Source organism: Schistocerca americana, chromosome 3 (genome assembly GCF_021461395.2).
Source record: "Schistocerca americana isolate TAMUIC-IGC-003095 chromosome 3, iqSchAmer2.1, whole genome shotgun sequence".
NCBI lineage: Eukaryota > Metazoa > Arthropoda > Insecta > Orthoptera > Acrididae > Schistocerca > Schistocerca americana.
In genome coordinates, this window is record NC_060121.1 from 175,032,131 (window position 1) to 175,176,309 (window position 144,179).

The 144,179-nt window shown below is 40.1% G+C and overlaps 1 protein-coding gene and 1 non-coding gene across 5 annotated transcripts; one reads left to right on the forward strand and one right to left on the reverse strand.

Moving 5' to 3' along the window:
• The first annotated feature begins 8,172 nt into the window (after positions 1 to 8,172).
• LOC124606780 (uncharacterized protein KIAA0930 homolog) lies at positions 8,173 to 113,342 on the forward strand. 4 transcript variants are annotated; one of them, XM_047138839.1, is made up of 11 exons: positions 8,174 to 8,475; positions 25,316 to 25,476; positions 51,170 to 51,349; positions 51,433 to 51,534; positions 63,299 to 63,439; positions 63,635 to 63,773; positions 65,407 to 65,513; positions 65,637 to 65,799; positions 75,810 to 76,430; positions 88,884 to 89,033; positions 112,963 to 113,342. In XM_047138839.1, exons 1-11 carry the CDS (start codon positions 8,364 to 8,366, stop codon positions 113,001 to 113,003), a joined length of 1,917 nt encoding a protein of 638 aa, XP_046994795.1. In that variant the 5' UTR covers positions 8,174 to 8,363; the 3' UTR covers positions 113,004 to 113,342. The 4 variants fall into 4 exon arrangements, with proteins under 4 accessions (XP_046994798.1, XP_046994795.1, XP_046994796.1 ...); XM_047138840.1 differs by having other exon boundaries at positions 76,167 to 76,430; XM_047138841.1 differs by having other exon boundaries at positions 76,218 to 76,430.
• A 28,103-nt stretch (positions 113,343 to 141,445) lies between these two features.
• Trnaa-cgc lies at positions 141,446 to 141,518 on the reverse strand. The gene has a single exon. It is a non-coding gene; the product is annotated as a tRNA-Ala (tRNA).
• Positions 141,519 to 144,179: the final 2,661 nt, after the last annotated feature.

Below are 144,179 nucleotides of genomic sequence, written 5' to 3' on the forward strand. Positions count from 1 at the left end.
AGAATAAAAATTGTTACATCACTAAAAGTTGGTTACTCCTCTGGCTACGATGGTATCTCAGCCAAAGTACTAAAATCTTGTGTTATATTGATGGTGTCACCCTTGAGTTACTTTGTGATCAATCAATAAGTCAAGGTATGTTTGGTGAAAGACTGTAGTAATAAGACAAATATACAAAAGAGGAGATAAGTACATGACCACTAATTTTAGATCAGTCTCCCTTCTTCCCAAATACTTTAGATCAGTCTCCCTTCTTCCCAAATCCTTAAAGGTTTTTGAGAAAGTAACTTACAACAGAGCACTGAACCATCTCTCTGAGAATAATCTTTTAGCAACAGCAGAGTTTGGCTTTCACAAAGACTTCTCTACTGTAAATGCAATATCTGATCTCACAAACTCAGTTCTAGTGAAACTAAACGATGAAAATTGCTCTGCTGGCATTTTCAGTGATCTTGTCAAGGTAGTTGACTGAGTAGATCACATAATTCTGCTAGGAAAACTAAAATGCCATGACGTTAAAGGTCTTCAAGTTTAATGGGTGGGATCATACAGGGTGTTTCAAAAATGGCCGGTATATTTGAAACGGCAATAAAAACTAAACGAGCAGCGATAGAAATACACCGTTTGTTGCAATATGCTTGGGACAACAGTACATTTTCAGGCAGACAAACTTTCGAAATTACAGTAGTTACAATTTTCAACACCAGATGGCGCTGCAGTCGGGGAAACTCTATAGTACGATATTTTCCACATATCCACCATGCGTAGCAATAATATGGCGTAGTCTCTGAATGAAATTACCCAAAACCTTTGACAACGTGTCTGGCGGAATGGCTTCACATGCAGATGAGATGTACTGCTTCAGCTGTTCAATTGTTTCTGGATTCTGGCGGTACACCTGGTCTTTCAAGTGTCCCCACAGAAAGAAGTCACAGGGGTTCATGTCTGGCGAATAGGGAGGCCAATCCACGCTGCCTCCTGTATGTTTCGGATAGCCCAAAGCAATCACACGATCATCGAAATATTCATTCAGGAAATTAAAGATGTCGGCCGTGCGATGTGGCCGGGCACCACCTTGCATAAACCACGAGGTGTTCACAGTGTCGTCTAAGGCAGTTTGTACCGCCACAAATTCACGAAGAATGTCCAGATAGCATGATGCAGTAATCGTTTCGGATCTGAAAAATGGGCCAACGATTCCTTTGGAAGAAATGACAGCCCAGACCAGTACTTTTTGAGGATGCAGGGACGATGGGACTGCAACATGGGGCTTTTCAGTTCCCCATATGCGCCAGTTCTGTTTATTGACGAAGCCGTCCAGGTAAAAATAAGCTTCGTCAGTAAACCAAATGCTGCCCACATGCATATCGCCGTCATCAATCCTGTGCACTATATCGTTAGCGAATGTCTCTCGTGCAGCAATGGTAGCGGCGCTGAGGGGTTGCTGCATTTGAATTTTGTATGGATAGAGGTGTAAACTCTGGCGCATGAGACGATACGTGGATGTTGGCGTCATTTGGACCGCAGCTGCAACACGGCGAACGGAAACCCGAGGCCGCTGTTGGATCACCTGCTGCACTAGCTGCGCGTTGCCCTCTGTGGTTGCCGTACGCGGTCGCCCTACCTTTCCAGCACTTTCATCCGTCACGTTCCCAGTCTGTTGAAATTTTTCAAACAGATCCTTTATTGTATCGCTTTTCGGTCCTTTGGTTACATTAAACCTCCGTTGAAAACTTCATCTTGTTGCAACAACACTGTGTTCTAGACGGTGGAATTCCAACACCAGAAAAATCCTCTGTTCTAAGGAATAAACCATGTTGTCTACAGCACACTTGCACGTTGTGAACAGCACACGCTTACAGCAGAAAGACGACGTACAGAATGGTGCACCCACAGACTGCGTTGTCTTCTATATCTTTCACATCACTTGCAGCGCCATCTGTTGTTGAAAATTGTAACTACTGTAATTTCGAAAGTTTGTCCGTCTGAAAATGTACTGTTGTCCCAAGCATATTGCAACAAACAGTGTATTTCTATCGCTGCTCGTTTAGTTTTTATTGCCGTTTCAAATATACCAGTCATTTTTGAAACACCCTGTATCTTAACAACAGCAAACAAAATGGTCACATTAGCAAATGATGCAACAGTATATGTGGTACACTACATAGTTTGGCACTTGCCCACTCCTGTTTGTGATCTACTTGAATGATTTACTGGGATACTGAAGGGCTCTCCAGAATCTGTAATGTTTGCTGATGACACAAGCTTATTGGTGAAGGGTCCAGACATGGCCACACCAGATACAACCACAAGAATAATGGAACAGGCTTACAACTGGTTCATAGCCAACAGATTAGCCCTTAATCTTGCAAAATATCATGTTACGAAATTCCAAAAAAATAAAAAATAAAAAAACTTATAGGTAATGCAAGTATAGATTAATTGACTTACATTGGACAATGTTCCAAGTGTGGAGTTCTTGTATATCCAGATGGGTAATAAACTGAGGTGGCACCAATATGTGGACGTGTTAACCAAAAAGCTCGGTCCTGCCTGCTTTGCACTCAGAAATCTCCTCTCTCACTGTGTTGATGTGCAGACAAGATTGCTAGTGTACTTTTACTCAATTCTGCCCTAAAGCATAACCTTTTGGGACATTTCAGCTAAGGTGACAAGGAAAAGTTTTTTCTACAGAGTAAGACTATTGAGTATAGATAATAACCAAATATCTTGCTGAAGGCTCTTCAGGGACTTAGGGATTCTTACACTTACATGCCAATACATTTATTCCCTAGCATTATTTGTGGTTAGTAATAAGAATGGATTTAGGGTGAATTCAGTAATTCACATTATTCACAATCACAACACTAAAAGTAGAAGTAATTTTCATATAGGCTGTGCATTCCTTTAGGGTTCAGAATGAAGCTTTATATTCTGGTAAAAAAAAGTCTATAACAGGTTACCAGTGAATATGAGGCAGGAAATCGAGCATCCCCAAATAGTTAAAGAAAAGTAAAAGAGCACCTGATTAACCACTCCTTCTACAATACATCTCAATACATTGATGCACGAATGTAAACTCTGCCCAACCCCAATATTTGTATCAGATACATTTCAATTGTGTCAGTATATAGACAGATAATATGAGTCTGAAAATGTAAAATGTTTTGTTTGAAGTATTAGATAATAATAGCAGCTGAGTGGTGTATAAGGAGCAGTAGCAACATTTTTTTCCATAGTACCATAGCTGTTTTTCTCCTGGCATACACATATAAAGTAATCTAGAAGTAATTACCACAGTTATTAGTTTGAGAAAATTAGTGTTAGTCACAATTTATTGTCAGTATACTTTACAGAAGCATCCAGCAGTGGTTGCTTCTGGCTGTTATGTATAACTTAATTGAATTCCACAACCTTGATGGCTCTCCTCCATAATGAGATTTGCTGAATGGATGGTTTTGCACCTTTCCCATTAACATTGCCTTGTTTATGCTTTATGCATCACCCTATTTTGTAATTATTCCCTAGACCTTTTCAGTTCGTAATTGGCTCTTGTCCTGTGTGACCATTTATTACAGTGCCAATTTTTTTGTGCCATGGAATGCATTATACCCAATTTCTTGTCACACAGAAATATTTCCTGTGGTTATGCACCACCACAAGTTGAGATTAATGTCCATGCAATAAACATTGTGTGTACCATTCTTAGAGTTCAACTGGATAACAAATTAGAATGGAGTCTACACACAGGTAAACAAATCAAGAAGCATAGTTCAGCTGTTTGTACTTAGAACTATCTCACATAGGGTTGATCTAAAGAAATGAGAGGTAACTTGTTTTGTAAATTTTAATTCCTTTGTCTCATGGAATTACCTATTGAGCCATGGTATCTAAAGTAAACAAAATACTTATTCAGTAGAGGTGAGAAGTAAGAATCTTGTGTAAACTAGATAACCACGCATCCTGCAGGAGTCTCTTTAATGCTCTTGGAATGTTTACACTCCCTTCTCAGAACATTTACTCATTTTTTGCTGATAACATAAATCAGTCTCAGCTTATCTGTTATTTACACAATCACAATACAAGGCACTGCAGCGACCACAAGTTAGATCTTGCAGGTCACCACCAGATGATCGCATAACCACCACAGACCACAGCAATCTGTTGTTTCAACATTACACCACTCTGACTGGCCTCAATACACAGGTACAACCACTTGTTCGACAACCAATGGTGTTTTAAAAATCTGGGTCATCACTTCAGAATTACTGTGTTGACACCAGGACATCTAAACAACAACATACGGGGTCTGAGCACATACAAATAGCACTGACTCATGTGGCAAAAGGCATCTAGTTGCTCAGTCACCATCTACCAATGCATCCATCAGTATCAGCCTGCATCATTAAATTGCTGCCATGAAGTTCTGCACTAAACACTAATTGGTCCACACTTATTGGCCACTGACACAGGACATCACCAGACACTGGTGTTTGTAGTTCGCTCCCCGGATGACATCGCCTTTTCCATAAGTTGATGAGGGGCAGGCTGTCTGTTGTGTCTAGGAATCCTGCCTACTCAGTTCACTAGACAAACAAACAACTCATTAATATGAGTTTTATTACAATAAAACAATACAATACTTAACTTTGATGGATGTGTCACAAGCAAGGGGCAACATACAAAATTATCAGTCTTCTGTAGAATAGACATATACAAGTCTGTGCTACATAGATATTCCTAACAAAGTGGCTAAGGTTGATGCTGCTATTGAGGTTGCTAACATTGATACTGCTATCCAACTGGGCTGCCAACAGTTGGGCATGGCACTTATGTTCTCTTCACGTAGGGGCCACTGCTGTTGCATTCTGGAAGGGAGGTTGGTCAGCGTACGATTGGCTGACTTCTTCTCACACCCTTCTCTTCCCTGTCATTCCCGACTGGCATGTCAGTGCTGACTTTATGTAGTAACACTGTCAGAATAACCCACTCACCACTTGGCTATGAAACATGGTTGTGTAACCAGCATTGATTCAGCACCGTCTGCCACTGAACTACTTGAACTACACTGTGCTGCTAAAGCCTTGGCTGGGATTATTACAGTGTACTGCTGCCAAGGACCAGAGGTTCAATACCCACTCTGCCTGCTGGACATGGACATGGAACATCACTATACACTGTGCAAGATCAATACATCACTCTGGTTGTAACAAGAACATTGTTAAATTTGCTCTCCCTCTCCACCAGTGAACCTGCACACTCACGGTGAGGAGATAAGAACAGGCACCCTGAAAAATCTATAGCTGCTCTGCCCCCTCCCTTCCCCCGCTCCCCCTCCAGTGGTGTGGACCCTGCATAGTGCTGCAGACACTGTTACAGTACAAAAATAATTTTCATGTAGACTTCACATCCTAGTCTACAGTTTAGAGTGGAGTTGTGTTCTCTGGAGTACATGTATTCAACAAACTTCCCATCTAGCAAGTAGCTGGATATCACAACCAGTTAAAAAGAAATGAAAAGTATTAATCATTAGGAACTCTTTGTACAAATTAGGTGAATACATAGATTTAAGGTTTGAAATGTTTTGTTAACTACATGCAACAAACAGTGTTTGTTGTAAAACTGCATAAAAGGTAGTAATCTACTGAAAACAGGACCCAGTGTTTACAGATCTAGGTAACTTTTCCTTCATAAAATCTCATTGTGAACAAGTAAATGTTAATTTAGTATACATTTTTTTCATTTCTGAGAATGATCATAGGATGTTTGGTCCTTAGTTTACTGGTTTCAGTTAGCAAATACCCATCTTCAGAAATGTTTTGTAACATGTCCTAATACTATAAAGCCATAGTGGCATCATTACAAAATATATACAAAGTCAGCTTAGCATCCTCACACATATTTACAATATGGTGCAAATGAGGCCAGAGTACCAGCAGGGTCTTACTGTCAATAGCACTACTGTTCATAATAAAATGTTATGAACTGTAGCACTATCAACAGTATGACTCTGCTGGCACTGTGGCCTAGTTTAAACCATATTTCTGAATTTGTGTACATTTTGTGACGATGCTACCACAGCTTTGTTATATTAGGACACGTTATAAAACAAATCTGAAGATGGTCATTGGTAACTGAAACTGGTAGTCTAAGGACCAAAAGTATTGTGATCATTGTTGGAAATAAAAGAAATTTATTCTACATTTCCAGGCACACTGTTTTAATCTACAACTATGTCACATCTTGTAAATGTTAATGTGGCAATAGAAGTTTAACAACAGCTATTTCAATATGAACAGCAGCTCCCCCCCCCCCCCCCCCCCCAAAGGTATCAGTTTTCCTTCTAATTAACTAAGTTTCATTTAGCTGGTCTCAGAACAAATCAACAAATAAATGGATGAAAAAATGAAATATTTTAAATTTGGTGAAAATGCTGCAGATCTGTCTCTTTCTCTCTGACTGACTGTACTGAATTGAGAATGAAAAAATATGTACATACATGGAGATTAGAACAAAGAGAATTAAAGTAGTATGTACATGGGATAAAACGGAGGATGTGCATTGTATTGTACTGTATTGTATTTATTGGTCCAGTAAATCTTACATGTACAGTACAGTACATCAGATATTGGACAGGTCAAAGTATATCTTACAATTAAAACACTTTAGAAACTAGAAAATTATGTTCACAGAATTTTACAGCACTTCATATACTGGGCAAGTCAATGTGAGTTATAATTAAACCACATTAGAAACTTGAAGTTTACAACTGAATACATGTACAAGCCAATATTAACGATTAAAGTATTTGCTTGACCCTCACTTAAGCTCTAAGGATTTTTGAGGAACTCTTCTACACTATGAAAGCCAAAAAAGAAGACTCGTAAATGTTCCAATGATAAAAATAAAATGATTACCCATGACATCTTGGAAAGAATGGAAAGATCTTGTCATGCAGCAAGAATTTTAAGAATAGTGATTGAAAGGACAGGGAATGTTGAAGACAGAAATTCTGATTGAAGGACTGGACCTGTCCCCTCCCCCTCACCCATCACAATATATTTAATGAACAGTGATTAGCTCTAAACTGCTGTCAGAAGCTCCTACAGAGAGTAAAAGGAATGTGCTGCAATGAAACCGACTTGGATTTGAAAATCTCAAGTATGTCATTCACATTATTCAGTTCTCTGGAAAGCCTACTCAAAAACTGAGCCTGTAGAACAATGTACCAGTACTTTTCATCTTTCTCTTCAATGATTAGGGCAGGATGAGCCAAATTGTTTTTATCTATAGCACTGATTTACTGAATCCTACAGCTCTTTTGAATGGGTTTATGAAGGAGCACATATTCTCAGATTGTGGTATGAGAAACCCTAATTGCCTCAATAGGCTTAATTGTCAACATGAAGACAAAGGCAACGCATTTTACAAAATCCAAAATGTAATATTCCTTAAGGAAGATGTCTGCATACTTTCAATTTTTTAAATTTACAGTGTTCAGCTATTCTGGAAATCACCACCAAAGTTGAACCTCAAAATGAATGTATGCGTTTTTTGCATTTCATGACAAAAGCTATGTAGGTTACAAATCGTTGTTGTTGCATTTGCTACTCAACCTTCACTAAGATTTGTTAAAGTGTATTCTGCATCTCCAGTAACGCAAATATAAAATTTGTCATAATTAATTTATTACTGGTCTGAACCGCTACTTCGGCTTCATGCGATAAGCAAATTCTATCATGAAGGCAATTTCTAGCAAAAAAATTGCAAGGGTGGGCGTGTACAACCAGTACAATATGTCATATTATCCCTCAACAGATATGTTTAACATGTATGTGTCGTTAACATGAAGTATAATCTTTCATTAAAAAATAAAACGCTTTCATTCGCGCTCTTTCAAATATGCGTCTGTGAGACTTCGGGTAAAAAATCCTAGTATTGACGTTTCTCACGCGCATAGTCAGACGAATTGCAGTGTAGACAACAGCTAAAATCGGTCTGCGCCACGATTTCATCTTTTTATGCGGTGATACTCCAGCAATATCGTTAAATTTATTCATTTTAATTCCATGAATAAAGATGGATAAGTCATCCATTATCGTACTGTTGGTATAACAAAGGTGCTTCCTATATCATTTTTGTGTACACGTTGGACGACTGTCGCTGTGACACTTGCAACGAATAAAAGAATGACGATGAGTAATCAGCAGTCCCGATAATATGACATCAACAGGACTGAGGAATTCCCTAAATGTAAAATGTATTGTGGAAGCTGTAGGATACCGACAGTTATGTGGGCCTTCGTAGTTTAAGATGAGAGTGTAATGAACTGGCTGCCTTCTTGACAGTATTTGTCGCAAATTATGGCGTTTGCGGGTGCAGCTTCCTTGTTGAAGGCGCCTACTATGTTGGAACAATTGCTGGAAGAAATAAACTTCCAGCGAACGAAAGAGATGCGACAATTACTAAAAGATGGTAAGAGTTCAATAAAACTTGTGCCAATGTGAGAATATACATTCATTTCGACATTGTTTAGGTGAGCACGTGTCAAACTTGAAGTGTTTGGCGGTAGCGTCATGTACACAAACAACATACAGAAGCTAAAACATATGATCTATTTTTAATAAACAAGTAAATGAAAGTACCTCTGTTTGATTACTGCTCACGAGTGCACGTGTGAGAATTGTAGCGCTTGATTCCATTCCACACTTTAACCACTTTTAAATAGCACTTGCACGTTTCCTTAAAACATTACGTTAGTCGTAAAATTGCCTAGTTAAGGTATCAATTAGTGGTTGCATATTGTACTGCCATTAGCTGTGTGCTGCCGCATTTATCATGTTTTTCTAATTCGTAGAGGACTGTCGCCCTATTATTTATGTACTATTAGTTATTTATGCTCTTGCCGTTGTTAAATACTCTATAGAGTTATATTACTCGACCGCATTAGTTTGGAATGCCTTCATTAATAACTTGTACGCTTTGAATACAGTGAAAGACACTGTAAACATTTTGTTGTGGGTGTGGAGTCGTCGTAAAAGCAGCAAAAATCATTCTAGTGTATTTTAAGTTAGTGACTATTTCTAATTGGCAATTCAGTCATTATTACACATTTTAAGGTGTTATTTCGTACATTTAGTAGCTACTGGTAGCAGGTTTACCAAGATACAGTTCTTCTTTAGTATTGTAGAGATGGGAGATCGTTTGTGCACACAATGTAACCAACTGTCTTGTATATGGAAATATTACATTCTGCGAACATACCATTTATAGCCTACAGCCCATTATTTTATAGATCAGATGGTTAGGTCCTTTTTTATCAGCCTTCTGTCAGGATCTACAATGCAAATTTGAAGATAATAAACTGAGGTGTCTGGTTGACATGTATGATAATGAGCGAGAAGAAGTTAAGTAGCAGAAAGGTTTCAGTATTCTATTAGTCATATTCCACGGATCTTGTGAAATGACTGTCAAAGACATACATTTTATTTAAGTGATTTAGAATGAAATGACTTCAAATTAAAAAAATCAAACAAGGGAAAATCCAGGATGGAATGGTGACAGTATTATGAAGAGGATAGACTGAATTCACTGTATAGTGGAGAAATTGAGTCGCAGATAGGCACAACAAAAATACTGTCAAACAAGTAAGCTTTTGGCCAGAAGGACTTCTTCTATATTAGATAAAACATGCGTGCGCACGCCCACAGCCACCCACCCACCCGCATGTACGCACGCACGCATGCAGTCACACTCACATTCACACACACTCACAGTCAGTCAGTCGGTCTCTCTCTCTCTCTCTCTCTCTCTCTCTCTCTCTCTTTCTCTCTTGTACCTGCGACTCAACATCTCCACTATTTGGTGAGTTGCAGTCTATCCTTTTCATAATATCAGCCTAACTATTGTATTACAGTGATAATTCTAAGTTAATGTAAAACATAATTAGGAGTTTCTGTGAAGATACTCTACAATGGAGTAAGAATTTAACAGGAAGTTCTTTAATTCAGACTAAAACTCAACCAGACTCAGTTTCAGACACTACCACATTATCTGTATGACATTTAATATATAAAAACTGTCATTTTCAGACCATGGCTGTGAACAAAATATAGGTTGATTCTTTCAAAGAAGACAGCCCCAGCCACTATTGGTAATGCTATTTACTTATGTAAATAGTGTAGTAATGAGTTTTAAACCAACAGGTTCATTTTCAGATGGTTGTTCACATAAAGAAGCATGTTTGCAGAAATTTACAGAAGATTTGGCCCTATATTCAGTCTTGGGGTGAAAGATTCTTGGGATGGTGGTGCCCTATGATAAAAAACATGTTAGAAACTGTATATTTAAATGTTACTATCCTCTGTAATTATTGAACACAGTGAAAACAAAGATGTAAGACTGAGTAGTTGCAGTTCTATTCTACGTACGTTGAAAATCCCATTCAATTTTGTTGGAAGGTTGTTGGCTTGTATTCACAAAACACTGTAGAGTATACGCACTACTCACATGATTTGTACATAACCACGTTTTATAAAGCACCACACACACCCAAAAGTTCAAGCAAGTGATCCTGTGTTTCATAAAAATGAGCCAACAACATTCCAACAAAATTACGTGGGATTTTCGATGTAAATAAAACATAACTACAGCTACCCAATCTTAAATATTTGTTTACATCGTGTTCAGTCATGATGAAGGGGTAGTTGCATTTAAGCAGATCAATTCTAAAATTGTTTTTTACTGTAGGGAACTTCCATGCTGAGAATCTTTCATCACAAGGTGGAATAAAGAGCCAAAAGCATATGTAATCTTCAGCAAATCAGCATATTGATGTGAACAGCAACCTTAAGATGAACCTGTTGGTTTGAAATCAGTTACAGAATTATTTATGTATCTGACTCCTATCATTAATTTTAAGTCTCCATAGCAGTTGTTTTTGATCCTAGTGATATTCATGCTTCTCACTATTTTTGAGAAAAAGAGAAATGTTGATGACAACAAAGGAAATCAGTGACTATATTTATTTGAAATAGTCATTAAAATACCTAGGCCTTTGAAAAGGCCTCTGCATGAAGTTCTAGAATTAAACAACAGATGTAGTTTTCCTAACACATTTCTATATTCTGTATACACTGCTCCTGTACTGTTTCCACTCCCAAAAAGGAGGAGGGGGGGGGGGGGGGGGGGGGGGGGGGGAGGAGAGAGAGAGAGAGAGAGAGAGAGAGAGAGAGAGAGAGAGAGAGATTCCATAATGTGTTACTGAGTGTAAATATGCAATATAAAGTAGTTTGTTTGTTACTGAATCATCCACAGCAATAATCATGCATACTTCAAATGTAATTGAGCAAAAGTGCTTCATTAATTCTAGGCAGTGTGTTTTCCAATTATGTTTGTTATCTATCTTGTGATCCCAAGGGGTTAACACTTTTCTGTTGTAAAGAAGACTATTTTTATACCTTGTGGAGTTATGAGAAGTGGTAAACTGTATGTAAGATGTCTTGTCAAATTCAATGATCCCTTTTTACTTGAACCATCTGTTTAGTCACCTGCAGAATGTATCACACTAAAACCATGTAAAACTACCTTCAGCCATTATTTATTATTTAGGAAATTGAAGATAATTTGGGAAATTGAAGACAAGTGTGTCAATAATACTTTAATAAACTAAATGTTTTATATGTCAGTGGTGATTAAAATGGCCTCCTTCACTGTCACAGACATGTAACAAACATGGTGACATCCCTATTACAGCTACACCCCAAACTGTGCTTAAGAGGGACCACAGGGACATTGTACTTCAAATGGACAAGGAGTTATGAGCAAAATTTGGAAATACATGGTGTTCATTTTATCAGTTTGATCCAACAAGGGCTGAAAGATAACAAAGTAGACACTTGAAATTTATCTTGGGATTTGAGATCGACTTAATTCTAAGTAAAATGAAGATTGTGGTTTACGGATTTGATACAAAAACCTTTGTACCACTCACCATGAGGTACTTAAAGCATTTGAAATTTTGTCCTGTGATCTAATTTTACAAATGACTCTACATGCAAAGACTGCAGATGACCACTACGTGCTGATGTACTCTGTGCAGAACCTCCTCATTGCACAGATTTCTGGTAGAGTCATTCCTCCTGATCATCAAATTACCACACAGCAAGAAGGGAATGTAAAATCCAGGAGTTCTAGATCTTTAATTGGTCAATGTACCAAGAATCCAGGAAGAAGTTTGATCATCTATACAATGTCCAAATGACAGCAAGCTGCTCCCAAAAAGTAACCCACAACAAGAATGAATATTCCCTCTTCCTCCTCATCACCGGGCTCTAGCAGTCACCTTAATATTCTGTTCCCATAAAGGAGCGGACTTTTCCCTACCTGCCTCCCCCCCACTACCTCTACATCTGCACTGTGAGTGCCTCTGCCTTCTCCACTCATACAATAAACGCTTCCACCTGACCGACACCCTCTGGCGGAAGGTTGCTGCATCCTGATCCTACTACTGTAACAACCAAAAGACAAATTTGGTAAGGGAATAATAATTCATGGAGAAGAAATAAAAACTTTGAGGTTTGCTTTTGATTTTGTAATTCTGTCTGTGACAACAAAGAACTTGGAAGAGCATGCAAGTGGAATGGACGGATGAAACCCATTTCTGTATGACATTTGCTCTCATTTTAAATAATTAGCAAGATTATTATAAGAATCAATTTGTCTCTGAAGGAGCCAATGGTGGGTTGTGTAATCTGTTCATAGAGATCACCACCAGTGACCAAATACTATTTAATGCTATGCTGGAATTGGTGATGGTGTGCTAAATATAGAATTCAACATCTACAGCCCCCCCCCCCCCCCCCCCCCCTTACTGCTCCACCTCCCACCCCACACTTTGTGGTCAGCATGCTGTCATATGTTTATTTGGCAAACATATAATAAATATTTAAATCTGTTGACTCATTCCAGATCATAGTGACGGATTGTAATCATTGTTTGTGGAACATGCAAAAGACTTAATTATGCTGCAGCGAAAGAATTACTTCATTGGACAGAGGGCCAAAATGAGAATGATCATATTTGTCAGTGATTGATATCACTGCACACGTCTCTGCTATACAATCACCTGACAAGTAGTTGCTAGAGTACTGCACAAGTAGAATAGGGTACTTGATACCTAATAAAGTTTTAGGTTTTTCTAAATCGCGCACACACACACATATCCATCCGCACATATACAGACACAGGCAGACATATCTCTCTCTCTCTCTCTCTCTCTCTCTCTCTCTCTCTCTCTGTGTGTGTGTGTGTGTGTGTGTGTGTGTGTGTGTGTGTGTGTGTGTGTGTGTGTGTGTGTGTGCGTGCGCGCGCCCCCTCGAGTGTATACCTGTCCTTTTTTCTCCCTAAGGTACGTCTTTCCACTCCCGGGATTGGAATGACTCCTTACCCTCTCCCTTAAAACCCACATACTTTTGTCTTTCCCTCTCCTTCCCTCTCCCCTGACGAAACAACCTTGGGTTGCGAAAGCTTGAAATTTGTGTGTGTGTTTGTGTGTTTTTTGTGTCTATCTACCAGTGCTTTCTCGTTTGGTAAGTCACAGCATCTTTGCTTTTTAATATTTTTTCCCACGTGGAATGTTTCTTTCTATTATATTCATATTTAATAATTAACTTAGAGAATAGCTACTTTCAGTCATTGTTGATCATAGTTGTTTCACATTTTTGCAGAAAAAAAGCTGCCTTTCAATTACTTTGTGTACATAATGTGGAACAGGTCGCTTTTTAAATAAATTTCAACAGCCAAATTCAATAATCCTTCTGCTTATTCATAAACTTCAGTTCTGTCATGCTAGCTAACAGCAACTGGCTTTCATCTCTTAGGCAACTCTTTCACCTTGAATGGGGGCTGGGGACGGGAAGGGAGGAAGAGGAGGTGTGCATTGAGAGGTGGTGGTGGTGGTGGTGGTGGTGGTGGTGGTGGTGGGAAGAGAGAGGGGAAGGAGTAGATAGGCAGAGAAAGAGTGAGGAGTAGGAGTTGGAGTTGGATAGTGAGTGGCATGGTGGAGGAGACGGACATTGAGATGGGAGGATGAAGGAGACAGTAGTGAGATTGGGGGAGTAGGTGATGGACAGAGACATGTAAAGATGTGGGTGTAGGGGGAGATGGACAGGTAGATATGGATGTAGGGGGAGAGGGACAGAGAGATATAGGCATAGTGAGAGATGGACAGAAGATATGGGTGTAGGAAAAGATGGACAGAGAAATGTGTGTAAGGGGAGATGGAAAGAGAAAGGGAGGAGGAGAAATTAGATAGAGAGAGAAGGGGAGGAGGAGGAGGAGGTGTGTGCAATATATGTGTCGTTTGCATAAAATTCCAATAAACTGTAAGAGAGGTGGCTAATGAGGTATTCTTTTCTTTGTTTTTGAATACTGGGGATTGTTGATTTTCTGACTGGTATCCACCAGCAGCCTGTTATAGACTTTTTTGCTATAGTATATTCTCCTTTTTGAACCTTAGAGAGGAAAGAATCGACTGTGCATTTTCACCTCTTCAAGGGATAGTTATGCAGTCCATTAAATTTTGAGCATTCAGCCTTTGAAATTCCATCCCTTCTACTAATATTTTGTCTTGAGTATATTCCAGCTATACTGGAGAGAATGTCTATTGGCTCACTCAGAGGCTGACTGAAAGATACATCAGCGAAAAATGGTAGTAGCAGAGATGGAATTTGTTTGACTACCTACCTCAAATTTCTGTGGAATAAAGCTAAGTCTATGGAAATTATTTTTATGGGCCCTCTATAAAGGAAAACTAGATTCATTATTTAAGAATATTTGTAGTAAAGAATTAAATTTCTGACCTACTGTGTGTCCTTGATAAAGTTTTTCATCCTGTAAATGCTCCGTGAATAGTGTAACTGTGCCAATACTTAAAATTCTGCATATTTTACATTTTCATTCTTAGCTAAATTTGGTTGATGAGGATGCTTTACTGATGCTATTTGACCATCTTGGTAAATAAACTGTGTATTAGAAGGTTCACACTTGTTTAAAAAGAAATTAGATTTATAAATAATTAGCAGGCACTGTTGTCTGCCATCGTAATGTTGTTGAAAATGTTCAAAGGGGATCAAACAAAAGCTAAACATCAAACGATGGATAATCCAGTATGGAATGTAGTGATATTATGAGAAGGAAAGTTGATACTCACCATATAGTGGAGATGCTGAGTTGCAGATAGGCACAACAAAAAGACTCTCACAATTATAGCTTTTGGCCATTAAGACCTTCGTCAAGAACGCGCGCGCGCACACACACACACACACACACACACGACTGCAGTCTCGGGCATCTGAAGCCACACTGCGAGCAGCAGCACCAGTGCATGGAGTGGTGACTGGGTGGTGGTAAGGAGGAGGCTGGTGTGGGAAGGTGTAGGGATAGCATGATGGGGGTGGCAGACAGTGGAGTGTCACAGGTTAGACGGAGGGCAAGGGAGAGGTGGAGGGGCGGGGGGGGGGGGGGGGGGGAGGGGGAGGTTAGTAGCGGGAAAGGAGGGAAATAAAAAGACAGAGTGTGGTGGTGGAATGATGGCTGTTTAGTGCTGGAATGGGAACAGGGAAGGGGCTGGATGGGTGAGGAATGTGACTAACAGAGGTTGATGCCAGGAGGATTACGGGAACGCAGGATGTATTGCAGGGAAAGTTCCCACCTACGCAATTCAGAAAAGCTAGTATTGGTGGGAAGGATCCATACAGCATAGGCTGTGAAGCAGTCATTGAAATTAAGGATACCATGTTTGGCAGCGTGTTCAGCAACAGGGTGGTCCACTTGTTTCTTGGCCACAGTTTGTCGGTGGCCGTTCATGTGGGCAGACAGCTTGTTAGTTGTCTGCCAACATAGAAGGCAGCACAGTGGTTGCAGCTTAACTTGTAAATCACATGATTGGTTTCACAGGTAGCCCTGCCTTCGATGGGATAGCTGATGTTTGTGACTGGACTGGAGTAGGTGGTGGTGGGAGGATGTATGGGACAGGTCTTGCATCTATGTCTATTACAGGGGTATGAGCCATGAGGTACGGGATTGGGAGCTGGGGTTGTGTAAGGATGGACGAGTGTATTGTGTAGGTTCGGTAGACAGTGGAAAACCACTGTGGGAGGGGCGGGAAGGATAGTGAACAGGACATTTCTCATTTCAGAGCATGATGAGAGGTAATCAAAACCCTGGCAGAGAATGTAATTCAGTTGCTCCAGTCCTGGGTGGTACTGAGTTATGAGGGGAATGCTCCTCTGTGGCCACACAGTGGGAATTTGGGAGGTGGTGGGAGACTGGAAAGATAAGGCACGGGAGATTTGATTTTGTACAAGGACGGGAGGATAATTACGGTCAGTGAAGGCTTCAGTGAGCCCCTCGGTATATTTCAAGAGGGAATGCTTGTCACTGCAGATGTGATGACCATGGGTGACCAGGTTGTATAGAAGGGACTTCTTGGTGTGGAGCGGGTGGCAGCTGTCGAAGTGGAGGTATTGCTGGTGGTTAGGATGTTTGATATGGATGAAGTTAGTGATGTAGCCATATTTGAGGTGGAGGTCAACATCTAGGAAGGTAGCTTGTTGGGTTGAGTAGGACCAGGTGAAGGAAATGGGGGAGAGGTTGTTGAGGTTCTGGAGGAATGTGGATGGGTGTCCTCGCCTTCAATCCAGATAGCAAACATGTCATCGGTGAATCTAAACCAGGTGGGGGATTTAGGATTCTGGGTTTTTAGGAAGCATTCCTCTAGATGGCCCATGAATAGGTTGGCATAGCATGGCGCCATGCGCGTGCCCATAGCCGTACCTTGGATTTGTTTGTAGGTAACGCCTTCAAAGGAGAAGTAATTGTGGGTGAGGATATAGTTGGTCATGATGACTGGGAGGGAGGTTGTTGATCTGGAATCCATAGGGCATTGGGAAAGGTAGTGTTCAATAGCAGTAAAGCCATGGGCATTAGGAATGTTAGTGTACAGGGGGGTGGCATCAATAGTGTCGAATAGGGCACCGTATGGTAAAGGGTCAGGAACTGTGGAGAGTCGGCTTTTGTTCGATCCTAACCCTGTGCTGTTTTCCTTCGTTAGTATTTTCTTTTGTATTGCTATACTCAATGTCCATCCTCCTTTCTCTTCTTTCCAATATTTCTCTCGTCACCTTACAAACTGCACTGCACCTCTACTTATGAGCCGCACTGTATCAACCATCATGGCCCTGCACAACATATGGCTACAAGACCACGCTGATTGTTGGTGCAGCATCCCAACCTCTGCCCTGCCCTCTGTCTAACCTGCAGTAATTCACTGTCTGCCACCCCAACCATACTATCCCTCCCCATCCCCGCACCAACCTCCTCCCTACCCCCACCGCGTCACCACTCCCGTCATGCACCAGTGCTGCTGCTTGCAGTGTGGTTTCAGTTACATGAAACTGTAGTCGTGTGTGTGAGTTGTGTTTGCATGAGTGTGTGTGTGTGTGTGTGTGTGTGTGTGTGTGTGTGTGTGTATTGTTGACAAAGGTCTTAATGGCCAAAAGCTATAATTGTGAGATCTTTTTTATTGTGTCTATCTGCGACTCAGCATCTCTGCTATATGGTGAGTAGAAACTTTCCCTCTCATAGAAAGCTAAACATAAGTATTCTAGGTGTCATCTCCCAGAGAAAAAAATCTATATTGAAATCGCCATATACAATCACTTTCCAGTTATTTCTGTTTAGTCTCGCCAGTGGCCCCTGTAATTTCATAACAAAGTTTAAAACATTGCTTATTGGGGGCCTGTTTTGTCTGCATCCAAGTATTTTACTGGAGTACTGCACTCAAATAACTGCATTTGAATACAGTATTCACTGAAGTCTGTGACCAGAGACTTTCTTTCCCTTTGTGTAAATAGTGGCTCCCCTGTTCTCGTATTGTGCCTACAGTAATGAGATTCTAACTAGGTGTGTGTGTGTGTGTGTGTGTGTGTGTGTGTGTGTGTGTGTTCAATTTCTGTGACTTCCAAATTATGATGTGATGTGTTATGTATAGCACTGCATTTATGTGTTAAAGACAACACCTCATCAAGGACTTGTCATATTTCTGAAGGCTTAGAATCATAAAATTCAAATAGACTGGTGTGCCTGTGCTTACAGGCAGACACAGTTACAAATGACATCTTACACATCTCTGTATGAATATATGTTTAAAATATTATAAACCTAATCTGAGAAGCTGGAGAATTTCCCAGCTTATTGAGGTACACTATAATAATTCAGTATGTTTTTCAACCCACTGTCCAAGGGAACAACTGACCACAACCTTGATAGCATTCATTTTTCACTCAAGAAAATGCTAAATTATTTCTTGCTGCTGACCAGAAACTTGTTTGGTCATTACATATCAGACAGACAGAACAGAGATGTGTGAGAACTAATACCATGCTGTATGCCACTTTTGGCACATCAAGAGGCATGAAAAAAGTCCAACTTGCAATTACTCTGCACTGATATCTGACTTGTCCATATATTCCCTAGACTTTTTTGTGGGTCAGCTTGGTTTCCAATACCATTCAAGGAAGACTAGGTATATCATCACTACAAAACTTTACAAATGAAGACTGTGGCCCTAAGATCCACCATAACAAATTCTCTTCTTATAGAATGCAGTGAGATGTCACTTAATCTGTGGCATAAATATATCACACCTACATATGTAATGAAAGGCTTCCAATATACAAATGGTAGTATTCTACAAAAGAATTGAGACATAGCAAGATATTTTGCTTAATGAAAGTGGTTCCTTAGGTAGAAATTCATCCACCCACCCACCCACCCATCCATCCATCCATCCATCCATCCATCCCTCATATCTTGAAAGAGAATCTTCAGATGTGTGGAACGAGTCTAGGTATACATTAACAAAAGACAAGGAAATAGAGAAACCTAATTTGTATACTGTGTTAACAACAAACTGTCAGTATAGTGCTTAATGATATTCACACTTATGCCATCTAAATTTAGTTGATTAAGTTAGAAAGGAAATAGCTACTTCAAAAAGTTTGTCGTCTTCTAAATTATTCTATAGAGTTGTTGTTTATCAGGTATTAGTAGCTTAATATTTACTTTATTACAGAGTTATTTTACAAAGAAAATAGTTAGCTATATCTATAAATACTGGGTCCTGTTCCAGTCCATTACTGCTTGTCATGCAACTTTACAACAAACGCTACTAGTTACAATATAACTGTAGCTGAAGTCACAATAGCAGCTGAATTTAGGCTCGTTCTACGCACCTGATGCCATTCATTCTCTGACAGCCAGTTAGAATTTGCTAGTTTTCTCAGCACTCTGCTGTGTAATCATAGCCATTGTGAGCATTAGATGTGATTGTACAAAGTTATTAGGTGAATTTTTATTCCAGTTGTTGCGTGTTGTCGTGGTTGATGATGATGGTAAGTATACAGAAGTTAACGAAAGACATAATTTGTAGGCTGCATGCTTTCTTCGAACATAAAGCTTCTTTATGCCTGTACCATAACTCTCACTTGGAACCAGCAATGCTGCAATACCCCTGTGTGTCTCAACCTGTGTAGAGTGCCGTCATTCAGGAATCAGACTATAACAGATTTTATCAATCCCTGAGTGCAGATGTTCGGATAGTTTGTAGGAAGAGTGGCAGATAAGCTATATTTTTAATTTTCTTTTGTTAGATATTCCGAGTTTCTTGCTTTATTTTGAAATGGGACGTATGAGCTCATTTCTGTCTTAGGAGGGATATGTGGAAAATGTCTTCAGAGAAACAATGTTGACTGTCTTAGACCCATACTCTGAATTATTACATATAAATAAATTGATTAATAATAATAATAATAATAATAATCTTTCTTATGGTATCATGGAGCTGATACACCAGCTTGAAAATCAAAATGGAAAAGTTATTGTACTATAGATCAGGTCCCAATGTGGTATCATCGACAGTGAAAACGTGGATCCCCTAGTTATTTTGTCTGGATTGGTGACAAAATCCCAACATTTCACTTCCTTTACAGTAGTAAATACAGTCCAGGGCAAAGTGAGTAAATACAGTCCAGGGCAAAGTGGAACCAACTATTAAAACTGTGATTACCTATGACAAAAGGAGGGGGGATGGACTGAGAAGGAATATAACTGAAGAAAGGGAAACAATGCTGACAAAGGCAGGAAAGAGAGAGAGGGGGGGGGGAGAGAGAGAGAGAGAGAGAGAGAGAGAGAGAGAGAGAGAGAGTGTGTGTGTGTGTGTGTGTGTGTGTGGGGGGGGGGGGGGGGGAGATCGTTTGTACATGTATGAGAACACTGTAAACATTTAAAGGAAAGACACATCTCTCAATGAGGAACAAAAAAACAATTGAATTTGTTCTTCTGTAATTGTAAGTACATCAGACTAAAGGCTGACATTATGCTTGTGTTTACCAGCTTTCCCCCATCACCTGTGGAATGATAAGTAGTATAGTTCAGTTTTCATAATGTCAAGTTTCCCAGCTATAACAAAGGGAACTTCTGCCAGCATATTTACCATCTTCATTGGAGCTCTAACTTCAACCAACTGGTACGATGGCATGATAAAGACCTTCATCCGACCCCCCCCCCCCCCCCCCCTTCAATAGGTAGTCGCAGCATCACTACAACTCCACTTAACAATGCTGGAAGTTGTGAAATTAAGTACTGCATTTGGAGGCTATGTTTGGGGGGGGGGGGGGGAGGAGAAGAGGAAAAATAGTATATGTGTGCATGGGGAAGGATGGTAGGAGGCAAGGACTAGTGGAGGTTGAGGTGGGGTGGGGGGGGGGGGGGTTACATGAATGAGGATATATTGTATGGAGAGTTCCCAACTACATGAGTCAGAAAAACTGATGTTGGTGAGAAGAATTCATATCATACAAATTGTGATGCATTCATTGAAAGTCCCTTCACACTGCATTGGACTGCGTGCTTGGCAGTTGGATGGTCCAGCTCTATGTTATCCACAGTTTGCCAGTGGCAATTCATGTGGACAGACAACTTATTGCTGCCAGAATGAATTTTCACTCTGCAGCGGAGTGTATGTTGATTTGAAAGTTCTTGGCAGATTAACTGTGTGCTGGACTGGCACTTGAACCTAGGACCTACACCATGCCCATTTGGAATGCCGCGCGGTGTTTTATCTGAGTTGACAGAGCACATGGTTGTTTTCTCGGGTAATCTTGCACTTGATGGGATAGGAAATGCTGGTGACTGGGCTGGGGTAGGTAGTGGTGGGAGCATGTATAGGACAGCTCTTGGCTGTAAATGTGTTACAGGGATATGAGATTTGGGACAAGGGGCTGGAAAAAGAGGGTGTTATGGACAGACAAGGATATTGCATAGGCTGGGTGGGCAGCAGAATACTGTGGGTGGGGAAGATATTTCTCATTTCAGGATACAATGAGAGGTAGTCAAAATCCTGGCAGGAAACGTGATACTTTGCTCCGGTCCTTAGTTGTACTGAGTTCTGAGGGGGGTGGGGTACTATTTTTTGCCTGGTCAGTGAGTGTGTAGAGGATTGTGCTGCAGGTGACTGGGGAGACAAAGTGCAAGAGATCTGTTTCTGGACTCGGTACTGAGGGTAATTTTGGTGTGTGAAGTTCTCAATGAGACCTTCGGCATATTCGGAGGAGAGCTGCTTGTCACTGTTGATGCGACAATCACAGATGGCTAGAATGTATGGAAGGGACTTCTCGGTGTGGAGTGGGTGGCAGCTTTTGAAATGGAGGTTTTGTTGGTGATTGATAGTTTTGAAAGGGACAGAGGTACTGATGGAGCCATCTGTCAGGTGAAAGTCGACATTGAGGAAGGTCTCTTGTTGGGGTGGAGGAAGACCAGGTGAAATGAATTGGGGGAGACTGTATGGAAGCTGTGGAGAAATGTAGGTAGAGCGTTCTCACAATCAGTGTAGATCACAAAGATGTCATCAATAAATCTAAACCATGGTGATGGGATTGAGCTTCTGGGGGACTAGGAAGGACCCCTTCCTTAGATGACCCATGTGTGGATTGATACAAAATGCTACCATGAGGGTGCCCGTGGCAGTACGATGGATTTGTTTGCAAATGATACTTTCAAAGGAGAAGAAATTGTGGGTGAGCATATTAGTAAGGTGGTGTTCAGTGGCGCGCGTGTGTGTGTGTGTGTGTGTGTGTGTGTGTGTGTGTGTGTGTGTGTGTGTGTGTGTGCATGCCACCACGCTACAGTACCAGAGGCAGAGTATTCCAAATTACATAGTTAGGGTGGGTGTAAATAGGGAGACAAGTACTCAATGAATGCTCCAATCTTATATTCAAGATCTACTTACAAATGGAGCTTAAAAATATGCTGTCGATGGTGCTTGGGAAATGAGACACATTCGGGTCATGAAATTTGTCATGTACTCAGATTCTGCAATGGAAGTAATTAGTATATTTTTTTAAACAGAGAATCAATTTAGTCATCTAGGACCCCTTCTCCACCTATAATATCAATGGAAGGTGGTAATATACTGCTACATACTAGAACACGTGGCAGTTTGGAGCAGCAAACTGGCAACTGTGTAGGCTGAGGCATCCTGTACAGTACTGTCAGTGGAAAATTGTAATGTCTCTTTACACGCAGTGATCTACATTACTTCATAGTTTTCCCTTTTGGCAAGAGGAAAAGCCTGTAATGCATGTCCCAACTCCTACAAAAGGGCTGCAAAGGAAGACTTAGTTCCTCAGTCTGGCTTATAACTGCCAAGATTACTTAGTTTCACAGCTCTTTATATAACAACATTCAATGTCACACGATATTTGCTTTTTTAAAAATTTTATTATGTGATTCATTTGCAAGATAACTTGAGTGAATGCTAATTACCACATTACCAATCGCTTTTTGCTCAAATAAAATCTCTATCAGATACAACGGGTATTCAGAAAGTATGTTACACTGAAAAGTAAACACATATTGTAAAGGAAAAGAACATTTACTGTGAGCTTAAGTGAAAGCAGTGGATGTTTCTCCATAATTTCCAGCCTTGCTGAGAGAATAGCATATCAAGGGGATACTGTCTTCTGTATCTACATATCGCAGAATTTTGCCACCTGTAATAATAACGAAGTGGTAACAGATTGATGATATGTCTTTGTGTTGCTATTGTTAGTCACCTACTTTAATTAAATATAGAAATTATGCCAAATTTTTAGCCATAAATTGCAGTGTTTAGACCACCCCCATAGCCAAATGGTTAGTGTCACTGTCTTTGGTGCAGAAGGACCCAAGTTCAATTCTCCGTACCTCCTCAGATTTTTTTTCTGAGTTAGAGAAGTCAGGAACTGGGTTCACTCACCCTTGCAAGGCTAAATGGGGAGCTACTTGAATAAAGAAACAGTGGCATCATCAGGGTTAATCTACTGGCAGTAATGGCTGGAGGGATTGGTGACATGCTGATCATATGTCCCACCATTACAGACTGCTCTTTGTACTGCTTTAGAGACAGCAGTTGGCCAGTCAGAATAGGCCTAAGGTCTAATCCATGAGTGGTGTTTTGTTTATTGTGGTGTCCTCAAATAATGAAATGAGATTATTGCAGCATCTCAAATTACTGCAACTGCAACATCTCAAATTACTGCAAAAGTTATTGCACCATCTTAAAAGTTTTAAAGCAGGAAACTATCATTATTTTTGCATACTCAGCTTGAAAAAAATGATGCTGATAGTGGTTGATGATTGTGATTATTCATCATTCTTTTTCACAGAGAAAGTCCTGGATTTTCTTTTTTCAGTTTTATGTATGGTATATGACATGGAAAAGGATTTATACATTTCAGATAAGTTTTTACATCCAAGTTTTGTAATTTCCTCATTTTTTAAAAATAATTTTCACTTAAAACACGACAACAGTCTGCTACCCATTTTTAACAATTGCCTTATCGCAACCACGTAACAACTGAAGTGATTTGGCCACACTTTCCCTTGTATGAAATTTTCACAATAGCTTGTGCTTTAATATTATTACAACTGCTATGTTTTATTTGAATTACCATGAAAAGAGGTTCATATAGTTAATTTCACATTTGAAATCAAGGCCATGAAAAATGTAAATATCCAGAATGAGATTTTCACTCTGCAGCGGAGTGTGTGCTGATATGAAACTCCCTGGCAGATTAAAACTGTGTGCTGGACCAAGACTCGAAATCAGGACCTTTGCCTTTCACAGGCAAGTACTCCGGTACACAGTTTTAATCTGCCAGGAAGTTTCATATCAGCGCACACTCCGCTGCAGAGTGAAAATCTTATTCTGGAAACAGCCCCTAGGCTGTGGCTAAGCCATGTCTCCGCAATATCCTTTTTTTCAGGAGTGCTAGTTGGGTCATGAATCATGCTTGGGTTGCTCAGATGGTTGAGCACTTGCCCGTGAAAAGCAAAGGTCCTGAGTTCGAGTCTCGGTGCAGCACACAGTTTTAATCTGCCAGGAAGTTTCAAATGTAAATTTGTTTTCAAATAATAGTTCTGTCAGTTTCCTGTGCTAGATTTGATCAAATAAATCTCTTTAACAGTTACTGTTGAAGTATTTAGCTTGTCATTAGAAGTAATTTGGTATTCCAATTTACTTCAATATTTCTGACATAAAACTAAATAAAGTTTTATCGTCTTATACAAAGAAAAGCATTTCAAGTAGTACTGAGTACTTGGAGTGTGGTAACTGTATGTTTTGAATGATTATTATAATATTTCATTTTGTAAGAGTTGAACAAAATTTCTATGAAAGATTTTCTATTGTAAATTATGTATTATTTCAAATATAATTATATAATGTAATTGTAAGGTGAAGGTCAAGCCATGACCATAAATATATAAATGCATAATAAAAAACCATTGTGTATCGTGTATAGTGGGCAAGGTGTATTGTATACTGCAATAAATGAACTTTGGCCTCTATCAGAAAGAGAAGTTCTATTTTGTACGTAATATTTCAACAAATGACTTATTCATATTCTTCACATTCTGTTAGCAGTGAACTTGTATGTGCTAACCTACACACTTCTCAGAGATCATACCAGTGGTTAACTTTATGAGATGTTCATTGTTATGCCACAGGTATGAAAACTCAGATGTGGACCAGGTGTCAGTAAGCCTTGGAACATCCACGATACGTTCTGTATGTAAGACTATTCACACAAGAATGTCTCCAACACATTGGGTTCCCAACTTTGTCTCTCATAGAACTGAAATTTTTATATGCTAAATTATGTTTTTATGTGTTCTACAAAACTTATTTCAGGTGATTGATTTCTTTTGTTTTCAGATTCTGGTTTTGTAATGCTACAGGGTACAACTTATTGGACAGATTTGTTTGTGAGACACTTCTTATTTCAAACAGAACATTGTATTGATTGTGATGATCTGCTGTTCTTTGTCAGAAAACGTCATGTAAAAGGTTCATCGCGATATCTTCCAAAATTTGAGGTGAGTGCATCTCGTAACAATTGACCATTCTACAGTAAATTGTGTATATGTTTCCATAAGCTGAATTATACTACTGTTTTATGTTTGAAGTGGTTTAAAGTTGGCTATATTTGTTTCTTGAAGCTAACTGTTAATAAATTAATGGTTTGATTCCCTCTTTTTGTCAAGAATCAGTGCTTACAGCAAGCTTTTTTAATAAAATGAATATATATCTTACCAAACAAAAGCGCTGGCAGGTCGATAGACACACAAACAAACACAAACATACACACAAAATTCAAGCTTTCGCAACAAACTGTTGCCTCATCAGGAAAGAGGGAAGGAGAGGGAAAGACGAAAGGATGTGGGTTTTAAGGGAGAGGGTAAGGAGTCATTCCAATCCCAGGAGCGGAAAGACTTACCTTAGGGGGGAAAAAGGATGGGTATACACTCGCGCGCGCACACACACACACACATATCCATCCACACATATACAGACACAAGCAGACATGTACAGGTATGAAAACTCAGATGTGGACCAGGTGCCAGTAAGCCTTGGAACATCCATGATACGTACTGTATGTAAGACTATACACACAAGAATGTCTCCGACACATTGGGTTCCCAACTTTGTCTCTCATAGAACTGTATATGTGTGCTCTTGGGTAAATCAGAAATTAAAGCTGATGAATGCACTCACAGAGCTCCGAATTGAATGGTAATAAAGAATGCTTATTTTTATTTGATTTGTTTATATTTTTTATTCCAATGCTGTTTTATTCTGCTTATTTTGTCATCTTCTGCTTTAAAATTCATTGGTAAAGACCAAGAAAATCAAAAAATAATGTTTATTTACATGTTGCACATGATGCAAATACTGATGAAAGTGCAGATTGAAATACAGTAGAGCGTCGATTATCTGAAGTAATTGGAGGACTTGGGTGTTCGGAAAACTGGTTTGTTCAGATAATCGAACTGTACACGTTTATTTGCCAAAAAGAAGTACTGTACAGTAAATTTATTCATAAAAACAGGGATCTCTTTTAGTATTACAAAGTAACATACAAAGGCAACTTCAGTAGGAATATATAGTATGTGGCACAGTTTATTAAACAAAAATATAGACATATTACATACGCATTTTGCATGAACAATACACACAGTATACAAAATTAATGTTTAAAAAAATTTGCGATGCTCGTCTTTTGTTTTTTTATATCCGTAATTGTCGACTTCCCCACCTTGTACTCATTGGATAAAGTGGTTGCAGATTCACCTTTTAAAAATCTCGTACTTGTCCCTCATAGAACGGACAACACGTTTACATTTAAGCATTTTGTATCGTCAAGTTCACTTCTTCACGCAGCAGCGCACAAGTGGTCGTAACAGAGAACAGAAGGTGACTGTTTGCACTGTGAGAAGCTCTTCTTGGGGGTGCGCAATCCTTCAAACTGCGCGGAGCGGCACACCTCAACTCTAAGCTGGCGAGCTGTTGCTGTGAACAGCTTTGATACTGCCAGTGCCAAGCTGACAGAAGTGTGCTGATTGTTGAAACACAGCGACTGGCGGCTTGGCCGGTCAGCAGTGCCTTGTGAAGCCCCCATTAGAAGCAATGTTCCGCCAGCACAGTGCTGTGACTACTGTGGGACACTTGGTTTGGGAGTGAGGGGGATGATGGACGGTAGGGTGGGAGAGTAACAGGTGCGAGCGAGTACACAGTTCGGTTAAGCATTCGTTTGGTTGACCGACGTTCGGATAATCGCCGCCCTACTGTACTATACTTTTAACACCAAGAAGTAGTAGGAATTAATAGTGGTGAAACCTTGGGTAATGTTCATACTTTTACATGTGTCTATCAACAGTATGAATGTTTTGCCTCCTGGAGATAAGCATTGGCCTGTAATTCACTCTCATAAATCTGTGTTGTAGTGGCAGTTAAGGCAGTGTTTGCTTCACACAGTGACTGTTACCATTGAGCTAGCTATCCACTCGTGTATTCATCACTCTCTGTGCCATAGTAATGGCTTAGATAGATAGTTTGCGATACAAAATAGAAATTAGTTGTAGCTGCTATGTGGGATAACCTTCTTGAAGTTAAAAATTAACCTGCAGTAAGGATATTTAGAATGTTTGACTAAACAATGGAAAATCTAGGATTGAATAATGATGGTATTATGAATACGATAGTTGCTACTCAACATGTAGCAGTGATCCCTAGTTGTAGATAGGCACAATAAAAAGACTGTCGAACAAAACTTTTGGCGAAACAGGCCTTCATCAGAATTGGACAACATGCATACATACACTCATGCAAGCGCAACCCGCACAGTTGCGTGCGTGCATGTGTGTGTGTGTGTGTGTGTGTGTGTGTGTGTGTGTGGTGTCTAATTCTGATGAAGGCCTGTTTGGCCAAAAGTTTTGTCTACCAGTCTTTTTGTTGTGTCTATCTGCAATTCAGCACCTCTACTGTATGGTGAGTAGTAGTTATCCATTTCAGAATATTTGACTGGAATGACAATAAAATATCAAGTGAATTAGGAGGGTAATTCAGTACCTCCCTGGGCAGTAAGTTTACCATCATAATATTACTGAATATTTTCTGTGATGTTGTCAAGTCATAATGGTACTAGCAGCAAGAATAGTATTATGATCCACAGACTGAGTTTCTTGAGGGGAGTGGTTATTACATTGGACTCAACATTCGAGAGGACGATTATTCAAACTTGCATTCGGCCATCCAGATTTAGATTTTCAATGATTCCCCCAAACTGCTCCAGGCAAATGCGGGATGGTCCCATTCAAAGGGCACAGGATGTTGACAATATGTTAAACCCTGATCTTCCTCCCTTCCTTTCTTTTTCTTGAGGGGGTCAAAACTGTTCCACACTTGAGCACAACCTGCATTGTTTTTGAGACTTTGAGCTGCCAGGATGACAGAGAACCAAAGTACCAACAGGAATAGACTGGACCGCGCCACTGCGCATGCGGCCACAGATACACAAGGTACCAGATACATTAATCGGTGCCAAAGACGTATGGCATATGAATGGAAATAGATCTATGGCTGCACAGTCGATCCACACAGTGATATTGATGTATCACTGCAAGCTGCACAGTCACAATGTCTTTGTGATTTTATTACAGAAATTGCCAGATTCCAAGATTTGTCCAAGCTGAAGTCGCTATCTCTATTAATTAAATTCATCGCCAAGCGAATTTCAACTGTTTCCTTCACTACTGAGTACCAGAAAGATGAAGTCGAGGCAAAAATTTCAACGTTATCATACACCATAGAGTGCCCAGTGTCAATACAGTGCTCGGACACCACAGATTTATTAGGTTCTAAGAGCTGGGTGTACATGTGGTGCTCTGTGCATCTCTCCTGGATAGTACGTGTCGTCTGTCCGATGTATGAACAGCCACACTCACAGGGGATCTTGTAAATCCCAGGCTTCCGAAGCATCAAATCATCCTTAACGAAACCCAGGAGTGCTGCTGTCTTTGGTGGAGGGCGAAAAATCACTTTCCCTTCATGCTTACTGAAGATCCGTCCTATTGTCGATGATAGGCTTCCCACGTATGGCTGAAAAGCCATCAATTTAAAACTTTCCTTGCCTTCTTCTGATTTTCTTATACCCACAGTTGATTTCATTTGTAGCGCTTCATGTATCTGCTGTTGTGAGTACCTGTTGGCTTCAAAAACTCTCCTCAGGTGTAAAAGCTCGTCCTCCAGACTGCTCTCATCAGCAATGACATGTGCTCTGTCTACTAGAGTTCTGAGTACACTAATCGTCTGTGAAGGATGATGGCAGCTATGTGCACGTAGATATAAATCTGTATGGGTCGGTTTTCAATCAACCGTGTGTCCCAAGGTGCCATCATCTTTACGCCATACCAGCACATCCTAAAATGGAAGGCAACAGACTGACAGTGTCACCATGAGTAGTCCTTTGTCACCTTTGGTGGCCAAATTTTTTATGGAGGACTTCGAGGACAAGGCAAGCTTGAAGCACCCAGTGTTTTGGAGGTATGTTGACGAGGTATGGTGAAGACGAGTTAAAAGGATTTTTAGATTATCTGAACTTCATCCACAGACACATTCAGTTCACGATGAAAATTGAAAATGATGGATACCATTAGAGATGCTAGCAATCATGGGAGATTTCTCACAATGTCTACATCTACTGAGCACAAACGCACTGAGGCTAAGGATGCCAGGACTCGTGTAGCTGCATCTTGGTTCCTTGTGGTATCGCATACTGGAGGAGGTCAGTCCTTTGCTGTGGTTAATCCATTTATTATTTATAAAAATGTTGATGCAGTTGCCAGCTTTGTGACATCCTGTTCTCGTTTACGCAGTGGCACTTTGCTTTTGGAGACTAATTGTGATTCTCAGGCATAACAGCTGCTTGCAGCACTCCTCCATGGCTATCCTGTTTGTATAGATGCCCATTGAATGTTGAATTCTTCGCATGGTGTTACTTACACAGGTGCTCGATGGTCCAAACTAAGCTGTCTGATGGGGGCGTCACTGCAATACATTGGGTGATGAAAAAGGTTGATGCATCCTTTGTGTTTACAGGCACTCTTTTTCTCACATTTGATTGTGTAATGCTTCCATCAAAGATCAAAGGAGGCTATGGAAGTCATCATGGTCCCACTGTACATTCCAGACCTGATTCACTGCTACCACTCTCAACATTACAAACGCACTCTAATGTCCAGTTGAAACACAGCCAAATGTGTTACTTATGGTAGGGATGCTAATAAGGGCAATTGCCCATGTCTTTCTCCCCAGTGTACCAATTGCAGTGGTGACCATGCAGCATCATCCCGAGAACGCCCCATGTATCTTGATGAGTGCACCATCCAGATCTGGGTGAAGGAAGAAGTGCCTTGCCTTGTCACTCATCAGTTGTTGGCTATTCAGAAGCCCTGCATTTTACCATATGGCACTTATAGTACTGTTCTCACTACACCTCACTCCATGAAGAACATGGCCATGCAGACTTGCTATGTCAAATTCAGCACTGCGGTTGTACAATTGCCCAGTGTCACAGTAGCATTCCCGTCTTCTCCTCCTCCAGCTGTGCAACAAGCCACCAAATTTTCACCTTGGATGGTGAAATCATCTGCTACACAAGCGACAGGCTGGAATGAACAGAAGGAATACTCCTGCAAAGACTAAAATTTCTGCAGCCAATAAATACCTGAGCCTTCGCTTCCCAACCTGAGAAGCTACAAGAAGGGAAACAAAGGCAAATGGTCTTCTCCACTGACTGGGAAATCCTCGTCAACGGTGTCGCTGCATGATATCCTCACTCGACTGATCTCCATTTCGACGGTGTGCACTACCTACCATTTTTCTGCCCTGGAATCCACAGGCCTAGCCAGAGGCAATGCCGATGTCTCTGTAGATCTCATGGACTAGGTTCCTCCAGCCTTTGCACTGTGTGGCAGTGAGTCTTCGAAGAATAGCACTAGGCAGCCGCCGAGGTGACAGCTCTTCATTTTTTCCCTCTGCCCTTTTCCCCGTTGTGACTCGCCTCCAATGCAACAAAAAGGAGAAATTATGGCTGCTCTTGGAATTGCAGTTTCCACTTGTTTTCTGCCTCCAGGGAACAAAATTGCACCCTGCACCCTTGAGACGGCTTTGACCTCCTGCATTACTAACCCCCCCCCCCCCCCCCCCCTCCTCGCCCCCACAAGGACAGCCTTCCATCTCATTGGGGGGGGGGTCATGTTGTTCATCTGGATCATAGTCAAACCATCTCGCAGAACACCTTACTACAAGCTGTTGCAGCCTGCATTTTCGTTCCTAATTCGCCTTTCCTCTTTATACCATCTACAGCCTATGTCATTCGGTGTCACCAAGGTGGACATCCTGCAACTTAATGGGCAACTCCCTCACCCCTTTTTTCTGCTTAGTGACTTTAATGCACGCTACCCTGTTTTGGGCTCTTCATGAAGCTGTCCCAGAGGTACCGTCTTGGCCGACCTTCTCAATCAACTCAACCTCATCTGCCATAACACTGGAGCACCCATGTTCCTTTCAGACCCCTATTCATATTTGGACCTCTCATTCTGCACTGTCCAGCTTGCCTGTCATCTCAAGTGGTCCGTTCTCTCTGACACGTACTCAAGCGAGCATGTTCTGTGTGTAAACTATTTGCTGACTCCTACCCCACCTACGTGTAAACCAAATTGGCAGCTTTTAAAGGCCGACTGGAGGCATTACTCCTCCCTGGTGACCTTTGGTGAACATTATTTCCCCAGTTGTGACCACCAGGTTGAATACCTTACAAACACTATCTTTATTGCCGCAAAATGTTCCATTCCTCGCACTTCATCTTCACAATCCGCACATGGAGATGTGCTCTCCATGTTTTTCATCATCCTATGATGGAGAACTGCATTCATTATGAACAGTTGCATGCACAGCATTGTTGCTTTCTTCGGGATAGCAAGAGAGCTAGTTGGATTTAATTTACTAGTCCTTTTAACAGTTCCACTCCCTCTTCCATCGTGTGGATCAATTTTCGATGACTCTCTGGGGCCAAGGTCCAGTCCCCAATTTCCAGCCTGACCATAGCAAATGATGTCACTGTGAACGCCATTGCTATCTCCAACGCCTTGGGCCATCTATTTTGCGGAGATTTAGAGCTCCTCCCACTATCACCCAGCCTTCCTCCATCGAAAACGAGTGGAGGATGCTCGGTAATACCCTTCTCCTCTTAGAATCGTGAATGCTAGAATGCTGCCTTTGCTATGCGGGAACTAGATCATGCTCTCACTTCAACCTGATCTTTTGCTCCAGGGTCAGATGATGTTCATATTCATATGTTGCAGCACCTTTCTCTTGCGGGCAAGCACTTTCTCCTTTGTACATACAATCACATCTGGGCAAATGGCACATTTCCAAGATTCTGGCATGAAAGCACTGGCACTTCCATACCTAAACCCAATAAGGACAAACACTTTTTTTCTAGCTACCGTCCCATTTCTTTCACCAGCTGTGTTTGCAAATGTGATAGAACATATGATTCATGCTTGGCTAGTATGGTGGCTCAAGTCTCACAATTCACTAACCACTCCACAGTGCACTGTTATGCAGTTGACCACCTTGTCACTTTGTCAACCCATGTCATTAACAGTTTTATGCGGAAATACCAGACTAAGGTCTTTTTTTTTTTTTTTTTACTTGAAAAAAGCCTACTAGAGGAGTGGTATCCTCTGTACTCTTTACATATGGTGTCTCTGAGACAGCCTTTCTGTTTCCTTCAGGAATTTTTAAAAGACAGGGTTTTCTAGATACGTTTGGGTTCTGTCTTGTTGGACAACTTTATGCAGGAAAACGGGGTGCCTCAGGGCTCTGTCCTGAGCATCGTTCTTTTTGCTATCGCCATTAACTCTATTATAGCCTGCTTCCCACGAGACATCTCCAGCTCCCAGTTTGTTGATGATTTTGCAATCTATTGCAGTTCTCAACAGACTTTTCTCCTTGTGCGGTGTCTTTGGTGATCTGTGGAACATCTTTAATCGTGGAGCATCGACAGTGGCTTTCACTTTTTCACTAACAAAACAGTTTATGTGAATTTCTGGCAGCGCAATGGGTTTCTTCCACCATCTTTGCCTTGCTCTTTTGTTTGATGAAACTATGAAATTCCTGGGGCTCATGTTTGATAGGAAACTTTCTTGGTCCTCCCACATGTCTTACCTGGCAACCTAATATACCTTGTCCCTCAGTGCCCTCTGCGTAATCAGCAGTACTTACTGGGGAGCGGATTGGACCACCCTCCTCAGTTTGTACCGATCCCCTGCCCTTTTGAAACTAGAGTATGGGTGTTTCGTTTATGCATCTGCATGTTCATCCATCTTATCCCATCTAAATAGAATCCACCATTGTGGCATCCTTTTGTCCACTGATGTCTTTTACACTATCCCAGTTGAGAGCCTGTAGGCAGTAGCTGCTGAACTACCGCTGGCGTACCAAAGTGATGTTCACATGAGTGGCTTCATACGGCAGCCCATGTCCACATTGGACTTCATTCACTTCCTAAGGACACTACTCCAGATTCTATCTATCACTGTAAGTTTCTAGACCTTCACATGGAACTTAGCAATAGTTCCTTTGTGTGCACTGATGGCTCTCGAAATGACCGTGGTGTCGGGTGTGCCTTCATCATTGGCGCCAACCAGTTTCAGTATCAGCTTCTGGAATGCTGCTCAATATTTACAGCAGAGCTTTTTGCCCTATATCAGCCCATGTAATACATCCGGCGACACATGCTTTCCATTGTGTCATCTGCTCTGATTCTGTCATTGCCCTTCAGAGCCTCTGTGTGTTGCATACAGTCCATCCCTTAGTGCAACGGGCCCAAGAAAGCTTCCATTTGCTCACTGCCACTGTGATGTTTATGTAGGTCCCAGGTCACATCTATCTGACGGGAAACAAGGCTGCTGACGCTGTTGCCAAAGCTGCAATCCTCCTACCTCGGCTTGCTAGTTCTTCAATTCCTTCCAATGATCTCTATGTTGCTGTCTGTCAATAGGTTGTGTCACTTTGGTTTCACCACTGTCTTCCCTTCATGGGAACAAGCTCTGGGGAATTGAATCTCTCCTACCTGCTTGGCCGACCTCCTCTTGGTTCTCTCGCCGTGAGGAGAGCATTTTAGCTGGGCTGTGTATTGGGTGCTATCGTTTTAGCCATAACCATTTGTTAAGTGGACACCCCCCTCCTCCCCCCACATTTTGTGCTCATTGATGGTTTGCCGTTTCCTGATGTTCTTTTTTTAATCACTTATGTTCTAATGTATATTTGCCATCTGAGTTAGTGAACGACGTGCTGACTGTTGACAGCATTTTACTTTTTATCCATTGTAGCAATATGGTGAAGGACATCTAATCTATACTTCAGGACTTCTGTTGTCTCTATGGCATATTTTGTGGATCTTCCTCCAAGAGGAAGTCCTTGCTTTTAGCTGTATTTCTTTCCGTCAGTTGGGCTTAATGTGTAGTCGCTTTTAACTTTTTTTTGTCTTTGTGTTCTAAGGTTATTACATGGGCACATATGACCTTAGTTATTTTAGCACCCTAAAACAAAATAAAACAAAACAATCAGAGAGGTTTTGTCAGATTTGTCCTAATGACCATTTTCTAGTGCATGCTCAGTGAAAGTGGGTGATAAAACCCACATCTCTTCTTTTCTGCATTGTTCTACAGTGTACGTTGTTTGTTGTTGTGCTCACAAGATATTTTGCGGGCATCAGTTGTTCTGACACTTGCTGCATCCTTAACTTGTCTCAGTATTGCCAGATTTGTAACAGAGGCCTGAAGAGTGATTTAAGCAGAAAGATATCTCGCCCAACACGGAACCACAGAACGGTAAAACAGCAAATTTTTTTTCCTGCTCCTCATCATTGGTATAATTGCAATTCTTACTTGGAATCACTTCATTTATTTGGTGATTGTTCTAGCTATTGTCAAAAAATAAAAATATACTACATATATTCTCAGTAGCGACTTATACAACACATGCATTTATGTAACCTCGTGCACCATTTAATGTTGTGGGCTCAAAATTGCCTTGCTAGATACAAAAAAACAAAGCACAAAATCAAGAAGCAGAAACACATAAAAATGCAATCACATTAATTTAACATATAAAAACACTGCAAGTCTGATGAAATGAATTTTACAGAAGCTGTGAAGTGGAAGTGGGTGAGAGTTATGAGGGGGAAGCAAATAGTTTTCTAGGTAATACAACTTTATTACAAAACAAAATTGAACTATAACTGGAGTTGAGTTATGCACAAAACAACAACAATAATAATAAAAAATAAAACTGCTCAAAGGGTAAAATTCAGGCAAGAAAACAAACAAAAGTTATGTATTCTGTAACTGCAACAGGAAATATGACCCAAAGGCACTACTAAATGCAGTAAGTGAACCAAAGTACATAATCATTACACATTCAGCACTGCTGGGTTGCAAATTCAGCCAGTGCAGTGTAAACTTTGATAGAGGAGAGGACTGTCAACTAAGTAAGAGTGTTCCACTTGGGAAATCTTAAGCAGAGGGCATGCAGCACAAGGCACAGACACTGCCCGTGCACATCAGCCACAAGAATTTTGCTGGCACCAGGAACGAAACTAACCAGAATACTCCCCTTGGAACTCCTCTTTGCAGTTGGCATTAGTATCTCTGTCTTGTTGCACATTTGTCCTCCCACCAAGTTGTTGGTTACCAAGTGTCTTCCTCGTGCCACTAGCTGGGTGTCCATCTCACTCCTTCCACTGCCTCCAGTAAGACTTCACCATATAACTCTGGTCACTTTCTCCTGTACACTGGTGGCACTAACTGTGGCCTCCTTTGATATTTCCAGCACTCTCCCATCTGTAGTGAGAAGACTCCCTATTGGTTGGGCACCAACTGCTGAATGGGATGGGACTTATGCTGTGCTACAATTATCACAACACAATCTCACTTGCTGAAACTAATTGCAACCCTCCCATCCCACCCCACCCCACCCCCACCCACGTGCCCGCCCCAGCACGTGCATTGCAGTTTGGATTGTGTGTGGAACCTTAGACCATTTTCTACATCATCCAAACTATAGGCAGGTTTGAACTAGGAAATATGAGCTCAACATTCCCTTGCTGTTTCCCTTGCAGTTTCCTTCAAAACAACTATCAGTGGCTTTATAAACCTAAGGATTCGATAAGGCTTGTGAAACTGTGGTAAGAGCTTCACCAACAACTTCATCCCAACTGTACTCAACCTGATAAAATTTCTCAGAGAAACTCGATCTCCTAACCTGAATCTATCAGGTTGTCTTCTCTTATTATGTGCTTAGATTCCTGCCCACAGTCTGCTTGAATGTTTTCCCTGGCCTGATGCGACTTTCCCTAATCTTTCCAGAAGATACGTAATTGAGTAGCATATCGGCGATAGACCATAAATTAGATAGGACTGAATTTGACTGAAAGTCAAACATAAGCACTGCTGCAGTGACCTGATGTGCCTCATGTTTCACTGTGTTGAAGGTACGCATCGACCACTACATTGCCCAATCCCTACAAGTATATTCTTGGCAGAGAAACACAATTATCACAGTATGAAGGTTTTGATTGACCTCTCTGTGAAGGAGTGATTCGGATAATACAGGATTGTGTTAAAGTGCCTCACTCCTGACCCAACACAGTCTAGAAGTGAACATGCTAGTGAAGTCAAATATCAAAATCTGGCATGGACCAAAGGTACTAAACAACAAATGGCTGCCAGCACTATAGCTGCATGGATGGGAAACAGCCAAGAAAACCTTTAAAAGGCATCCAAGCAAACAAATATATAATTATTTCCAAAACATGAGTGAGGAAACAGACCCACAAAATCAATATACCGGGTGATCCAAAAGTCAGTATAAATTTGAAAACTTAATAAACCACGGAATAATGTAGATAGAGAGGTAAAAATTGACACACATGCTTGGAATGACATGAGGTTTTATTAGAACCACCCCATATTGCTAGACACTTGAAAGATCTCTTGCGCACGTCATTTGGTGATCGTGTGCTCAGCCGCCACTTTCGTCATGCTTGGCTTCTCATGTCCCCAGACCTTAGTCCATGCGATTATTGGCTTTGGGGTTACCTGAAGTCGCAAGTGTATCATGATCTACCGACACCTCTAGGGATGCTGAAAGACAACATCCAATGCCAATGCCTCACCATAACTCCGGACATGCTTTACAGTGCTGTTCACAACATTATTCCTCGACTACAGCTATTGTTGAGGAATGATGGTGGACATATTGAGCATTTCCTGTAAAGAACATCATCTTTGCTTTGTCTTACTTTGTTATGCTAAATATTGCTATTCTGATCAGATGAAGTGCCATCTGTTGGAAATTTTTTGAACTTTGTATTTTTTTTTTTTTGGTTCTAATAAAACCCCATGTCATTCCAAGCATGTATGTCAATTTGTACCTCTCTATCTACATTATTCCGTGATTTATTAAATTTTCAAATTTATACAGACTTTTTGATCACCTGGTATATCTTTTTCAATTGCTGCTCTGCTGGTGTGTGCTAGCAGTAAAAGATCTAAAATTCTATGTCATCGCTCTTATGTCAGAACCCAGACATTTCCAGCTAAACTCCTCATGAATATTAGCATGGGTTTTATGTACCACCCCCCCCCCCCTCCCCCCGCCCCTCCCCAACTCCCCAAATCCCCAAGTATTCGTGCATAAAAGAGTGATGAAATGATGAAATTAGGCAGAAAGTGTTGGAATAATCTTGGCGGAAACTACAATCATAGGGTGGTGATCATTCCAGGCCTTACAATACAAAACCCCATCCTTCAACAAATACAGCTTAACTTTTTCACCTCTGGCCAACTTCTCTCTTATTTGTCTGCATATCAACATGCGTCCAATATCTATTGACAGCCTTAAGCAGAGCTTGATGCTCCCTTGAAATCAGATTTAATTATATAAGAAGTCAGGAGCAGGTCTGTCATTCTCTCAGTTCCGTCTCTTGCAGCATCATTGTGAAAAATTCTACTTGGGCCATCTGCTGTGACATTGTATGTGCCCCTTACAAGCTTGACTTGAGATTGGAGTGCAGAAATCCAAGTAGCCCATCTTGCTAGTACATCTAGGACAGACCAAAACCCAACTCAACATCTGATTATCGATTTCAAGCTGGAATGGCCTGTGCTCTTGGTAAAAATGGAACATACCAAAACCAAATAACATGGCTGGTACTTCCAACTTTATTTCAGGTTGTGACAGCACACAGGACACGTAGGATACAGGTCACGTACCATCTTGGATTTTTGCAGTAGGACAACTGCAGTGCCAGCCAAGAAGACATTGTCTGGACAGTTAATTGCTTAAAATCTGGGATCACCAGCCCTAGGGCAAATGCCAAAGTTTGCTCAAGCCCTTCGAAAGTAGCTCGCTGAGACTCCTGTTCCCCACTAAAACTTGCACCCCTTTTTTCCCAGTTTGTTCAGATGCCTGGCTTGCTGAGCAAAATTGAGACTAAATTTTCTAAAAAATTTAACCACGTCAATGAAACTTTCCACTTCCTTAGGATTTCTTGGCAGTAGAAATTTCATTATTGCCTGAGTTCCACTTGTGGTCAACCCCAATTCACGTGGCAATGCTACATGCTCCAGCAATGCCTTCTCCAGAAATTCAAGCTTAATTAACTATGTCATGTTTAACTACTAAACCTCCTCCCCTTAATTAAGTAAACAATTCCCTCAGATGATGTAAATGCTGCTCCCAATTGAGGCCTAAAATAACTAAACCATCTAGGTAGTGGTACACATACTTTAATTTGATATCCAAAAATAGAGTCACACATTTGGGATAAAATGGCAGCTCAAGTCATGAGGCCGAAGAGTACTTTTACTGTATGACTTGTATTTGTGCACAACTAGTTTCAACCTTCTAGGCCATTCTCAAGAGATTTTGTGGCGCTGCAGTGGAAAACTATGCTTTACGTTTTGAAATTTCAGTGTCTTTAAATTTGTGTTTCCTATTCATTTTGGTTTACAAATGCTGCCTTGTTGGATTGACAGCTTGACATTTACAAAGGTATTAATTAAACTAAAAAAAAAATTCCAGTCAGTAGTAAATGCAGTGGTTTGTTAGAACCCTCGTACAGTGGAATCTGACAGTAAGCTTGGTTGAGATGCAAGGCAGTAATAACCTGCACACCTACAAACTATACAAAACAGGTGTGCATATAAGGCAATGGAATCACCCTAATGACCACCTTTGTACTTAGTCCTGATAATCCCCACCACCAGCCTTGATTGTCAGAAGTGTTTGGCACTGAGAAAATGGAAACGGAATAGGGTAATTTGGAGGGGTGAATCACATCCTGTTCCAACACTTCTCCTATCAGACTCTTCAATTCTTTTATATATGGAGGGGATGAAGGGTAAGGTGGTTTTCTTGTTGAAATGGTACCCAAAAGCTCAATCTTACACAGGGTGGGGCAAATAAAAGTGGCCCAGATCAGATGAGTGGATGTGATTGGATGTGAATGTATACCTTCATGGCAGTATTAACGGAGGAGGAAAAACCTACAGTTACTTCTAACACTTCCAACAAGGTGAAGCAACTGACCATACAGCCAGCCGAACCTTGTAGCACATTTACACAATCTTCATGCCTAACAAAGTTGTTAGCAGAGGTCAGTCTGGTCACAGCCCTAGCTAGCCACTCAGGTCACCTGATCTGTCAGTGCATGCTTATTTGTGTGGGCAGGCCTCAAGTCTAAGTTGTAGCACAACCACCCTCATGGTCTCCAAGAACTGCAGCAGAACATTTTGAATGAGACCAACAGTCCAGCTTTGACCTGCCTTCAGCAGCTTGCTGATCAGCACACGAAAGTCCAAAGAGATGAATGGTGGTCACTTTCAACATCTGCTATAGTCGGATTAGTACTGTATTTCCTTTCCTCTGCTGAGTTTCTTTGTACCCTGGAACTCTCCACTTGCGGGTCCGGGGGTTAGAATAGACCCGCGGTATTCCTGCCTGTCATAAGAGGCAACTAAAAGGAGTCTCCAGTGTTTCAGCTTTTCTATGGTGGTCCCCTCTCGGGTTTGACCTCCACCTTTTCCAAAATTCTGTTGATATTGCGTACCAATTGGGGGAGGATGCCTTATGTGGTGTTTTTGGTTTGTAAATCATGCACCACGATCTTGCATGCTACTTATTGTCGTGTAGCGGGCTTTGCATCCAACGTCTTATGAGTTGCCTACTTCTCGTCTCCTGCGCCATCCCATCCTTCGTGCCCATGATAGTTCTGGACCATTTTGGCACCCAAAATCGAGTGCGGTAGCCAGTCCATCGTGGTGGGGTTGTCATAAACCCTCTTGGAGGCAACCCCCTGACAACACAGGGATCACAATGCTGATGCCAGAACTGAGACCTCGCCATGTATGTCAAGGAGTAGCTGCCCATCCTTTCTGGGGCACCAGGACTCCCGCCAGGTGGCCCTTGCTGAGGCTGGGTGGCACCTGTGGGGAGAGCCCATGGTCGGAGTGGGTGGCATCAGGGCAGATGACCTGCAGTGAAACAGCCTAAACTGAATCACGCTGGTGGTCACTCAGCCCCAGCAGTCTCAAAGTGAGTACGGAAGGATTTTGATGCTGCAACCTATGATTCCCAATCGTTCCCCTCCCTGGCCACAGCTTGGCAGGACCATAGGGTGACCAGGTCTCGTTAGCCGTATTCGCCTCAGTACCTATTTTGCAGCAGGACTGATGAAGCAACCTTTCAGGCAACGAAGCCCCAGTTTTTTGTCAGCCGTCTTGAAGATAGGTTTGGGGAAGTGGCAGCATTGTCCAAAGTGCACAGTGGGTTGATTTTGATCCAAACGGCCTCCCCAGCCCAGTCGCAGTTGTTGCTCTCTTGTGACAAGCTGTGTGACATACCTGTCTCGATTACACCCCATAAAAGCCTTAACATGGTCCAGGGTATTATTTTCCATCGAGATCCCCTTTTGCAGTTGGATGAGGAGCTACACTCCAACTTAGAGCGACGTGGTGTCCACTTCATCTGTCACGTGCATAGGAGACCCAAAGACAACGGGTTGCTACCAGTGCCTTCATCTTGGCTTTTGAGGGTGACACGTTACCTGAAAAAGTCAGGGTGATGGTTTGCCATTGTGACATGAAACCATACGTTGCTCCTTCTATGCAGTGCTACAAGTGCTGGTAGTTGGCCACTTGTCATCTCGCCGAGCCTCCAGTGCTACATGCAGGGATTGTGATTGTCCTCTGCACCCAGGTGCTCTGTGTGTGCCTCCTCCCATTTGTGTCAACTGTGGGAAACACCATTCCTCCTGCTCGCCTGACTTCCCTGTTCTCCATAAGGAGTGACGAATTATGGAGATAAAAACCCTGGACAGGCTCACCTATCAAGGTGCAAAGAGGAAGTATGAGCGACTTCATCCTATTCAAATGACTACGTCATATGCTGCGACTGCGACTTCGTTGCCCTCTCAAGGTACCTCCTTCGGGAGACCACCCCCCCTAATTGATGGGGATATCAGACCCCCCCTCCTCGCCAGAGGTCCGCCAGCCTCCTGTGGTTTCTCTCACGCGGAAAGGGTCCTTTGGAAGTCTACCTTCTAAGGCATCCTCCACTGCGACAGCTACCATCAGTCAGTGGCTCAAGGAGCCGCGAGCGGCAGATGGAAGAGCTTCCTGCTCTTCGCGTGTCCCTGGCCCTCCTTCTGAGACTCCCTCCCAGGTTGCTCCTAAGGAGCACCAGGAGGAGGAGGAGGAGGAGGAGGAGGAGGGGGAGAAAAGGCTGGGTAAGAAGGGAGAGGTTCAGGTTGACTCTGTGCCACCTGTTACTACCAGCTCTGCATCTGAGAATGATTTGCAGATTTTGGCGTTCCCGACGACCTCTATCTCGCCTCTGCCTTGGACACAATGGTTCTCAATTCAGGCTCCCCTTCAGTGGTGTTAGATGGCTCAGCAGTGTAATCTGCCTCCTCAGTCCCTTCACACCTTTTTCGGCTGTGGACAATGTCGTTCTCCAATGGAATTGCAGCAGTCTTTTCCACCACCTTGCTGAGCTCTGACAACTTACCAGCCTTCACCCTTTCTTCTGCATTGCTCTCCACGAAACTTGGTTTCCAGCAATGCGAATCCCCGCCCTCTGTGGCTATTGGGTTTATTATAAGAATGAGGCAGCTTATGCAAGGATATCTGGTGGAGTCTGCGTCTATGTCCTTAACTCTCTTTACAGCAAGTATGTACCTCTTCAAACACCTTTAGAGGCTGTCACTGTTAGGGTGAGGTCGTCACAGGCTGTTACTGTCTGCAGTGTCTATCTTACACCGGATGGTGATGTCCCACAGCATGTATTGGCTGCACTGATAGCCCAGCTGCCACCACCTTTTCTGTTACTGGGCCACTTTAACGCCCATAACCCTTTGTGGGGTGGATTGGTGACAACAGGCTGAGGCACTGTCTTTGAGCAAGTGTTGGCACAGGTCACCTTTCTCTCTTAAATAATGGTGCCTCCACACATTTCAGTGTGGCGCATGGCATGTGCTCAGCCATTGACCTTTTGGTCTGCAGCCCTGGGCTTCTTCCATCTGTCCAATGGAGTGTGCATGATGACTTGCGCGGTAATGGCCACTTTCTGATCTTTCTGACACTGCCACAGCATCATTCTTTTGGGCACCTCCCCAGATGGGCCTTGAATAAGGCTGACTGGGACTCGTTCGCCTCCATTGCCACTACTGAGCCTCTTTCTCATTATGCCATTGATGTGGTGGTTCAAACAATAACCACTAGCATCATTTCTGCAGCGGTATCTGCAATTCTCTGTTCTTCTGGCTCCCCTCGGCAAAGGACTGTGCATTGGTGGTCACCAGAGATCGCTGAGGCGATTAGAGATCACAAGCAGGCCCTCCAACATCATAAGTGGCACCCATCACTGGAACACCTCATTGCCTTTAAGCGGCTCCATGCCTGAGCCCGACACCTTATTCATGATGGAAGCTGGAGCGCAGGGAAAGGTATGTCTCCACCATTGGCATCCGTACCTATCCATCGCAGGTTTGGACCAAGATTAGGTGACTCTGTGGATGTCAGACTCCCGTCAGCATACCTGGGATTGCCCTGAATGGAGCAATCTGTACTGAATCAGACACGATTGCAGAACTCTTAGCAGAGCATTATGCTCAGAGTCCTGCTTCTACAAATTACCCAGTGGCCTTCCACTTCCTGAAAGAGTGGTTGTAACATTGGAGCCTTTCATTCCATATGCACCACCCCGAATCATACAATGTTCCATTCAGTGAGTGGGAATTCCAAAGTGCCCTAGCCGCTTGACCTGATACAGCTCTCGGGCTGGATCATATCCACTATCAGATTCACAGTGGTTAGACACTGGACTCGCATTCGGGAGGACGACGATTCAATCCCGCGTCCGGCCATCCTGATTTAGGTTTTCCGTGATTTCCCTAAATCACTCCAGGCAAATGCCGGGATGGTTCCTCTGAAAGGGCACGGCCGACTTCCTTTCCTAATCCGATGAGACCGATGACCACGCTGTCTGGTCTCCTTCCCCAGACAACCAACCAACCAACCAACCAACCAACCACTATCAGATGCTCAAACACCTCTCAATGGACTGCCAGTGACACCTCCTAGACCACCTCCTAGACCTTTTCAACTGTATCTGGGTTGAGGGTGAGTCCCCTTCACAATGGTGGGAAAGCATCATTATACCGATGTTGAAATCTGGCTACTTGAGTCTTGGGGCCTTCTGACTGTGTCTCAGGGTGGATTCTGTAAGGGCCGCTCTGCCACCGATAATCGGGACTGCCTGGAGTCTGCCATCCATACAGCATTTGCCCACCATCAGCATCCGGTTGCAGTCTTTTTTTGACATGCAGAAGGTGTACGATACAACATGGCGACATCACATCCTCACCATGCTTCATGGGTGGTGTCTTAGGGGCTTGCTCCCAATTTTTATTCAAAATTTTTGTCGCTTCGTTCCTTCCACGTGCAAGTTGGTTCCTCCCGAGTCCAGGAGATCGGGGTCTTGCAAAGCTCTGTCTTGAGTGTCTGCCTATTTTTAGTTGCTATCAATGGGCTAGCTACAGCTTTGGAGAAGTCTGTATCAGCTTCTTTGTATGCCTGTACTACAGCTCCACTGGAATTGCAGTTGCTGAGCAGCAGCTGCAGGGCACTATCTGCAAGGCGCAGTCTTGGGCCGTAACGCGCGGCTTCCAGTTTTCGGCAGCCAAGACTTGTTTTGTGCATTTCTGCTGGCATCGCACTGTTCACCCTGAGCCACAGCTTTATCTTGACGGTGAACCTCTTGCTGTGGTGGAGATGCATCGGTTTTTGAGATTGCTGTTTGATACCCGGTTGACTTGGCTCCCTTATATTCAGCAGCTTAAACATACATGCTGGCGACATCTTAATGCTCTTCGTTGCTTGAGTCACACCAGCTGGGGTGCCAATCAGTCTACCCTTCTACAACTGCATCAGGCATTGATTCAGTCCCGTCTCGATTATGGGAGCCTGGCTTATGGTTCGGCATCGCCTTCCGTGTTGTGGTTGCTTGACCCCATACTTCACTGCGGGATCTGACTTGCAACTGGAGCTTTCCGCACAAGCCGTGTAAGCAGCCTACTTGTGGAGGTTAGTGTCCCTCCTGTGTGGATCCAGCGCCAATGACTACGGGCCACTTATGCTGCACATGTTTGTAGCTTACCCGGGCATCCAAATTACCATCTCCTGTTCCCTAACTTGGCCGCCCATCTTCCAGAAAGACAGCCCCAGTCAGGGTGTACAATTGCGGTTCGCGTCCGGTCTCTTCTCTCTGGGCTTGCGTTTTTCCCTCTCCCACCTCTTTCCAGGCCCATGTACGTATACCCCCATGGTGTGTGCCCCACCCATGCCTTCAGCTGGATTTGGCACAAGGCCCAAAAGACTCAGTCCCTCCTGAGGCCCTCTGCTGACGCTTGCTTTCCATCCTTGCCGTGTTTCACGGCTCTGACGTAGTTTATATTGACAGTTCGATGGTTGCTGGTAGAGTTAGTTATGCTTTTGCTCTTGGGGGTCAATCTGAACAACGCTCCTTGCTGGATGGCTGCAGTGTTTTCACTGCAGAGCTGGTAGCCATCTCTCGTGTCTTAAAGCGTATCCGCTCCCAGTCAAGTGAGTCCTCCATCATCTTTAGTGACTCCCTGAGCGGTTTACGAGCTGTCGATTGGTGTTTTCTTCGCTCTCATCGGGTGATGGCTATCCAGGAAGACATCCATACTCTTGCCTGTTGTGGCTGCTCTGTGGTTTTTTGGTGGACCCCGGGTCATGTCAGCATCCCGGGTAATGAACGTGTTGACAGGCTGGCCAAACAGGCTATCAGTGAACCGGCCCTGGAGATTTGCGTTTTGGAATGTGATCTCCAGTCAATATTGTGGCAGAAAGTCCAATAATTTTGATGTGAACTTAATTTGATTCGACAGTTGAGCTTGCATTTCTTTACCCTCACATAGTGCTGTGATCGATCCCTTCATCCAAGTGGTCCTATTGTGTTACCGTTGCAGACAATCATGTTGAAAGTGTCCGGGCTTCCACAAGCAAAACAACTGACCAGTTTCATGCCATGCAGGTGATACCTTTCGGGTGCCCTATCCACAGTGGATGCTTCACTCTTGGCCCCCTGACAATGATTGACATATCTAATCCCTCCAGTCTTATGAACCAAGACTTTTAAGTCCACAAAGCTTTTGGGTTGTTGGGCAAACATGATACATGACCTGTCCAGTGGATTAACACCCTCTACAGTGTTTTACCGGTCTCCTGTTCGACATTTGAAAACCACAATGCTTTTGCTAATGTTTTCACTCTACTCAAATATTTGCCAATTATTTCCCAATTACCTTGTTGGTGACCATAATGAGTATCAATCAGTTGTCACATTGCTCTGTGAGGATTACCTGTAGGGCAGACTGCCCATGAAAACTTTTATCTGTTTCCTGTGATACTACCAAGGAAGCCACTCACTGAACCAGACTTCTCTTCACACACTGGAAACACATCTGCACGATCTAAATGTCCCAGAGCCCACACACTTTCATTTACTCAGTGACACCAAATTACACAGTAGGCACAACCATATCAACAGAAAACTCTTGTCCTTGTGCCATCATTTCCAAAAAAAGTGTGAACTGACTTTGAAAACTTTTTATCCCATTAACTACCATGTGCATGAAGACTGACTAATTCCAGATTCCAGCAGCCTTCACCAACTTGTTTCAGGTTTACTATAGACCTGTATCACTATACTGAAGCTACTGACAACTTATCGTTTAGTGAATCCTTTGCCTGTAGGCACACCACTATGTCACTGTTCCCCTCTTGTACATATTAACTTCAAATCATGCAAACATTCATATAATGCACTATGCGCTTCCCCTTCCAGAAATTTAGTAAACATATCAATCTTGGCCAATGCTAACTGAAGTGCTGCACTGGCAGTATTTCCATCATCTCCCCTTGAAATTAACTGTACAGGTTCCCCCAATACAAGGCAAAGCTGTTGGATCAGCTCAGGTTTGGGACCTCCAGGAGTCTGTCCACAGATGGTGGATTCATAGGCCAGTTCACCCTTTTGAAGCAACCTCATTCTGTGAGGATGGCTAACAGGCATATCCGCAACAGTACAGGATTGGAAAGATAAAAATTCTCACAACATTTATTCTTAATCTATGACTACACCACTTCTCATGTACACAGCCACTTTCTCCTACCATTGGAAAGGTAAATTTTGCAGTAGTATTGGACTGTGGATTAAAAGCTGCTGGGAATTGTTGGGGATGCAAATATTTTTACAGAATGATAAAGCATTATTACAAAATACTGTAAACAAAATTTGCTTATACACAACAAATGTGCCTAGTGTTAAGAAACAATAATAAAACTATTCTCAAAGCAGACAGTGAGATAATCTTAAAAAAGAACAAATAGAAACATGTGTTTTGTATGCAACTTCAACAGGAAATCTTACCCAAAGGCACCATAAAATGCAACAAGTGAACAAAAGCATAATGCTCCCTGGTTCCTCACTCACATCTCTTGGCGTGTGTATCATGCTATACTAGTCCATATTTACTGGGCCATGGTTTCATCCCAACTTGATTATAGTGCCAGACTTACAGCTCAGTGGCACATTTGTCTGTGAATTATTGGACCCAGTACATTATTGCGAAGTAAGTTTGGTCATGGTGCCCTCTGGCCTAGTCCCATAGACAATCTCCTTATTGAAGTGGGGACATTACCAGATTCTTTTTGCATCCAAGGTAAATTGATCCTCTGACACTTGCCATCAGTTGAGTTTACCAGTTGGATTGTACCTAGACCCTCTGCTAAACATTCCCCTTAGAATGTGCTCCCCATGCACTCCTCTTTCGTTAGCACCCAGACCATGAATTAGGACCAGTCTGTTTCAAGGACTTAAAGTTTATCAGCACGTGACCTTTTGGGATCGCCGGCCGGTGTGGCCTTGCGGCTCTAGGCACTTCAGTCTGGAACTGCGCGTGACCGCTACGGTCGCAGGTTCGAATCCTGCCTTGGGCATGGATGTGTGTGATGTCCTTAGGTTAGTTAGGTTTAATTAGTTCTAAGTTCTAGGCGACTGATGACCTCAGAAGTTAAGTCGCATAGTGCTCAGAGCCACTTGAGCCACTTGAACCTTTTGGGATCTGTCCCTCTCAGTTCTTTATGAGTATTAAGGTGATACTATCATTTACACTGCCTGAAAACCATGAATAGAATGAGAAATGCTTTTATATCTCCCACTAGTGAGTAACAACATTCATTGTCAGAATCTTAAATGTTTTTTGGCAGAGCTGATAGGCATTAAGAAAGCTCCATATATTATTACACAGACCTCCTTTGGCCATGTTTTAATTCAGTGTCTCGATGGTCAGTTTCCATGTTATTGATCAATTTTACTCTTGTCACACTGTGAGATCTGGTATGCACCATATTTTCTCTGAAGTTAGTTGTGCTACTTGATCAGTTGTCTTTGGCTACCACATTAAGTGGGTGTTTTGGGAAATGGACTAACTGACTTTTTATCTAGAGGAGCAACAACTCACCCAACATTCAGTGTGAGATGGAACAATATGTGGTGGTGCAATTGTAATATGAGCAAACTCTACACTGCCAAGGATACTATGGCTGCACAGTGCTTCTCCTTATGCTCCTCCCAGAAACAACCCACTATCCTATGTTGCCTCTGCATCATTCATTTCAGATTTACCCTTAGTTTTATCTTATTTAATGAATCACCCCCACATTGTGGGTAGGAGCCTTACAAACAGTAACCTACATCCCAGTGGACTGCTTCCTTCTAACTAACCATACCAAGCATGGTGTTCTGAATTCTCTGCCTCTAATTCCGGGGAACGACATACACACAGTTGCCTGGTTCCAAATTTTCTCTGAGAAAGTGTTTTTTAAACACAGGTACAACATTTTTAAACTGATTTTAGGATAGGGGTAGGATGGTTAGGTTTGTGGTGTGTGTCATCGCATACTGGACCCGATAGCCTCTTGAGTCTATCTCCTCTGCCACCTGCCATGATAATTCCTCTTTTAATCTGTTTTAATTACTTTTAGAGACAATTAATCCCTTTTCCTGCTACATCTTGTTTTACTTTTTTAGGAGTGTCTCTTCACGTAGCACTTTGACAAGGGAAAAACCTTAACCATTCCTTATCCTTGATTCTAGTTGATGACAGAACAACCGTTTTATGCTTCCTCCAAGAGACTAGGCTCTATTTGCATCTTTAAGACTTTGAATAGAATGGTTTTTGGGTTGGGGTGTGATGGTTGTGGGAGGGATGAAGTATGAACAGTATGATGCGCCCCAGGGGACTCTTCACTGCAGTTACCACCTACTGACCTGATTTCCACTCTTGTCTTATTTTACTGTTGTAGACCCTCCTGATGTTCATTACATTTTCAGCCTTTTCACTTTCACTATTACTGCTCTTCTAGCTAGAAGGAATTATTTTTTTCCGTTATTGTCTTACCGCTGCATTGGATTAGCAGGGAGGGTCAGATGTGTGGGTGGTGTCTCACTCTGCAGATGAGCCCTGCAGTTGTATGCTTTTTAACCTGCAGACCAGTTGGACCTAATCTTTTGCCTCTCTTTAAATTATTTTTCATCTTTGGTATCAATCCTACCTTCAGTACTTCAGTTTTGCCACGCCTATGAACTATTATGATTTGATCAAACTTGTGGCTATCATCACCAACTCCAGATATCCTACCCCCTTGGACAAGGGACTGATGACCTCACTGTTTAGTACTTTAAACCCCCCCCCCCCCCGCCCCCCCCCCAATCACCCCCCCCCCCCCCCCCAAACAATTCCACCAATTATATACATTGAAAGCCAGGCCTTATCTGATGACTGCTAACCTGATGTACTAGATTTGAAAGATGCATAGGTCAAATAACAAAAACTGGATCTATACAAAAATATACCAACAAAAAGATAAAGAAAAACTGAGTGACGTGGTGCAGTGGTTAACACGTGGGACTGACATTTAGGCATTTGGGCAGATGGTAGTTCAAATCCTCATCTGGTCATAAAATAGTTTTATGTCATGTCCCTAAATCGCTGAAGGTAACTGTTGTGATGGCTTTTCCAAAAGGATGTGACCAATTTCCTCCTTCAGCCTTATTATACTCTTTCAGATGCCATCATCATTTAATTGAATGTTGCATCATAAATTTTCTTTTCCAAGACAGGGAGAATCATAGATACTGTGTGCAAATTGATTCAGAATAGGTGTCTTCACTTTTGGGAGTTCAGAGATGAGAAACAGTTATTTGGTGCAATATGAACAGATGGTTGCCATCTAGAGACAGTGACTTAGTGGTAAGAAAATAGTTGGGGGCAAAAAAGGTCAAGATGCTAAATGAAGCTTATTTTGATCGTTAGTTGCCCATTTAGTGAAATGGTGGTGGTGGTTGTAGTTGTGGTGGTGGTGTGGTTGTAGTAATAGTGGTAGTACTAGTAGTGTTGTTGTTGTTGTGGTTGTTGTTGTTGTGGTTGTTGTTGTTGTTGTTGTTGATGATGATGATGATGATGATGATGATGATGATGATGATTCACTTCCTCATCAAGAGGTAACACCACAAATAAGATCAGTTACATTGTCATTTAACTCCTCTCAGTGACATTAAAAATTCTTTGATAAGCACTTTACACAACTGGAGATATGTAACTGGGTCTAAAATAGTTAAAATACTTGGGTGGATATAGGAAAGAATACCCTTGTTGAGCAAGTTGTCAGTTTAACTTAGGGAGCATATGTTGACATTTGACTACTTTGATTTCCCAGACACTCTACCAATCATTTTATTGTTCTGACATCAGTGATAAATAGATCAACCAACTTCAGACGACTCAAAAATATGAAGTTTAAGAAGGTATAGTTCATATCGGACATCACATTAGTGCCCACATAACTTGTGCTAAACCGTGAGAGAATAAAACAGAGAAATTTAAATATCTAGCCTTGTGTATAAAGTCTGACATCTCTAGGAAAGAGGATCAACTGGATGGAACTGACATACTGCCTTACCAAACATGTTCGTAACAAACAATTAGCATCTATCAATCCCACGTTCAGTCAGTTCTCCATGAGCAAGCTGTGTACAAACCATAATGCCTTGCAATTAATAAAAGATCTGGCTAAATAACTTGTGTCAAAGGAAGAAAGCTTCTGGAAAGATCGTGTTCTTGATCAAATTAAATGAAGAGTAGCTAGTGAATGCACTCATGAGCATTATTCAAATATTATTATGAAAATAACAAACCTTTTAAATAGGTGTGTGTGTGTGTGCGTGTGCGTGTGCGTGTGTGTGTGTGTGTGTGTGTGTGTGTGTTATACATTCTGGTGAAGGCCTCTTTGGCCAAAAGCTTTCTTTAACAATCTGTTTGTTGTGCCTATCTGTTAATCAGCATCTCTACTTACCAACAAATAGTTTAAAGTTGTTTTCACATTGCTTTAATATTAAACTTTTCCTATTTGACTTTCGCATTAAATTCCAGAGAAATATACTTTGAAGTTCATCCTCATACTGTGGTTGTTATGATGTAGCAATTGCTTGAAATTTGCAATTCACTTTCAGACAGAAGTAGACGTGTTCCGCAAAGACAGTCGGAAACTACCTATCGGTGATCCTGACATTGACTGGGAAGAAACAGTTTATTTAAATCTCATTATACATCAGTTTGACTACACTCTCACACTTGCTATATGCACAAGAACAAGTCCTAATGAACTACAGGTCCTGAAAAGACATTCACAGGTTAGTTTCCATCAGCAGTTTTAAATTTGTTCTCCGCTTAAACTTTGTGATAATGTTGTTTAATATGTACATTTGCCTTTCAGAAAGTTTATGCTTCTCCAAGCCGCAGACGAATGGATATGAAGGGAGAGGTGGAAGAAATGACGTATCCTCATATTTGTTTCATGGTTGACAATTTTGATGAGGTATGATCCATGTCTTTTCGTCAATGTGGCATTTTGAGACTGTTAAATAAAGTTTGTTGTGTATTCTGATGTTTTGTTGTTACCTTGCATAGAAATTTAACAAAGAAATGAAATTTGTTAACCATGGGATAGAAACTAATCTTGATACTCAGAATCTGAGCATTGGAGTTTACTTATAGATACTCAAAGTATTAATGAAATTATTCAGTTGAACTAATATTTGCTAACTAAAAGTAGGAGACACTTGAGCACTTGCCCTATAGTCCTGATCTCTCTGCATGCAATTATCACACCTCCAGTCCTTTAAAAAAGGCCTTGGAGGGTCGACAATTCCTGTCAGGTGAGGAAGTGAAGGAGGCAGTTACTGATGTCCTTATGCAGCAGGACATGATTGCTTCATAGCTCATAGAAGTTTTGCCTGATTGCATACCAGTTCTGGACTGTAAGATCTGTGAACAGAAACTTTTTAATCGCCTGTTATACGTGTATTGCAACGCAACTTCTCAGTAACTCTGAGTGCAGAGCAAGCAGGTTTCAATAATCGTGCATATATGGTTAACTGGTACAGCAAGGGCTGTTGGAATGCATTTAATATTTGTCAGTAATTATTAGCATGTATTGTATGCATTTGGATTTTTTTTTTTTTTTACAACCTTGATAACAATTAGTAAATTTGAATGATTACTGGGTTTGGCATTTTGAAGTCATCAGACCTATATGAAGAAAGACAAAAATATATAAGTGAGCTTATGCTGACAGTAGCCAACTTTGCTATATGTTTAACTACCCCATTCATTTGGTTTCTTAATTTATAATAACCACTGCACAGGAAACAATCATAAAAGTGCAGTAATTATCAAAATAACAAAAAGGAAGTCATTAGGAAAGCTGAAACTACAAATATTAACAGCCTGTTAAAAAATTGAGAAAGGGGCATGAAGTTATATTTATCATACTACTGTTGATTATTGAGAGTAATGTTGTGGTGAAGAAACAACAAGTAGTATTACATTTAAATTTGCAGAGAAAGAAAACACTCTTCAGTGCAAAATTGGTGAAACAATAGATTGTTCAATAATAAGAAATAATTTGCCATTTAAGTTGCCAATACAGAAATGAAAGTGTAATAATTTGAGTGTGATTGGCAAACTGTGAAGGGACAAAAATGAAGGTCAAGAATCCATTGTAAAACGCCGAAATGGAGAGTACTGTTATGACACCAAACAATTATTAAGAGTAATAGCAGAATTTCAGTAAACTGTAAAAGAAATGTCACGGGGGTTTTTATTCCCATAACTACCATTTTAAATTGCTCTTGAGGTAGGTTTGGGGTTGTGGTGTCTCTTGCCAGAGGCAAGACTTAGGGACCCTCAAACCTTACAACCATATTTTTAGCTCTTTCATAACATGGTACAATTTCAAATGTGTCATCCCTTGTCTCTTACTTTAATATACAGGATGATTTTAATTAAAAAGTTAAACTTTCAGACCATAGAAATAACACCACTGGTCATAATGACGTCAAATTGCAACGGAATATTATCGGAGAAGGGGGAAAATGTATGGCTGAAGAAAAATAAATAGTTACAAAATGTAGCAATAGATGGTGCTGTAAGCATCATACTCAACAAACTGTGCTACTCAATTTGCATGGGTGTACAGGTGTGATACTGTTAGTTATGTAAGCCCATCCGCTACAACAAGGTCATATCACATCATATGGGAAAAATCAGTTTTTAATTGTCCTGAGGCCAAAAACCGCGTAAAAAGCATCAATCAAAATCAAATCATATTATTAATTTCTGTGTGGCTGGCACAAAACATGTTCAGTGTGCTGTCCACAGTTTTCTGTGACAAGTTGAAATCGAGAAACAGCAAGATTCACAACTAATCGAAGTGTTTCCAGGGTCACGTTCAGAATGTGTTGCACATTGCATGCCTTGAATGCAGCTAAGTTTGCAATTGGAACACAGAACATGACACCTTTCAGATAGCCCCACAGTCAGAAGTCACATGGATTAAGATCAGGTGATGAGGGCGGCCAGGCTGTAGGGAAATGGCGGCTGATAATTCTAGCATGTCTGAAATGGTGCTTCAGCAGCTGCTTCTGGATTTGCAATGTGTGGAGGTGTGCCATCTTTCATAAAAATGATCCCATCCATGCTGTTGGAGAGCTGAAATGACATGGTTGTGAAAAAGACTATGATAAATGATACTGTAAACCCGCACCACACAGTGAACTTTTCAGGATGAAGTGGTACTGGTTGATTTCCGTGTGGATTTTCTGTCACCTATATTCGACATTCTGTGTATTGACATATCCTGTCAGATGGAAGTGGAATTTGTCTGTCCACAAAATCTTCCACGGCCAATCATTATGCTTCAATGTGAGCAAGAAATTCTAAAGCAAAAATCTCTTTTGCTGGCAGGTCAACAGGAAGCAGCTCTTGCACATGGGTAATTTTGAATGGATAGCAAAGAAGGATATTTTGTAGGATTTTATGCACCGTGCTCGTGGGTATGTCCAATTTTCGGGAAATTCTCTATGCACTACACATTTGCACACCACCACTCATCTCCTCCTGCATTGCTGTGGCCACTGCTTTCACTGACGTTGAATCAATTAGTTTCCTCCCTCTATAAGGTAGCACACCAAAAGAACCCGTCTTTTTCAATTTCCAAATCATTTTCTCCAGACCCACAACAGTCATCGGACCAACACCTTTTTTCAAATCTTTCATTGTCCAGAACTTCTACAGAACAAAGTGTGCACAGTCATCATTCTTGTAATACAGCTTTACAAGCAGAGGGTGATACTGCATTGAGACAGGCATGGTGAACGTCACTGACGCGGAAGGAGGACAAGCCGTGCACCTGCTGTGTTTATACTAACTTCAATGGGTAGTGTGCATGACAGGGGTTTTCATTTATCTATTCTGACACATACAGCACCATCTATTGATTAATTTTCACCCTATTTTTTTTTCTTCTGCCATACATTTTCTCCCTTCTCCAATAATATTCCGTTGCAATTTGACATCATTCTTACCAGTGGTGTTATTTCTGCAGTGTTTTGAAAGTTTAACTTTAATTATAATCACCCTGTATATCAGACAGTAATGTGCAAATATGAAAATGCAGCAAATAAAACAGGCAGAGGGAATACACATGTCTGAAAAATTTGATTGACAGAAAGAAGAAACCAGTCTATGTTTTGGTGCAATTTAGAAACACACAAGGCAATATTGGCCCTAAGACTTATGTCACAAGATAGACAAACCTTCATTGACAGCATTTGTAGATTTAGAGAAAGCTTTTGACATGTTTACTAGGAAAGAAGCTTTAAAATTCTGAAGGTGGCATGGATAAAATACAGAAAGCAAAAGGTCATGCCTAACCAAACTGAAGTTATAAAGGTTGTAGGACTTGAAAGGAAGCAGTAATTGAAACAGGGTTGTAGCCTATTCAGTAGGTACATTGAGCAAGCAGTCAAGTAAACCAAGAAATAGTTCGGAAAGGAAATTGGAGGAGGTCAGGGAGATGTAACTTTGTGTTTTGTGGATGATATTGTAATTGTCAGAAATGGCAAAATACTTAAAAGAGCTGTTGAACAGAATGGATAGTGCATTGAAAACAGGTTATAAGATGAACATCAACAAAGGTAAGACACAGTTAATGGAATGCAGTTAAATAAAAACAGACAATGCTGATGGGTTTAGATTCGGAAATGAGGCACTATAAGTCGTGAGTTTTGCTGTTTGTGGAGCAAAATAATTGATGGTGACTGAAGTTCAGAGGATACAAAATGCAGGCTGTCAATACCAAAAAAAGTGTTTCGGAAAAAGGGGAATTTTTTAACATCAAATATAAATTAAAATGTTACAAAATCTTTTCTGGAGATACTTGTATGGAGTGTAGCTTTGTATGAAAGTGAAATGTGGATGATAAACAGATTATTGAAGGAATAAGTATAAATTTTTAAATGTCATTCTGCAAAAAAATGCTGAATATTTGGTGGTTAGATCAAATAACTAATGAGGAGGCGCTGGATTGTAAGGGGCAGAAAAGAAAGTTATTGCATAGTGTGACTAAAAGAAGGGATTGGTTGATAGAACACACCATGAGACGTCCAGGAATCATCTTTTTGGTAATGCTGGAAAGTGGAAGGGGTAAAAATTGTAAATAGAGACCAATACTCAAATGCAGTAAGCAGGTTCAAATGGATTTAGATACAGTAGTTTTGCAGAGATGAAGATGCTTTCACAAAATAGCCTAGCATAGGGAGCTGCACCAAACCAGTCTTTGGACTGAAAACAACCACCACCACAATGAGAACAACAACAATAATGTGAATGGATGACAACACTTAATATTGATACTGAAGCAGCACTCTTAGCACACTGAGAAAATGGATCACTGAGTACATACCAGAGAATGAGCTTCATGACCAGTTCAGCTGAGGGGGACTTATCGTGTCCATTAACAGCACTCCTTCAATACCAGCACCTCCCCCTCCTTTCCATCGGGTTATGCATGTGTGTAACTTTTAACAGTGTACTTTTACACAATGTAATTAAAGTCCATGAGCATTATATTACACAGATTCCCTCCTAAACCAAGGAAGCAGTAAATTGGGAGCACTAGTCTTGTGTGTGGTTTCCTGTACAATTGCACTGCACTTTCCCAGAACCCTTCTGACAAATCTGAATCCTGCATTTACCTTCCTTATTGCTCATTTTAAATGTATGTCCTAATTCATATGAATTTGTAGCAGTATTTCTAGATATTTAAACAATGTAACAGACACCCCAAGTCCACTACTGAACTTGTACTCATGAGTTATTAGGTTCTTTCTTTTTAGAATGGGCTTTATGTAGCATTTATCCACATTTAAAGAACTGTGCCGTTCATTGCCCTGAGTGTAAATGCTATTAAAGTGTATTTTCATTTCCTCACAAACATTACCCTCATGCAGGCAATAGCATCACTAGCAAATAATCCAAAAGTCTTGCTATTTGATAAATTGTTTATGTACGTGGAGAATGTTGATAGTCTTGCAGTGCATTCTATGGTCTCACCTGATGTTGCTTTCATTTGTGTTGAACAATTGTGGTTGAATATAATATACAGGCTTCTATTCGTAACAGGTTCTTCAAGCCAGTCACATATTTCTGTAAATACTTCGGTTAATCAAACTCAGTTGCCTTGTTGTGGTAGTTTCAAATGTGTGTTAGAAATCAAGAAAGATGAATTACCTGTTCACCTGCATTTACGACAACTAGCAAGTGATTTTCTCTAATCCATTGCTGATTCTTTGAAAAGTCTTCATTTCCTCCAGGAAAATCATAATGTTAAGAGTTCATAACAAGCTGTAGGATGTGACAACAGGTGAAAATCAGCAATACTTGTCTGTAATTTTGTACATCTGTTCTTTTCACTTCTTGTATGATTATTCACTACATGAGAGAGTCTAGGTAACTGCAAACTAGTAAAGGGGCTGATCCTGCAGCATATTCGATGTAGTCTCAATTATTTGTTGGATGTGTTCCAATCTTAATCATCCCCTGCAGTGTCTTCCCTCTAGTGCTCCCTCTAGTACCATGGAAGGTATTCCCACACATCCTATGAGCCTGTCCCATCTACTTGTTAGTTGGTAACTGAAGAAAACTTCACAAGCCAAGATTGTTAAAATAGCATTCTTTTGAATTACTGTTTTCGACACAGCTTTGTTGTTGTCATAGGATCTGATGATAACAGCATTGCTGTGTTGAAACCAGCCAGCCAATAAAATGCTTTTTTAGCGATCTTGGCTTGTAGAGTTCACCTCAGTTACCATACATTGCAGATTGCTCTGTAATTCTTGCCAGTGTTTTCCATATGTTCCTTTCTTTACTGATTCTGCAGAGAATCTCATCATTCCTTATCATCATACCTAATTTCCTTCTCTAGCACCTCATCTCAGATGCTTTGATTCTCTTCTTTTCCAGTTTCCCCACAGTAGGCTGATTCACTATTACACAGTACTGTGCTCCAAATGTACATTCTCAGAAATTCCTTCTTCAAATTGAAAGACTTCTTTTAGGCAGGGATTCCCTCAGTGCTTGTGCTTATCAACTTTTTATTCCATCCTTGCTTCATCTACTGTGTTACTTTGCTTCCATGGTACCAGAATTTCTTAACTGCACCCATTTGATTGTCACCAATTTTGATGTTAAGTTTTGTACTCGAATTCGGGAGGATAACGGTTCAAACCCATCTCCAGCCATTCTGATTTAGGTTTTCTGTGATATCCGTAAATCATTTAAGGCAAATGCCGAGATGATTCCTTTGAAAGGGCACAGCCGATTTCCTTCTCAGTCCTTCCCTAATCTGAGCTTGTGCTCAGTCTCTAATGACCTCGTTGTCGACGGGACGTTAAACACTAATCTCCTCCTGATGTTAAGTTTATGGCTACTCTCATTTCCACTACTCCTAATTATTTTTGCCTTTCTTCATTTTACTCTCAGTCCATAGTGTCTGTTCATTAGACTGTTCAGTCTATGAACAAGTCCTGCAATTCTTCCTCACTTTCAGTGAAGGCACCAGTATCATCAGTGAATCTTATTCTTGATATACTTTCACAATAAATTTTAATCCCGCTCTTGAACTTTTCTTTTGGTTTTTATCATGGCTTCTTCAATGTATAGACTGAACAGTAGGGACAAAAGACTGCTTCGCTCTCTTGCACACTATTTCATTTGAGCACTTGGTTCTTGGTCTTCCATTTTTATTTTCCCCCTGGGTTTTTGTACAAATTGTATATTGCCCATCTTTCCTTAGAGCTTACTCCTATTTTTCCCAAAATTTTGAACATCTTACACCATTTTACATTGTTAATGCTTTTTCTAGGTTGAAATATCCAGTGAATATCTCTAGATTTTTCTTGAGCCTTGCTGCCATTACGAACGGCAACATCAGAACTACAGTGGAACTTCGATTTTTAAAGTTCTACAATTTTATGTTTTTTGCGATTCTGCACCATAAATTTGTAGTTTCTGTGAAAAACTCATAAGATCAATGCTAAAATTTCCCCGATTTTACATTTCTTCCTAGTCAGGTTTCCCTCGATTCAAAGTTCTTACTTGAAGTCTTCCTTTACTTTGTCCTGGTTTCTAGCTATTGACATTTGATGTGACTGAACGAGTTATAAGTGGCACAAAAGGCAGATGGTTCATACCACAGTTGGCGGTAGAGTTTAGGGAATATTTCAGCCTTTTGTGGAGACGGGAGACATGAGAGAGGAAATGCTGATGTAATCCACGATTGGTGTTGCCAACACAACTTGCAACATTCAGCTTCACCATGCAATTGTGATACAACTACTGCTAGGTTTCAGAGGTAATGGAAAAACAAAACAGTCAATGCAAAGTGTTCCAGACCGAGCCAATATGTGTTTCTAGTGCCACATATAACTCATCTTTTTGCATGTAATTTCGATGTACTGCATGCAACAGTAATATCAATCACCAACCTTTTAAATTCAAACGAAGAATGTGGTCAGTCATAATCAAAGAAGTGTTGCCCATTTCTGGCTAGTGAACTCTTGTTGGCTGGCAACTTTTTAAGTCACCTAATAGCCAGTACAGCCACCACACCACACTAACACATGTAAAAGAGCTTATCTACTGTGTGTGTGTGTGTGTGTGTGTGTGTGTGTGTGTGTGTGTGTGTGTGTGTGTGCAGGTAGGAGTGAAAGCATTTTGTGAAGTGCTGAAAATATACTTTTCATGCAGATGATGTGCTATGATAGAAATGCCACACAGAAATAGAATAAGGGTTTTGTGATAGTGCATTTTAAATACTTTCGTGTTCAAATATGACATGATACAGTTGCAACAACTACATACACTACTCACGTATATACTTTGTGCACTGTAGATCATAAAGATTGTCAGCAGTGACAGAGGGCATGAAGCTAAAATGTATCTTCTGAACTTCCTTTCAAATGTACATTTTACACAGTATACAGAAATTCACTGAGCCACTTTTAATAAGCTTGTAACATCAACTGAGGAAGTAAACTCATTTTATCACATCTCTGTTTCTCTCATCAAGCCCAAAATAACACTTTAACAGTGCTGAGCATATGAAATGCAGCTCATAAGGAAAGCATTAAACAGTAACAGCAATGGTTACAAAGTTTATCAGTAAGCAGATGTCCACATTTACGATTATGGCTTAAACACTTAGCTGCTGTGATGTTTTTGGTTTAATTCGATATGTTCATCAATGTGGTTTAATTCGATATGTTCATCAATGTTTGCTTTTTTTCTGTGTGACCACAAACGATGATCTCTTGAAAATGCAGGTTATGAGTGTATAATTTGTGGTCATAGCATGTCAGAAAATAGCTCCATTACCTTGTATCCATATGCCAATTTCAATTTTTTTATAAGTTTTTACTTGCTGTTGCACATCTGTGATTTTTTAAGAACTGATGAAATTCATTAGCATAAATTACTGTCTAAACATTGTATTGTACATTTAATTTCCTCCACTTAGACAGATTTTATACAAACTATTGGAAAGGATTGGAACTTTTAGTCATATATGCCAATTACATGGTTTTTGATTGTATTTTGGAGGTTTTTAACATTTTCCTTGATTCTGCATTTTTCTCAGTTTTGCGTTTTTTTAAGTCTGGACTACACAAAAATGTGAAATAGGAGTTTCACTGTACTGATAATCATATAACAGCTACTCAGTTTTCTTTCCAGTTCTTATATTCCATTCTTAAGGGATGCCCGAGGTGTTATGCCGAATCTTGCACTTATCTGCCCTTTTGTCTTCAGTATTGTGTGCAGTAATATTTTTCTGAAAGTCTGTTGATATGTCTCCAGTCTCACTGATTTTATACACCAACTTGGAATAGTGATATGGGTGCCTCTTTCCCCAAAGATTTCAGAAATTCCAAAGTAATTTTACTATACCTTTCATCTTTTTTTTTTTTAATCATCATCATAAGCCTTTCAAAGCTCTCTTAAACTCTTGACTGTAACACTGAATCTCATTTGTCTTCCATCTTGAATTCCATTTCTTCTTTTATCCTGCCATCTGTCAAGTCTTGCATTTATAGAGGCCTCCAGTGTAATCTTCCCATCTATCTGTTTTTTCCTCTGCATCTAACAGTGGAATTACTACTGGACTCTTAATGTTGACACCCTTGCTTTTAATTTCACTCAACATTGATTTGACTTTTTTGTATGCAGAACCAGTTCTCCTGACAACAGTTTCTGTTTTGATTTCTACACATTTTTCCTGCAGCCATTTCACATTTGCTTCCTTGCACTTTCTGTTTATTTCATTCCTAAGTAATTTGTATTGCTGTACTCCTATCATACCCCATATCTTTCTGCTCTTTGTTCTTTTGTTAGTCAGTTGAAGTACTTCTTCTGTTACCTAATGTTTCATCACATTATCCTCCTTGTTTGTCTGTCCACCTTCTGTAACTGCCCTTTTTGACACATTTTTACTAAATCCCTCTCTTGACTGTAATTGATTTGAAACTAACTCCCCAATGAGCTAGAGACTTGACATTTTAAGTATAGCACAGAAATTGATGACAGTGCAATATTAACACTCTTTCCTTTCAGTCTGTTCAGTAGGGGTAGAGGTGAAAATTATTGGTAACACCTAACATAAAGGCTGTTGTCCAGGACCAGAATGTGCTCCAGGTGGTATGTGACTGAATGAGCACAGCTGAGCAGAGAGAGGAGGGAAGAGAAGATGGCCAGAGAAAGGGGATGAATGAAATGTGTGAATATATGTGATATACATGGATACTGTAACTACCAAATTTGTGTGTGCACCACTTCATAGGTTGCGTGTGAAGTTTGTGCTTGATTTGGCCACTAGAGGCTGTGCCCCCCTGTTAGAATTATGGCTATATAGGCTGGAGTGCACACTCTGTCTGTTTGTTGTTTATAGAATGTACTTTGTGTCTTGTGTGTTTATCCTTTTTTATATAATAAAGTTATTGTTCTTGGGTTACATCAGCATACTCGGCCAAAGCTGGGTTAAAAAGTTAGTACATATATAAATAATTATTCACATAAAACATATATTGTCAGAATGATTAAAACCTATTGGGAAATTAACACTTACAACACTAAAAAGCAGAAAATAATTATTTAGATATAAATAAATTTTTAATATAACATATTTTCATATTGGATTAAAAGGTATAAAATAATTTGTCCTATCCCCAACATATTCCTAACCCTCTACAGACAGCCCTGAAAATAAAAGCTTATGAATTTTTAATAGCTATGACAATACTTTTAAGATTTGTAATGAGAAACAGGGGCACATGCAGTAGATAGTAGGAGATGAACTATTCATACAGTCCAATATCTGATTTTGGAATCTGTGCCCAAGCAAGTTGTAATCTAACTGGAATCATCACATGTTGCAGAGCCTTTCCCAAGTGTGCCTACTGCTATTGTGATTTTTGAACAGCGTATTCACTATTACAGAACTTGATTAGTTTTTCTCCCTCATTCCTGCTACCAAGCTCATATTTTTCCATAACTATGTCTTCTATTCCTTCCCCTACTACTGCATTCCAGTCATTTTTGAATATCAGATTATTATCTCCCTTTACTTTCTGACTTACTCAATCAGTATCCTCATGCACTTTCTCTATCACTTCTTCTTTTACCTGTGATGTTGGCAGTTCCACCTGGAAAGTTATTGTAGGCATTGGTTTACTGTTGGTTCTGATGAGAAGAACTTTCTGACTGAATTGCTCACAGTAATTTACTCTCTGTACAACCTTCCTATTCATAGCCAATCCAATTCCTGTTACGCCATTTTCTGTTGCTGTTGACATTACTGTATATTCATCTGACCAGAAATACTTGTCTTCTTTTCTTTACATTTCACCGACCCAAATTGCGTCTTTTCATTCCTTTTTCAGATTTCATTGCTTCCCTACCACAGTTGCAGTCAGTGTTATCCATCTGTTGGTTTTTCTTTTTCTCGTGGTTATCTCCTCCTCGGACTAATGGGGAACTAACCTGAAATCTTTTGGCAATAGGCAGATCCTCATGACAATTTTTCGATTACAGGTCAAATGTTCTGTGAACACACATTGCCTCTCTTTAATGCAGTGGAAACCACTACCTTCTGCATCATCATGTCATTGATTAGTGCCGATTCATGTTCCTTTCAGGGGCAGTATCCCACCCAAAAGGCAAGAGGTTCCCTGAAACTCCGTCTGCTCCTTTGCCCTCTTTGACAAGGATGTTGGCAGAACAAGGTTGTCTCCTAATGATGGAAGTCTTCAGCTGCCATTGCTAATGAAATTTATTCAAAATCTTGACAGTGGCTCGGTTAGAATTCAGGGCGTAGGATGCCAGTCAAAGATGCTACCCATAGACAATGGTTTGTTCATTTGTTAGTCTCTATTGTTTTTTAGTTACAGTTGTTTATTTTGGTATATCATTGTGTGTGTGTGTGTGTGTGTGTGTGTGTGTGTGTGTGTGTGTGTGTGTGTGTGCAGCAGTCAAATATTAATGTGGTAGTTTTTTCAAGAATGAATATATTCTCAAATATGGAATTTAAGATCCTGTCCGAATTCCTATTAATTGTACATTTTGTGTAATTTGATATAGTATTAAGTTTCAGTGGTATCAAGGTACACAAATAAATTTTACTCATTGTTTTGAGAATTTATTTGCTTCCTCGTTTCACACTTTATTAGTAATTCAGAATGTTGTTACAGGTATTTTGTGACATACTGGTTAGAGATGGCGAGATGGTGTGCGTAGAGCTTGTGGCATCTGACAGAGATGGTGCCATTCAGGGTGTCATTTTTTTGGGTTCTATTAGATATGATGCCCTCAAGAAAGTATATGACGCCAGGGTAAGATTTATCATAATGTTCTGGTCATTTAATTTTTTAACTATAATTGTCCTTGGCCCATAGTGTTTTGGAAATACAATTAAGTAATGAAATTATTCGTATACATGTTCATTTGTAACTGTTAATTAAAATAGTTCAATCTTAGTACTTACAAAAATTATTTTCATTGTGTGGGTTGTTGGCATCTGTCTGCAGTCAAGCTTAAGTAGCAAAATGGCACAGAGAATGACTTTTGGATTGTTCTCTGGTGCAACAACACAACGTGTAGAATTTGTACGGATGAAAGGTCCACAAGGAAAAGGCCATGCTGAAATGGCAGTAACTAAACCTAAAGGTGGGTATAATTGTGCTGTTAATTGTTACCTGTGTACTTATTAGTTGGTTTCATGTCATGGCCAGTAAATGTGATATGTGTGTGACACATCTAGAGTTTTAGTGGTCGTGTCTATGTCTTCCACTTCAACTGCTAACAAAATCAGGTTCATGCAGAGAAAGGAACTGCCCACACCAAGAGAACAGGAAAAGTTTGGTAATAGAGATTCAGCAATAGTGAGACTATGAGGACAAAGCTTATGTGAAGCAACTTCATAATGCTAAGATTAGTAGAATTCCCCATGCATCATTCTAGGTGCCAAAATGATCTGGAAGTTATAGGATAGGAGAAGTGTGGTGCAATATTCCCTCACCTTGGATCCTTAGCTTGAAACTATCTTTTATGGAACTGCTGATTATATTGAAATTTATGATTTTCTTTCTTTTACCTATTTTTCAGTTTGCAAAAACTTGAACTGTTGAATACTTGCAAAAAACGATCAAAGTTAACTGCCATTAACAGGTAAATTGATTCTCTTATGGACTGAGTACACAATCCAATTACAGGTTGAAAGTGTCAGGGTAAAGTTAAGTTTGTTATTTAATTAATTAATTACTATTCTGACACAGTTAATAATGTCACTGATTTTTGTTGTGAATCAGTACCATTTGAAGCTTGTAATTTCCTAAGATGATGATGGTGGTGATCATCATCAACCATGGGGGATTGTGAGGTAGCGCTAGTACTCTATAGTTCGCTTGTTCCATCACATGACCTGCTTCATTGCTGATAATTGTCAGTAATGAAAACTACAGCTATTTCCATTTAGTCATTTTATTAACAGCTATGGAAAATTACAGAAAAAGTAGAGAACTTCAGTATATTTTCATAATCTCACAGCATCCAAGACTGTTCTTTGTGTCTGACCTTTGGACAGCTGATGCCAGATGATGTTGCAACTTTCACATGACAAATCACTCGCTGTACTTTCCTAGCTTTCCCTAACCAAGTTGTTTCCTCTACCATTCATTAGTATCAAATGATACTTTCAGTATTACATCATATGGTTTGTCTATCTGTCCAGTCTCCAATCAGGAACCAGTGGCAGCACAATACATGTGCATTTCATTCTTGGAATAACAACCATTTACAGACTTTACATGTTGCCTTTACAATAAGTATTAATATAAATAACAAATCATATTAAAGAAACCATAAAACTGGTGTGATTTAATATTGTATGTGTTTCAAAACTACTCACAAATAAGCTGAGGGGAAAAAGCACTATTTTCTGCTATATGTTACACCAATATGGCCTCACCCTCACTCTGCATGAAGAAAAACTAGCAGTGCTTTTGCCCTCTTCCAGTAATGCTTATGTTATTGCGTACCCACTGTCTTTGTCACTTAATAGCCAGTTTAAAGTTTTGGAGAATCTCGATGTATACGCACATTCTGTGTTGATTCAGCACAAATCTCTGCATGGTTGTAGTGATACCTTTTGTGTCACTGTCTGGACTTCAAAACTCATAATTCTGGAAAACGTGATCATTTCAGTTGTTCTACGGTGCTTTTTGACTTTTAGTTTTTACAGATAGTTTCATACTTTGGATTTATATTAATATCTTCTTAAATTACATGTAAAAATGTATAGGCTCTGGAGCGGAAACCCCAACATCGGAACCTGGACTGTGTGCAACTGACATGTGGGACTCTGATTGGGATGAAGACCCGGAAGACTTTTTTGTTTACACACACCGGGTAATAATACATTTAGTGCATATTCTCAAATAAAATGATGATACTGTAAATTTTTTAAAAGATACATACAAATGTAAACTTTTGGTTTTATTTGTTAAAATAATTTGTTTGCACATTTGGTAGAGACGTTTGAGCGATCCCAGTGCAAATCTTAATAATTTTGTGCGTGGCGGATGGAAGACAAAGCCATATGAGAGTTCAGGACCTAAATCTCGATCCGAGAATGAGGGATTGGACTCAATGGCTAATGGTGTGACAGAAATAGAAGCTGGAGATGTACGAGATGGTGAGAGAAAATGATGTAGAATAATTTTTCTCTATTTTGATAGAAAATAATTAATCATGTCTGTCTTATTGTCTGACTCATTCAGTCACGGAACAGTCATTCCTTCTTTCTAATAGCTGTTTTCTTTTTATATTAAAGGAAAGAGAAGCTAAATCAATTTCTTAGCCAGTCATTTTAGATTTGTGCTCCCCATAGACATCATGTGGAATCTCTTATTTATTGCTGTTTTTGAGTTCTCAGAATTTGTTGCCTTACGTCTAATGCAAAGTCACAACACTTTCATTGGCAGACTGTCTTAAAACCTACCTGTACTTCCCCTTCCTAAAACTTAGAGACTATAATTTTCAATTTGCCATATTGATTTACTAAACTTAAGATTAGTACAGCAACATTATGCTGTTTTTGCACTTTATAGAGTTTTTATTTTTAGAATCAAGAAATTAACTTTTGTTGAACGTTTTGCTGATTTGTGCAATTGTTCCCAGCCACAGCCCATCAGAATTAGAAAATTCCATTTTATTATTGTTGTTGTTTGTTGTTATTATTTTGTATGTTTTGTTTGCATATTTGTTGGTATGTGTAAGTGTGTTAGTGCATTTAAGTTCTGTAGCATTGTAGCATGTTTCAGTGTTCATATCTGAGTAGACACTTTTATTGCACAGCATATATTATAAATACACACAGTTTTTTGCATTAGTTTACAAAGTTCAAATTTTTTATTATTGCTGCTTTTTATGTTTATCCAGATATGCCCTCTGCTTCTCCATATGTAAAGAATTGTTCCATTAATCTTATTAGAACACGTGTTTCTTAAGGTGGTTTGGTGCTGCTTGTGCATTGTTACTGGAGGGAATATAAGAGCACCCAAATAGTTTTGATACTTCATTGCATTTCACAGCCATATTTGATGGAGTTGTGTACCAAATTGCACCTCAGATGTTTTCACTGATATTTAACTGTGCATTTCCCAAATGTTCACATTGTGATATATTGAAAATTAGTTTAGCTACCATGTTTCCAGCAGCCTAATCTTTGCTTCTTATGAAAACTTAAGAGAAGGTGTTCAATTGGCAGTTAACATATGATCTTTCCCCCTTTGAAATGTAAAATGTCAAAATATTAAATCCTCTCAACAACAGCTGAAATTGTATCGTATTGACAATACATAATACAGATGTCAGATTTAATATTTCCTGAACAAAAATTACCTTTCTTTGCACTGACAAGGAATAGTCATGGAGGATAATAAGTGTGTGAAAAGTAGAGTGCTGCAGTAAATTTTAGAACTTTTTACACACAGATGGTATAGCAGTTGATTTGAGGGTAATGGGAAGTAATTACCAGGTTTTGTAGTATGTAGTAATTAATAATGAATAAAAAGCAGTTGCATATGTAAAGAATAGTAGATACAAATGAAGACAGGTCTGATACAAACTACACAGATAAAAGAACTTTGTCAGTAAAGATATGGTGGTGCTATTATTCTGCATATGTCGGGGAAGGATCAGGGTGAAAAGGAGGGAAGAATGAGGTCAGAGGGGGGGCTAAAGAAAGGCTTACGAAAATACCATTTAGTAATAATAACCAGTGTGTAATTAGAAAACCAATTTCCACCAGCAATTGAAGGGCTAGTGTTCGTAGAAAGGCTCGAGTTGATTAATCTTAAATCTGTCCACAGGTGTCTGCTTGTAATTCACAGATCATTGCATGTTGCATGTTTATGGTGGGCTTTCTCTGTGTTACAATTTAATGGTGGTCATGCCAGCTTCACACTGAACAGTATTTACATGTGGGCTGATGAGTGATATGATTCCTGCCCCAAGTATCTCTCTTGGGAATGTGTTTGTCTTTAACTGTAATCCTGCTATTGATGGTGTGGGCATATAAAACAGGTTCTCCACACAACTTGGTGGCCTATACACAGTAGTGAAGCATTGATTTATCATAACTATCTTATTTTTGATGTCTTCAGGGGGCTCACCACTCTCTGGTGAGTACATGCTTGGCTACCAGTGGGTGCCAGCCTTTGGAGCGCTACCTCCCTATCCATGCTGCATGTCTTATTCTCTTCCTATTCTTTTCCCCTACCTTGGGGACAGAGTTGTATGCCTTCTTCAGGTAACTGAAGTTCTTGATAAAACTGTGTATGGATTAATCCTGTCAACTTATTTTTCTTTTCCTACTTTCCTCTGCTTTGGTGTTTGAGGTCTTTCTTCTTCTTCTTCTTCCTCCTCCCTGTGTGTTTGCCGCCCCACGTCTGTTGCACATAAAAGGTGACTGGGTAACGTGTAATTCCCAGCCCCGCGTCGACAAGTAGGGCTCGTACATAAGCCCTGGTAAAAGCCAGGCACAGGGAATGGTGATTGCTTGACCTGGTACCTTCCTGTATGCCAATTGATCCCTATGTCTGGAGTCTGGGAGATGTGACCTGAACTGTGGACAATCAACAAAGAAGATGGGTGAGCCTCTCCCCACCTTCCCCCCTTCCCTCTCCTTCCTCCCCCCTCCTTTTGCCCTCCCCCCCACCCCCACCCCCCCCAGCAGGAAGTAGTGCGCCATTGGAGATGCTATCCATCGTGGGGGTTTCTCCACGATGAGCTCCTCATCTCGTGATTGTAAATGGCTGCACTCCAATGCCTTGTGGTGTCACACACAGAAGACGGTCACAATTTCATGACAATTAATCAATTTCTTATTCAGAAGGGTTTAGATGTCACTGTAGGTCCTGTGAAGTCTTGCTCTCAGTTGCATAATGGAACCTTGTTTTTGGAGACAGTGCTTTTCAGGTACAGAAACTGCTGAATGCAACACTTCTCCACAGCTATCCTGTAAAAATTAGAGGCCCACTACACTCTGAATTCCTCTCGTGATATACACTCGGCTGCTTGATGGCCTGACCTAGGTTAAAATAACAGCCTATCTCACTGACCAAGGAGTGACGGCAGTTCATCGCATGATGGAATGACTCGATTAAGAATTAGTGCCAACCCACACTCTGTTCCTCACATTTGACCATGTGGTACTTCCATCTAAAATTGAGGCTGACTACGAAGTTATTACTGTCAGACCACATATCCCAAGTTCCACGCTTTGCTATAAATGTCAGTGTTAGAATCACACCCACGAATCTTGTGAAAGTGCAGCCATAAGTGTAACCTGTGGCAGGGACACTCATGAGGCTGAGTACCCACCCTCCTTTGCCTCATTGTATGAACTGCAAGCTGCTTCCTCCCGTGACTGTCCCACATACCTCAGTGAAAGAGCCAATCAGGATATTTGGGTGATGGAAAAGGTTCCTACTTACATTTGCTCAGAAAATGTTGGCTAGCTGTAAACGTTTTACACCACCCTTTGACAATTATAGTACAGTTCTTGCTACACCCTGACGTACGAAGGACATGGCTTTTCAGGCTTGTGACTTCCAGTTCATTGCCATGGTTGTGAAATCGTTCAGCTCCAAGATCACACCCTCCTCTTCAGTAGCTACATGTGTAGCTACAAGAGCACACCTTACCAACAAACCTTCACCTGCGCCAGTGAAATTGCATGCCTTGCAAACAGAAGCACAGAAATGCAAAAAGGAGTACTTCCTAGATGACTTTCTCTGTACAGTTAGCCAGCCAACGTCTGGGTCTGCATCTGACAAACGCCAAGGTTCCAAGCAGCCAAATGAAGGCAAACGATCTTCACCTTCTCGACGTCGACATTCTTCAACGGTGTCACCACGCGACGCCCTCACCCAGCCGACCTCCATTTCACCGAGGCACACAGCCAACAACCAGTCTGCTGGCCAACTGTAGGCAATCAACCAGGATCCTCTATCTTCTGAATCTAGTCATTGTGCATGTTTGAATTCTGGCACACTTGGTAGCCACTGTGGTGGCTGCCCCTTATTTGACTCATCTCCTGTCTATCATCTGATATGGTTCTTCTCCAATGGAACATTCGTGGCATCAGATCCAATAGGGTTGAATTATGGCTCCTCTTGTGGTCGTACTGTCCAGTTGTTTTCTGCCTCCAGGAAGCAAATTTACACCCTCACAATCATCTTTACCTCCCACACTTCAGTTCAGTCCGATTTGACCTTCCCCCTGAGGCAGGGACTCTGGCTCATGGAGGAGTCATGTTGCTCATTCGAGATGATGTTTATAGTCACACCATTTTCTTGCACACCCAGTTTGAAGCTGTTGATGTCCATCTTTCTTTTCCTGATTTCATCTCCTCTCTTTGTAAGATCCAGTCACCATCAGCTTCTGCTGTCATCAGGGCAGACATTTTGCAACTTATTGCTCAACTTCCTCCTCACTTTTTGCTGCTCGGTGATTTCAGTGTCCACCATCGCCTTTGAGGCTCTCCATGCCCCTGTCCGAGAGGCTCTCTCCTAGTAGATATCTTCAGTTGGCTCAATTTAATGTGTTTGAACACAGGTATACCCACATTTCTTCCCAACTCAACCACTCCTTTTCCCACTTGGACCTTCTGATCTTTATTGCTCAACTTGCTCGCCATCTTGAGTGGTCCGTTCTCTCCAACACACACTCGAGTGAGCACTTCCTCTTTGTCACTCATTTGCAAACACCTGTCCCATCTGTGCATCCAACCAACTGGCAGCTTTCCAAATCAAAGTGTTCCATACATCACTCCTCTTCCTCACCCAATGTGCCCCTGTCCCCTGATGAACTGAGGTATGCCGCAATGCAATCCGTGTGTGGAGACGAGCTCTCCATATTTTTAAATGCCATCCCACAATAGCAAACTACACCCGTTATAAACAGCTACGTGTGCAGTATTGCTGCATTTTCAGGAATAGCAAAAAAGCTAGTTGGTTTTTTTTTTTTTTCAAAGTTGTTTTAACAGTTTTACTTCCTCTTCTGTTGTTGTGAGTAATCTCAGTCGCTTTCAGGAACCATGGTTCATTACTCGGCTCCTGATCTGACCATAGCAAACGATGTTATTGTAGACTCTCTTGATATCCCCAACATCTTGGGCTAATATTTTGCAGACATTTCAAGTTCCACCCATTACCACCCTGCCTTCCGACCTCTGAAACGAGCGGCAGAGGCACAGATGATGTCTTTCTCCTCCCACAATCGTGAATGTTACAATATTGCTTTTAATATGAGGGAGCTTAAATGTGCACACACTTCATCCCAGTCATGTGCTCCGGGACTGGATGGCGTTCACATAATATTGCAACACCTATCTCCTGAGGGCCTAAGCTTTCTCCTCCATACATATAACTGTATTTGGACAGATGGCACATTTCCCAGTCACTGGTGTGAGGTCGTGGTCATTCCCATATGTAAGTTTGGTAGAGACAAACACCTTCCTTCCAGCTACCATACAATTTCCATCGCCAGTAGCATCTGCAAGGTGATGCAACATATGATTAATGGTCGGCTGGTGTGGTGGCTCAAGTCTCTGAATCTTCTCGCTAATGCCCAGTGTGAATTATGTTGGCACTGCTCTGTGGTTGATCATCTTGTCACCTTGTCAAGTCATATTATGAACAACTTTTTTGCAGAAGTGCCTAACTATGGTCGTGTTTTTTTATTTGTAGAAGACGTATGACAGCTGCTGGAGGATGGGTAACCTCTGTATTGTGTACGAATGGGACTTCTGAGGCCATCTGCCCTTTTTATCCGGGAATTTTTAAACGATTGTGTTTTTAAGGTACATATTGGCTTGCCTTTGTTGGACACTTGTATTAAAGATAATGTGGTGCCTCAGGGTTCTGAGTGCAGCATTGTCTTATTTTCCACAACCATTAATTCTATTGTGGATTGTCTACCACCAGGTACTTCAGGCTTTCTTTTCGTTGACGACTTTGTGATCTATTGCAGCTCTCAGTGAACCTCCCTACTTGAGTGGCTTCTTCAGCGATGCCTTGGTCATCTTTACTTGTGGATCAACAACAGTGGCTTCCACTTTTCTGCTGACAAGGCTGCCTGTATAAACTTCTGGTGGTGCCAGGAGTTTCTTTCCTGATCCCTATGACTCGGCCCATTCTTTCTTCCATTCATTGGCACAATGAAATTCGTAGGACCCAAATTTGATAGGAGACTCTATTGGTCATCCCACATCTCTTACCTGGCAGCTTGTTGTAGTCCCTCCCTCATTGTTTTATGCGGTACGTCTTGGGGAACAGATCAGACCATCCTCCTCCATTTAGACTGGTCCCTTGTCCATTCTAAACTGTGTGTATTGTATATTGTATATTCATATAATAGAGGGAAACATTCCACGTGGGAAAAATATATCTAAAAACAAAGATGATGTGACTTACCAAACGAAAGCGCTGGCAGGTCGATAGACACACAAACAAACACAAACATACACACAAAATTCAAGCTTTCGCAACCAACGGTAGCTTCATCAGGAAAGAGGGAAGGAGAGGGAAAGACGAAAGGATGTGGGTTTTAAGGGAGAGGGTAAGGAGTCATTCCAATCCCGGGAGCGGAAAGACTTACCTTAGGGGGAAAAAAGGACAGGTATACACTCGCACACACACCCATATCCAACCGCACATACACAAACACAAGCAGACATTTTGCTTGTGTCTGTGTATGAGCGGTTGGATATGGATGTGTGTGCGAGTGTATACCTGTCCTTTTTTCCCCCTAAGGTAAGTCTTTCCACTCCCGGGATTGGAATGACTCATTACCCTCTCCCTTAAAACCCACATCGTTTCGTCTTTTCCTCTCCTTCCCTCTTTCCTGATGAAGCAACCATTGGTTGCAAAAGCTTGAATTTTGTGTGTATGTTTGTGTTTGTTTGTGTGTCTATGGACCTGCCAGCGCTTTCGTTTGGTAAGTCACATCATCTTTGTTTTTAGATATATTGTATATTCATGCGCACGTCCGTCTATCTTAGTTGTCTTAACATGATCCACCATTGCGGGATACATTTACCCACTGGTGCTTTCAGTACTAGTCTTTATGCTGAGACTGCTGACTTACCGTTGTCGTACCAGTGAGATGTTCTCCTCATTCCTTACGTGAGCTGTCTGTCTTCTTTCCCTGGTCACCTATCCTACGTTCCCTTTTTTGACGATTTCCTTGACCACCAGTATGGGCTGCACCCATCTCCTCTGTTGCCTTCCAGAGTTCACTTTCGTTTCCTGCTTCGTCAGCTTTGCTGTACGCTCCCTGCCACATTCCAAACGGGTGCAAGCTCTTCACTGCCCTGGCTTTGTGCCGAGGTACATGTTCATTTTGGACTCCATTCACTTTCTAAGGACACTACTCCTGGCCTGGTGTATTGCAACGAGTTTCTCGCATTTCGCACGTGGCTTGGGGACAGTGTCTTCCTCCAACTGCTCCAAGACGACAATGGTGTCGGGTGTGCCCTTGTACTTGGCAATGATCCTTTTCAGTAGTCACTTCTTAACCAGTGCTTGATTTTTACTGCGGAGCTATATGCCCTTTATCAGGCCACACAGTTCATCAGGTGACCTAGGCTTCCAAGTTGTCATTTGCTCAGATTCTCTTAGTGCTCTTCAGAGCCTTCGCATGCTTGACTCAGTCCACCCTGTACTATAATGGATCCAAGAATGCCTGCACTCACTCACTGTGGGAGGAGCCAATGTGCTGTTTCTGTGGGTTCCTTGTCACATCGGCATGCCACGGATGAGCCTTTCGATGCTGCTGCAAAGGCTGCATCTCTCCTCCATCGGCCTGCTAATCATTCTGTTCCCTTGGATGATTTTCTTGTCGCTGTCTACCAGCATGTAGTATCGCTTTGGAGTGCACAATGGTCTTCTCTCCTGGGGAAGAAACTCTGGGACATTAAACCTCTCCCAACAGCATGGTCGACTTCCTCTCAGCCCTCACATTGCGAGGTGGTCATTTTCGCCCAGCTACATGTAGGACACTTGTCGTTTTAGTCCCCGCTATTTACTAAGTGGCGACCCTGCTCCACTCTGTGCCTACCGCTCTCAACCCTTGATGGCATGCCACTTTCTGATGCGGTACCCATTTTTTAACTGTTTATGTTTACATCTATGTTTGCCATTACTTTATCAGGTGTTTTAGCAGATGACATGCATTCAGTTGATCTTACGTTTTATTCGCTGCAGCGGCATGGTGAAGCAAATTTGATCTCCATGGGAACGTCTACCATCTCAACAATGTTCTGAGAAATTTTTCCTAAGGATGTCCATGTTCTTTTAAAGTTGCCTGATTGGGTTTTTGCCTTCTTTGCCTCAAGTTTTTATTAAGTACATGTTTTTTCTTACATTATGATATGGGCGCTTATTACCTTAGCAGTTTTGCGCTCCAAAGCACCAACCAACGAAAATTATTCTTGATGTCTGGAGGACACACACACAGGCGCACACCTGTATGTGCACATCTGGGGGGGGGGGGGGGTGTTTACACACACACACACACACACACACACACACACACACACACACACACAGATAGAGAGAGAGAGAGAGAGAGAGAGAGAGAGAGAGAGAGAGAGTGTGTAAGTTCGTGCTCAGCAAAGTGAGATGGTGCAATGGTTAAGACATTGGAGCCAAATTCAGGAGAACTGGGGTCTCTAATCCCCATCTGACACCTTAAATTAAGTTTTATGTCATCTCTCTAAGTCAGTTAAGGCAAGTGCTGGGATAGTTGCAATGAGTGTGTTACATGGTCAGTTTCTGGCCCTCCCTTGTCCAATTCGACCTTGTGCTCCACATCTAATAACCTCATTTGCTATGGGACATTAAGCCCTAATATTTTTTTCTTCTCTTACTGTTATGATGATTTCCATCAGATCCATTTTACTCACCTCTGAGACATCTGGATTTCTTAGAACATTCCTCAAAGAACATGGTTCATGTAAATCTGAATATCTGTTTTGGATTATCCCCACCCCAATCATCTAGTATTCAAATCTCTGACCTCATATATATCAAAATGTCCCTTAGCTTGAAATATGTTATGATGAGGACTTCCCATTATCTGTCAGGTTGCATGCAATTACTGTTCAGCTTGTCTGTTTGGCACGATCACCACTACGGGATTAACTATTTCCAGCAAGCATTTTCCAGAATCAGTTCTCAATACTGTATTGCTACAAGCCTTATGCAGCACAGTAGCAGGATCTGGATGCTTGTAATGCCATTCTGTTGATTTGGTTTCTTTGCTTGCAACAGCTGTACTTCAGGAATGGGAACTGTGTCCAGAATTCATATGTAAGTCTTTTTCTGTGATTCTAATTTTCCATCTCCTGCTTCCTTTTGTACACATCATCCACCTTCTGTCCCCCTTTCTCCCTTTTGGCAATTTTTTGCAGAGCATACTTTCATATAACAATGTTTTTCCTTTACTCCCAGTTTCTAAAAAGTTTTGCATAGAGAACAAAATAAATCTTGTGTCTTCATTCATTGGTTATTTTACTTACACATTTGGTGCCATTTTCATTTCTGTATTATTTTTTCATATCTGCTTATCTTTAAGCAGTCAGTTATTAAGTGTTGTGGAACTTTTGTTAAAGCACTTTTAATTAAATGAACTGTATGCTCAGAATTTCCTTTGTATCAATTGATGTCTGCCTTTGAGTAATTATCTTTTGTTCTTCTGCTCCCTTTTATGTCCTACACATTCATTGAGTTTTGCCACATTCAGAGCCCAGCAAAAGAAATCATCTTGTCTGAGACCTCTCTTATTTTTAAATCTGTTATATTTCTGTCAACCCTACTCCAATTCATTCTAGTTGGTGAGTATAAGCTTTTAGTAGTTTAGGAGATGGCTAGAGCTGATATAGTAAAATTCAGATGTCCTGTAATGGTAGTTGTCAGGGACTCTCAGACATAGTGGTTGTTAAATGTCTGCACTTTGTCAATTATGATAGGTTTTATTGTCACTTGAAACAACAGATTAATGTTTCTGTCAAAAATTTATTCTTGAACTTTAATGTGCTCTGTTTGGAGTAACATACTTAGGGTTGTGGCAATGTATATATTAACTAGAATCATTTTGTTATTTTTTTTGTCACTTTGTCGCTTTTCTTGTCCTTAGAGCTCGGGTTTTGTCTGCACTCTTCTACTTCTACTGCTACTACTTCCTGTCCTCCTCGTTGTCGATGTTCACCTCACAGATCAACATGTGCCAGTGTAGGGAGCATGGGCATGTCACAGAGCTTCTGTGAAGCCACAGCACCGCCGACTAACAGTACAACTCAAACATCCAGGAGGTGTCCTTCCTGCATAAACAATAATGAGCAGTGTGAAGGATGCCTACAAACAGGTCATTCTTTAGACTGTTCATACCTAACTGGACATGTCTGTGACAGCCATTTTCAAAATGACTTGCAGCCTGATGTCGCTGGAGCTGAAGCAATTGACAGAAACTTTCATGATCTCAATCTTGGTATAGAACCACAAATAACAAGAAATGGGAACAAACAAGATACTGCTGTGTCCCCAGAAGCCATCTCCAGAGGGCAGAACAGTAAATCCAGCAGCCATAGAGTAAAGGAGTACCATTCCAAGTCTTTACCAAAAAAGCTGAAGGACTCTGTAAACAACCGTGCCAAGTCATATGGCAGGTCAATGACTCCACCTTGCCGGTTTACGCCTGATGGTACTCTAGTGAATTATTGGTGTGACTTGCCACGTCGAGGACCACCAGGAGCTCACGGTATGTTTATTTGCTTGTTGCATGGCTTAATAAGTTTTTGTAAATAATAGTTGTTAAGCAGTAACTATTGTTAATTACTTAATACAATACTTTTTTCTTTACATTTTTCTTTAGCCACTTAACTTGCACATAATAAGTATTATTTTTAGGTTAATACATCTGCTGCTCATTTTGTTTGTAACTGACTAATGTAAACGTAGTACCAATGTTACACAAATGTGCAGTCTGCTTCAGAAATGTATAAATCTACTTGAAATATGGAACTAAATGCCACTTGATGTCTAATTGTGGGTGTACAGAGCCATTAAGATATAGTAAATACTAAAAAAAATTGTTGTACCTTCTCACAAATCTTTTATGTGAAATTTAATTTAACCTTAAATACTATCTCTAGTCTGCGACTGAATGTGTGCACTTATTAATGTTTTATATTTTTAAAATCATGAAACAGATTTGGGCTTTTTTCTCCTGACAAAATTACGTACGTATATAGACTCCAGTTTTCCCCTCCCCCTTCCTGCCACACTGCCTTTCTCCTCCCTACTCCCACCCACACAAACATCACATTGTGTGAACATGATAATTGTTATTTAATGCCTTATCCAAGAACTCACCTGTCAGCTGAAAAATGCTCATTATTTTGTCTACACATTTTGTTTTAAGGCAGCAAGTTTATATGATTTTTGGCAGTCATTTTGGACCTACACATATAAAATAAATAGTGATGATTTAATTGTGCATCATTTTTGTAACTATGTTATTCTCTTTATCTCTTTGAACTTTGCTAAGAAATATTACAATGGCATTCCTGGAATGCACTTATATCATTGGAAATTATTCTCTCAAGATATTTGGAGTTGGTAGTGTCTCACATTCTTTGCTAGCATTTCTGAAGGATTTTTTATTTGGCTTTGATGTATTATGTTGTCCATTGTAAGTAGGTTTTCATTTAAATATGTAACAGGAAGAGTATATGACTTCGGTATAGTACACTGGGCAAGAAAATGTTGAGATGACAAAAGGGGCCCTTCACTCAAACTGTGTACAGCATATTTTTCTGTCCACAACCTCTGTTGGTTATGTATTCACAAATACTTAGCCCATAGCGGATGGTTTGTTGAGGGCTGCAACTGATTAGATAAGTGACAAGAAAGCAGAGATTTACTGTTTAAATCACTTTTATTTCAAGCGGCATTGTGTGTTTCAATGGTCATGCCATCATCATCATATGGATTTGTATGTTTTTATATTGTGACATGTACTTATGATGCGCACAAACATTGTTTATTTCGTAGACAATGATGTAACAAAACCACCTTGCACTAACGAGGATGCATTGCATTTTTACAAACTGATAGCTGTTTTAATATATTTTTACAAGTATGCAAAAACTGCACGTACTTCATATCTGGATGAGTACAGTTGCTGTGTGCTGTCGTAGTGCACCATACGTCTGTCACTACACATTTCAAAATTACAGTATTTATTTTTTTTTTTTTTTTTTAAAGTTGTATAATGCGAAGATGTTATCTGCCACAAAGATTCTGAACATTGGTGAGACTACTGCCAAGATACTGAGATAGAGGAATTTTATGGAGTTGTTAGTTCTATGTAATATTAGAGTAGTATGAAATTATTTTAATTTTTAAACAAAATGAAAATTGGTTACATAAATTAGCAGATATTGGCAGTTTTGCATCTTAATTTCATTACAAGTATTGTTTATGGTAAAATTACAAGTACGAAGGTGCTACAGAAATATTGTCTACAATTTACTGATATGTTGTTACTATAGTTGAGAAACTTTCAAAGAAGTTGATGGAGCCAGATTTAGTCCTTTCATGTAATGTATTTTGTCCAATCTACGTGTTTATGAAAATTTCCATTACAAAGAGGTGACACACATGCATGTCACAAACACATTTCATGATAAAATAACATGTTAATATGAATGATGATGATGATGATGACGATGATGATAGCAGAAATGTATGGTGGTGTTTAAAATAAAATACAGCTGAAGCAGTAAATCTACAGGTTTTTTTCCTGTCCTCCTCCAGCTTCCGATCACGACAAGTGAATGTGAAATTGTCAGCAAAGACCTCTTCATAATAAAATAGCGTGATCGGAATTGACTGACGTATTTGATCAAAAAATAATTAACTCTGTCAAACTATGAGGATGAGTCAAATGAAAACCTTAAATTTGTAATAACAAATCGAAATTTCATGGCGTTATCCTGTAAGTTGGTAAGCATGCTACAAATAGCATGCAGAATGGTCTGTAGGTGGCAGTATAGTGCAGATGCACACATACCGTCGCAGTATCAGTAGAAAGATGGCCGCCCCACTTACGACTTGCACCAGGGAAGAACAGTGTTCTGTTATTCAGTTTCTGCGTAGTGAAGATGTGAAACCTATTGAAATTTATCGACGAATGAAGTTTCAGTACGGTGATGCATGTTTGTCACAGCAGCCAGTCTGCGAACAGAGTTGGAAGTTTGCAAATGGTGTGATTTCAGTAGAAGATGCTCCTCGTCGAGGTCAGCCACAATGAGGTGTGACTCCACAGAACTTTGCAGCAGTTGAAGCCATAGTGAAGGAAAACCTCCGAGTGACACTGAATGGCATTGCAGCATTTTAAAAATTAGTCATGGGTCAGAGCACCACATTGTGCATGATGTGCTCCAGTTTCACAAAGTGTCTGCAAGATTGGTGCCACAGCAGCTGGCTCCTGAAATGAGAGAATGACGTGTTGATGCTTGTGAAGAATTTCTTCAGCACTTTGAACAAGAATGTGATGGCTTCCTTGCAAGAATCGTTACTGGGGACGAAACCTGGGTTCACTTCCACCAACCGGAAACGAAGAGAGTGAGCAAGGAATGGTGCCAATCCTCATCACCAAAACCAAAGAAGTTACGAACAGAACCATCAGCAGGGATGGCTATGCTTACTCTCTTTTGGAATAAGGCGTCATTTTGGAGCATTATATGCCTAGAGGGACCACTGTCACCAGTGCATCATACACAGATCTCTTAAAAAATCATCTGCGGCCTGCAATCAAATCAAAGCGATGTGGATTGCTGTCAGCAGGTGTCCTTTTGCAACATTACAATGCAAGGCCCCACACTGCCCATACAACAGTTGCAACAATCACAGACCTGTATTTTGAGTGTATTCTTCATCCACCATACTCACCAGACCTTGCCCCAAATGATTTCTGTATGTTTGGACCACTCAAAGACGCAATGGGAGGAAAGAAGTTCCATTCTGATGAATAGGTACGCCATGCAGTGCATGAGTGGTTGCGCGGACTACCAAAAGAATTTTTTTCTAAAGGAATTTATGCACTTTGTAAGCACTGGAGGACTTGGATTGAGCATGGGGGAGATTATGTTGAAAAGTGATACAGCTTTGTACCACTTCTGCACAATAAATAATATTTAAAAAAATATTTAAGGTTTTCATTTGATTCAGCCTTGTAAATGGGAAGTTTCCAATCCTCATCAAGGGTAGTGAACTTCATATAAGCTATATAATGATGGACCCCATATTTCAGCAGACATCAGTTGTCAATAGAAAGATGTAACTAACAATTTAAGCACAAACAAGTGTTCTGAACTGCTTCATGAAATGCTTGGTAACTTTTCTTTGCCACTTGAAATGGTGAATTCATCTTGAAATTGAAGATCCTAAGTAACTGATGGGTGTTATAAGTATTGGTATCTGAAGTTTAGGTTGTTGGAAGACTTGGGTTGCTGACTGAATATTGCATATTTTGTTATGACTTGCAAACCTAAAAAAGAAGAATGGAAGGTTATGTACATTAAGCCTGTAAAAAGGAGCAGCAAATCTAAAAATAATGAACACATTTTGTTGTTTTTGTTCCCTGTGTCATCCACATGGTTTACTCTTTAGATCAAGAGACAGTGGGCAGCTCTCTTTGTTGTAGTTGGGTGTGGATTGGTTCTGAGGTAATGTGTATCATAGGCAGGACTTAATACTTATCTGTGGAGGCATAATTTCTTAATGGTTACATACCAGCATCATCATATCTGAATCTGTAGGATTTTGTTTGAGCTTCTTTGGTCATGCTAAAAGTGAATTGTACCAGTTATTTGAATACTGGTTCAGTTTTTGCCCAAGTTTCATCAGTTGCAATAATACACTATGGAAATATGAGGAGCTCATTATCAAAGGTGGACAACTCCATTTTTCACAAAATGTAGATGTTAACTAACCCCAGCAGTACTTTTCAAGTTGTACCTTTTCAGGCTTCAAAAATGGACTGAAACATGTTGAAAATTAATGTGGATTGCAATGTGTGAACAAAATGCGAATGACTCCACCACATTTCTGCTTCATATTTGGCCAATTCTGGCAGCAGCCAATAAGATGATAGGAATGTCTCTCTGGCATTCCCATAGTTCAGTGTGCATCCGGTATGGCAGAACCTCTTTTTTTGTAAAACATATTTTCAGTCTTAACTTACGTTATAAATTTAACACAGTAAAATGCAGTCATGGAAGAGAAACTGCAGGTAATTCATGCTAAACAAGCAAGAAAGCTGCTAAGGGGTAAAGCAATTGGAAGGTGCTCAAATAACCCTTGGGTGTGCGACAAAACTGGAGAACTCCTAAACTTATTTACAAATCACAACTATATATATATATATATATATATATATATATATATATATATATATATATATATATATATATATATATAAACTTAAATTTACTTTTAAAGGATCATAGGAATCACTTGAAAAAGATTCAGTACTTCACATGATATAGATCTGTATATGTTACTTTTTGGTCTCTCCTGCAAAAAAAAAGGGGGGGGGGGGAGAGAGAGAGAGAGAGAGAGAGAGAGAGAGAGAGAGAGAGAGAGAGAGAGAGAGAGAGAGAGAGAGAAGTTTAGCTGGCCATGTTTTATAATGAGCACCTCATATGTCACCTTCCTTTTCACAAAGTTATAGATAATGCATGTGTGTTCCCATCTCTCTCGCATCTGAATCTGATTAAGGTGATGTGACACTCATTTTACCAGTATCTTCTACATACCTGTACCCTTTCATAAGAATGCATCATCAGATATTAAGTACACAATGTAATTCTTATGTGCTGACTGTGGTTTGTTGTCCAACAATATATGAAGTCATGTAAATGATCATAATATGTAGCATTGTGTGATGGTGATTTCTCCTGAGAGATGAGGCATCCCTTCCACAGTCTTTTTGAAATGCAGTACTCCATCTTGCAGTTGTATGGGATGGTAGATCTGCATTACTAGAAGCTTTCTGCATAACATGATAGTTCCTTTTCCCTTTTTTTTTTCTTTCTTATAAAGCTCAAAACATGATTTATCATAGTGTTACCCCTTCACTAACACAGCTTTCTTAACTGCTGAACACTGTTTTCTTCTTTTATGCCTTAAAAATGTAATTTGGTACAAAAATAAAAACAGGCACAATTATAATTCTTGTTTCTTGTCTTCTTTCTCTCTCTCTCTCTCTCTCTCTCTCTCTCTCTCTCTCTCTCTCTCTCTCTCTCTGCTCTCTGTCTTTCTCTCAACCCTCCCCTTCTCGCTTCCCTCTTCTTTGCTCTTCATTATTTATTGGTGTGGTAGGCTGCTCTTTACTGATTTGATTGTACAGTACTGTATTGAACTCGCAAAGGTCTGTGTGAGGGGTTGTATGTGCATCATGTGTTGAAGTATGATGCATTTTAACAAATTCAAACTAACATCAGACTTGTGCCACTTTCTTGTCCTGTATGTATGAATGAGCTAGATGGTAACTATAGTAAGTGGAAGATCTAATCTGTGATAAAAAAACACCTGAAATGCTATAACATCATCATCAAACCTGAGTGTCTTTATGGACAATGAAGCACTTGGCTATGGACTCTGAAGCACTCACATTGTACACTGAAGTACTGAAAGAGAGAACCTGAGGAAATCCAAAATAGGGAACAGAAAGTAATCAGTGAAATTATAGGTACAAAATGCATTAAAGAAGAAAAAATTCCTTTTCTTCCATTTGTGTTATGAGAGCACAGAATTCTGCAGCTTAGAACCTAACTGTCTTTTTGAAATTTATTTACAAAGCATTAGTTCCATACATGGAATTATTAAGTTCACCTTGAAACAACAGAAGCTTTGTGTATTCCTTAATTAGATTCAGTTGGCAGTGAAAATAGGTAGATGTCCAGGCAATTCTGTTTACCATAGGCGTATGAAGAATGAATTGAAAAATGTGCGCCATAATGTGGTGGTGTAGTTATTCCTTGGCTACAGTGGGGTGGGGGTTAAAGGCAGTATTTGGTATGCCTGCTTTTTTGTGTTTTGATTTTCTTAGCAGTCCCCTGCTTTTCTGTGTAGCTGCTAATTACTTCCTCTTTGTGAGGATATATACAGGGCGTTTCAAAAAGAAAGAGCAGATTTCAAACATTTATTTCTCAAAAACTACAAATGATAGAAACACAATTCCAACGGTCCTTCACTCAATATGAGTACCAAATGTTACACAACAAATATCAAAACTGTACCTCAATATGAGCACCATTTGTTACACGACAAATATCAAACCGGTATCTCATTTCTTGCCACACACGACGCAACTGGTCTTTAGTTACCGAATTCACGGCCGCAACAATTCGATGTCGTACCTCTTGAAGAGTAGCGGGCATAGGTGGGACATAAACACAGTCCTTTATGTACCCCCACAAATAAAAATCGCAGGGAGTAAGGTCTGGTGACCTGGGAGGCCACAGACGATGACATTGATCTTGTGCTCCTGCTCTTCCAATCCACCGTCCTGGAATGGTGTTATTTAGGTACCGTCGTACAGGTTCAGAGAAGTGTGGTGGGGCGCCATCTTGCATGAAGATGAAGTGATTTGAATCTTCCTGAAGTTGAGGAAATAGCCAGTTTTCTAACATGTCCAGGTAAATGGTTCCTGTGATAGTTTTCTCCATGAAAAAGAAAGGTCCATAAACTTTGTTTACCGAAATTGCACAAAAGACGTTAACCTTTGGTGAGTCTCTTTCATGTTGAATAACGTCCCTCGGAGTTTCACTCGCCCAAATTCGTACGTTATGCCGATTAACTTTACCAGAAATGTGAAACGTTGATTCATCTGAAAAAATTAATCGTTCGGCAAAATTGTCCTCTTCCATGTCCTGTAGAATTGCAGTTGAAAATTCGAACCTTTTGTTGTGGTCGTCAGGACGCAATGCTTGCAATAACTGCAGTTTGTACGGCTTCATGTGCAGACGCTTACTCAGAACGCGCCATACCGTTGTTTTAGACATGTTTAGTTCGTGACTTGCCCGTGTCGTGGATTTTCTAGGGCTCCTTTCGTAAGCTGCACGGACACGCTCGACATTTTCATCCGATGTGCGTGGACGACCCGTGCTTTTTCGCTTGCAGATGCAACCATCTTCTACGAATCTGTGATGCCACTCATAAATTTGCTTATGACGAGGCGGCTGTTTGTTGAATTGACGGCGGAATGCACGTTGCACACCAACAATGGACTCTAACTTTGCAAATTGCAGCACACAAAATGATCGTTCCTGTGGTGTCGTCGCCATTTTCCTACAAACAAACGCCAGCGCCACTGCGGATTTGCATGGAACTTCTGCGCGGACCATTGAAAAACTTTGAACCTTTCTCTGACAAGAAACGTTTGAATTGTGTTTCTATCATTTGTAGTTTTTGAGAAATAAATGTTTGAAATCTGCTCTTTCTTTTTGAAACGCCCTGTATTTCACAGCTTTATGATCTTTCTTAGTCCTCTGCCTTGCCCTTCCTCCTACCTGGTTATGCTGCTAATTGATTGTTGCCACCCCCCCCCCCCCCCCTCCCTGCTCCCTCCCCACTCATAAATACACTCTCACTCTCTCCTGTGTTTTCCCCCCTCTCAACAACACCTGCATTTGCTACATTTGTGCCCATACACAGGAGGACATTCAGACAATCTGCATCTCCTGACCATCCTACCTCTCTATAATTATTGCCATAAACTGTCCATTCCATGAATGTCATATTGTGCACATCATCACTTTAAAATCTCTAATTGGGACATAACCTAACACTGACTAATTATATTGACAGCAGTTTGTTAACTGCCTTTTTTATTTTCTCTTCCACAAAAGTTTGTGTCCTGAGAAAAACTATGTATGCTTTCAAAATTTGTCATGCTAAAGAAAAACACCATAAATTATCCTTTTGATATTTCATGCAAAGATTTCAATTACACCCTCTATAGAATCCTACCTGCAAAACTTGTATGGCAGTAATGAATCTCTCTCTCTCTCTCTCTCTCTCTCTCTCTCTCTCTCTCTCTCTCTCTCTCTCTCTCTCTCTCTCTCTTACCCTCCCCCATGCATCAGTGAAGCTAGATTTCAGAAGGTTGCATTAACAGCTTCTATAAAGCAATAAATTGAGACTACACATATGATTGTGGGCGAAAGGGGGGGGGGGGGAGGAGGAAGGACATAAAGTATGGAAGTATGGTGCCCATAAAAGATTAGTGAAGAGCCCAGTTCTATTCTTTGCTTTCATAAATAACCCACAAGAGATTTTAAATGTTTGTTCAAAACAATAAAGTTTACATGTGACATGAAAATAATAAGCAAGGTGCAAACTCAGCCATCCATCAAACTACAAAGGCAATGTCTGAATGTACATATAACTTGTTTACAGCAAATAGTTTGTCCTAATGCATTAAAATCTTGTATTGTACAATACAAAACAAAAATTGGTGACATACACACACATCAAAGCTACACATTAATTATTGCACGTAATAAAAGTAGGTATGAAAACTTGTGTTCATACGCTTCACTAACTCCGCAGGTTTTTTATTATACCTTGACTCAATGTGCTGCATTAGAAATCTGTGTGATTGTGTTAATCTGCAGACAAAAGGGATTACACTGCATACTTCCACTAGATGTGGTGTTGCCAAAATTACTCAGTAGACAGGCAAAATATTCATTCTGTAAAATTGAGCGATATATGAATTATGTTGAAAGCAGATAATTGGAAACGTTTTGTAGAGGTGTCTTCAAAGATCTTGTTGAAATTCTTACATTCACTTCCCAACACAATTTCTCTGTAATAGCATTAGCAACTATTAGTAATTCCACCAGGTAAACAACACAAGGTACACATAATAATCTCCATGTACATATTAGTCCCTTTATTCAGATTCAGAACTGAATTCTATATTATGTTGCAAAAACTTAACTGTCCACACCATTGTGTAGAACTTTCGCAGTGCAACAAAAAATTTTATGTTCTGTGTAATTCAATATGTTGAATTTTACAACCTTTCCTAATTTTTCGTGGAATAAACGACTATAGGATATGCATCAGTGGACATGCTTTGAAAGCTGATCATACTGCATCTGTAGTGAGACTGTGTGTCATTACTATAGGACTAGGATGGCAGGCTGCCCTACTTCCATCTCATTGCTTATTATTCCTTTAACAAAACAAAAGGAAACTGATGGATCCCCCTCCACACTCACTCAAGTTGTGCAGTGATAAGTTCAGAACAACATTGCCACTGAACAGACTGCTTCTCAGTATATTTATTCCTTAGCGAAATTTGTTGTGAGTAATGTATCTCTATTTCCAACCAATATCTCAATACATACTATCAATACTAGGAATAAGAATAATCTACATAAAGACCTAAAATCATTTACCTTGCTCCAAAAAGGATTCCAATATTCAGGAACACACACTTTCAATAAATTGCCAGCGACCAATAAAAACTTGGTTTCAGATAAAGCATGGTTTCAACAGAGTTTGAAAGACTTTCTTTATTGGCAGCTCCTTCTACTCTATAGATGAATATCTTAACAGGGACTGGTAGACAAGTTAAAGTAAAAACGTCTATTAGGTTTCAGTTTCGACAGCTCTCGTTCGCAACAGTCAAGATTAAGTATTTTGTATACGATTAAATTTTCTAAAAGTGCGTAACAATGTTTCATTCTGACAGTACATTAATTCTGTAAATATTAGCACCCAGTTTACTGTAATGTGTATACCTATTTTGACAATCTGCTGACAAATGATCAGGGTAGTAAGTATTATATTCAGTTGTTTTATGTTATACTATCTGACACATGCCATACCCATGAGAATCATCTTATTTTTGGGTCCATGTACCGAAAACTGAATCTAATCCAATCTAATCTGAACATTGTCTGCAAAATTGGCAAGAGGAAATACAGTACTGGACTCCATGGTATTATATCAAAACGCTCAGCTATGAACACAAGTGGATCTTCATCTATCATGTCTAATAGCCTGGGGTATTTTGAATCATTCTGTAGATATGAACATGGGATCTGTGGAATATAATTTAGGTTGTATGGAAAAAAATGAAAAATGTATAAAGAATATTTTTTGTGTGAATGCATCACCAACAATGATAGTATGTGGTCCTTTGTGCAGAAAGTCTTTATCCATTAAATCTTACATAAGATTGTCGTCATCTGTACCTCCTACAGTTTCATACTGATTACAGTAAGATTAACTGTATTATGATGGTCATCTGAATGTGAACTACTTTCTTCGTCATCCTTTACATTTTGGGATAAAACAGCAATGGCAATATACCGTATTATCTACCTTCCAAAGCAGAAGTATTTTTCTGAATAGCTTTTGAATCTTTTCCTCAAAAATGTAAAATTTACTTTAGTGGTCAAATTCTTTGTTATTGAATTTTCACTCATAATTACAACATAATTAAAGTAAAATTTAAAAAATCTACATAATATGCCCATGTCATTTGCAAAGTTTATAGTTATGAACAACCAAATCTTTAGTAGGTCATTTGTGAAAGTGAAGAATAGAACTGGACTATTACTAAAGCTTTTAAGGATGCTATACTTTTTTTGCCCCATCATGTGTTTTGTTTCAGTTCTGTAGCAGATGCTGTTAGTGCAACCTTCTGAAATCTTAACTTCACCGCTACATGGAAGAGGCAGTTTCACCAGTGCCATGAAAGTTTTGCTAGTTATGGATTATATGATTAAAATCTTTGTAGAAAATAAAAACATGATGATTTTTGTTGTTTACCATTACCATATTGTATTCAAACTGTGCTTAGCATCTGATTTACATATTTTAGTTGATTTCCGATAGGTATTTGATTTAGTGACCAATAAATGTGTGCTCTATGATATACTTAGATAGGTCTTGCTTGCTCATGATGATATTGCTGATAGAAAAGCAGTTCCTGTATGATCAATAGGCTTTTTCTTTTTTCCTTCTTACTTGCTCTAAAGCTGCAGCTGACACTCTGCTCTTCCCCAGTTTACAGCTCAGAATTCTGGTCTATATTTTAATTCTTGAGTTGTAGCATAGCAAATGATGCTCAGTTTGTTTTAACCACCAGCAGAGGTTCCAATATATCACAAAAAAAGAGTGGAAAAAAGCCTTCCATTTTGTGTTACACAAGTTTGACAAACAGATCTTCTTTATAAGCAGATGATGTTATTACAGAAATTTAAATGGAATATTCATGGCATATGATGAAAACAGTGACATAAATACCTCCAAAAGTTCATTTAGAAGTTATTCAGACCATTCCACATCCAATGCCTAACAATAACTATTAAAGGCACTTTTACAGTGGATCAAGAGGGATAGTGTTAACTAAGAGTGAACAAATGAGAGTATAATAACTTCATTGGTGTCTCTGTATAACTTCCATTGTAGTTTGCACCTCATTTGTTCAATATAAAATGCAAGCAAAATTAATCTCAAGTACTTATGAAGTATAAAACTATGGACTGGTTTATGCTTATAACCACTCACCACAGTACTGAGGAAAAAACAGCTGTGCTGAAATGAATTGTCGTAGAAAATGGAAGTTTCTCATGTCATAAATCTGAGGTGATGGTGGATGCAAAATATGAATTTACCAATAATCCATAGGATTTCATGAGCAAGAATATCAGTGGTGATGCATCAGGAACATAAAAATAGTACTTACTATTCGCAACTAATCTTTGTAACTCCTCCCCTTCCAAATAACAGAAACTGTGTTTTGCAGGTTTTTGAAGTCCTGTTAAACATTAAAAGTAGAGGAACCCTGTATCCACTGTAATTAGGTTTCTTTCACATTTTACGAAGAAATTGCATCAGGTACTCCATGTTTCTCAAATATTGCAAAAGTACAGAGTTTTAATGTAAAATTTGTCAACTTTATTACAAATTTGTGTAGATTTTTGTATGATTTGTACTTAATCATGGAATACTAAAGGATAGGGAAAAAAGAAGAAATACAATGAAAGTGTCATAAATATTTTCAAACATGATATTACTTATTATTTCTGTAATTTTGTCAGAGTAACATAAATGCAAAAAATGTAGTTCATTTATATTTTTGTTTTTAGAAATTACCTGGGTTCTCCTCTGTTTACAGAGTTAGATGATGGTGTGTACAATCCCTTGTGGACCATGCGTGGCTTTACTCAGACGTTCCATTTCTGGAAAGAAAGCCGGAGAGCACAATCTGTACCCCTAAATGCTTTCCTTACCTATATTACCTTGCCGTGGTGGAGCATAACTAAAGGTTTGTACTGTGTGCATCCACTTGAAGGTACAAGGTTTGACAAAAGAGAAACAAGACTGTCTTCCAGACTGGCAGAGCACAAGAACACTATAGTAATAAACTGCTCGACCACTGCTGCTGTGTATCTGGAAAGTTGGAATTTGTCACAGTGTATGCACCCAGTTTAAGGTTGAGAACCGATTTGGCTCTAATAAGTTATGACAAACAGTTCCATAGCAACGCAGGCAGTGTCATTTTCTTCATGTCAGACCTTATACTTGTAACGTCATTATTAGTTATACGCAAAAATCATTTTAAAACTTCTTAGAATCAGTAAGATAAAAGTTTGCATTTGTAATTGCATTGCTACTTTACATAGAAAGCTGTCTCCAAAGCTCTTGACAGTGTCACTTTTATTCTTATCTTTGTATCACAGTAATTAACTATTTCTTAAAGTTTCATTTACCTAGTGGTTTCTCATGAAGAAAAAGCGGAGTCAAAGACACCATTATAACACACAAACATGCAATAGAATTTTTAATATTAGCATAAGATTGATTCTTGCATAATAAGGAGACAAGGTACTGGCAGAAGTGAAGCTGTGAGGACGGGGCGTGAGTCATGGTTGGGTAGCTCAGATGGTAGAGCACTTGCCCATGAAAGGCAAAGGTCCTGAGTTCGAGTCTTGGTCTGGCCAATGTGCCAGGAAGTTTAATAAATACAATGTTTGACTGAACATTTCCCTCGCACAGTTTAATTCCAAGACTAGTTCCAGCACAAATTGAGTGGTGCATGGACTGAAAGTGAAAGTGAAAGAGAAAATCTACAATGACACCACTGCACTTAAGATTGACTAATTAGCAAAGCAGCTTTTCAGCAGTCTGTTATGACAGCTAAGCTTAATTTCTCATATGATATTATAGAAGACTAGAAGGTACATGGAAACAACTGTTCCATAGTAATTATAATTACAAACAGACACATAATATAAAACCAGCACAGCAGTAAAGTTTGTTTCTACAATATCCAGTATGCAGATAAAAATCACATGGAAACAACATTATTTGTTCGAACTATATTCCACATCAATGACTTAAAGGTGCTTTAAGCATAACATATCCCAGCTGCATCATTAGTGGAACAATTCTGTGAGGCTTTTTATATTTTAAAATATTTATTGTAAAAGTCTCAGTTGGAATTAGTCGCACTTGATAACTAGTTTTGAGCATATTTAATGTTAAACTTCAGAGCTAAAAATAGAATAAAATAAAACGTAATTAAATAACTATTACTTTGTACAGCACACAAATGCATGAACAAAATGGGGAACATATTGTTCATTATTGTAAAAACTTTAACTTAAAAATAATGTTGATACAATTTCAAAACACAAGACAAAACTCAACATGGAAAATGCCCACAAACATATCAGGAGAATTCTGAAGAGATCATGTAGACATAAGAAACAAAAATGCAAGACAGATTTTGAATGTGAGTACATGAAAGGGATATACATCTACAGCTACAAAAGTACTCAGTGAGCCACCATTTGGTGCATGTAGAGGGTACCTTGTACCACTGCCAGTCATTTCCTTTCCTTCTCCACTCACAAATAGAGTGAGGGAAAAATGCCTGTCTGTATGCCTCCATACGAGCCATAATTTCCCTTAGCTTATTTTCATGGTCCTTAAGCAAAATGTACAATGGTGGCAGTAGAATCATTCTGCAGTAAACTTCAAATGCTGGTTCTCTAAATTTTCTCAATTGTGTTTCATGAAAAGAAAGTCATCTTCCTTCCAGGGCTTCCCATTTGAATTCACAAAGCACCTCCATAACACTTGCATGTCGATGGAACCTACAGGTAATAAATCTGGCTGACTGCCTCTGAACTGTTTTGATGTCTTCCTTTACTCCACCATGCTAAGAATCCTAAACACTCAAGCATTGCTGATACTGAAGAATGGCTCACACTAATGTTCTGTACGTGATCTCTTTTGTAGGTGAGCTACACTTCTGCAAAATTCTCACAATAAACCTAAGTTGATCATTTGCCTTCCTGATTACCCTCCATATGTGCTCGTTTCATTTCATACTGCTTTGTAGCATTGTACCTACATATTTAATCAAAGTGATTGTGTCAAACAGCACACTACTAATGCCGTATTTGAACATTACAGGATTTTTTTTTCACTAATCTTCATTAATTTACATTTTTCTACATTTAGAGCAAGCTGCCATTCATTACACCAACTAGAAATTTTGTCTATGTTGTCTTTTATCCTCCCAGTCACTCATTATTAATACCCTTCCTATACACCACAGCATCATCATCAGCAGCAGCAGTAGCAGCAGCTCACCCTCTCAGATCATTTACGTATACGGGGAATAAGGGCAGCCCTATTACGCTTCCCTAGGGTGTGGGGTGCTCCTGATGATACCCTTGTCTCTGATGAACACTTGCTATTTAGGACAACATATTGGGTTCTTGGGGTTTGACCATCACTCGCTACAAGTAAAAATTAGGCCAAACCCAAGAAACAGAAAAGAACAATGCGGAACATATTTTTAAGACAAGACCCATAGTACTTGAAAATAAACAAAGACAAAATTATTGATGAAATTAATCAAAAAACAACAGAAAATTGGATAGACATTGCGAAGACAGTTGAGAAGGCAAAGCCTTGGAGACAACCTTCATGGAATCACAAACTTAGATGATGGAACGCAACTTACGACCTAGTCAGGTCATTGAATGAAGAATCCAGACTTGGGAGATGCTTAGCTGTAATAGAACAACACTAACAGTGCTGGATTTCCATGAAGCCCAGAAAAAAATCGTTGAAACATACTGGAAAAGTCAAAATGACCTACAGCAAAAGTGGTCTAAATAAAATAAAGGAATCTTCAGGTTTTCACGGTGCAAAGACTGCTCCATTAAGTTTCGGGAATGCAGCCACATAAATTCTGCTTCTTCTTCTATTATTTCAGCTGTATACCTTTCAGCCATCTTCAGAGAGAGCCGTACGACTGACGTTCCAGCGTTCGCTCCGTCCTTTTAAACTCGCGGACCGCGCCACTGCGCATGCGGCCACAGATAAACAAGCACCAGTGATGTTGATTGGCGGCAAAGACGTAACATATGCATGAGTTACGTCTGTGGCTGCACATTTGATCCATGCTGGGAGGTCGATGTATTACTGGGAGCTGAACTGTAGCGACGTCTTTGTAAGTTCAATATTGAAAGTGCCGGATTCCATGATTTATCTAATATGAAACCGCTGTCTCTATTAATTAAATTCTTCGCCAAGTGGATTTCAATGGCCTCTTTTACTACGGAGTCCCAGAAAGATGAAACAGAAGTCAGAATTTCGACATTTTCATATACCATAGAGTGACCAGAATCAATACAATGCTCTGCCACAGCCGATTTACTGGGTTGTAAGAGCCGAGTGTACCTGCGATGTTCCATACACCTCTCTTGGACTGTACGATTCGTTTGTCCGATATATGAAAGGCCACATTCACATGGTATCTTGTAAACTCCAGGCTTGCGGAGTAGTAAGTCATCTTTAACAGAACCCAGGAGTGCAGCCGTCTTCGCCGGTGGACGAAAAATCACTTTTACTTTATGTTTAGTGAGGATCCGTCCTATTTTGGATGAAAGGCTTCCCACATACAGCAGGACAGCCATGGATTTAAATGTTTCCTCGTCATCTTCTGTATTCCTTACGGACACCTTAGGTTTTATTTGTAGTGCCTTACGTATCTGTTGTGGAGAATACCCGTTGTCCTCAAAAACTCTCTTCAGATGTAAAAGTTCGTCTTTTAAACTACTTTCATCAGATATGACATGTGCTCGGTGTACCAAAGTTCTTAGAACGCTACTCATCTGCGAAGGATGGTGACATCTATTTGCATGTAAATATAAGTCCGTATGGGTCGGTTTCCGATATACTGCATGGCCCAGAGTGCCATCTTCTTTGCGCTGAACCAAGACATCTAAAAATGGAAGACATCCCTCCTTTTCCACTTCCATTGTAAACTGAATTTGTCCATGTATGGAATTCAGATGGTTTAAGAAGTCCTGCAATTTGTCCTCGCCATGGGGCCACACTACAAAGGTGTCGTCAACGTACCTCCAAAAAAACTGTAGGCTTCAAACTAGCAGACTCCAGGGCCTTCTCCTCGAAATCCTCCATAAATAAATTGGCCACCAAGGGTGACAAAGGACTACCCATGGCAACACCGTCAGTCTGTTCAAAAAAGTCGTTATTAAATAAAAAGTTTGTGGAGGTCATCATATGGTGAAACAAAGCTAAAATCTCCTTATCAAAACTTCTTCCTATGAGTTCTAAAGATTCAGAGAGAGGTACCTTAGTAAATAGCGACACTACATCAAAGCTCACTAATAGATCAGAGGTGTTCAGTTTCAAAGATTTTAATTTGCCAAAGAAATCTGCATAATTCCTTATATGATGATCACATTTTCCCACAAGCGGCCTCAATAGTGACACCAGGTGCTTGGCACAATCATAGTTGGGAGAACCAATATTGCTCACGATAGGACATAGAGGAACATCTTTCTTATGGATCTTTGGGAGTCCATAAAGCCTTAGAGGCACTGCACCCACAAAGAAGAGAGGACTGCACTACGTATGCTCCGCCAAGATACCGAAACGGTGGTTCTCCCTGCTGATAAAGGTAATGCCACTGTTTTAATGTCACGTGACGACTACCATGATAAGATATACAGCTTACTCAATTATAGTATGTACCGGAAGATCAGTAAGGACCCAACCAACAAGGTGGTAAGGATGACGGCGTCGCTTTTGAATGCCCCCCCATTTCCACCGGAAGTCATACGAAGACTAAAACCAAGTGGTGCAGTGCCTCTAAGGCTTTATGGACTCCCAAAGATCCATAAGAAAGATGTTCCTCTATGTCCTATCGTGAGCAATATTGGTTCTCCCAACTATGATTGTGCCAAGCACCTGGTGTCACTATTGAGACCGCTTGTGGGAAAATGTGATCATCATATAAGGAATTCTGCAGATTTCTTTGGCAAATTAAAATCTTTGAAACTGAACACCTCTGATCTATTAGTGAGCTTTGATGTAGTGTCGCTATTTACTAAGGTACCTCTCTCTGAATCTTTAGATCTCATAGGAAAAAGTTTTGATAAGGAGATTTTAGCTTTGTTTCACCATGTGATGACCTCCACAAACTTTTTATTTAATAACGACTTTTTTGAACAGACTGACGGTGTTGCCATGGGTAGTCCTTTGTCACCCTTGGTGGCCAATTTATTTATGGAGGATTTCGAGGAAAAGGCCCTGGAGTTGCTAGTTTGAAGCCTACAGTTTTTTTGGAGGTACGTTGACGACACCTTTGTAGTGTGGCCCCATGGCGAGGACAAATTGCAGGACTTCTTAAACCATCTGAATTCCATCCATGGACAAATTCAGTTTACAATGGAAGTGGAAAAGGAGGGATGTCTTCCATTTTTGGATGTCTTGCTTCGGCGCAAAGAAGATGGCACTCTGGGCCATGCAGTATATCGGAAACCGACCCATACGGACTTATATTTACATGCAAATAGCTGTCACCATCCTTCGCAGACGAGTAGTGTTCTAAGAACTTTGGTACACCGAGCACACATCATATCTGATGAAAGTAGTTTAAAAGACGAACTTTTACATCTGAAGAGAGTTTTTGAGGACAACGGGTATTCTCCACAACAGATACGTAAGGCACTACAAATAAAACCTAAGGTGTCTGTAAGAAATGAAGAAGATGACGAGGAAACATTTAAATCCATGGCTGTCCTGCCGTATGTGGGAAGCCTTTCATCCAAAATAGGACGGATCCTCACTAAACATAAAGTAAAAGTGATTTTTCGTCCACCGGCGAAGACGGCTGCACTCCTGGGTTCTGTTAAAGATGACTTACTACTCCGCAAGCCTGGAGTTTACAAGATACCATGTGAATGTGGCCTTTCATATATCGGACAAACGAATCGTACAGTCCAAGAGAGGTGTATGGAACATCGCAGGTACACTCTTACAACCCAGTAAATCGGCTGTGGCAGAGCATTGTATTGATTCTTGTCACTCTATGGTATATGAAAATGTCGAAATTCTGACTTCTGTTTCATCTTTCTGGGACTCCGTAGTAAAAGAGGCCATTGAAATCCACTTGGCGAAGAATTTAATTAATAGAGACAGCGGTTTCACATTAGATAAATCATGGAATCCGGCACTTTCAATATTGAACTAACAAAGATGTCGCTACAGTTCAGCTCCCAGTAATACATCGACCTCCCAGCATGGATCGAATGCGCAGCCACAGATGTTACTCATGCATATGTTACGTCTTTGCCACCGATCAACATCACTGGTGCCTTGTTTATCTGTGGCCGCTTGCGCAGTGGCGCGGTCCGCGAGTTTAAAAGGATGGAGCGAGCGCTGGAGCGTCAGTCGTACGTCTCTCTCTGAAGATGGCTAAAAGGTATACAGCTGAAATATTAGAAGAAGAAGCAGAATTTATGCGGCTGCATTCCCGAAACTTAATGGAGCAAAATCAAGGAAGTCTTCAAATTGAATAACATGAGAAACTTCTAAAAAATATTCAGAGAAAATATAAAGGCTTATCAGCCTCCAAATATCTCTTACAAGAACAAATGGCTCTCTAGAAACATATACTAAAGAAAACATCAAAATACTTTAAAAAAATTCTTTGATAAACTCTTCAGTTATGAGAAACCTAAACACAAAATTAAAGCTCCTTAATACAATACCAAATCCAAGCTTCCTACACTCACAGAGTTATAAGAGATTGTAAAATAACAGAGGCTCAGGGGAATATGTCTTTATCACTGAGTCTGCAAACTCATAGAAAAAAAAAATTACAAAAAAATTCATAACATTCTCACAGAATATGGATTACAGAGAAAATCCACACATGTGGAAATGCGCATTGATCCACCAACTGTATGAAAAGGGTAACAAGATAGGCTTCTGATAATTAAACAGGTACATCATTATTACCTATCACTTACCAAATTCTATCCAAGGCATTACTCAACATATTAGAATCACAATCTGATATAAAGATAGGTGAGTACCAGGCAGGTTTCAGAAAAGGAAGATCATATAGTGAACAGATTTGGAATCTGTGGGCACTCTTGAAGCTCAGACAAGCAGACAACAGTGTAGTCACATTTGTGGACCTAAAGAATACCTACAACACCGTAGACAGACATACCCTCTTTGACACACTAGAAGAATACGGAACTGCCAGAAAAACTAGAACACTCATTCAACACAACAATGGACAAGGAGCACTGGAACACATATATAAAGTCTCTGCCAGAACAGCACTACAGATATGATAAGAGAAATTGCTGTATATGGAAAGAGAAAACAACATATCATGCACACAAAATACAGAAAGATTAGAAGAATGGAAAAATTCAAGTATCTAGGGGAATACATGCAAATAGGAGGCTCAAACAAGACATCCAACATAGAGAGAACAGAAAAACTTCAGAAAGCGTACAAACTCACATGGCTGCACCACAATAAAAGAAATACGCCAAGAAAGGCCAAACTGAGGCACTATAATAAAGCTGTACTGCAAGAGGCACTTTAAGCATCAACAACTACTACACTCAGAGCATCAGGTATCACTGAGACAGAAAAAAATAGAATGTAACATCCTCAGAATTTTTTTGGATGAATACACAGGAAAGGCAATCAAAGAATTATACTAACTCACACAGGCAGACTCACAGATGTGATCAGAAAACTCCAACAAACACTCTGTGGACACATGCATAAAGTGAACAACAACAACAACAACAATAGAATTACAAAGACGATTTTTGGAGTAGTAAACAGCTCAATCAAAAAATCAATTGGCTTCAAAAAATAGATGACCAAAAACAAGCAGGAATCAATAGGAGAATTATAAATGAAAGAAGCAAATTCAGCAACGAAATTATGAATGTGAAATTTGAAGTAAAAGACAGGAAGAAAACAGGGAAAATGTGGACAGAACAAAGGGAACAGGAACACAACCAAAGAATGAAGAGATTTTGGAAAGAGAAAAAGGAGGAAGAAAAGAGAAGAAATTGAATAATCATGTAAAATTAATGTTCAAACATAATAATATACTTTTTCAATTGATAACATCAATTGAAAATATTTAACATTCTTAAAATTGTACCTGATTAATTATGAATTGTGAAAAGTAAATAATTCTTTAAAAAGAATATAGTCATAAGCAGTAAAATAAAAGTAACAGCACCATAGTACACTTGTAACAACATTCCATATCATCCAGTTTTTTACCAAACCAATTTTCCATCACATAGTCACATGTATCAGGGGTAATGGCTAGAGAAAAATCACTGATACTATGTGGTATTGGAATGTAACAAAGATGTTGCCTGAAAGATGTGATATAATTAATTTAAAACTAAGAAGCAATGTAGATATTGTACCTAACACTGATACATGATACATCTTGTTAAACTAAGTATTTAAATTAAAATATTGATCTAAAACATCGAATGCACATGTTTTTCACTAGAGGGCATCTGAGTTGTGTTTTCTGCTAGCATGCACTGAGCTCAGTCTGCTTACAGCCTCACTGCCAACAAGTGCAGTGGGGCTGCTGAAGTCATCCCATGCTGAGTGACTCTGTAGCAAACCTGGAGAGTTGCTGCTGACTAGACTGTCTGAGTATTTGTCAAAATTGTTGAAGTCACTCTGGAGATTGAGTGTTTTGTCTGGTTCTTTTAGATGATGTCCCAATATTTCGAGTTGTTCTAAATGTTCAAAAAAATGTCCCATGGACCTACCTAGTGTTTACTTTCAATTAGATGATCTCCAAGTGCTCTCTTATTATTTTGTAGTGAAATGTGCTTGTTAAATCAGATTCCAATAATTCTACCAATTCGGCCTATATACTGTTTATGGTGGTTGTTGCATTTGATGCACTAATTGTAAAACTTGATTTATTTGTATCTTGTTTTAGTTTAAAATGAAGAGTTTAAATTCTGTGAAAGGCTAGTCTTAAGTGTGTTTTCTGAAACTGTTGCCATATTGCATCTGACATCTGACACCCTTTGTATTCTGTAGACATGTAAATAGATTTTTGCACTTGATGTTCCTTTCTTAACACTTAGTGTGTGTCTTGCGCAATATTATGGCACTTGCAGCAAGTGAGAATGTACAACAGACATAATATTACATCGCGCGAGCTATGATGATTTTCTGCGGTCTCAAATGCATTTCTACGGCCCCTGAATCATCTATGAGGTCTGGAGGCTTCGTAGATGACAGTAGCAGTATCATTTGAACAACTCATCCTTTTTGAAACCTTTATCACCCTTTCTTGTTTCATAGACCTTAGGCGATGATAGCGTTCTCTCCGTTTCATCAATTTTTTGCGCTTTTCTGTTGATGTTTTTGTTAAAATGTGCAGTGAAGAAGAGAAATGTTCAGAGAAAATGATTTTGAAAGACCCCAACGAGTCTGTAGATGATGAAAATGAGGTATTTGATGATGATTCAGGTTGCACATCATCTGAAAATTTTAGTAATTCTACTTTTTTGAAGATGAGTTGCTGCATAGTTATCATGGATTCTCCTTCAGGTACATTAGGAAATGAAAGCGGGTGTAAGAGTCCAGTGAATATAATGTTGGACTGTGCATTTCTCCATCTTTCAATGTACATTACACTGTCCTCTACTAATAATGAAAAAGTTGCTTTGATCTTGTGTCTTTTCTCTTTCCTTAGCTGTAAATTGACTGTAAAAGAAATGTAAACAGGAAGATCATGTGTTTCTTTACGTACTTGACTGAAAGATTGCATGTTTCCATACATATTTGACAGAAAGATCACGTGTTTCCTTACATATTTGAATACTAGAATTACTTTTCTATTTTTTCAGCAATAATTACTGTTAAACTAAAGTTTCATCTGTGTATTCAAGATTTAACACTAGCAATAGCAAAATATGTGTATTTAAAGTAGAAAGTCTAATAAGCCTGAAAATGTTTTGAAATTCCAACTACATATTTACACACACACACAAATTATAACTTTAAAAAGAAATTGTAGATATTTTAGCCGGCTCACAGGCAATGGCAGCTACTTAAGACTAACACTGTAAGTATTAATGTAATAGTACTGCCCTTTCCATGTACTCTATTTTAATTTCTGGAAACATTTTAGTGACTATTTCAGTCATGTAACCATTACGTAACAGCAAATTGCTTAAGAATGGCTTTTTAATTTTCTTATCCTGCTCACTGAATGGTAGCTTAAGTAATCCATTAATTAAGGAACTAAAATATGCCATCTTGTGTATAGTTGGATACCATGATGTTGTTGTCATAATGAGATGTGTGTAAGTAGGTTTCCTGTTAATGCTTGAAATATATGGACACCACTTGAAAGAACCAGAAGAAATAGTCAGTCTGCTGTGAGACTTCATGAATTTTTGCAACATACTCAGATGCCCCAGCCAACAGCAACTCTCCAGCTTTGCTACAGCACTATTCCACAGATGATCATCTTAGCAGCCTGCTGCACATGCTGGCAACGTGGCCGAAGGCAGATTGAGCCCGGTGTGCACAGGTGGAAGACAAACCTTAGATGCCCTCTGGTGGAAACTGCGTGCACTGTGTTTTAGATCAATGTTTTACTGTAAATACATATTTTAACAAGATGTATCATGTGTGTGTTAGGTGCATTATCTAAATTACTTATTAGTTTTAAATTAATTGTATTACATCTTTTAGACAATGTCTTTGTTATTTTTTTAATACTGCACATTTCCTCATCTCCCCCACCCCCACCCCCTCCTCCATCCTTCCTCTCACCTTCCTCTGTCATCCATGACAAATGGACCTGTATGATGGAAATGCAAGATGCCACAGAATGCTGTCACAAGTGTTCTATGGTGGTTTTTCTTTTATTTTGTGTTCCTTAGAAAGAATTTTTACTTTCCACAACTCATGATTAAACAGGCACAACTTTAATAATAATTTTAAATATTTTCAGTCATTATTGTTTATTGAAATAATTATTTCTTAATGTCTTATTATATTTACTTTCAAATCTGAAGATGATCATTAAATGTGGTTGGAAGTAGTTATGAAGTGCGACTAATTACAGCTGAGTCCTTTAGAATAAATGTTAAAAAAGAATTATACAGTTGCGGCATCGGTCATTAAGATATGTGATCCATTATTAAACTCTGTGACTGTACACATGAGCTGTCTAATACAATATGGCTGTCATCATCAACCCAGAACGTAGGGAGTGGAATGGTCTCATGTTGCTGAGGTTCGACTGCAGCAAGTAGTGACCTTGGCTGGGATGGGTAGTGGAGATACAAAACAGGCATGGGGTAGGGAGGGGGAAGGAAAGCAGTATAGGAGTGAGGGAAGATGCAGTAATGCTGCCTGTGGGGATGTGGAGGGACATACCAGAGCCAGGGACAGAGGTACTGAGTGCAGCATTGAAAGGCTGTGCTGCCGCAAGGGAGTGGGAAGGAAGAGGAGAGTGGTGCTAGGAAGGGGGGTGGGGTGAGAAGAGTAAGCAAAGTGGGGGGAAAGGACTATGGAGGCAAACTTGGGAGGTAAGGGGCAGGACAGATGTCTGAGACTCGAGTAGGACTGTGGACTTGTGAAAAGTGAGGAGGGAAACAGAGAAGGGAGAAAAACTGCTGGAATGGGAGGGGGGTGGGGGAGGGGGGGGGGGGGGGTGGATAGAAGATATCCAACTCTAGAGCGGGAGCAGGCAAGGGCAGTGTATTGCGTGGCTTGCCCAGAAACTGTGTGGTCCAGTTATTATCTTCATCTACATCAGTATTCTGCAAACCACCATGAGGTGCATTGCAGAGGGGATGTTCCATTGTACCAATTACTAGGGTTTCTTTCTGATCCATTTGATTATGGAGCATGGAAAGAATGATTTATTGAATGCCTCTGTGAGTGCCATAATTATTCTAATCTTATCCTCACAATCCCTGTGTAAGCAATATGAGGGGCTATAGTATATGCCTAGAGTCATTATTTAGACCAGTTCTTGAAAGTTTGTAACAGACATTCTCGGTATTCTGTACATCTATCTTCAAGAGTCTTCCATTTCAGTACCTTCAGTACCTCAGTGACACACTACCATGGATGAAATGAATCTGGGACCATTTGTGCTACACTTCTCTGTATATGTTCAATCCCCAATTAATCCTATTTGTTACAGGTAACACACACTTGAGCAATATTCTAGAACCAGTGACATGTGTGATTTGTAAGGAATTTCCTTTGTAGACTGATTGCACTTCCCCTGTATACCACCAATAAACTAAAGTTTACAAGGTTGGTTTGAAAAGTCCTCGGAATTACCACAAGAGGTCAGCACTAGCGCAATGAGCTGTTCATGTGATATTCATTGGACTGTTGCCTGTAAAGACTGTAGTGCTCTATTGTTGTTCCCGCTTAGTGATTTGCTAAGATGCAAAAAATCAAGATCTGAGCAGTGATTAAGTACTTTGTAAAGAAAGGTATCAAAGCAAAGGACATTCATGCCAATTTCCAGAATACAGTGGGGGACTCTGCTCCTTCATATTCAACTGTTTCCAAGCAGTCAAATGAATTTAAATTTGGTTGGGAGAACTGAGAAGTTTGGCCAAGATGTGTCACGACTTCAAAAATCATTTCAGAAGTGCACAAAATGGTCATGGAGGATCACCGATTAAAAGTGCATGAAATTGCTCATGCTTAACAGATATCATCTGAAAGTGTATATCACATTTTAACTGAAGAATTATAAATTAAAAAATTATCTGGAAAATGGGTGCCACGACTCTTGACGCTGGATCAAAAACGCATGAGAATGTACATATGGGAACAATGTCTGGCCCGGTTTAGGAGAAATGAACAAGATTTTTTGTGCCAGTTTGTGACCAAAGATGAAAGTTGGGTGTACTACTAGCCCCAGAGACAAAATAACAGTCAAAGCAGTGGAAATATGCTGATTTTTCTGCCACCAAAGAAAGCAAAGACAATTCCTTCAGCGAGAAAGGTCATAGCATCCATGTTCTGGGATGCGAAGGGAATTCTGTTTATAGGTTACCTCCCCACTGGGAAAACAATTACTGGAGAATGCTATGCTAACCTCCTGGACAAATTGCAACAAAAGATACATGAAAGAAGGCCAGATTTAGCAAGGAAGAAAGTCATCTTCCATCAAGACAATGCATGCCCACACACGTGCCGTCACCATAGGAGAATTATAGGAACTAAGGTATGAATTGTTGCCACACCCACCTTATGCACCTGATACGGCTCCATCAGACTTCCATCTCTTTCCAAAACTGAAAATTTTTCGTGGTGGACGAAGATTCACATGAAACGGAGAATTGTTAGCAGGACTTGACAACTATTTTGCAGGCCTGGAGGAAACTCATTTTCAAGATAGGATCACGGCACTGGAATATCATTGGACCAAGTGAATTAATCTACAAGGAGACTAAACCAAAAAATAAAAAAAAGTTTCAGTGATGTAAGTACTTTTTTTTCTATTCCATTCTGAGAACTTTTCAAACCACCCGCGTACTACCTGCTTTATCCATGGGATCATTCCATTTCATATCCCGACAAAGTGTTACACACAGGTATTCATTTGCATGAGCTGGCCAATTGCAGCAGTGACCTGTTGATATTATAGCCATAGGATACAACATTTTGTTTTGTTTTGTGAAGTGCACAATTCTATATTTCTGAACATTTAAAGCAAGTTGCCAGTCTTTGCACCACTTTAAAATCTGATCAAGAAATGACTGAATATTTACGCAGCTTCTGTCAGATAGTACTTCATTATAGATAACTGCATATCTGCAAAAAGCCTGATGTTACTATTAATGTTGTGTGCAAGATCATTAATATACACTCCTGGAAATGGAAAAAAGAACACATTGACACCGGTGTATCAGACCCACCATACTTGCTCCGGACACTGCGAGAGGGCTGTACAAGCAATGATCACACGCACGGCACAGCGGACACACCAGGAACCGCGGTGTTGGCCGTCGAATGGCGCTAGCTGCGCAGCATTTGTGCACCGCCACCGTCAGTGTCAGCCAGTTTGCCGTGGCATACGGAGCTCCATCGCAGTCTTGAACACTGGTAGCATGCCGCGACAGCGTGGACGTGAACCGTATGTGCAGTTGACGGACTTTGAGCGAGGGCGTATAGTGGGCATGCGGGAGGCCGGGTGGACGTACCGCCGAATTGCTCAACACGCGGGGCGTGAGGTCTCCACAGTACATCGATGTTGTCGCCAGTGGTCGGCGGAAGGTGCACGTGCCCGTCGACCTGGGACCGGACCGCAGCGACGCACGGATGCACGCCAAGACCGTAGGATCCTACGCAGTGCCGTAGGGGACCGCACCGCCACTTCCCAGCAAATTAGGGACACTGTTGCTCCTGGGGTATCGGCGAGGACCATTCGCAACCGTCTCCATGAAGCTGGGCTACGGTCCCGCACACCGTTAGGCCGTCTTCCGCTCACGCCCCAACATCGTGCAGCCCGCCTCCAGTGGTGTCGCGACAGGCGTGAATGGAGGGACAAATGGAGACGTGTCGTCTTCAGCGATGAGAGTCGCTTCTGCCTTGGTGCCAATGATGGTCGTATGCGTGTTTGGCGCCGTGCAGGTGAGCGCCACAATCAGGACTGCATACGACCGAGGCACACAGGGCCAACACCCGGCATCATGGTGTGGGGAGCGATCTCCTACACTGGCCGTACACCACTGGTGATCGTCGAGGGGACACTGAATAGTGCACGGTACATCCAAACCGTCATCGAACCCATCGTTCTACCATTCCTAGACCGGCAAGGGAACTTGCTGTTCCAACAGGACAATGCACATCCGCATGTATCCCGTGCCACCCAACGTGCTCTAGAAGGTGTAAGTCAACTACCCTGGCCAGCAAGATCTCCGGATCTGTCCCCCACTGAGCATGTTTGGGACTGGATGAAGCGTCGTCTCACGCGGTTTGCACGTCCAGAACGAACGCTGGTCCAACTGAGGCGCCAGGTGGAAATGGCATGGCAAGCCATTCCACAGGACTCCATCCAGCATCTCTACGATCGTCTCCATGGGAGAATAGCAGCCTGCATTGCTGCGAAAGGTGGATATACACTGTACTAGTGCCGACATTGTGCATGCTCTGTTGCCTGTGTCTATGTGCCTGTGGTTCTGTCAGTGTGATCATGTGATGTATCTGACCCCAGGAATGTGTCAATAAAGTTTCCCCTTCCTGGGACAATGAATTCACGGTGTTCTTATTTCAATTTCCAGGAGTGTACATCATGAAGAGCAAAGGTCCCAATACAATTTCCTGTGGAACATCCAAAAGTATTTCATATGATGATAACTCTCCGTGCAAGGTAACGTGCTGCATTCTTCCTACCAGAAAGTCCTGAATCCAGTCACAAATTTTACTTGATACCCATGTGTCATACTTTTGACAGTAAATGTAGGTGTGGTAGTGAGTCAGTGCTTTTCGGAAATAAAAAATTAGTGTGTCTACCTGATTGTCTTGATGCAAAACTTAAAGCTTTCAGGGAAAAGAGCAAGTTGGGTGTGACGTGACTGATGTTTTGGGAATCTATGCTGGTTGACATTGGTCATTCTGTTCAAGATACCTCAATGTGTTTGAGCTCGGAATATCTTCTAAAATTCTAATTGATTGGACGATAGTTTTGTGAATCACTTCTACAACCCTTCGTGTACATGAATGTGTCCTGTGCTTTTTTCCAAGAATTCATACAGTTTTTTATTTGAGGGATCTGCATAGATTATAGTTAAAAGAAGGGTGAACCCAGTCGCAGATTTAGTATAGAATGTGATAGAAATTCCATCGGACCCTGCAGCTTTGTTCAATTTTAATGATTTCAGTTGTTTTTCAACACCACTTACACTAATACTGATTTCACTCATATTTTCAGTGGTACGAAGATTTAATTGGGGCAATTCTCACGGGTTTTCCTTTGTAAAGGAGTGTTTGAAAATGGTATTAAGCATTTCAGCTTACTACCTTCAATTTCAGTTCCTGGAAACAAATTTTGGTGCCACTAACTGCATTTACATACAATTAGAATTTCTTTGGTTTCTGTGAAAGATCATTTGGCCATATTCTGCTGCAGTAGTCATTGAAGGCATCACATATTACTCTCTCGACAGCCAGTTATGTTTCATTCAGCATCTCTCTACCTATTGCCCTATGCTTTGTTTTACACCTATTACGCAGTAATCTCTCTTTCTTTGGAAGTGTCTTTACAGTGACTGTGTACTGTAGAGGTTCCCTCCCATTATGAACTGTTCTACTGAGTACATATCTTCAGTGCATGGTCAATTGTTCTTTTAAACTTGACTCATTGTTCCTCTACGTGCTCCTGCCCCTTGTTGAAAGTTTTGGGTTCCTTATTTAGATATGACACTACTGATTTTTTTAATCTAGTTTACTATATATATATATATATATATATATATATATATATATATATATATATATATATATATATATTTGTTTTTGAACTTTGGTAATCATTGTTGCCACAACCATGTCATAGTCACTGATATCAGTTTCAGTGTGAACATCCTCACATGGACCAGTTCTATTTGTTCCCTGTTAGATCTAATATATTTCCATCACGAGTGGTGTCCTTAGTGATCTGTTGTATGTAGTTTTCAACGTAGGCATTTAGTAATGTCTCACAGACTGTCTTATCATGCCCACCACTAACAAAATTGTAATTTTCCCAGTTAATTGTTGGATGATTCAAGTCCCCACCAATGATTACAGTATGATTGGGAAACTTCCTTACAAGTGAACTGAGGTTTTCTCTAAAGTTTTCTGTTTCATCAGGAGATGAGTCTGGTGGGCGATAGAAGGATAGGGTAGGTGGCATGCGAGGTGAATTTATCACTTCGTCATAGTTCAGTGGTGGCCGTTCCAAATGTCTGTCCTTACCTGCTAGCAGCTAAGCCGAGGGTGTTCGCTGTAACCAGTGCTTCAGAGGGAAGCATTGGAACAGCCTGGTTTTGAGGACCAGGCAACTCCTGCATAAGTTTAGAAAGCTGCAGCTTAGACTATTACAGAATTGCTATAGCTCTAGTTCAGGTCATACACTCAGCTTAAAACCACTCAGTGCAGAACTGTGTTACAGATTATTATTATTATTATTATTTCTTTTTGCCCACCGAGCAAGGTGGCGCAGTGGCTAGCACACTGGACTCACGTTCGGGAGGATGACGGTTCAATCCTGTGTCCGGCTATCCTGATTTAGGTTTTCCGTGATTTCCCTAAATCGCTCCAGGCAAATGCCGGGATGGTTCCTGTGAAAGGGCACGGCCGACTTCCTTCCCCGTCCTTCCTTAATCTGATGAGAAAGATGACCTCGCTGTCTGGTCTTCTTCCCCAAAACAACCAACCAACAACCAATCTTTTTCCCAGATGGTTTATTTCGTTAGTTCTTTCGCATGTAATTATGGATGAAAAAACTGAACAGATCATTTACTGTGACAAGCAATGTGCCACTTATAGTCACTAAGCTCTGATGGAAATTGTTGGGCCTGTGGAAGCCACTGTCACTATCTGCATCTCTTGGTAATTAATTTTCATAGCAACGACATGCCTGTTTGAATAGTCTCATCAGTGAAGAAGCCTGTTTAATATATACTTTAGCTATTGAACTCAGTGCGGCAGAGATTGTGTTCCACACAAAAATAAAAGTTACTCTCTTTCAATGTTGCCCTTGACTAAATGCTTCAGAATCCACTGTTAACACAGATGAAACAATGTAGGACCAGACAAAATTGTAGAACATTGCAATTATGTTGCTGTGACACAACTCTGTCATTTCTTAACCCACTGATAACATTTTGTACAAGTTGGAGTCTGCACATACGAGGGTAATCCCAAAAGTAAGATCTCCAATTTTTTTTATAAGTACATAGATCTGTTTGTTTCTACAATGGTTTACATCAGTTTACAACTTGAACATTTAGCTATTTTTCGACATGATCACCATTTCTGTTGATGCATTTTTGTAGACGCTGTGGAAGTTTTTGTATGCCCATGTCATACCAGCTTGCTGCCATGCTGTTCAGAAAGTTATGAACCTCTTCTTTCACCTCGTCATTGGAGCTAAATTGCTGGGACCACAATTAACGCTGACGGGTACTGTGAGACTCTGAAAAAACTCAAACGGGCAACCTCTGACGATGACGTGAAAGAAGAGGTTCATAACTTTCTGAACAGCATGGCGGCGAGCTGGTATGGCATGGGCATACAAAAACTTCCACAGCATTTACAAAAATGCATCGGCAGAAATGGTGATTATGTTGAGAAATAGCTAAATGTTCAAGCTGTAAACTGATATAAACCATTGTAGAAATAAACAGGTCTTTGCACTTATAAAAAAAATAGGAGATCTTTCTTTTGGGATTACCCTAATATATTCTCAGCTTGCATACACATACCCATTCATACACGGTAATCACTAATATGCAGAAACAATGAATCACTGACCACAGTGGTGCAGTGTGACTTTCAGCAAATATTCAGGAAGTTGCTCTGTGTAGTGTAGTGCAGAGCAGTGCAGAACAGTTTGTGAATTTTATACTAATGCTTTAAAACTCAATATAACAGGGTAACTGAGTGTGGGCGGTGGTTCTGTGTCAAAGATGGATGCAAGTGCAACAGGAGAAGGGAGACTGTAGATACGGGATGTTCTTTATTATTGCATTTTTACAATGATTGGACCTTCTGGCTACTAGTGTAGATGGTGAACAAGGTGAACTTATTGTTCAGCATCTCGCAGTGCACAAACTTTCGGCCCAGTGTGCATATAATAGCACTTCAGTCTCCTCTGCTGTGGCTGCAGGTTCAAGAGAAGGCTCGTGTTTTCTGGTCTGCGTCATACCGGAGCAACATAGCTGCTGTGAGGCAGCAAACTGTGCCATATCCAGTGGTGCAGAACATGGAAGTCTCATGTTGATATTTTGGCAGAGGCAGCAATGGCGGGATACCCCATGACGTAGTCCAAAGAGGGCTACAGAGCACTCAAGCAGCAGGCAGAGTTTTGTACCCTGGCAACAATAGTGGCAGCATCATCGCCAATATGGCTTTGAATGATGATGATGATGATGATAGCTGGTTTGGGAAGGTGTTAAATGCAACTTATCAGCATTGAGTTCACAGAAGGCTGGCATTTCTGTGTCACTAGGAAACTGTTCTGGAACAGAAGAAATGACTGGAGTGACAGTTGTCACACAGAAGCCAATCAAACCAGAGTGACTCCTCGAAGGCTAGCCCCAGGGCACTGATACCCAGTACAGTGTCATGGATTTGGGTGCTTCTGCTTGAGAGTTACTGATCACAATAGTTGATGGCCAGCACCTGACGATGTCCGGTGCTCTGACACTCCAGCTCCTGCTCCAAGTACTGCTATAGTTTATCCTGATACAATTCCACCCTCCTAAGAAAAATCCAGTCTCTGGATTTCCATTGAAAACTGGCTGTAACATAAGTACTGGTTTATTTACAAGTATTTACATTTTTTGTCCCCACTTTGCCCTTAACACTATGTACACTTCTTTTTGACTTCACTAGTCCTTAGCTCACACAGATTTTTCATTCACAGTTGATTCTGTTCTTTCTCAGACTGTCTCTTGTTGGTGCCATTATTACCGGTTTGGACCCACAGGTTGAAGGTTGGAAGGGTTGGAATTAGAGCAATTTTCTGCTTGAAGTAGTAGTAAGCAATAACTATTATGGCTAAAATCATGTAGGCAGCTGAGGTTGAGATTCCTATAGTTAGGAAGTGACGATGATGCTATGTATGATACTCTAATTACAAAATGTAATCAATGTGTTAAGATATGACAGAGTTGTGGTACAATGTTATAATTGCAATGTCCTATTATTTTGTATGTTGGTTCTTCTGTGTTACAGTGAACTTTGAATGAAAGAGGCAAACAATTGAATGTAATGGAAACATTTTGTTTATGTTAGGCTGAAGGAACTGTTAAGCAAAATATTTATTCACCATGTTTGTGCACATGCGAATAGGGAAACATCAATGTCACATTGTATGATATGTAATTACTCTGAAGAGTGCATGTTTAGTCAACGCTGAAGGAGTTATATATGTGTGCAAGTTAGTCGTGGGCCTTTAGTTTTCCAGATAAAGATTTTTGGCTTTATCAGTTTATTCTTGAAAGATGATGATAGCATTAGACACAAAAGACCCATGCACTGCTCCTCATGTGGGAAATACTGCACTGCTGAGCTGGGCTGATAACCATTTGTCATTCACTTTGGGTACACGCCGTCCGCAGGTCAAGTGAGTTCACCTTTTTCTGCTCTGCGACGGAATGTCCAAAAATGGTAATCACACGCAAAAGAGAATTCTTCCGAAGAGTAGGTCTGCATTGGTTATACTCTATGTTGTACTCTATGGCAACCCAAAGGGTTATTATTTTTACTTTTTATGTGCAAGGACATTACAGAGCACACAGAAGGTATCTTAATCAGTGGCATGTTATGAATTTTTTTGCATTGGGGAGGGGGTTGTCCTGGAATTGCGGCAAAAATACAACAAAAATAATCATTGAAAGATTATTTGATTAAACAGAGAATTTGAAAAGTTTGTTCTTATACTTCTGTTCCAATGACATCAGGAACATGGGATCATGGCGGTGTCTTTGTTACACTCTCGCCTCCACCACTCAAAGATAACTTTGAGACAAATACATATGTTTACTCATAGAACAGTTTCCAAACATTACACTTTAGTTATTAGTTCTGCAGTGACATATAAAGTTTAGTTCATTGCTTATAGATATCTTAGTTTGGTGTAACTCGGAGTAATCTGCTTCCTGCCGCTACTCCTGAAGTTGTCGTCCCGGTCCATTTCATCGGAATCCTGGATCTTGTTAAGTGAATTCCATGAAATAATCCAGGCACCAAGTCATTTTATAGTGGTTTGTTAATGACAAGCTCCACAAATTCTTGGTGGGAGACCACTCCACATAACAGGCTACATAGTCACAAAGCTGTAGTAAAACAAGTATATTATTACATTGATATGTGACACAGTGGTCACGTCTGTGAACTGTCTCCTACTGAGCTTTTCTGAGCCTTCTGCTCCCCTGATTTATATGTTCTTAACAATGAAGTTAACAAAACTAGAGTGCAAATTTATAATTTTAAAAATTACAAGTTCAAGTTTATTATGAATAACTGTATACAAATCCTTTCATATTTTATGCCTAAACTGGCGTATACAATATAAAAGATTTTTACATAAGATACAAATCACATTATACTAAATAGTGAAAAACAACAATGTGAACCTAATTTTTCTTAATTATGGATTAATTAGTAAATGCAAAATAATGCTAGCATATATTGGACGAACATGATATACAAGTAAATAAATGAAATAATAAATTTTATGAAATTTAATGTATTATACAAAATCACTTTTTAGATACAACTGGAATTACAAAACTTTCCATGAATTGCTTCTTTTGGAGAGTATTTGATTAGGGTATCGAAAAAGGAATGCAAAACAAGGAGTTGTTTTATTTCAGGCACCCAGTGTGATAATTCTGTACTATCTTTTTGATTACCCAAAACCATCACTGGAACCACCAACCTATGTATCTCCCACACATTAATTTACTTACCCATCCTGCCATTAGAGATCCTACCCGCTGAAAATTTGACTCACGTGAATAACACTATAGACTCCTTAGACTAGATGTTAGCTGTTAAAAATGACTGTATATCAATGGGATACCTTGTAGACAACACAAAATTTAAACACACTTAATTTAAACACACTCACTCCACATTCTCATTAGCAGAAATTTCCCAGGTTGCATACCCACACCCATTGATGCACATTAATTTCTAGTACACAGAAAAAATGAATCGCTGACCACAATGATACAGTGTGTCTTTCAGCAAATACTCAAGATATTACCCAGTGCAGTGCAGTACAGTGGAAAACAGTTGTTGAATTTGAAACCAACACTTAAAAACTCATTATAATGATGTATAGCCGGATGCTTGTGCAAGTGGCCAAGCTTACACAACTTTGTACAAGCTTCTATTGCAGTTATAGTCTGTGTCCCTCATTTTGTTTAAAGAGCAAAATCACATTTGTGTAATTTTTATTGCGCTTTGTTCTTATTCCAACATTACTTGTCAGCTTCTCAGTGAAAGTTAGTTTTCCATCAACAGTTGCTATCCAGCAAGCTGTAGAATGTCTTCATGGTTTCAGCAATGGGTGAGGACTGTACCTGATGGTGTCCTAAATATCACTCACTTCAGCTGCTCAAACCAACAGTCCACTTTCACAATGAAAATCACTTCCTGATCTCTTGATTGAAACCAGTATGTTTGTTGAAGTTACTACACGTTGTTGTTGTTATTGTTGTTGTTGTTGTTGTTGTGATCTTCAGTTCTGAGACTGGTTTGATGCAGCTCTCCATGCTACTCAATCCTGTGCAGGCTTCTTCATCCCCCAGTATCTACTGCAACCTACATCCTTCTGAATCTGCTTAGTGTATTCATCTCTTGGTCTCCCTCTACGATTTTTACCCTCCATGCTGCCCTCCAGTACTAAATTGGTGATCCCTTGATGCCTCGGAACATGTCCTACCAACCGATTCCTTCTTCTAGTCAAGTTGTGCCACAAACTCCTCTTTTCTCCCATCCTATTAAATACCTCCTCATTAGTTATGTGATCTACCTATCTAATCTTCAGCATTCTTCTGTAGCACCACATTTCGAAAGCTTCTATTCTCTTCTTGTCCAAACTATTTATCATCCATGTTTCACTTCCATACATGGCTACACTCCATACAAATACTTTCAGAAACGACTTCCTGTCACATAAATCTATCCTCAATGTTAACAAATTTCTCTTGTTCAGAAACGCTTTCCTTGCCATTGCCAGTCTACATTTTATATCCTCTCTACTTCTATCATCATCAGTTATTTTGCTCTCCAAATAGCAAAACTCCTTTACTACTTTAAGTGTCTCATTTCCTAATCTAATTCCCTTAGCATCACCCGACTTGATCTGACTACATTCCAAATCCTCGCTTTGCTTTTGTTGATGTTCATCTTATATCCTCCTTTCAAGACACTGTCCATTCCGTTCAGCTGCTCTTCCAAGTGCTTTGCTGTCTCTGGCAGAATTACAATGTCATCGGTGAACCTCAAAGTTTTTATTTCATCTCCATAGATTTTAACACCTACTCTGAATTTTTCTTTTGTTTCCTTTATTGCTTGCTCAATATACTACACATATCAAGCATAAATTTGTGTCTATTTTAATAATAAAAGTTTGGATAAATATCCAACTTTACACATTACTGATATCAGTCACCACATTTTAAAGTTAAATATTACACACTGAAAGAAATTCAAGGAGCACCTAACTGATGGTTCTACTATTACTGCAAAGATTATATTTACATTACCCATTCTGTAACCTCTGTGACTTGACACAGGTTGTGGATGAATTTCCACCTGTAAAAGTGTGTCACGCTGGCTCCTGTACATCACCAATTCAGGCTGTCCTTCATACTTACAGGTAATGGGATAGAAGCTGCATCCTATCTCTTCTCTTACACTGCTTTTACCCTGAAAGGATACCGAATTCTGCCACTCGGACATGACTCACACTTCACAGCCAAGGGGGAGGGCGTGTTGCAGATCAGTCTTTTCCGTAAAGGAAAGTGCATCTGTAGTAATAAATAATATTTGAGATACTTTTCTAGCACTGCTGCTTCCAATAATGTTGTTGTTATTTTTTTTAATCAGCACGCATTTTGTTTCTTTTCCAGACATTTTGGATCATCGAGAGGGTCCCATTTTAACTTTCTAGCAACACTTTCTGTATGTGATCATACAGTACAAAGCAGAAGAAGATGTGGACAGTGCTGGACAAAATGTGTTCCTTTGTTACTGCTCATCCTGTTGCCAAAGAATTTTATAGATGTATCTTTGAATGGTGTGTCGTGTGTTGATGTAAGGAATTGAGAATTAAGTCATTTAGAAGTGCAATGTAGTATAGAACAATATACTTATTGACTTTTATAAGTATGTGCTGATCTTCCATATCCTTTGCATTTCACTTTTTGTTAAATAAGGTCTAAAATATGCCTTTGTTGTGAGAAAATGCTGACATGATAATTGCATTTAATAAATAAATTTGTAAATCTTAGAATTCACAGTTGTGAAGATCTTTGTGAAGCAGCACATTTATTTATTGATTTACTTTCTTCTTCAGTGCCTCTATAGTACTCTGACAAAGTACTGTGTCACTCTTAATATAGCAGCTTATGACTGCGTATTATTACAAAGATTTACTTCAGAGTTCCAACCCATGAAACCTTCTTATACGACAAATACGGTAATGGGATATAACAGTACCAGAGAAGAAAAGTTGCTACTCACCATATAGCGGAGATGCTGAGTCGTGACGGGCACAATAAAAAGATTCACACAATTAAAGCTTTCGGCCATTAAGGCATTTGTCAGCAGTGAAGTGTTGCAGTTTAGACGGAGGGCAGGAGAGAAGGTGCAGAGAGGGAAGGGGGTAAGTAGTGGAAAGGAGAGAAATAGAAGAGATTAAAAGACTGGGCGTGGCAGTGAAATGACGGCTGTGTAGTGCTGGAATGGGAACAACAGGGAGGGGGCTGGGTGGGTGAGGACAGTGACTAACAAAGGTTGAGACCAGGAGGGTTACGGGAACGTAGGATGTATTACAGGGAAAGTTCCCACCTGCGAAATTCAGAATAGCTGGTGTTGGTGGGAAGGATCCATATGGCACTGGCTGTGTAGCAGTGAATAAGATGAGGGATATCATGTTTGGCAGCATGTTCAGCATCAGGGTGGACCACTTGTTTCTTGGCCACAGTTTGTCGGTGGCCGTTCATGCGGACAGATAGCTTGTTGGTTGTCATGCCTACATAAAATGCAGCACAGAGATTGCAGCTTAGCTTGTAAATCACATGATTGGTTTCACAGGTAGCCCTGCCTTTGATGTTAGTGACCAGACTGGAGTAGGTGGTGGTAGGAGGATGTATGGGACAGGTCTTGCGTCTAGGTCTATTACAGGGGCTTGAGCCATTAGGTATGGGATTGAGAGCAGGGGTTGTGTAAGGATGGACGAGTATATTGTGTAGGTTTGGTGGACAGCGGAATACCACGGTAGGAGGGGTGGGAAGGATAGCGGGCAGGACACTTCCTATTTCAGGACATGACGAGAGATAACTGAAACCCTGGCGGAGAATGAAATTCAGTTGCTCCAGTCCTGGATGGTACTGAGTTACGAGGGGAATGCTCCTCTGTTTCCGGACTGTGGGACTTTGGTAGGTGGTGGGAAACTGGAAAGATAAGGCACAGATGATTTGTTTTTGTACAAGGATGGGAGGATAATTATGTTCAGTGAAGGCTTCAGTGAGCCTCTCAGTATATTTCAAGAGGGAATGCTCGGCACTGCAGATGCGACGACCACGGTTGGCTAGGCTGTACGGAAGGGACTTCTTGTTATGGAATGGGTGGCAGCTGTCAAAGTGGAGGTATTGCTGGTGGTTAGTAGATTTGATATGGATGGAGGTACTGATGTAGCCATCTCTGAGGTGAAGGTCAACATCTAGGAAGGTGGCTTCTTGGGTTGAGTAGGACCAGGTGAAGCAAATGGGGAAGAAGTTGTTGAGGTTCTGGAGGAATGTGAATAAGGTGTCCTGACATTCAATCCAGTTAGCAAAGATGTCATCAATTAATCTGAACCAGATGAGGATTTAGGATTCTGGGTTTTTAGGAAGGATTCCTCTAGATGGCCCATGAATAAGTTAGCGTAGGAAGGTGCCATGTGAGTGCCCATAGCCATACCTTGGATTTGTTTGTAGGTAATGCCTTCAAAGGAGAAGTAATTGTGGGTGAGGAGGTAGTTGGTCATGGAGACTGTTGGTTTTGAATCCTTAGGGCATCTGGAAAGGTAGTGTTAGACAGCAGTAAGGCCATGGGGATTAGGAATGTTAGTGTACAGGGAGGTGGCATCAGTAGTGGCGAGCAGGTCACTGTGTGGTAAAGGGAGAGGGGCTGTGGAGAGTCAGTCGAGGAAATGGTTGGTATCTTCTATATAGGAGGATAGGTTCCGGGTAATAGGTTGAAGGTGTTGGTGTATGAGAGCAGAGATTCTCTCAGTCAGGGTACAGTAACCGGTTACAATGGGGCGTCCTGGGTGGTTGGGTTCATGGACTTTAGGAAGCATGTAGAAGGTGGGAGTGTGTGGGTGGTAGGGATAAGTAGAGAGATGGACTCTGGGGAGAAGTTCTGGGATGGGCCTAAGGATTTGAGTAGCGACTGGAGATCCTGCTGGATTACTGGAATGGGATCACTGTGGTATGGTTTGTAGGTGGAAGTATCTGACAGCTGACGGAGTCCTTCTGCCACGTAGTCCTTGCGTTTCAAAACAACTGTGGTGGAGCGTTTGTCAGCAGGTAGGATTATAAGGTTGGGATCAGTTTTTAGATGGTGGTCTGAGGTTCTTCCCGCAGATGTAAGGTTAGTTTGCATGTTGAGGGATTTGGGGAATGATGTTGAGGCAAGGTTCGAGGTTAAGAAATTCTGGAAAGTTAATGGGGGGGGGGGGGGGGGGCGGTTGGAGGCAGTGGGGGTTGATCACAGTTGGATGGAGGGGTGAACTGAATTAGGCAAGGTTCAGCATTGGTCTTTGGTTGAGTCTGATGGTTGGGTTGGTAGCGAAAAAGTGTTTCCACTGTGGGGACCAGGAGAAGGAGAGAAGGTCTTTAACTAGTCCTGCATGGTTGAATTTGGGAATGAGGGTGAAAGGTGAGGCCTTTGGAAAGGACTGATATTTTAGTGGAACTAAGGCTTCTGGAGGAAAGGCTCATAACTGTGTTGTGGGTCTGTTTAGGTTCTGGGTTCTGTGTGGTGGTGCGAGGGAGTTTTGGAGGGTCGGGTAAATGCAGTAGGTCTGCAAGACAGGGTTTGTCAGCTATGAGGGGGTGTGGGGGAGGTTTGGAGGTGGTTGTAGAAGTGGTGGATGGTGGTACTCCAAGGTGGGAGTGGGAAGTGAGTGGGCTGGAGAGCTTTTTGAGGTGGTGTTGTGCATGTTGCTCATGTTCCTGCAGGGCAAGAGTTTCAATGTGTGTTATGGGTTCCAGGAGTTTGGTATTATATAGCAGGAGAATTTTGCAGATGGAGAGAAGGTACTGCAAGGAGGATTGGGCTTGGTTGATATGGTTTTGCAGGACTATGTTGGTGAGGGCTAAGGATTGGCAGAATCTGAACAGGTGGAGGTCATTATGGAAGGAGGGGTGGCAACCAGAGATGGGTAATTTGATGGTAAGGCCATTAGGGGGGATTTCACGAGTCAAGCAACAACACAGGAACAGTATGTGGAATTGGGATCTGGTTAGGGATAAGGACACTTTTCTGTATTGACGCAGATGGAAGGAGCAAGGATCCATGGTGGTGCAAAAAATGCGAAAAATTACGTAAGAAAGTAGAATTACATCTGAAATATTAAACAAAAATACACCCAAATAACGTGTGAAAAGTACAAAAAGGACCAAATGGATGCACAAGGGTGGGAAGAAAACGTAATGAAATCTGAGGAAAATGACAATAGTGGAAGACGAAAACTCGCTAAAATTTGCGAGAAGTCGCAAGGATCAAAGTAGAAAATAACTACTCAATAATAAATATAAGTATATTACTGTGGGTAGCAGATTTAAGGGTGGATAAGCATTAGGGGGACGGCAGATGTGACTCGAAGAGGTGGATTTAGTGGATGCGAACAGGCATAGAACATCACCTATCCCATCAAAGGCAGGGCTACCTGTGAAACAAGTCATGTGATTTACAAGCTAAGCTGCAACCTTTGTGCTGCATTCTGTGTAGGCATGACAACCAACAAGCTGTCTGTCTGCATTAACGGCCACTGACAAACTGTGGCCAAGAAACAGGTGGACCACCCTGTTGCTGAACTCGCTGCCAAACATGATATCCCTCATCTTAATCACTGCTTCACAGCCTGTGCCACATGGATCCTTCCCACCAACACCAGCTTTTCTGAAATGCACAGGTGGGAACTTTCCCTGCAATACATTCTACATTCCCGTAACCCTCCTGGCCTCAGCCCTCATTAGTCACTGTCCTCACCCATCCAGCCCCCTCCCTGTTCCCATTCCAGCACTACACAGCCGTCATTTCACCGCCACACCCAGTCTTTAAATTCTTTTCTCTCCTTTCCGCTACTTACCCCCTTCCCCCTCCACACCTTCTCTCCTGCCCTCTGTCTAAACTGCAACACTTCACTGTCTGCCACTCCCACCACACTATCCCTCCCCCTTCCTGCCCCAGCCTCCTCCTTAGCCCCACCCAGTCACCCATCCCATCATGCACTGGTGCTGCTGCTCGCAGTGTGGTCTCAGCTGTCTGAGACTGCAGACGTGTGTGCAAGTTGCGTTTGTGTGTGTGTGTGTGTGTGTGTGTGTGTGTGTGTGTGTGTGTGTGTGTGTGTGTGTGAACTGCTGACAAAGGTGACTCAGCATCTCTGCTATATGGTGAGCAGCAACTTTCCTTCTCTGGTGTTGTTACATTCCAGCCTGGATTTTCCATTGTTTGACAATAATGTGATAGATAGTTAAATTGACCCCACACTCCCTCTCATACACAGAGGTGATGTGAATTCGGACTGAAGTTAAATGATGCAGAATGGATAGGTATACACAGGAACTTAATTCTATCTGAAACATTAATACTGTATGCAAATGTCACGTCTTAGGCACAACTTTGACAAACACAATTTGGAAAGTATTAGGTTGGTGCATAAGTTTGTAATGTTTTTGTTTTCCATGTTAGTATTCTGGTTTTATGGGTTTGTTTATTGGTGGTCATTTTTTATTTGTAGTTCACTGTTGCTTTTTGAGTTTATATTGCGTCATTTTGCCATTTGGAGATAGTGAATGGAGCTGTGGACAGTAGAAAATGAAATGCTAAGTGGAAAAATTGGACATTTCTGACATTTTCTTATGTTTGAGTTCTATAGAGGAGTGACAGCACCAAAGGCAACCAGACACATTTGTACTGTTTATGTGAATAATGCCTTTCAAAAGAGCATAGCAAGAAAATGGTTTTCTTATTTTAAGGAGGGTTGTTTTGACATAAGTGACCCTCCATGTCAGGAAGACTTTCGGGGTTTGATGAAGATCACTTAAACGCAGTGATCCACATTGGTGTACTTGAGGATTGGAACATGTGATGAACTGTGATCATTTCACCATTGTGTGACATTTGCATGCAGTGGGAAAGGTTCGAAAATGGGTAACAGATGCTCAAGCCAAAATCACAAAAATCATCGATCAAATGGGTGTCTCAGCTTGCTTGTCATCAGTTGGCTTGTGAACAACACCGACCATGCCTGTCCTCTATGTCTTTGTGTTAACATAAAGGAAAAAAACGAAGAATAGTTGAGTCCAAACAAAGCAGCAACTTCCCATACAAAGACTTGCATGCATCCACAAAAGATAAAGTCATGCATCTCATGGAACAGCAATGGTATGGTATATTAAGAATTGCTTCCCCGAGGTGCAACTATCACTGCTGACATTTATTGTCAAAATCTGAGATGTCTTGCAGACACAATCCAAAATCAACAACCAGGAAAACTGCATAAGTGATGCTACTCCATGATAATGCCCAACCGCATTATGCTAGACTGACAAAAAACACTATACAGGAGTTGCATTGGGAATTTATTCCACATCCACCTTATTTACCTGATCTTGTGTCCTAAGATTCTCACCTTTTCTGCTCTCTGTTGAATAACCTTCTAGGAACTTCCTTTCCAGATTAAAATGCAATTCATCTCAAAACCATGTGGCTAATCCAGTCCCAGAATCAAAACATTACCCATGTGTTGCGAAAGAAAATATTGATGACTAAAGTATCTGTTATGTGTATCTGTTGTGTTTATTAAACTGATGGAAAAATGCTATGAACTTATGCACCATCTCAGAATAAAAAGTTTCTACTGTTCAAATGAAGACAACTCTAAAGTTTTGCTTGATTGTTGTAAGTAGATATAGTGGTTGAACTGTGCTCAGATTTCCTTCACAGTAGGTACATTGCTGTATTATGAAGTTCAAATGACTGCAGTACTCGTTATCTCATGCAGAGCGATAGATGTAAATCTGCAGAAAAAGACATAGATTTGTCAATATTGCCTTTTAGCTTAAGTTCCCATGAATTCCATACAATGGTGGATTATTAAATGAGCCATCCTACAAAGTTAGGTACTTCATCCTTTCCTACTTTGATCTTCAAAAATTTTGTAATTGAAGGCACTAAAGGGCCTGAATCCCCCCACACAGTACCAGTTTTCCTGAACTTCAGAGATGGAAACCCATTCTCCAACATTTCCTCTCATCCCAAGTCCTCATGGACTTAGGTTTTTTTCTGTTCTTTAATCCATACTTCACTTCTCACTTTATCCCATCTTAATGGAAGTTCGCACCACACTTGCTCACATAGAACTTTCCACCCTCCCAACTCTATTGGCATCTCCTACTACTTTGTCTCGCTTGTTCTTATAAGGGAAGATAACCTACAATCTGAGCCTACAAAGCAGCTCCCTCCCCCTTCACCTGCTCCCCTCCGCCCCTTTCCCAAAAAATATCTCGGAAATAACATACAAGTTGTGAAAGTTACGATTAAGTGTTTCTATTGCTGAAACTAGAAATTTCATCTCCTGAAGGTAAGTATCAATTAGAAATGTTATATCCCTGTAATCCTAAGAATTTTCTCCATTTGATACTGTAAAGGGGTTTTAGTGTAATCATTAATGGTGATATAAGCATACAGTGCAAAAATTGATGAGAAAAAAAGCTAACATTAGCTAAACATGCCTATTATTCTTTCACCATAGTCTACATTTTGTCCATCATAAATCTCTTACTATTACAAACAAATAAGGGATTTCCAGGAACTAAAAGAATATATCTAATGTGTGACCCTAGGTTAAATTAAATACAAGAAAAAAATCTTTTTTGTGTAAGCTAAACTGGAATCAATAAAGACAGTTAATAGAAAAGTTTAGTTCATCAGGTCTTGCATTTATTAGTACATTTTGTTGTGTTGACTTTCAGATGAAAGTTACAGCTTATTTTGCATACTTTAACTGTGTTCACCACACTGACAGCAGTTTTAATCCATTGCTGAAGAGAAAGCAGTTACACTTGTACACATTACGGTTTTTAAATGTAAGTATTGTAGTAAGACACACCTATTCCCCTAGGTTGTCCATCTGTCTTTCATAAGTCATTGGCTTGTTTGTTTGTTGAGAATTTATTTTTGAATACGGCAGTCATCTTCCCACATGAAACTCAGTGTGGGTTTTATTTATCTTTTTATTCTGTATAATGTTTCCTCTGTCAATTGACGCCAGTTGCTGTAAATACACATTATTCAACTGGTTCAATGACATTATAGCAAATTTCTACTGGCTTCAGTGCAGTATACTGATTATATTTCATTAAGGCGTTACTGCACATTGTTTTCAGCTCTGCTCTAATATCTGCACTATTGAGTTCATTCTCTTATTGTTGAAGTTCTCAGAAAAAAATCCATTGATAGGCACAGGTTTGTAATTCCATTTAAATGATTAAAATATCTTACAAGCCTGCAGAAAAAAATTTATGAAAATAGTCACACATTTCCCAATTTCTTTCTCAATTATGAGATCGTTCCTTGCTCCCACATCGGCAGCTGACTTTTCTTATCTGTCATCTGATTTTGAACCTCAGTTGTCTTAAGGCAAATTTACAGACACTGGTTAACTGAAAATTAATATTGTAGAGTATTAGTCTGCAGCATGAGTGTTCATAGACAGATCTACAGCACAGTCCTGTAAGATGCTGCCTGGGTTCACAATTTTGTGACTTCATAATTCACTACATCCTGATTGGTGATGCGCTTTTCTGCCACAGATAATTACACCAAACAAAAAATTTGTCACACTTAGTGTCCGTAACACTAATACTGTGTAATATTGACTCCAGATTTATAATGACCTCACTTCAGTGAGGAAGAGATTCCACAGGTTTCTTTAGGTATGACATATCCAACTGAAGCCACCCATTGGTTATTAGATCCCACAGAGCTAATAAAGTGTGGAAATCTCAATTGTTATGTTTCACTTGCTGTTCGAATTATCCCAGACATTTTGCAATTGAGTATGATCAGATAATTTAGTGGGCTAGTTGAGTTATGTGAGTGTATGTCAAGCCAGAAAAGTATGTGTGCACCCCTATGAATATAGCATTGTCATCTTGGAAGACAAGAGTGTCCACAGGTTAATCATGAAGACGTAGAAGAAAGGGTGGTGTTTGGTTGTTGAAAATGTTGAAGTAAACATCCTGATTTATGTTCACAGTAATGTGAATGAAGGAGCCAAAGTCATGGTAAAAAAATCATCCCTGAAGTATCACAGAACCACATTTTGCTCAAATTACACCAACAGACTGTGGGTTAAAAGTCTCATTGACCCCCAATGCACTTTATGCATGACTTGAAACAAGGCAAAAGTATGACTTGGCAGACCAGAATATAGACTTACAGTCAGCTCTTGTCCAGTTTCTGTCATATGGCCCATTCGAGACGTGCAGCCTTGTGTTGCTGTGAGAAGTTGCTATTTGTGAGATGCCAGAGTCCAAATATTAACTGCATGCAATTCCTTTTATAATTTTCAGTCACAAACTGACTGAGACAGACCCACATTCACTGACAGCAGCAGTGCCTGTCGAGTTGGAAACCAATTGTCATTGACTAGGTGCAAAACTTGTCTCAAATCCACACGCATTATGATCTTTTTATGACGACTCAGTTGTACTGTCTTATGTGTTTGAGAGTGGTACACCATTCCTTGTAGATACGTTAGACAGCCTGAGTTTATACATAAACAAATCAGGCAACTTTATTCACAGTGTGGTCACAAGCCTGTCCAAACTTCTGCTGTTCTGTCACATTCCCCATGTCAACCAATGTTAGTGTACTGATTCTGTACAACCAACTGGCCCGTAGGTGGAGAATCACATGAGCACCTGGTGGCATTTTTACATCATCTGCAACACCTCACAGTGTCCAGTATACACATTTAAGGGGGACAACTAATATTTTGAACAGTGAGCTTACTTCTTAGGCTGTAAGTCATGTACAGTACTGGTTTTCGTGCATCATTGCTAGACTGCATAGAAAGTTTAAATGAACCTTGCCTTATCAGATTTGCAGGAAATTTGCGTGAATGCCTAATCTGCTAAGTTCGAGTTTAACTTTGACAGAGCAGACCCCAGTGATGATTCTTAGTTGTGGGAGAAGTTATGCTGTTCCTGGGTGTGGATATAATGTCTCTTGGAACAACCATAGTGGTCTCATGCCTGTAATGTGCTAAGGTCATTGTCAGAGAGGCCAGTTTGATAATTAAATCACCTGCTCAGTGTAAAACATCGCATAAGAAGAGGAACAAGTGGATCACTTACAGATTCAATGAGTACTTCATAGAAATACCACTCAGCAACTGGATATTTATACATGTGGATATGCACATTTATGTGTTGTCAGTTTCAGTATACAACAGCCTAATGACAGACTATATAACTGGGCCTGGCAGAGCCAGGCAGTATTGCTGAAAGTCAAGGCTTGCCATCGTCATGTTGTCTGCACTCTTGTATCGTATTTAAGCTTGCCACAGGTAGTCGGTTTTCTGTATGAAAGAGTTTTTGTTTTTATGCTTCCACCTGTGGCTGTGATTGTAATTTCCTAGTTTTGGACTGAAGGGGTTATTTGATTGTGTGGAGTTCCTGTGCACTCATGTGGTAAATTTCTTAAATACCTCCATGAGGGTCTCAAATCCAAATTCAATGTGCATATCCACAGTGCATGTATAAATATCCAGTTGCTGAGTGGTATTTCTATGAAGTACTCATTGAATGTGTAAGTGATCCACTTGTTCCTCTTCTTACATCTACCCCAAGTTTACTTTAATAACATTTATTGACAAAATTGTGACCTTCTGCAGCAAACATATATGTAAATGCACATTTTAAACAACTTTATTGCTATAAATCTAGCGTTATTAATGTAGTGCAAAGTTGTATATACATCCTAACCAGGCTGTAGGTCACACAGTAGTGCTGCACGTAGCCTCTTTGTTTTCTCTGCTTTTCAAAAGTTATTGTTGGTCTCAGTAATGAACTTTGACTTATTCTTTCAATCAAGTGAAATTATTCAACCATAGAATATTTTGCACAAGTTTACTTAACAATGTTTTTACTTTAACTCACTGATAAAATATACAAAAATATACTTTGACAGCTGCTTGTATCAGTACTGGGGATCCTACAAGTGGTAACAGTACTATGGCACCATTCTTGTCAGCTAGTAAGATGACCATTTCTGTATCACCTCTGAGAGTGTGAAGAGTGGCCTTATCAGACTTAGAGATGATAAAACTACGAGATGGTATTCTGGCAAGTACATAGCACATTCTATGGTAGATTCGCTTGGATGTCTTGTGCTGTAAAGCAAAAGCATCTGCTCTATATCACCAATGACACTCTCCACAGACAGACATATTGTAAGGTTTCCATTATTTTATTTGGAAATCTACCACACAGTAGTAATTTCCAATCAAGAAGGAGCCATAAAGTGCATTGTTGTGAAGTCAATACCTGAGGCAGTGTTGTATCGCTTACTGCTTGGTGTCTGCTTCACTGCTTCATTACTCCCCAATCTGCTTTATACAAACAAATATGACAGTAGACTCCCTTGATTGGTATGCTGGTAAACCAACAGACAAATGACATACATTATGTTTATTCAACATTACAACCTTTGTGTATGTCAGTGCAAGATTCAAAGTACACAAAGCTACATTCCACAAAATCAAATCAAATCAAATAATGTTCAGATATCATCAGATAACATTGATAATGCTTTGCTGCAGTGTTCAAGTTAGTGCCCTAACTACCTTGCAATACTCATACTTTTGCAATCAGCTGATTCTGAAGTGTGAAAGATGTGGTGTATGAGCAATGATTCCTATGCATCTACAAAACCATTGTAGTCCTGGAAATTTCAAATTCAAATTGACGTTTGTTCAACCTTGTATATGTCTGCAAGCAATTAGTTGTTAGTGTGATCATTTCTTGTTTCTTTTCCTGTCTGTTTCAAACCATGTTTCCATGATTAATACTTATTTCTGTAGAATATTTCATTACATCTTACTGAAAAGCACAAATTTTTGTCTTTTATACCTAGTCACATCCATCATAGAATCAGGCAGACATCAGTTACTAAAATTACAAACGATTCTTTATAATAATGTTCATAGGATAACATCATTCAAGTAGAAAGCATATTTTAATTATTTTATACAACCATTCCTACATGTAATGCCAATGAACCTTGCAGGATGGAATCATCCAAACACACAAAATTGTGGACACTTTTTAATAGAAGTACTAGCATTTTTTTAATATTTTTAATTCTTCTTATTCCAGTTTTTAATTAGTGGAAAACCAGGATTTAATACCTGAGACCCTTACATTTTCATAATAAGATGATACAAATTATTTGGATGCTTGCTTACATTGCACACACCAGCCTGACTTCTGTTCATGGCCCATTGTTATTTGAGTGCTATTCTGGTCACTTTCAAAAGGTCAGCCATGTTGTTATATCACTGTGATTTGATAAGTAAAAGAAACAAGAACATAGAGATTCTTTGAAATGACACTACATGCTGCTTCCGCGCAGGCCACAATAGCTTTAGCAGCAACAGCTGGCTTTCAAAATTACTGCAGCCTGATGTATCTCTGGCTGTGCACTGTGTATGCCAGTGGAATGCTTGTGTAGTTTTGATTTCCACACCAGTGATGGAGTCTCCAATCATACATTGAAATATTAATGTGTGAAACATTTTTGACAAGTATTCGATACTATAATAGTAATTTTCTCCTGTAAGAAACACACATTGTTTAACTATAGAATTTTTTTAATGTTAACTAATTTACTTAGTTCACTGCATATTACTCTATATTATAATAAAATTCTTTAATACAAGTTATTTCATTCATCAGTGTAATCAGTTACATTACCTTGCACTGCTGGTTTCACTGCCTAATGGAACAGTTGGTGTTAAATGGCTGGCATGATGATGATAATTACCTTGCAGCCACACAGTTTGACATAGTACCATCACACCCCCTGGTACTTCATACTTTGCTTAGAGCACAGGTTTACTCTCAGCACTAGGAATCCATTCATTACTGTGTGCTCAGATGCTGTACTGTTTAGACCAATGCTGTACACAATATACATGAGACTTTTAGATTTAGTACTTTTTTGGACTTTATGTAGCCTTTTTCGCCTATGCCACATTGACGTTTCATATATATTAGCAAAAACTACTGTTGGTCTTATAGCAATAACTTACTTAGTTCTCCTATAATTAGATAAATCACTTTTTCTGCCTCGAATATCCAAAGTTTTTTTCTGTTAGGGCTCTGTAGTGGAACTTAACAACATAATTTATTTTTAATGCATTAACTCTCATTCACCATGACTCACATTAGTACACAGCATAGGTTGTCAAATGTGAACTATTTGTTTCTACTGCAAATGGTCAGAACTTTCCGTTACCATAAAGGCAGAGTTTTTACATTAATACTGTAGGTGCTTATATTTATCCCTCATATTTTGATATGTTAAAGTTTTCTATGCTTATCATATTTTTTTTGTAACAGCTCATCTATTGAGTAGTGTCCCTGCACTTAACACTACTCACAATAAACAGTTAATAAATTTCTTGACCCATCTAGCAATATTCTTCTGTTTCCGATAATCTCAATAAGTTGATATTACTCATCTGTACATATTTAAAATAAAGTAACTGAAGCACCATGTGCACTACGCATAGATGTATCTAGTAATTATCTGAATGCTCCATCTTAGCAATAGTATGCAGCTCATTCTGCTAAGATGTTAAGCTAGCATACTTTCTCATCACATTAACTGTTCAAAAGATAGTCTACTATTTAGTAATACTTTCAACCTATTCAACAACTCCTACTTTTATCATTTCTTTCCATGTCAAATATTCACTGAAAATTTTATTTTTTGTTGATTTTATTCATTTATAACGATATTAACCTCTCTATCAGCATCATCTGTTTGCTTATCTATTCACCTGGAATGTTTTATTCTAGTCACAACAATACAAAGTCCTCTCTAATAACATGTTAGCATACGCACATTTCAAAATTATCTTTTACATTTTTCATACTACAGCTGCACAGATTGGTTAACTAGCACCAATGCCATAATGTACTTGAAATTCTTTAGTAATTAACTAATGATATCATCCTTCAAACATGTTTGAAATCATTGCCCTTTAACTTTCTGTCTTACCTAACACTCTGTAAACATACAGTACAAAAATAAAGTTCATCTTTGTGGTGCCCTTTGCTGATTATATAATCTGTATGATGTGGAACAATCTGGGCATGTGAAGTTGCTACAGATAGCTCGCAACATGTGTTTTAGGCATCATTAGGTAACTACAGCAATAGACAGTGTGAAACACATGATAAAATAAATTGATAATACAAAAGTGCAATGTTTAGCAATTTAAATTACAGTTGTATAATATACTCAGCAGAGAAATGCAGTTTTGCCAAGGTGTTTTAAAGCAGTGCGTCCATGCCCATATCACGCAGCATATGGCCTTGTGCTTAATCTTTATGCCATCATATCTCCTGAACTATGTATTGTACAATGATATAATTTTGTAGATACATTCAACAGTATATGTGGATACTGTCTCCAGAATATGTTTGGAATGTTTTGAATGGAGTAGCAATGAAGTAATAAATTTAAGCAATATGCACAATACAGCTGACTTCAATGTGTCTCACCATTTATGCAGTCATATCTCCTGATTTCTGTATCATACACTGATATGATTTTGCAGTTACATGAAGTGCTATGTGTGCATACTTTCTGCAAAATGTGTCTTCAATCCAGTTATCATTAAAGAAGTAATAAATCATAACATCATGCCTTATCCAGTACTTTTCCTCCTTGAACAGTGGAAAAGTGATAAGCAATAAACTATTTTCCCTTCATTATTTTGTAAGGACTGTCAGTGAGAAAAAAATTCTTAAATTTTTGAAATTATGTGTAAAGTATGTTGCAAGTCACTAAATGCTCTCATTCTCAAATACTAGGTGAGTAAAGTCTGGGAATTTACATGTTATGCACTACACTCATATTTCAACTCCACCCCCACCCCTTTGGTGGGTTGGTGGTTATTACCCCAACAGTAACTGTTGTGTGATAGTGAGGAGTATGTGTACAGAGTTTGGTTGAAACTGGTCCATCAGTTTAGGATGACATATGGGTGACACACACACACACACACACACACACACACACACACACACACACACACATATTTTTTTTAATATGTATGGATAATAAATTCACTCATATTATAGAATGTATGGCCATCTAACCAGCCATAAATCCTCTGATGACACGTTCCTGTACACCAAAGTGTCATCAGCAGACACCCCCACTTTGCTGCTCACCCTGTCTGGCAAATCATTTATGTACACAGAGATTAATACAGTATGTATATATTGCTGTTGCTATAAATGTATTTTTATAGTAGATCTGATGTCACTTGAACTATGAGAAACAGCTCTTCAGAATGGAAAGAAGCTGGAAGATACTTCTTTAGCCTTCCTAATATGAAATGTGCAGCTGCTGAAAAATTCGGTAAAAATAGAGGCATGACTTTTAACGTGAATCCACATATGCAGTTGAAGATTTCAATACAGCTTGAAAAAAAAGTATCTCAAAGCTTTAATAGTAAAGGCATTGCAGGAAAATTACTATTTCTCTGGCACACAAGGGTGTGTGGGTAAATTAAATCTTTCAACAACAATCTCTCTTTATTCGAGAATGTCCATAGAGGTATATGAATTACTCATAACAAAACAGTAGTGCTGAGAACAAATTTAGATATGTAACAGTGAAACCAATTTTGTTTTTCATACAGTAATTGGCAATATTTATGTTGTGCAGTTGGACATTGAACTTTCCATACCACACAGGAAGTCTCCCATGACACACAAAAAGTATGAAAACTGATAAAGAAACAATCTAACATCCATTCTCCATTAAGGAGGACACAATTTCACAAGATCAAAATGGTTTGTAGCTTTTAAAATGACTTTCAGTAAATTTTATTTCAAAGTCTCTCAGAAAATATATGCAAAGGGAATAAGTGAGAACGAGAAATTCTGTACCACCTCTACCATGTTGTAGAGCTTCAAAATTTCTGCTATGTGTGATGGTGAAGCTAAGACAAAGTTAATAAACATTTATTGATCATCCTTGGAGGCTGGATTCTTTTTGCCTCAGTTTATCCTACAGGGTTGTCCCGTGAAAAGGGAAGATTAGTATTGTTGGTGAGACTCAGTATGGAGATGGTGGGGATGAAGATTATTGACCTTTGCCATCTGTACCGTCTAACATTTAATTGCAATGAATTGCTGGTTGGATGAACAACATGCTTACGAATTGAAATCATATTATCAGAATGGTGAGAGTTTGGTGAAACGGCAACATACCTTTCAACATCCTCAGAAGCGAAAGAGGCAGAAATGATACAGGTTCCACATTACCTGGGAGATAAAAAGTTCAATGCATTACTCTTTTTAAGGACACTGAACACTTTGCACAGCTGAAAATGTTATTTAAGTAACTGAAACTGCAAAGACTTTCACAGTATATGGCTTGTACCAGTCACCTACATTTTTGGTGTTTTATGATCTGTCTTCCAATTCATCTTTAAACCACAGTTTTTGTGAACAAAACATGATTGTAGTAATAAACATATATGAGGGCTATCCAGAAAGTGACAGACATTTTAAAATTAAAATTTTGTCTCATACATTTTGAAGGTATTCTCTTAAGCTGTTTTTCTACGTGATCACCATTCAGACTGAGGCACTTATCATACCATGGCACAAGTTTTTCAATACCGCCTCTTCAGAAATTTACCACCTGGATTGGATTTGGGAACACATGCAGCCCAAAATTTGTGGTAACTGAATTTCTCCACCACAATTTCATGCACCAAACTCCGTGAAATTTGGGGAAAATGTTGCAAAAATTTCATAATTGTGAAAAAAAATTTTTCGTTATTTTTGTCATTGCTTTTCATCATCAGTTCGTCACTAGGCTAGGCCTACCACTGCGGTGCTCATCAAGAACAATGGGACAGCCATTTCTAAAATCAATGTACTATTGGCTCACTCGGCTTTTGCTCATTATTCCTTTTCCATATACATCACAAAGGTTACAATAACTTTCATTTGGTTTGCAGTTTTTTGCCAATGAAAACCTAATTACTAACTGCACCTCACAAGTGGTGGGATTTTCTGTTGCAGCATACATTTTAATATGTCACAGGAAGCAAAGTAGCAGAGACAGAGACCATATGTTACCATCTCTGGATGTGAACTGAGTGTAGGAATGTTATGACACAACCATGGCAGTTGTAGCCCTGCCCACCACTGTGATAGGGCAAAATATCTTTTACTTTTCGGGTAGCCCTTGTATAATGTTTTAATTTATACAAAAAGCAGCAAAACAGAAAATAAACATTGTTACAACACAAAAGCAGATGATACATTTACGCACTGTATCACACAAACTGTCAAAATCATTTTACAGCTGCAAGCTTGTCAGACACAAGTTATTAAATAAGCTTTTACAAGTTGTAAAGATCTGATCTTGCAATATCCTGTGAGAGGTTATGACAAATTTCAGATCAGGCTTACAAAATGTTCAGAAAATAATTTCCTTTGCATTGCAACCCTAAAAGCTATTCCTGCACTTCAAATTTTCATCTAATGGCGTATTAGAAATCAATTCTGTAACTAGCAGTTACATTCTAAAATTATCCATTTTGTTGGTGGCCAATATTGTGTGAATCACATCACACACGCCAATGAGTTAAAGCATAAACTACATGTAATACACATACCATGAAGAAATCCAGGACTATCTCCTTTAAAACGGATTGTGCCACAGCTTGTATCATCACACTACTGAGACACATCATCCCTCCCCCTGTCCCACCTGCCAGCGTTCCCATTGTTACAGTTTCCATCCTGACATTGAGTCATGCAGAGGGACACTGTCACATGCAACAGATACACTGGGTAGTATGCTGCTGCCATTTTTATTACTGACCAATTGCAAAGTGCTAACTATCCAGAGAAACACCACTCTACCTCTACAGTCCACCCAGAGAGACTTGCAAAGACAACTCAGCAGAAACTACAAGTTGAATGTGTCGAGCACCCAGCTAAGGAATCCACATCAACACTAAAATTAAGGTGCACGATTCTGCAAACAGCCCTCGTGACTGCTCTACACAGTATTCTTTCGTACAACAGAACCTCATCTCTAAGGAAATAAGTGCAGTTATCCAACAAAGTTTTTTTACTAAAGCTGCCAATAACTTTCCATGGTGAATAATTACAACTATCCATAGACTCCCCACACTCCACCAACAGCTCCGAATGGCAAATAACCTCCCAAGAAAAAGAATTGACTTTGTATTTCTATATGTTGGTTTCAGCTGAAATAATTACTAGTACAGTGCATCATGACAAATCAGAAAACAAATATACTAGCTTTTGTAGAAGTTAAAGCAAGTCCTTGACTACAAGTTTTGGTGAACTGATTGGATATCACTCCACCCAAAATGATTGAGTGAAATCAGAACTACCACCGCAATTCTCGCACCAAGGTGGCATTGCTATGAGGCTTAAAACACCCAAAACTACCCTCATCAACACTGTCTCTATCTTTATTCTACCAGCAAGCCCCAGCACTAAAGATCTCATGAAAGTTGCACAGGGTGAGTGCATCATCATGGGTGACATTAACGCAAAGATTACCAACTTCCCAAAAATGGAAAGGCTCTTCTTGAATGTGTATGTGTGGTGGGAACTTGCTCAATAACAAACACGTTGCTAGTAACAGCAGTGCTCAAAACAAAACTATGACTCAGGAGATAACTGGCACAACTCTTCATCGAGTCCTGCCTTAATGGCAGACAATGACAACAAAAGCTCAGAAAAGCTAGAAAAGGGGCAAATATTCAAAGACACATTAGTTAATGTTCATCAACATCCTTTAGACAATTTTGTGGCAAGGTTAACGCATCCTAGATCCAATCAGACACTCTCCTTGTTCTATGCAAATCAACTATCCTTACTGAACTGCAACCCCAGCTCCTTGCTCATATGAGTGAAAATGAAATCTCAGAAACCCTAGTGGCTGGGAACCACAACATAACCACAGCTCAGGATGTAACCTCAAAGAAAAGCATCATCTCAGATGTTCCTTCTCAGAGGCCTGTGCAAACTATTCAGAGCAGTCCTATTCATGGGAAAAGTGCCAAGCCAGCAGACAGAAGCTCATACCATCATGATATAAAATCATGTAGAGCCTGTACGTAGTTCTGCTAGTTACTACCTATATCCGTGTTCCAGGTGATAAGAAAAATCTGCAGATGCAAAGAAGAGCTCAAAATTCTTCCCAAAGAACAAGCCAATTTCTGCTCTAACCAAATCTACTTTAGATTCCATCATTATATTAAACAGTGATGTTACTGTCAACTTCAACAGAAGTGACTGTTCATAGCGTGCAGGCTTTCACGGCCAGCGTCTTCAGTAATTAAAACTTCCGGGCTAAGAGGCCGTGGTCCAATAGTAGAAATACTTCTCCCTGACGTTTCGTTGCCAGCTGCAGGCAACATCATCTGAGGTGAGTCTACGACTGGCTGCTACGCTGTGGAGGTACTGTTTATATAGAGCATGTAGAGGGTGCCACCACTCGTCACGTGTTGTCAACAGTAAAACTATCTCTGGCTGGCGTCGTTACTCTCGATCGAAGGTAATCGATTGTCACATCTTTGGTACAAAGTCGATCGCCATATCTTATCTAACTTCAAGCCTTCCTCTTTCCTGTTAAAATTATTGTGGTGTTTAAAAATCTCTACAGCCTCTCTATACATAGGTGCATAATAATGTGATGTCTTAGCTAGCACGCTCGTCTCACTAAATTTTATTTCATGGTCACCTGTTACAAAAACATGTTCCGCTACAGACGATTTGTCCGTGTGCCCCAGTCGACAGTTCCTTTTATGTTCAGTTAGGCGAGTATTGATACTTCTTTTTGTGGTTCCAATGTAAACCTTCCCACAACTACAGGGAATCTTATACACACCAGGAGTAGCTAAAGGGTGTCGTGCATCTTTCGCCGATCTTAAGCATTCACTGATCTTCTTAGTGGGTCTGAAGATTGTTTCAACTCTGAACTTGGCCAGCACTTTCCCGATACGGTCCGTAATATTGTGGATGAATGGAAGAAAAACTTTCCCCACCGATGGTTGTTGTTGTTGCACGTTTTCGAACATTTTTCTTCTAGGATGGCGTGCTTGATTTATCTCCTTGCCAGCGTACCCATTTTTCTGGAAAGCGGTTCGCAAGTGGTTTAGTTCCTCTTGCAAATAAGCTGGCTCACAGATTTTATTAGCCCTGTCCACCAATGTCTTGATAATACCTCTCTTCTGCCTGGGATGATGGTTTGAATCCTTATGAAGATAACGATCGATATGCGTATCTTTTCTGTAGACTTTGTGACCCAGAGTCCCATCTGCTCGTTTAGTTACTGAGACGTCCAAAAAATTAATCTGTCCATAACTTTCTGTCTCCATAGTGAATTGTATTTTTGAATTGATGCTATTCAAATGCTTCAAAAAACGGTTCAATTCTTCTTCACCGTGATTCCATATGACAAAAGTGTCGTCCACATACCGATACCACTTCAAAGGCCTTTTTCTGGCTGACTGCAGTGCTTGCTGTTCAAAAGATTCCATAAAAATATTAGCAACGGCTGGACTTAGAGGGCTACCCATTGCCACTCCATTAATTTGTTCATACAACTCATTACTGTACTGAAAATAATTCGTGGAAAGCAATGTCTAAACAAAGCTACTATATCAGTAGGAAATATGTCAGATATGCAAGCAAGAGCTTCGTTGACAGGAACCATGGTGAACAGAGACACCACATCAAAGCTGACAAGAGTATCACTGGGGCTGACGGTAATCTCCTTCAATTTTTCGATGAAGTGCATAGAGTTTTTAATATGATGATCAGTTTTTCCAATAAACAGTTGTAACAAGGCGGCAAGATGTCTAGCCAGCTCTTGAGTAGGGGATCCAATAGCACTTACTATCGGTCTCAGTGGGACATTAGATTTATGCACCTTAGGTAGCCCATATAATCTAGGAGGATAAGCTTCCGTTTTGCAAAGATATTTTTTATCCTCTGAAGGAATAGAAGACTTTTTTATTAATTGATTGGTAACTGTCAACACTTTTGTTGTAGGATCCTTTTTCAACTTTTTATAAGTGGTAACATCCAAAAGGTCACTGATCTTCTTGTGGTAGTCTTCACTCTTCATCACCACGGTAGCATTTCCCTTGTCAGCAGAAAGTACAATAATACTCTTGTCCGCATTAATCTTCCATAATGCTTTCTTATCTCCTTGAGACAGATTACTGCTAGGTGGCTTAGCTTTACGCAGTATCCTGGCTGTTTCCATCCTAACTTCATCAGCAGTGTGTGATGGTAACAGTCGAATCCCCGCCTCTATATTGGCTATAATATCCTCCGTTGGAATCTTCAGTGGAGTAATTGCAAAATGTCCTCCTTTCGAGAGAGCAGAAGTTTCTTCCCTGGATAATTCTTTTCCGGACAGATTTATAACCGTTGGAGAATTGTCTATAACCGGTGTTTCCTGTCTGCTCTTCTGTAGATTGTCAAACTTCTTCTTCTGCCTATTAGAAGACACTTCTGCACTATGTTCCATGGATCTAAATGTTAGTCCATCCACCTTATTCCAATCGCAAACCTGCATTGTATTGCTAATAAATAGATGGAGATTTAATAGTTGACTGCATGTTACCGCCAGTCCTCGACGTGTTTGATGGATCCGTTCTCGTAGCATTGCCAGTTCCATGCGTGAATAGATACGGCTAGCTTGCACTGAATGAAACAATCTTCTCACCTTCAAAAACTTCGGAACTGTACCGGTGTCACGACAACGTAGCAAGAAAGTGAGCGAGCAAAGCTGCTGGGCCTTCTTCTTACGTAGGCTCTCCAATCGTCGTACCATAAGGACATATCCTCCCCGTAGAGGCATCTAATCATAGCGTGTAGGCTTTCACGGACGGCGTCTTCAGTAATTAAAACTTCTGGGCTAAGAGGCCGTGGTCCAATAGTAGAAATACTTCTCCCTGACGTTTCGTTGCCAGCTGCGGGCAACATCATCTGAGGTGAGTCTACGACTAGCTTTGTTTAGACATTGCTTTCCACGACTTATTTTCTGTACAGTAATGAGTTCTATGAACAAATTAATGGAGTGGCAATGGGTAGCCCTCTAAGTCCAGCCGTTGCTTATACTTTTATGGAATTTTTTGAACAGCAAGCACTGCAGTCAGCCAGAAAAAGGCCTTTGAAGTGGTGTCGGTATGTGGACGACACTTTTGTCATATGGAATCACAGTGAAGAAGAACTGAACCGTTTTTTGAAGCATTTGAATAGCATCAATTCAAAAATACAATTCACTATGGAGACAGAAAGTAATGGACAGATTAATTTTTTGGACGTCTCAGTAACTAAACGAGCAGATGGGACGCTGGGTCACAAAGTCTACAGAAAAGATACGCATACCGATCGTTATCTTCATAAGGATCAAACCATCATCCCAGGCAGAAGAGAGGTATTATCAAGACATTGGTGGACAGGGCTAATAAAATCTGTGAGCCAGCTTATTTGCAAGAGGAACTAAACCACTTGCGAACCGCTTTCCAGAAAAATGGGTACGCTGGCAAGGAGATAAATCAAGCACGCCATCCTAGAAGAAAAATGTTCGAAAACATGCAACAACAACAACCATCGGTGGGGAAAGTTTTTCTTCCATTCATCCACAATATTACTGACCGTATCGGGAAAGTGCTGGCCAAGTTCAGAGTTGAAACAATCTTCAGACCCACCAAGAAGATCAGTGAATGCTTAAGATCAGCGAAAGATGTACGACACCCTTTAGCTACTCCTGGTGTGTATAAGATTCCGTGTAGTTGTGGGAAGGTTTACATTGGAACCACAAAAAGAAGTATCAATACTCGCCTATCTGAACATAAAAGGAACTGTTGGCTGGGACACACGGACAAATCGGCTGTAGCGGAACATGTTTTTGAAACGGGTGACCATGAAATAAAATTTAGTGAGACGAGCGTGGTAGCTAAGACATCGCATTATTATGCACTTATGCATAGAGAGGCTGTAGAGATTTTTAAACACCACAATAATTTTAACAGGAAAGAGGAAGGCTTGAAGTTAGATAAGATATGGTGGTCGACTTTGTACCAAAGATGTGAAAATCGATTACCTTTGATTGAGAGTAATGACGCCAGCCAGAGATAGTTTTACTGTTGACAACACGTGACGAGTGGTGGCGCCCTCTACATGCTCTATATAAACAGGACCTCCACGGCCTAGCAGCCAGTCGTAGACTCACCTCAGATGATGTTGCCTGCAGCTGGCAACGAAATGTCAAGGAGAAGTATTTCTACTATTGGACCATGGCCTCTTAGCCCGGAAGTTTTAATTACTGAAGACGCCGTCCGTGAAAGCCTACACGCTATGATTAGATGCCTCTACGGGGAGGATATGTCGGTTATGGTACGACGATTGGAGAGCCTACGTAAGAAGAAGGCCCAGCAGCTTTGTCCCCTCACTTTCTTGCTACGTTGTTGTGACACCGGTACAGTTCCGAAGTTTTTGAAGGTGAGAAGATTGTTTCATTCAGCGCAAGCTAGCCGTATCTATTCACGCATGGAACTGGCAATGCTACGAGAACGGATCCATCAAACACGTCGAGGACTGGCGGTAACATGCAGTCAACTATTAAATCTCCATCTATTTATTAGCAATACAATGCAGGTTTGCGATTGGAATAAGGTGGATGGACTAACATTTAGATCCATGGAACATAGTGCAGAAGTGTCTTCTAATAGGCAGAAGAAGAAGTTTGATAATCTACAGAAGACCAGACAGGAAACACCGGTTATAGACAATTCTCCAACGGTTATAAATCTGTCCGGAAAAGAATTATCCAGGGAAGAAACTTCTGCTCTCTCGAAAGGAGGAAATTTTGCAATTACTCCACTGAAGATTCCAACGGAGGATATTATAGCCAATATAGAGGCGGGGATTCGACTGTTACCATCACACACTGCTGATGAAGTTAGGATGGAAACAGCCAGGATACTGCGTAAAGCTAAGCCACCTAGCAGTAATCTGTCTCAAGGAGATAAGAAAGCATTATGGGAGATTAATGCGGACAAGAGTATTATTGTACTTTCTGCTGACAAGGGAAATGCTACCGTGGTGATGAAGAGTGAAGACTACCACAAGAAGATCAGTGACCTTTTGGATGTTACCACTTATAAAAAGTTGAAAAAGGATCCTACAACAAAAGTGTTGACAGTTACCAATCAATTAATAAAAAAGTCTTCTATTCCTTCAGAGGATAAAAAATATCTTTGCAAAACGGAAGCTTATCCTCCTAGATTATATGGGCTACCTAAGGTGTATAAACCTAATGTCCCACTGAGATCGATAGTAAGTGCTATTGGATCCCCTACTCAAGAGCTGGCTAGACATCTTGCCGCCTTGTTACAACCGTTTATTGGAAAAACTGATCATCATATTAAAACTCTATGCACTTCATCGAAAAATTGAAGGAGATTACCGTCAGCCCCAGTGATACTCTTGTCAGCTTTGATGTGGTGTCTCTGTTCACCATGGTTCCTGTCAACGAAGCTCTTGCTTGCATATCTGACATATTTCCTACTGATATAGTAGCTTTGTTTAGACATTGCCTTTCCACGACTTATTTTCAGTACAATAATGAGTTGTATGAACAAATTAATGGAGTGGCAATGGGTAGCCCTCTAAGTCCAGCTGTTGCTAATATTTTTATGGAATGTTTTGAACAGCAAGCACTGCAGTCAGCCAGAAAAAGGCCTTTGAAGTGGTATCGATATGTGGACGACACTTTTGTCATATGGAATCACGGTGAAGAAGAATTGAACCGTTTTTTGAAGCATTTTGAATAGCATCAATTCAAAAATACAATTCACTATGGAGACAGAAAGTAATGGACAGATTAATTTTTTGGACGTCTCAGTAACTAAACGAGCAGTTGGGACGCTGGGTCACAAAGTCTACAGAAAAGATACGCATACCGATCGTTATCTTCATAAGGATTCAAACCATCATCCCAGGCAGAAGAGAGGTATTATCAAGACATTGGTGGACAGGGCTAATAAAATCTGTGAGCCAGCTTATTTGCAAGAGGAACTAAACCACTTGCGAACCGCTTTCCAGAAAAATGGGTACGCTGGCAAGGAGATAAATCAAGCACTCCATCCTAGAAGAAAAATGTTCGAAAACGTGCAACAACAACAACCATCGGTGGGGAAAGTTTTTCTTCCATTCATCCACAATATTACGGACCGTATTGGGAAAGTGCTGGCCAAGTTCAGAGTTGAAACAATCTTCAGACCCACTAAGAAGATCAGTGAATGCTTAAGATCGGCGAAAGATGCACGACACCCTTTAGCTACTCCTGGTGTGTACAAGATTCCGTGTAGTTGTGGGAAGGTTTATATTGGAACCACAAAAAGAAGTATCAATACTCGCCTAACTGAACATAAAAGGAACTTTCGACTGGGGCACACGGACAAATCGTCTGTAGCGGAACATGTTTTTGTAACAGGTGACCATGAAATAAAATTTAGTGAGACGAGCGTGGTAGCTAAGACATCGCATTATTATGCACGTATGTATAGAGAGGCTGTAGAGATTTTTAAACACCACAATAATTTTAACAGGGAAGAGGAAGGCTTGAAGTTAGATAAGATATGGCGATCGACTTTGTACCAAAGATGTGACAATCGATTACCTTCGATCGAGAGTAATGACGCCAGCCAGAGATAGTTTTACTGTTGACATCACATGACGAGTGGTGGCGCCCTCTACGCGCTCTATATAAACAGTACCTCCACGGCGTAGCAGCCAGTCATAGACTCACCTCAGATGATGTTGCCCGCAGCTGGCAACGAAACGTCAGGGAGAAGTATTTCTACTATTGGACCACGGCCTCTTAGCCCGGAAGTTTTAATTACTGAGAAGTGACTGTGTTATGTGAGTTCAACAGATATCAGTCTACCATTGATAACCAGACTTAATACTACTATTTTGAGACATTATATCTTCAAATAAGTTACATATGTGATTTTCAGGGGTATCTCTATTTTTATCAGCCCTTCCTGTCCCTATTATATTTTAAGTATAGAGTTGGGTATGTCCTATCAGAGCATTTTATACAAGAAATTACTGAGCAAGGTGGAACAGTGGGTAGACATTGGACTCAGATTTAGGACGCTGACAGTTCAAATCCCCATCCCACCACCCAGAATTAGGTTTTCTGTGATTTCCCTAAATCACTTAAGGCAAATATTGGGATGGTTCCTTTGAAGTGGTGCTGTCAATTTCCTTCTTCATCCGTTCCATGTCTAATGATACTGTTGATAACTGTATGTTAAACATTAATCTTCTTTTTCAACATTATACAAAAAAGGATGATCACATGGGGTATCAAGTGAAATCTGTGGCTGGACTGAGGCCTTTGTTGGTAGGAGGACACAGCGTATTATCTTGAATGGAGAGTCATCGTCAAATGTAGAAGTAACTTCGGATGTGCCCCAGGGAAGTGCATTGGGACCCTTGCTCTTCATGTTGTGTCTTAATGACCTTGCAGTCAATATTAATAGTAAAATCAGGCTTTTCACAGATGATGCAGTTATCTATGATGAAGTACTGTCTGAGAGAAGATACATAAATATACGGTCAGACCTTGATAAGATTTCAACATGGTGGGGAGACTGGCAACTTGCTCTAAATGTTCAGAAATGTAAAATTGTGTACTTCACAAAACAAAATAATCTAGTATCCCATTACTATAATATCAATGAGTCACTGTTGGAATCAACCAACTCACAAATACCTGGGTGTCACTCGTTGTAGGGATATGACACAGAATAATCATATAGGTTCAGTCGTGGTTTAAGCAGGTGGTAGATTTTGGTTTATTGGTAGAATACTGGGGAAGTGCAATCAGTCTACAAAACAGATTGCTTACAAATCTCTCGTGGCACTCATCCTAGAATATTGCTCAAGTGTGTGGGACCAGTAGCAGACAGGACTAATGGGATATTGAACGTAAACAGAGAAGGTCAGCATGAATGGCCACAGGTTTGTTTATGGGAGAGTGTCACAGAGGTACTGAACGAACTGAACTGCCAGAATCTTGAAGACAGATATAAACTATCCTAAGAAAGTCTATTAAGAAAGTTTCAAGCACCGGCTTTAAATGATCACTCTAGAGATATACTACAGACCTCTATGTATCATTCACATAGGAATCATGAGGATAAGATTAGAATAAATATTGGAAGCACAGAGGCACAATCTTTCTTCCTGTGCTTCAAATGCAAACGGAACAGAAAGAAATCCTAGTAACTGTTACAATGAGATGTACCCTCTTTCATGTTTCTCATGGTGCCTCGCAGATTATAGATGTAGATGTAAAATGGTGTCACTCAAGGCAGTGGATGAAGTGTGACCATCTTTTTAATGGCTATTAAAGCTATTGCATCCATGGTAAGGAGTCATGTGCAGAGTTCCTTATTTTAAGATGATTTTATAATTATCTGCTCTTCTTCCAGCTTCCTAGCAACCACATTGCAGTTGCAACTAACTGTTGAGAGGCTGGAGAAATGGGCATACAATAAAGATTTTAAATTTTCTACTGAAAAATCTGTGTATAGTCTTTTGAAACATTAAAGAAGTCATTCTCATGTTCTGGAAAATAAAATGAGGAAAACCAACATAAAATTTAAATATTTACTGTAGTTTTTGGGTTTTATTTTTGATTAAAATTAAGTGATTTGCCACATTGAGAGAGATGTAGCATGATCTCTCAAAGCACTCAGCATTTTAAAACATTTTAAAATGTATAAGCCACGTAACATAAGGAGTAGACAGAAGACATTTGCTCCAGACATGTACGATTGTACCTTGATTAGAACTGTAGAGTGTATGGGTCTGCATGACACATATAGTTCACCATATGAGAGTCAAGCAGGCTACAGAGGCGTTTAGTACCAGCTACATTCCCAGATTTGTGCTCAGGGGAGTGCAATTTAATACCAGGTGGCCGCCTCCTGGTGCAGCAAGCATGTAGGATCTGTTGTGTACAGAAATCATTCAGACACCACACCATTTTTCTTCCAACTATGGAGCAACTTTTTGATAATTATCCGAAAAAAGAGGCAAATATTACTGTTTTTATGGAAGGTTGGAGCAAATCATTGCTTGTTTTCTTAGGAACCCCAGAGTAGTTTTACGAGGGGTGTTTGAAAAGTCTGTGCAAATTCCGAGAGATGGCACCAACGGCGCATATCGAGGTCCTGTTTAGTTAGTAGCATCTTTGAAAAGAACCCACACCAAGTTTCAGCTATATTGGTCTATTACTTTGTGTTGGCATTCGTGTGAATCAAAGAAGTCGAGTGATTGGCAAAAAATGGACGAAAAAGAATTTCGTGTGGTGATTAAACATTATGAAAGGCAAAATGCCTCAGGAGACTAAAGAGAAGCTTGATAAACATTACAGTGACTCTGCACCTTTGATTAGAACATTTTATAAGTGGTTTCAAAATTTTCGGAGTGGCCATAAAATGCTGAACGTTCAGGACGCCCTGTGGAGGTAATGACTCCAGAAATCATTGATAAAATCCATGATATGGTGATGGATGACAGAAGAGTTATGGTGTGTGGTGGTGGTGGTGGTGGTTAGTGTTTAACGTCCCGTCGACAACGAGGTCATTAGAGACAGAGTGCAAGCTCGGGTTAGGGAAGGATTGGGAAGGAAATCGGCCGTGCCCTTTCAAAGGAACCATCCCGGCATTTGCCTGAAACGATTTAGGGAAATCACGGAAAACCTAAATCAGGATGGCCGGAGACGGGATTGAACCGTCGTCCTCCCGAATGCGAGTCCAGTGTGCTAACCACTGCACCACCTCGCTCGGTATAATTATGGTGTGTGATACTGCTAGTGCTGTGGGCATCTTGAATGAACAGCTACATAATACTTTGCATAAACATTTGGACATGATTAAGCTATCCATAATATGGGTTCCGCGGTTGCTCACGCTTGACCAAAAATGGAATCGTGTGAAGTGTTGCAAGGATCGTTTGCAGCTGTTCAGGATGAATCCACAGGCCTTTAAACATCATTTCGTCACTGTGGATGAAACATGGATACATTACTATACTCTTGAAACCAAAGAACAATCTAAACAATAGGTTACCAAGGGAGAATCGCACCGAAAGAGGCGAAGACCATTCCTTCGGCCAGAAAGGTTATGGTGACTGTCTTTTGGGATTCGCATGGGATAATCCTCATTGACTACATGGAAAAGGGCAAAACTATTACAGATGCATATTATTCATCGTTATTGGACCGTTTGAAAACCGAGCTACATGAAAATGCCAGTGATTGGACCGCAAAATAGTCCTTTTCCGTCATGACAATTCACCAGCACACACCTCAACAGTTGTGGTCGGAAAATTAATGGGAATAGGATTAAATGTCATTTTACATCCCTCCTATTCTCCAGACGTGGCTCCCTTAGACTACTATTTGTTCCCCAATTTGAAGAAATGGCTGGCGGGACAAAGATTTTATTCAGACGAGGAGGAGTTTGCAGCAACTAATAGTTATTTTGCAGACGTGGACAATTCCTATTATTCGGAAGGGATCAACACATTAGAACAGCAATGGAAGAAGTGTATAAGTCTAAAAGGAGACTATGTCAAAAAAAAAAAAAAAAAAAAAAAAGGTTTACCCCAAACAAGTAAGTAGTTTTTATTTTTACTCAGACTTTTCAGATGCCCCTCATAGATATTACTAGTTTTTTTAAAAAATCTAGTATAATTTTTAAAGCTTTTTTAACAATTTTTTACACTAGCACCAGAATTTCATTCCAGTACAGACTGACAGGTGTAGCGAAGGGAGCATATTGGTCACTCAATGGGTTTCCCTGGCTGTTTCTTCAGGATTCATCTATCAAACGAAGACACTGGCAGAGAAGAGTCATGAGAGAGGGAAGAACTTTCTTATTTGCTCTGATTCAATCAGTCCCCTCCAAGCAATTTCACAGACATACACATCAGAGAAAATGCTTCCACTGATTCAAGACTCTCTGTGGCATCTTTGTGAGCACAAAGAGGTGGTAGTACTCTACTAGGTACCAAAGACCGATGCCTCTTCTTTAGTCTTCTTCTTGTTTCTTGTTTATCCCGGCTTCTTGATATCTCTTGTGAAGAGACACGATACAACACATTCACTAGTGGCCTGGGACAATCAGTGAAGTTACACAACAGTTAGTAGTTTAGCTTTTGAAACTGCCAGTTTACTGGCATTTCTGGAAAAACAATCACTCTCATGCAGTCAGCAAATTTCGTATAAGAGTTTGTATGTGTAATGGGACTTACTACGTCACAAATTGTTCTAATGAATTAATTAATCTGTATTACAGTGTTGCTAAGCAAAGTGATCAACAAGGTGATACATGTCCCAATTAAAAGAGAACCTCAATATTTTGAATAAACTTTTGGTTCATTTTTGTAAAAATCAGCATTTGTCTCAAAATTAATCTCCAACTTTGTGCATTAAGTCCAAGTGCATTTGTAGCTACTGTAGGCAATTCATTGGACAGCTTGATCATGCACTAGCATGTAACATATTTCAAATTGAGCACGCAGGTTTCAGTTTTCCCTAATGGGCTATGACTCTTTTGCAATAATGTGATGTGTCTATCTCACGTAAAGTTTAAAAAAAAATAAATAAATAAATAATAATAATATAATAAAATAAAATAAAAACCCCACGCAGGTCAGCAAAATGTACACACGCACTTTTTGCACTCTAAGTGATAACTCATCTCAGAGTAAAAGCCGCACATAAATTCACACTTTTTCATGCACACAAAATTCAAAACACCTTTATAAATTACTAATTAACATCTACCATTCTGAATAAATTTCAAGAACTTGTATTTCATAATCAATAAAATTTTATCACTTGAAAGAAACTATTAGTTTGCTAAAACGGATTCAGATTACAGTCAACTTGTGTCTAGATGATGATGTCATGAATCGATACTTGCTTTGAATGAACGAAATACCTGTACTGAAAAATACTGTCCGCTGAGTAATTTACTGACTTTTATTACATATTTTGTACCCCTTGCATTGCTATACTAGGATCCCCCTTAGGATCACAGAGTCAGATGAAGGGGTGTATAGGTCATTGTCATGTGGCCCATTTGTTGCTGCTCCAGTGAGAAGACTCACTGTTTTATGGAGCTTGTGTAGTGTGTATTTGAATAAATCACTTTTTAGGGAGTATGTTTTACACCATACAGAGAGGACAGCAGTAATTTTAAGTGGTGATCTTCCCATTATTATATCTAATGATGAGACAAGTGCCTTCTAGGCCTCCCTCCATACTTTGCGACCAGTATCAAATCAACACAAACAGTCAGGACTACTACAGCGATCTGCAGCTGGTGTTGCTCAGATTCTATGCTCTAACTTAACTCTATAGCCTTTGTACTGCTGCCATATGAGAGGTAGTCAAACGAAAACCAAACACTTGCCACGATGGGGTCATGAAAAGGTTC

Coding starts and splice junctions, on each gene's coding strand:
- LOC124606780 (XM_047138839.1), top strand. CDS start 8,364: ATGGCGTTTGCGGGTGCAGCTTCCTTGTTGAAGGCGCCTACTATGTTG. Junction 51,350..51,432: donor TCCTGAAAAGACATTCACAG/GTTAGTTTCCAT, acceptor TTTGCCTTTCAG/AAAGTTTATGCTTCTCCAAG. Junction 65,514..65,636: donor TTTTTGTTTACACACACCGG/GTAATAATACAT, acceptor CACATTTGGTAG/AGACGTTTGAGCGATCCCAG.